Below are 144,179 nucleotides of genomic sequence, written 5' to 3' on the forward strand. Positions count from 1 at the left end.
AATAAAAAAAAATTTATAAAACTTTTTGTATTCTACTCCTTGAAATTATGTCGCATCGCGCGGAGAAGATAAAGCATTCCCTTATGAGCATAATAAAAAAACTGCGAAAAATGCGAAATTCATCGCATCATTAAGAAGCATTCTTAAATGAAAATCTTAAGAAATCTCTGGCGGCCGATATGCGACGTCGCATATCGCAATATCGCATAAGTAGCACACAATGATTTAACGACTCGTCGCGATCTGCGATAAACGCGATCTGCGATAAACGCGATCTGCGATAACCCGATCTAAAAAAAAATTGCGATGACACATCTAGGTAATGCGATGACGCGATGCTGTTATCGTACATCGTGAATTTCCTCGGTTCAACATTCAAGAAAAGTTGTCTATAAACCAAAATTGGGCGCACGCCTTAAAGGAAATTAATGATCGTACGCCAAAGTGTTAATGAAGGACAGTTTTGTGTTTTTCGAAGAGTCAGTTCACGATGGGTGTCATGATTTTATACATTCATAGAGGTTAGAGCTTTCATATCAGTATTTATTATCATTACTCTTTTCCTTTGCGTGAACTGCGGGAATGAAAAATAGGAAACAATATGAAGCAATGAGCAGGAAACATCTAAGGAAAAGGGGAAAGCATCAATGCTCAGAGAATAGAGAAGAGATGCCTTCATAAACAGATGCTGCATACAACAGAACCACAGATTCCAGAGTATCACTCAATGGATGCTGAGGTCAATAGGTGATTCAACATTCAGGGTCAGAAAGCTCACAAAAGCAGCATGTTTATGAAAAATCCTGAAACTTCTACCCGATGAAGGAAAAAGCGCTAAAGGCGGAAAACGCACCAGAAAAAACCCAGATCAAAGAACAGAGGCAGTTTTCGATGCGCGATTAGCACCTAGCGCTAATCACGCATCGCTAAGAAAATTGTTTAGAAAGCAAAGTCCCTAACTTGCTTAGTCATTCGCAAGTCCGGAAACCGAAATAGCAAAAGCAGAAGCAGTTTGAGAGAAATTTGGGTTGTTGCCAAGTATATACGCAGTAAATTCGCCCAATCAGAAGATGATTCTCAAAAATACCTTCTAGTGTACTAAAAAGTGGTGCTAGCGCTTGCCATTTCTGTTTGCGTAACTCAAACAAAAGCAGAAGGCAACCAGCTGACTCTTCCGAGGCGAATGTTGAATGCTCGCAACATTAAGGAGCAAATGCAGAAATAATTAGGAATTAAATTCAGTTTTTAGAAATAGTTTTGCTTTAGAAGAAGGGCGGTCATTTAAACCGTATCCTAAATTTATGTAATTAAGTTAATTAGTTAGCAGTATTTAAACCCTTCTCATGCATTTGGAGAAGGGTCCAGAAATTTGTCAAAAAACTTATCCTCAGAACATGCACTTTTGCACCCTCGGAGGGGGTTTTGATGAATGGATGGATCAAGGTTTATTAATGTTTGCATTTGATATCTGCTACTGATGTTGCACTTCTGTACTCTTAGTAGATGTTAGAGCAAGGAGAAGTAAATCATTGTTGCTTGAAGCTTATGAGTAGAACCAGTCATAAATGGTACTTTTATCTCTTGACCATTTCTGCTTATATTCTTAAAGTGATATACAGTTTTAGTTGTTTATATGTTATTGCATGAATGTGTGAGTTACCATTTGGCACTTTTGTACGGTGGAGCCATTTATTTATGTTTGATATATGAATAACTTATTATGCGATATGTTGTTCACAACTGTTTTGCCAAACTTTTTATGCAAAGTGGTTTATCTTAATTGATTTCCATTCTTATGATAGTTGAATGATCTTTATTACCAGTTATTGTTTGAAATCTTTTTTTAGATCGCATAATAGAAGAAATACACCCCGGGTTAGCATAGATTAGATGTGCTATTTTTCATTAGATTACAATAGCATAGAGTTAGTTTAAAAGCTTGAATTAGATTAGCTTTAAGTATTCTTAGATCAGCAACATGCAACTCTGCACACACACACACACACCTTAGATTGGGAAACTGGTCCCATTATCCCCAGTCGGACTCGCTATACCAAATGGATAAGGAGTTGCCAACCAAGGTCCGAACCGGGTGGGTATCCCCCTTGTTGTCGACCCGATTTTCGGGGCTTCAACATATTTGGCGCTAGAAGGAGGGCATGAACTGTGAATGGCACCTAAATCAAAATCTAAATACCATTCTGAGAGTAAATCGCCCTCATCAACTCCCCCGACTTCCCCAGTAAGTTTAAATCTAGATTCAGAAGTCGCTCGAGTATTAACCGCTGCTACACACCATAATATTTCAGACCAATCTACCATTGAACCCCCTGAAGTTCGAACTCTGATTCACAAACTCCAGGGATTTTCCATTTCTACTCAGAGGTCTGATAAGTCTCAAAGCAGCGTGACTTCGCAGTACAATCCTGCTCATCCCCTGACCAGATTAAAGAGTGAAAAATTTGGCATCCAGCCAACTGAATTGCCTCTCCCCACCAGGAAAAGAGCGAGGAAAACACCACAAGAGTCTGACAGTGAGACTATTTCATCTACATCGTCCATTTCAACTCTCTCACCGTGAAGTCAGCCACCCACATCTTCATTCCAAACCATCATCCATCCGCTTACCGGAATTCCCACAACCCCTCTTCAATCATCTAAGATCATAGTGTCTTCATCTTCCCAGCCACAGGGATCATCTTCTGCACTTTCATTCACTAGCAACTCAACGATGGCCCAGTCTCCATGGAATAATCCTGGGGCAGTTTTAATGCCTCCACCCTTAAGTCAAATACCGGCCCATCCTGAGAAATGGCTACCCAAATTCAATCCAAAAGCAGGCATGCTAGCAGAAGAACACATAAACAATTTCATGCTTTCTGTCAATCTCAACGGAGTTACTAACAAAGATGTTGTTGTTTGGCTTTTTCCCTATACAATGCAAGGAACAGCCGGGTCATGGTACTTTTCATTACCCTCCGGGTCTATCACAAGTTGGGACATTTTCCAAAGTCAATTCCTTACCAAGTTTGGTGATGACAGATCAACGGCAACGTTAATCAATGACCTATCCAATCTTAAAGCCGAGGCTAGAGAACCCATCAAAGATTTCAATTTACGGTTCAATAAGATCCTCAACAAAATTCCCACTGCTTCCCAACCCAGCGAAGAAGTACGATGTGAATGGTATATTACGGCCTTACCATCAAACTTAGCAATCTTCGTGGATAGGGAAAATAAAACAACCTTAGTTGAAAACTTGACAGAGGCGATAGCAGTAGAGAAACGCGTAATAGCCCTGGAAAAGAGATCTGCGATAGAGGAACGCAAGTCTAAAAAAGTCACCTTCAAGGAAGACTCCAAGAAGAAACAAACGAAAGACCCTTTCGATTTGGAAGGATTGCAGAAAGTATTAAAGACCATGTCCAATGAGATGATTGACATAAAAAAACAAGTAGCAGAAACTTCTTCAAAAAAGCCCTACAGAGCTTTTAAAAGAGGTCCTTCAATGGATGTGAAACCACCCAACGCTATTTCAAATGTCGAATCCGAAGAAGAGGAAGAAGAAGAAAGTACCACTGAAGGGCAGACTGATGACGAAGAAGTTGTGGAATTACAAGGAATGTGGGATTTCATCCTCCGATAAGAAGAAGATCAAGAAGCATTTTCGGTTAGCACACGAAGCAAAAATCAACTTGATCCTCCCCAAACTACCCCTAAGCATAAGAGCGCAGGCTCTGCAATAAAAGATAAAGTCGCAACAAAAAAAAAGACCACTAAAGCGACTCAACCTAGCCCGGTCCAATCAGATCAAACAACTCCATCAAAAACACTAATAGTGTCGGATGAAATGGAATACAATGTTATTGATGACATGAAAAAGACTAGGGCTAATATTACCCTTTACGAATTGAGCAAATTGAAACATCAACAGAAGATAATGATGAAAGAATTACATGTCGTGCCTATTACATCTTTGCCTACAGCTGTAGCTTCCCACAACATGGGAAGACCTCCAACCAACACGATCAATAAGATTGATCCAAATGACATCGCCTTGATTGGAGGAAGATCAAGGTCTCACACTCCCCCTTTTCTTCTCACTTATGAAATTTTAAATAAAAATGTGCACAATTGTTTGGTAGATTCTGGTGCTTCAACGAATATTTTACCCAGATCAATATGTGCCAAGTTAAATGTTCAACCACAAAAGTCCGCAGTGCGCATAGTTCAGCTTGATCGATCTCAAGTCAAAGTGATTGGTGAACTTAATCAAGTAACCATAAGATTGTCATCCAACCCGAAGGTATGTCAGGTTATTGACATTCTAGTGGCTGATATCCCAGAATTCTATGGCTTGATTCTTAGCAGGGATTGGTCCGAGAAACTCCATGGATACTTTTCAACCGACTGGTCACACATGTGGTTACCCTATAATGGTAAACCGAATCAAATAAAGGTTGAACGAGAATTACACCAGAAGTACATAGTAACGGAATTGGAGGGAGAAAATGAAGCAATAGCGTATAACAGCAGTATCATAGGCAATTACTCAGTAGATTCTTTTCTCGGCAATTTCAATGCTCATACATCACCTTACTTAGAAAATTCAGTTTTGTCCCAAGTCGAAAATTTTTCCCAAACTGATAATTCAAAGTGTGTTAATTTTGTAGATAAACCTGTAAATACATCTTTGTTTTGGAAATTATATTTTGATGGCTCTAAATCTAACGAAGGAGTAGGAGCAGGATGCGTTCTGATTAGTCCAGAAGGAAATAAGACCATGCTTACGTGCAAACTCGAATTCGATTGCACAAACAATACAGCAGAATATGAGGCCTTGGTGCAAGGCCTATACAAAGCAATCGGGTTGAACGTCAAGTATCTTCAAGTCTTCGGAGACTCTGAGATTGTCGTCAAACAGGTACGTAACACTATTCATTGCCTATCAAGTCATTTAAAACACTATCAATCTTTAGTACAAGATCTGACTGAGCATTTCATAGCATTCAATATTTCTTCAATCCCGAGACTCCAAAACGCAAGCGCAGACCTTTTGGCTAACGTAGCCTCTAGGCTTATTCCCTCCGAAGAGTTTAGTCCAGATAGATTCTCAATAGAATTAATCTTTAGACCATCCATCCCTGACAACATTACAAATTGGAGAGTATTCAATGACGATCCTGATATTGTAAATTTCCTCACTTCCGAAGGATCTTACTCCAATCAGATAATTGACGAAGACCATCACGATCGAAAAATACAACAAAATGGCATAGATAATGCTATACCCAAATCGGTGGTTAAGTTAGAAGACTTATACGATTTGAAAAATCGGTTTAAAAGGTCTGCCAATTCAAATCTCTACAGTTCAACTCTGAACTACGAACTAGTAAACCTAGGGACCGATGATAAACCACAAAACGTTAATCTAGGCATCGGCTTAGCCCCCGAAGAAAAACTAGCGTATATTCGTCTTTTGAGACAATATAAAAATGTCTTTGCCTGGAATTACGATGAGCTGAATATGTACGACACTTCTATCATTCAGCACACTATTCCTATGATTGACATCGAAAAACCTATCCAACAGAAACTGAGAAAGATCCACCCCAATTTAGAAAATCAGATAAAAACCGAGCTAAATAAGTTATTAAAAGCCAGAATAATTTTCCCTGTCAGACATTCCAAATGGGTCTCCAATATGGTACCCGTTAGAAAGAAAAACGGAGATATTAGAATCTGCATCGATTTTCGGAATCTCAACAAAGCCTGTCAAAAAGACAACTTTCCTCTCCCACCTATGGAGCAGATATTACAGGCAGTAGCAGGCTCAGAACTGATGTCTTTCTTAGATGGATTTTCAGGATATAATCAAGTGCTGGTACATCCCGATGATCAGTTGAAAACCACATTCAAAACTAAATGGGGCACATACGCATATCGGAAGATGCCATTTGGTTTGATCAATGCAGGTGCTACATTTCAGAGAGCCATGGACATCGCATTCAAGGGTTTAGTCAATAAATTCGTAGTAATTTATTTGGATGATATAACAGTGTACTCCAAGAAGCGAAGCGACCATCTCAGAGACTTAAAACAGATCTTTCAACGATGTTTAAGGTATGGGATTTCACTTAACCCAAAGAAATCTTTTTTCGCATTAAGTGAAGGAAAACTTCTAGGATTCATAGTGTCAAAATCTGGTATTCACATTGAGCCTGACAGAATCAAAGAAATTTCTGAAATATCCCTACCTCATAATAAAAAAGCCATGCAATCTTTCCTTGGTCAAATCAATTTTGTAAAGAGATTTGTCCCAGATTTTTCACGAATTGTGTCTCCTTTGCAAACCATGATTAAAAAGAATTCAAATTTTAAATGGGGTCAAGATGAACATGAAGCATTCAACCTGATCAAACAAGCTATTATTAATGCTCCATCTTTAGCAACCCCGAATTTCTCAGAATCTTTTATCTTATACACATTTGCCTTAGAGAAATCATATGCTGCAATTCTAACCCAAGCAAATCAAGAAAAAGCGGAAGCTCCAATTGCGTTTTTTAGCTCGAATTTACAAGGTGCTGAACTCAATTATTCAGACGTGGAGAAACAGGCCTATGTTGTTTTCAAAGCGGTCAAATATTTCAGACCTTTCTTACTTAAAACCCATACTAAGATCATAGTACCGTTTCCAGCGGTAAGAAATCTTCTAGTACAGAAGGATGTGGGTAAAAAAAGAGAAAATTGGATCACTGCTTTACAGGAATACGACCTTGAGATCAAACCAGCAAACATTGTAAGAGGTCAAGGCTTCTGCAAAATGTTGGCTGGAGCATCACAAATTCCTGAAGTCCCATCTGAAGAGGTACAATTGTATGAGGTAAGCCTAAACGATGCAGAATCATTATATGCTGACATCATTTATTATCTTAAGAACGGATATGCTCCATCACACCTAGATCACACTAAGAAAAGAGCTCTGAGATTGAAAGCTAAACAATATCAGCTCATAAATGATGTTCTTTTTAGAAAGAATTATGATTCTGTTCTTCTTAGATGTCTTGAGAAAACTGAAGCTGAAAAAGTTTTGCAGGAACTCCACGATGGACTAGCAGGCGGACACTATGCTGGAGATGCTACTGCACATAAGATCTTACGTGCAGGATATTACTGGCCTACGTTGTTCAAAGACTCACACAGTTACGTAAGAAAATGTCAAGTCTGCCAAACAACTGCTGGAAGACAAAAGAAGCCGTCCCTGCCACTACAGCCAGTAAACATCGAGCAACCATTCAGTCAGTGGGGCTTGGACATAATAAGTGAGATCGTTCCTCACTCTTCTAAGCAGCATAGATACATCCTCACGGCAACAGATTATTTTACTAAATGGGTGGAAGCAGTTCCCCTCAAGACAGCTAATTCTGAAAATATTATTGAATTCATAGATCAATTTTTAATCACTAGGTTTGGATTGCCAACGGATTTAATGTTTGATAATGCATCATACTTTTCTGGGAATGCAATGACTGATTTTGCACTTAAAAGAGGGTTCAAACTGAAATATTCAGCCAACTACTATCCGCAAGGTAATGGGTTAGCTGAATCAACAAATAAAAACCTAATCAGGATTATTAAAAGAACAGTTGACCAGAACCAAAAGAATTGGCACAAAGCTTTGGTAAATGCTTTATGGGCAGATAGAATAACGAAGAAAGATTCAATCGGCACTTCTCCCTTTAATTTAGTTTATGGGAAGGAAGTGGTTCTTCCAACTCACTTAGTCATCCCCTCTTTGTCTTTAGTACAATACATCGATGAAGTATCTACTTCCTCCATACAACTAAGACAAATGGAAATAATTAAATTAGAAGAACAACGAGAACAAGCTAAGAAAACCCATGCTCATCACCAAGCGCTAATAAAATCCTCTTTTGATTCAAGCATAATGACCAGAAAAAATTTTCAGATGGGAGATTTAGTTTTGAAATGGGATAAGGCTCATGAAGAAAATGGCAAACATACAAAATTTCAAAAGATGTGGCTTGGTCCTTTTCAAATTGTTGAAGTCATAGGCCCATCAACGTTCGTGTTACAGGATTTAGCAGGTAGAAGGGATTCTTTGCCTGTTAATGGACAAATTCTCAAAATATACTTTCCATAGAAGATCATTCTTCTATTTTTTGTAAAATAGTTTTTCTTTTCCTTTTTCATAATAAAACCAGTTGTAAATGGTTACTACAGGTATTCACGGAAAAGACACCAATTCTCTTTCAGATTTTGAGCTTTTCGCTTGTATAAATAACAAAATTTTCATAAATATGATCTTTATTATAGACAGATAGAGTTAAAAACTTTGGCCTAGATATGATACTAGTTTCAACTTAAAAAAAAAATTGATGAAAGCAACCTTTGGCGAAAAATTGTTTTATATCAGCACAATGAAAGGTATCAATAATAAAATAAAGATTCTCTGTAAAACTGCTGTTTTCAAACTCTATTATTGTCGTCCAGAGCTTTCTTAAGGAAAACAATGATTTCCTCCCTGTTAAAGAAAATCGCAGCATTCAGAGGAACAATCCAAGAAGCACTATATCTCAAAGAATAAGAGGTCTCATCACGAGCCGGCTTATCATGATCACAGATATTATAACTCGCTGACTTTGCCAAACACTGTCCATCAAAACAGGGCAATGACTCAAGATCGTTGAAATCAAAAGGCAAGGGGTCTCATCACAAGCCAACTTGTTCAGCGAAAGTGTAAATCAAGTGAATGACTGTGTCATAATTTGGCTACCAAACCAAGACATTGTTCTTTGAGAATAAAAAAGGAAAAAGTGTCAATGTGGATTTTTCTTCGAAGGTTGTAGATAGCCTTAAGTAGGATAAAGGATCATTGCTGGGTAACAGGTAACCCTGTCGAGGCTATGGACGCCTGCTGGCAGCAGAGGCTCTACCTACGACAAATGAGCATATTTTAAAGCCGGCACACAGAGAAGACTTTATTTTACCTTTACAAGACCAAGTAATGGCTGATGTAAATACAAGGACAAAGCCTGAGGAAGCAAGCAATTAGAATAGAAAAAGGTTGAAACAAAATATCATTAATAGGATAAAGCATAATGTACTCTATCTGTCCATAACGAAATTTAGACTTATGAAAATTTTTCTATTTTGGAAGTCAAAATTCAATAAAAAAAAAAACAGAGATAACTGGTTCTTCCAGGTGAATCGCCATTGTTGTGGCCACCAACAACCCCCCTCTTTGTTTAGTATTAGCAATAACACTAAGCAAAGGGGGACCCTTAATATAAAAAAAATTATAAAACTTTTTGTATTCTACTCCTTGAAATTATGTCGCATCGCGCGGAGAAGATAAAGCATTCCCTTATGAGCATAATAAAAAACTGCGAAAAATGCGAAATTCATCGCATCATTAAGAAGCGCTCTTAAATGAAAATCTTAAGAAATCTCCGACGGCCGATATGCGACGTCGCATATCGCAATATCGCATAAGCAGCACACAATGATTTAACGACTCGTCGCGATCTGCGATCTGCGATTTGCGATCTGCGATAACCCGATCTAAAAAAAAATTGCGATGACACATCTAGGTAATGCGATGACGCGATGCTGCTATCGCCCATCGCGAATTTCCTCGGCTCAACATTCAAGAAAAGCTGTCTATAAACCAAAATTGGGCGCACGCCTTAAAGGAAATTAATGATCGTACGCCAAAGTGTTAATGAAGGACAGTTTTGTGTTTTTCGAAGAGTCAGTTCACGATGGGTGTCATGATTTTATACATTCATAGAGGTTAGAGCTTTCGTATCAGTATTTATTATCATTACTCTTTTCCTTTGCGTGAACTGCAGGAATGAAAAACAGGAAACAATATGAAGCAATGAGCAGGAAACATCTAAGGAAAAGGGGAAAGCGTCAATGCTCGGAGAATAGAGAAGAGATGCCTTCATAAACAGATGCCGCATGCAACAGAACCACAGATTCCAGAGTATCACTCAACAGATGCTGAGGTCAATAGGTGATTCAACATTCAGGGTCAGAAAGCTCACAAAAGCAGCATGTTTACGAAAAATCCTGAAACTTCTACCCGGTGAAGGAAAAAGCGCTAAAGGCGGAAAACGCACCAGAAAAGCCCGGATCAAAGAATAGAGGCAGTTTTCGATGCGCGATTAGCGCCTAGCGCTAATCGCGCATTGCTAAGAAAATTTTTTAGAAAGCAAAGTCCCTAACTTGCTTAGTCATTCGCAAGTCCGGAAACCGAAATAGCAAAAGCAGAAGCAGTTTGAGAGAAATTTGGGTTGTTGCCAAGTATATACGCAGTAAATTCACCCAACCAGAAGATGATTCTCAAAAATATCTTCTAGTGTACTAAAAAGTGGTGCCAGCACTTGCCATTTCTGTTTGCGTAACTCAAACAAAAGCAGAAGGCAACCAGCCGACTCTTCCGAGGCGAATGTTGAATGCTCGCAACATTAAGGAGCAAATGCAGAAATAATTAGGAATTAAATTCAGTTTTTAGAAATAGTTTTGCTTTAGAAGAAGGGCGGTCATTTAAACCGTATCCTAAATTTATGTAATTAAGTTAATTAGTTAGCATTATTTAAACCCTTCTCATGCATTTGGAGAAGGGTCCAGAAATTTGTCAAAAAACTTATCCTCAGAACATGCACTTTTGCACCCTCGGAGGGGGTTTTGATGAATGGATGGATCAAGGTTTATTAATGTTTTCATTTGATATCTGCTACTGATGTTGTACTTTTCTACTCTTAGTAGATGTTAGAGCAAGGAGAAGTAAATCATTGTTGCTTGAAGCTTATGAGTAGAACCAGTCATAAATGGTACTTTTATCTCTTGACCATTTCTGCTTATATTCTTAAAGTGATATACAGTTTTAGTTGTTTATATCTTATTGCATGAATGTGTGAGTTACCATTTGGCACTTTTGTATGGTGGGGGCATTTATTTATGTTTGATATATGAATAACTTATTATGCGATATGTTGTTCACAACTATTTTGCCTAACTTTTTATGCAAAGTGGTTTATCTTAATTGATTTCCATTCTTATGATAGTTGAATGATCTTTATTACCAGTTATTGTTTGAAATCTTTTTTTAGATCGCATAATAGAAGAAATACACCCCGGGTTAGCATAGATTAGATGTGATGTTTTTCATTAGATTACAATAGCATAGAGTTAGTTTAAAAGTTTGAATTAGATTAGCTTTAAGTATTTTTAGATCAGCAACATCCAACTCTGCACACACACACACACACCCTTAGATTGGGAAACTGGTCCCATTATCCCCAGTCGGACCCGCTATACCAAACGGATAAGGAGTTGCCAACCAAGGTCCGGACCAGGTGGGTATCCCCCTTGTTGTCGACCCGATTTTCGGGGCTTCAACACCTTACTTGGATTGTCAACAGCATGCCCAGGAAGCGCGGATCCGATATATGACAGTCGCGTTACTACAGGGATCGTGGCTTCCAGGTCGAGATCGCTTGGTTGGAAAGTGATGTGGCGCAACAGAACAGTGGATCGAACATGCGATTTGTGGAGGTTCTCACTCCTTGATTGCAAGTTAGCATCCTGATATGCACCATGGATGATATTGGTGTGGATTCAAGATTGGTTGTGGTGGATCGTGGTGGATCACAGAATTGAGAGCCTAGTTGAATTGAAAGCTTGTTTGAAGGTGAAGTGTTGTTTGAAGCAACAATAAGTCCTGCTCAAAGCCCATACCCCATTGTCGTGGGAAACCCCATTGAATCCAGTGAATTGGTGGCATCTGGTGAACTGGTGCGTGTTGGAAGCATGGTGGCATATCCCATATCTCTACATATCCCATCGAATCTGGTGGCATTGGAGTGTCGTGCCAGGTAAGGCTGCCTGTGGTGCCTTCGCGCAGGAGGCCGAGTAGGTGTGGCTATAGTGGCATCATTCGACCTATTGGTGGATCGTTGTGTGTGGGAGTGTGGTAGATTGTCGGTGTGTGAGCATCATCAAATCGTGGTCGAGCTACTATGTAATGGTGCGGTGAGAAGTTTGGTGCAGTGAGCACCATGGTCACAGCAAGATATTTTTTTTCTCGGGGCCAACGTGGGTATTATTTACCTATTATATCGGTGGCAGCTAGTTCATTTGCGGAGCATCCTATGGCATGCTCGTTTGAGCAGTGCTTGTTGTATCTCGTGACCGAAGAGGCAACATGGTGTTGTTCTTTTCTCGTGGGTGTAGTGGTAAGTCGAGCATACCCCATCGACGTGGTGGCATCAGAGTGGCGCAGCGAAGGAGGTGTTCAACTGTGGCATGTGCCTGGTTGAACTGTGGTCCTCCGTCATGGGTCGTGGTGGTGAAGTGGCTTGTTCCTACGGGTTTTTTTTTCAAATCAATGGCAGAGATAGGGCGTGGCCGAAGCCCTTTCTTGGCCTACAGAATATATGGGCATAGTTGTCGACGCAATGGATTTGGGCATACCCATACCATATTTGGATCAGTGCGGATTTCGTGTCTTGAGGCCGAAATCACTTAACTTAGCAACGCCCTTCCAGCTGGGTGGGTTGAGTTCATAGGTAATCAGTGTCTTATTTTTTACATTGAGATCGCCCTATTGTAGAGATAGCTAGTGGTTTTTCTTTTGAAAGCCTACAAGTTGTAATAGTAGAATCAAAGATCGCTCCTCTAGATCTGGAGATAGATCCATTGGTGACAGATATGGTGATTGAATTTGCTCCTTTATCAATTGTTGAAGGTTGAGAATCTTGAGGCAGATCCATAAATTGACCTGTCACTATGAATAATCATATGGAAGAGGCGTACCTGAATGAGAGAAACAAGCTCGATGGGTCAAATTATTCAAACTGGAAATTTAAATTGCAGACACTGATTGAAGGGAAAAGTGTGTGGGTGATTACAAATGGGGATGAATTGAAGCCAACTGTAGCCGAAGGTGGAACAACGGAAACAATTAAATATTGGGAGAAGAGGGAGAACAAAGCAAAAGTGTTGTTGAAATTGTTAGTGAAAGACTGCATTATCCCTCACATCAGAGAGTGTCAATCAACAAATGATATTTGGGCAACTCTCAAGGATCTGTATGAGATAAAGAATAAAAATCATTTATTATTCCTGAAGAGCAAGATTCTCTCATTTAAAATGGAGGAGAATGAATCAGTCGTTGCATTCATCTCTCGGATCAAGGAGCTAAGGAATAAGTTGGCTGACTTAGGGGAAACAGTGTCGAACAATGATATTGTCACGGTTACCATGAATGGTATGAATGATGATTATCAAATGTTTATTACAGGCTTGAATGCAAGGGAGAAAGCCCCCAATTTCGAAGAATTGACAGGGATCTTGATGCAAGAAGAAGAGAGGTGGATGACTCTGAAACCCTAGAATTTAGATCTCGCATTAATGGCAAGAAAAAGCATTTTAGAGGGAAACCAGGCGCAGGACAGAAATTTGGAGGTACACCACAGAGAAAGCCACCTCAAGGTATGTCTTTGACCAGAAATGATTCAGGGATCAAGTGTTTTTACTATGGTAAATATGGTCACATTGCTAGGAATTGTCATAAGAAAAAGCTTGATGAAACTTGACACAGAGAAAAGAAGCATGCAGGGCACTTTGCTGATGAAGATCAGAATCATAACCTCAGACTGTTTGTGTCTGATTCTGCTTTCTCTATTGAGGATGATGAAGCAGAAACTTGGTTTGTGGATTTAGGAGCTTCCACTCACATGACAGGTAATAGACATTGGTTTGAAAATTTTAAAGAAATCAGCAGTGGTGCTAATATCTACCTTGGTGATGACAGAGGATACCAGATTAAAGGATATGGAAATATTCCTATGATATTGCATGATGGTAATATCAGGCATATTCAGAATGTGATGTATGTACCAGGAATTAAAAAGAATCTAATCTTTGTCTCTATGATTACAGACCAGAATCTTAAGGTAGAGTTCTTTAAATCTTATTGTGTTATTAAAGATTTGTTGGATCATTTGAAGCCAATTGCAACAAGAATACGAGTTGGAGGTATGTACAAGTTGAATGTTACAAGCACACCACATCAAGCGTTAACTTCAACATCTATGATAGCAGTGAATCTATGGCATCAAATATTCAGACACATCAATCTTCTTGACTTATTGCTGCTACAAAAACAAGGTATGGTCAATGGACTCCCTGTTTTAAAAAATGCACATGTTGACTGTGAAGGATGTGCACTTGGGAAGATGCACAAGGATGAATTTCCCTCAAGTTTAAATAGAAGAAAGAGATATATCCTTGAACTTGTGCACACTAACATATGTGGACCAATGCAGACAAGATCATTAGGAGGAGCATATTATTTTTTATTATTTGTTGATGATTGCACAAGATATACTTGGGTATATTTTCTAAGAAATAAAAGTCATACATTTGAATATTTTAAAGAGTTTCAAAGTATGATTGAAAAACAGATAAGGAAGGTCATCAAAATTCTCTGCTCATATCAAGGGGGAGAATACAAGCTGGGAAACTTCGTCAAATATTGCAGGAACCATGGAATAATTCAGCAGTTTACAGTACCCCACACTCCACAACAAAATGGGGTTGCAGAGAGGAAGAACAGAACTCTGGTGGAGTGTGCACGCAGCATGTTGAAAGGTAAGAACCTATTTAATGGTTTTGGGTAGAGGCCATTAATACTGCAGTCTATTTAAATAATAGGAGTCCAACAAAGAGCCTTGACCTTAAGACTCCATTCGAGGCTTTATATGGTTTTAGGCATGCAGTTATTCATTTAAGAGTTTTTGGTTCAAAACCTTTTGCTCATGTTCCTAAAGAGGATAGGAAGAAACTAGATGTGAAAGCCATCAAATGCATATTTGTAGGGTATTGTACTGAGTTTAAAGCATACAAACTATTTAATCCATCTACTCACAGTGTTTACAAGTAGAGATATTATATTTCGTGAGTAGGTTGATGAAGCAAACAGAGACAAAGGCTATGAAGAGTGGCACATTCCTTTGTTGATTGAGGACAGCAATGAGGAAATTAAAGAGGGCCATGTGCAGCAGCAGCAGCAACAAAAGGAAGAAACTAGTGATCTAAGTACAGTCAGCAAGCCAAGTCCGCTAAGGAGTGAGCAAGATAGATTTGAGGCAAGTCCGCTACTGAGGAGATCAGATAGGCAGACTCAGTTACCAACTAGATATAGGGATCATGCTCTTATAACTAATATGTTAAATGTTGTTGAACCCTCAAATTATAAAGAAGCAAGTCAATATGATGAATAAAGGGCAGCCATGGAAGAGGAATATGAATCAATATTTAAGAACAAAACCTAGGATTTAGTTGAATTTCCGGAAGGGAAAGAACCTATAGGTTGCAAGTGGTTATATAAACCTATATTTAAATTTGATGGTAGTGTAGACAAATACAAAGCTAGACTAGTAGCTAAAGGTTACTCACAAAGAGAAGGAATTGATTATGAGGAAACCTTTGTTCCGTTAGCTAAGCTAAACACTATTAGAATGTTGATAGCTTTAGCTACAAAACATCATTGGAGTCTACACCAACTAGATGTGAAGTCTGCATTTTTAAATGGATAATTGAAAGAAGAGCTTTATTTAAAACAACCTGAAGGGTTTATCAAACAAGGGCAAGAGAATTTAGTCTACAAATTAAAGAAGGCATTATATGGTTTAAAACAGGCACCCGGTCGTGGTATGAAAAAATTGATTCATTCTTCCTACAACATAGTTATAAAAAGAGCAAAAACCACCCAAATTTGTATCTTGTGTTTGATTAAAGGAAAATTGTTTTGATTTCTTTATATGTAGATGATCTAATTATCACAGGAAATGTTGATGTATTGATTAAAGAAATCAAAGTGCAAATGTCGCAAGTTTTTGAAATGAAAGACCTCGGTGAATTACACTATTGTTTGGGTCTAGAAGTTTGGAGGACTCTGGGCAGACTTTTCTCACTCAAGGGAAGTATGTTAGAGGGTTATTGAAAAAGTTCAGAATGGAGCAGTGCAAAGCTGCCTCAGTGCCTTTACAGTAGAATCTTAAACTTCGGATGGAGGATGATTCCAAAGAGGTGGATGCCACATTGTATAGACAACTAGTTGGGAGTCTGATTTATTTGACTACTACTAGACCAGACTTAGCATTCTCAGTTAGTGTGTTAAGTCAATTCATGTCAAAACCTCTTGAGAACCACTGGGTAGCAGCAAAAGGTGTCTTGAGATACCTTCAAGGAACCATTGATTTTGGTATTAGGTACACTAATTCTTCTTATGTTAATTTGACAGGTTTTTCAAATTCAAACTAGGCAGGAAACCTGGATGACAGAAGATCCATAATAGGTTATGCTTTCAACATTGGGTCCGGGGTAATTGCTTGGAGTAGCAAGAAGCAAAGTATTGTTTCCTTATCTTCTATAGAAGCAAAGTATCAAGCAATGTGTGCATCCACGTGTGAGGTTATTTGGTTGAGGAGACTTCTCAATGATGTTGGAAAAGCACAAAAATATGCAACAGTAATCAAATGTGACAACCAAAGCTCAATCGATTTGGCGAACAACCCTGTGTTTCACAAAAACACAAAACATTTTGATACTCGATTTCATTTACTTAGAGGAAGGTTCAGTGTAAAGAAATGTTTATTGAATATTGTAATACTTTTACCAAGCCCCTTGGGAAGATTAAATTTGAAATGTTTAGGGAGATGTTAGGAGTACAGGTGAACCCTTTCTCCTTTAAGGGGGAGTGTTGAAATTAATAAAAAATATATATATTATTGGAGAGAATTTGTTTCACAATTGAGTGCACGTCCTAGATTAAGATTAGTTCTTATTTTCTAGATGTCAATTTGAATTTCCCTATTATGATGTAAACTCATATATTCTGATTTTAATAATAAATTTGGAGAACATTCTCCGCTTTGTGCAGTCTTCAAATAAAACTTGCTCTACAGTTTTCAGATTTGTGTTCCTTGATTTCTTGAATCCATATACACTCTCTCAATCTTATTCTTATGCATGCACCCTCAATACTAGCAACACCATTCTTATGCATGCACGCGTCTTGAATCTTATTTTAATTAAAGAAGCTTGACTCTAAATATGATGATATTAATAGTAACCGAAATATCTACTTGTTATTTAGTACTCATTGTTAATGCTTTGCAACCTTAAAATATGGCATCATCAAAGATAGGTTGGCCGAGAACCTGTGGAAAAGGTGGAATTGTGGTATCCCAACGGACTGATGTTGAGAGGTTGAATCCTGTGAATTAGTTATTGATCTCCACCCAACATTTAATACTTTGTCATCGAGTAGTTATTTACTGTCCATTGGATTTGAAAGGCGTAATGACATATACATTACTACATGTGACATTCATATTTTATAGTAAACCATTTTCAATTTGACAAACAATATAACATTATACAATATAGTAAGTAAGTAGATTTTCTGTTACGTCATTGTTATTTCGACTGCAATGTGGTTTTACGTAAACTATTATTACTCTTTCATAGATGTCATTATTAGTCCCTGCCATCTGGCAATGGCCAGGGACTATAGTAATCGCAAACGATGTAGTCAACATTAGTTCACCTGCTTGAACACGCCTGTTTATTGAGTATAAACAAAGTTTTTTAGTTCATAGTGATTTATGGTCTTATTTGGCCTCTTCCCGAGGAAGAGGCGCTGAAATCATATATTATCTCGCATTTGTCTGGTTCTTTCTCATTCATTTTTTGGAGCTGTTGATTAATGCTAACATTAATCTAGCAGTATGAAATGCTAGCTCCCGGATATTGTTTATGCAGGACCGATGGGCTTTCTTTGAAGTTGCCAGCAAATTGCCTCTGAAATTGCCACTGTTGCAATGTGTCACTCTGCATGCTGTTGTGGTGTCTACAGAACAGATGCTCTGCATGCTGTTGTGGTGTCTACGGAACAGATGTTGCTGAGGGGAGAACCGAAGGGTAGGGAGGAGACATGAGATCGCTAGTTGAATAAAAACAGGAATAAAAACAGATACATGAGATTGCTATGAATAAAAACAGATACATGACATTGCTGGTATGCTGGTTGAATACTAGGGATAAAAACAGAGACAAAAGATTGCTAGTTGAATACCCGGAACCATGATGTTCTTCAGCAATTCAGCAACCCCGGACACCAGACCACTGGAGGCAAAAGAATCCCTGCATGGCCTGCAAAAAATATACAATCTACAGAAAGCAGGAGGGCGGAATGGAAATGCCGAGAAGAATCATTGGATGCATGGGAGGATGCACATGCCTTCAAGGATCAGGACACAGAAGAGCACTAATGGCAGGGACACCTTTGACCCATAGGATCTCCCACCGAACAGAATCCCTGCATGGCCTGCAAAAAATATACAATCTATAGAAAGCAGGAGGGCGGAATGGAAATGCCAAGAAGAATCATTGGATGCATGGGAGGATGCACATGCCTGCAGGTATCAGGACGCAGAAGAGCACTAATGGCAGGGACACCTTTGACCCATAGGATCTCCCACCGAACAGGATCTTCCAAAAAAAATGAAGCATTGTGAGGGCGTAGTAACCCGAACCTCAAACCGACACAGGTGAACTAGTTCTTAGTATACTAGGACGCTTGAGAGACAAAAGCCGAAGAAGGAACACCACTTTGATCTTCCAGTTGACGCCTATTCCAGGAATGCTCGATTGATATGGAACGTATCAATCTGTACCCCCGTCGCTGTCACCAGCACCTAACATTTTTTACCCATTCCACGGAGCGGGAGCTAGGGAAACGCGTGCACCTGGAACTTTTCCGCCTGGGCGTAGAATGACGCTTTTCAAATCCCTACGCATTATCTGAGGCAGACTGCGAGCGGATCAAATCCACCCAACCACAGAGAAATTTCTAAGCATTGAATCACGCTATATCGTCATTTTAACCCTTCTCAGGTTTCAATCTTCTTGCTCAGGTTTCAATCAACCACAGAGAAATTTCTAAGCATGGAGCGAGGGAAACGCGTGCACGTGGAACTTTTCCGCTTGAGTGTAGAACGACGCTTTGCACATCCCTACGCATTATTAGAGGTAGACTGCGAGTGGATCAAATCCACCCAACGACAGAGAAATTTCTAAGCATTGGAAGGCAGACTGCGAGCAATTTCTAAGCATTGACGCAGAGCGATAGTCCGCCTTCCCCGAGAGCATCCTTCTGCGATTTTCACGTTTTCGGATGATAGTGGGGGTTCTGTAACTGTATGCAAGCATATCTTGAATCACACTATATCCATGCTATATCTCCATTTTAACCCTTCTCGGGTTTCAATCTTCCTGCTCGGGTTTCAATCTGCCTGATCACAGATGTTAGCCTGATGCAACCTTAGGTGACCTGCTTTAGAGCTTGCATGCTATGTTAAAGAGACAGAGGTGTAAGCTTGCATGTTATGCTATGGAGAGAGAGGTGTTAGGCACATGGCCCTCATGTAGGGCCCACAAGGTGGATAAATGTTACGATTTTCATTTTTATTTTTATTGAAATCGATTGATTTTCTTATTTTTATTTTAAATTTGAAATTTCATGGTGCATTGTCGTTTCTCAGTTGATCGAGTTTAAAAGCTGCAAGGGATTTCATCATACGCCACAGTTTCCTCTCTGGTGTGTCTTGCATCTGATCAGGTATTTTTGCGAAACTAATCGATTTGCGTTTGCCCGTTTATCACAGAAAGCAGGGTGTTTTCATCTATTTTAAATTCCCTGATTTCTTGTTCAACATCTGACCATTTTCCTCAGATTGGATTTGGGATGTCTCTGAAGCTGCTGCATACTGTGCCATGGAGCATTTGCTTGATTAAAGGAAAATTGGGCTTATGAATTCTCTAATAGAATTTTGACAGTAGTCATGAGTTATATTGTTGCAAGGCTTTAAATATGCTGAGTTTGTTGTTTTCTGTGTGTGCTGGAATTGGAATTTGCATTTTGCATGTTTGTGGGATTCAAGTGGTTTCCTGCCCATATGGTGCAGGTGGGGCAAAAAATTGACCTGGTCTATGGTGGGGGGAGCGTAGGGCTCATGGGATTGGTCTCTCAGACTGTTCATGATGGTGGTTGCCATGTTCTTGGGTAAGAGATAAATTGCTTGTTGGGTTTGGTTCTTCTGATCTTTCTGCCCTTTCATAAGAAGGGGCCTATGGCTATCCAGATCATTACAGTGTTATCTGTTTCAATTCTGGTTCCTAGGAGTAAAATTAATTTTTACAATAGCATTGATGTTGCTGAACTGACAAAAATTGGCATCTCCTGTAATGACGAGATAATGTGGTTATCTGTGTTTACTTCGTTTTCAATAATTAATTTATTCCATTAACCCTAAACATATCGCCGTTTTGTTCTGGCATGGTTATTCCAACCGCACTAATCCCTCACGAGGTACCATTGACTTCTATGTTGTATTTACAGTACAAAATAATGATTCTTTTTACTTGCCTGTTTTTCTCTTCCCCATTTCTTTCACTTTTTTGCAAAATTTGGGGTAGTTTAACAGTACATGTAACAGCTCAGTGTTCTTTACAACGATCTTGAATACTTTCAATATAATTAGTACACAATTGGAGAATGTTCAAATGAAATTCTAATATCATATTAGAGTGTCTTCTTCCCAATTTATATGTTTACATTTCCTTGTAGTCTTTCTGCCCTTACGAATGTTATGTTTTTAGGATTGCAAAAGGCTGAGAGTCTAACAATCTGGAGGTTATACTCTTTACATTTGCCTGGGTTATGGTTTAATTAAAAGTGAAAACACAGGAAATGCAGGTTGGTTAGGGGTTTCAGAAACTTGGTGGCACATTAAGGTTTTTGAGGAATAGAAAGTCAATGCAACTTCCACTTTGAAGTCTAGTGTAGATGCAGTAATAACAAAGAGCCTCTTAGGACCTCTCAAGATGGGATGCAGAGGAAATACTTCAAACAAAAATCAGATATCTAATCCTTATTCAGGCCCAAGTTTACTCTCATTCGGTAACTAAAACAATTATAGAAGCTCAGTAATCCGTCTTCAAAATTGTAATTCTACATTTAGATAGCATTACGACGAAGCCCAACGTCTTAAAAATCTAACCTTGATGTTCATTAAGGAGTTCAGAAAGAAAGTGCCACAACGTTTGCAGAACGTCCATGGACACTGGTATGTTTAGTCCTTTTTTATATCAAAATTTTGATTCTTTGTAGTCCATTAGGTGGAGAGAAACCCAATTACAAAGATGGTTGGTGGTCGAGACCACAGGGATTGCATTTCTAATTCATCGGACGAGACAATTTCAAGTAAGTAGTGCTTGCATTCAATAGTTAATTTCATGTTTAATAATTCTAATTTATTGACTGTCTTTCTATGAGCGACTTTGATCCTTTGGTTGCTGAGAGGTGGTTTTGGGTTGTTAGTGAAAGCATGGGTGCCTAATAAGCATGGAGTAATGCTTCATCCTGGAGCTTCACCAGCTCCAAATTTGTATAAATTAGCACAGGTTCATCAAAACCCGGGTCTGGCATGCACCTTTGCGGCTATGAAGCTCATAAGTTGATGCCTATGGATATATCCTCAAGGTTCACAACCTCGAAGGTGAATATCAGACATGGGTTTGGGTTGGATTGTGCAAATTCAATGCACTTTTACAAAGACAAACATGAAGAGCTGATGCATCACACCTTGAATAAGCCCATGTCCTTGATATAAGGGTAGGCTTTCTTTGACAAGTAGTTTTGGGCTAAATTGGAAGCTAATTCATGTGGTGGTGCTACTGCATAATTTTTAGTTTGATTTTCAGCTGGCTTTATCAACTCTGTCGTTATTAGGCAGTGGCAATTTTCTGGCAGTTTCTTGGGTACTGAGCCAGTTAGGAACTTTTTGTCATTCTGGTTCATCCAGCTATGATTTTGGTTAGAGTGGTTCCAGTGAACTGGGACACTCCAAATAACATCTTCCAATCAAGGGCGAGGAGATTAGTTCGTCTTTGCCTTCCTTGAACAGAAGTCAGGCCCTACCCATGTTGTGTATTGCCTAGGTCTTTTTTGTAGAATATGGAACCCTTAAAAAGACCAAGGGTTTTTTCTATTGGGGCGTTTACATGGTTGAACTTCATTAAATGTCACAAATGGGGTTCTCAAATCTAAACCCCTTTTGTGTGCATAACAGTAGGCAAGATTACAAGACTTTGAATTTAGAAATAACTCGAAAAAAAGTCGTTAATATAGGTCATACTACTTGGTACAAAACACCATAGGTTCTAGATCTCTGACAGGCCTGGCGGTTGTTCGTTGTGAAATTTTGTGAAAAACAAGCAAAAATATTGTTTTCTTTCCTATGTATTTATGGACAGATGATCAAGTGTCACTTGTGAGATGTGCAAGTGGAACTTGCTGAGTCAATCTCACTTCTGTTGAATTGTGAGTTCAAGGCAGACTCAGAAGAGCTGGCTTCGCTTGGTTTTCTCAAAGAGCAGGGTTGACTCAGATTGGAAGAGTCGGGTATCACAGAAAGCAGGGTGTTTTCATCTATTTTAAATTCCCTGATTTCTTGTTCAACATCTGACCATTTTCCTCAGATTGGATTTGGGATGTCTCTGAAGCTGCCGCTTCCATTCTATTAAGTGTTTCAGTATGTTTGCTAGCAGCCACCTACATCTGTTATTTTTATTATTGTAATATTTCTGGCTTGCTCCCAAGCCTAGTACTTCAATTTTAGGTGCATATGTTGTTGGTTATTTAACAGTTCAGAATTACTATCCAGTGCTTGATTTGAACGTTCATTTGTTGTAAGTGGCACTCCTCGGTCTTGAGTCTGCGCTTCGATATGATTTTTGAGCCCTTGATTTGAGCCTTCATTTCTAGAAACTAATATTCCCTTGTCCTGGGAAAGTACTTTTTGTCTCTCTCTGTATTCTTCCATTTCACTTTTGTACCTTTCTTTATCCTTCAATCCAAGCTCCTGGTAAACCTGCATCTATCATAGATTGTCAGCACAACATACTGAGAAAGACAAAACTCATTTTATTTTTAGTTTGTTACCGGCAACAATGAAGACTAACTAAATAGCCACAAAAACGAAATTCACTTGTATCTTACAGCTTTCGCTTCATCAGTCAGTTTATTCCACGAGTCTCCAATCATTTTGCTGATCTCCCTATCCTTGCCCGGATGCAATGCTTTCAATTTTGTATGTTGCTCAGCAAAGAAAAATTGTAACCACTCCTATTTGGCTTAGGATGGTCGTGATCCCTCTTTTTCATTTCATCCTTCCTCCTACGACGTCGACGAGGAGGAACCCCTGAAGTTGTATCCCCATTATCAGAATTGTTCATGCAACTAGGTGCTTGCAAAAAATTTCTCCAGAAAACCCTGCCGGCATCTCATACAAAACCCCTCTTAATTTCTCCGAACCAACCATCACAGTGATAAGATAAGCATTCTCAAATTTCCCATCAATAACTCCAGTCACGGGATGACCCATGGATGACATAGGATCAACTGCCAATAAAGAAAAAGGAAGGATATCTTAGCAGATATCACCAAGTCAAGGATCAAGCATAGTTAATCTAACAAGCATACCTAACAAATTGGAAGATCAAGTTATCAAGTCAGAGAGCACTTCAAATTCTGTTGAAGAATGATGGTGCTGAGGTCAGGTGGAAACCTCTCTTTCTTTTCTTAAGTGGAGGTTTAGCTTCAACAGAGGGTGTAATGGCAGGTTCATTAATATTCTTCTAGTGAGACACAGGACTTGGAGCAGGCAAAGCAGCTGAAAAATACAACAGAAAATATTAGGATACCTTCAGCACATGTGGTAGGCAACAAGAAGACATGAGAAACAGAGCTGAATCTATAATCACTAGAGCTATTCTCAGTATTGTTTGTTTCTGTTATGCTTGTCAGATTAGATTGCAGTTACTAGTGCTTTTGTTTTTCTGTTGTTGTGTTTTAATCGAGATGGCCATGTTTCGTAACAGGTACTTGCCTCTCCCACATGGAGTTCTGGAGATCATTGCAGCAATGGCGTTTTTTGCGTAGTATCTCCTGTTTAACTTTCATTCTACAAGCCATGCTGGTCTTGAAGGCCGCTATCATGTGGGTCTCTGTATTATTTCAGCAGTATTGGCAGCAGCATTTCCCAAGAGCTTTGTGGTAGATTTATTAGGTGGCATTACATTTACATTGTAGGGTATTTGGTTTTATCAGGTTGCATTTACTTTGTATGGCCCTATGATGCCAACTGGTTGCGGCATCAAGGATCATGAAATAGCAATAGTGTTATCAGTACTAACGATGGTCTTATTTCAATTTGGATTTGTGGCATCTCGTTGTGGCCATCCAAGTTTATATCACTCCAACAATGAATCACAAGACAAAAGGTTCAATCAAAACGGTATGGCTTTACATATTTAAACCTTCAGAATCTCGTCTTGGGGGCTAACCTGCTCAAAGATGAATCTCTGATGTCAGGTTTGTAAAAGGCCACCCATGCATATGCCATTCCCAAAGAAATAGTATCTGAATTTTATTTCAACCAGCTGAACTCAGCTGTGAGGGTTATACCTGTTTGTATAAGGTTAATGCCTGGGATACCTCATTCATTCTTTTCATCAGCAAATTCAAAATTTTCAACTGCAGATATTGTAATTACTGGAGGTGACTGCTAATGCTAATGTGCCTGCTTGAATTTTAAGCCTTTTGTGTTGGATTGTTCAATTATCAATTAACCATTAATGTGTATCGAGGTTATCTGTGTGTGTATGCTTTTTTAACTATGTTTCTTAGCTTTTCTTACATTTTTGGTTGTGAAGATAAGATGTTAGAATCAGATCAGTATGTTTTCAAAAGGGTAACAAGTAATCTTGAAGTTGTCAAGCTTTACAAATTTACTTCTTTGTATATAAGGGAGTCTAATTCTTGCAAGCTAGCATTCATTGCAAATTTAATTACTGAAAGATTGCAGTCTTCGGTCCATGCTTGCAACCCATATCTCATGTCAAATATGATGAAATGAAAATCAAGGCCATGGTTGCAGCCTTGTTCTGTTTCTAGTTTTTTGTTGACTTTGCAGGGGAAGTGCTAACCTCGTTGATAGGGCTGGACCTCAGCTTCAACTCACTTTTTGCACCCATACCGGCAACTCTTACAGACCTCCCTCATCTTGCTATTTTGGACGTTAGGAACAATAGTCTCTCCGGAAAGACTCCTCAAGATGACATGTTCCTTATGCCCTGCACAGCTACGATTAACAATATTATCTAACATTTGTTTTGTTCAAATAACACATTTACACAAGGGGCAAAAATTGTATGGCCTTGGCTCAATAGTGATATATCTTCGTTTTGTTGTTTACTTGGGACCTTATAGGATTACTAGTAGCACAAACCTATTTAAAATCGGGTCTGAGCATTTGATATTTTGACTTTGTACATCACAAGTTCCACAGTTTGATAGGTCAGCCATAATTGGGTTTGTGCTAGTGTCCCTATTCAATGCCACTAATATACAATCTAGATTCAATGCATCCTTACATGTACAGTCAATAACACAAAAATAGAGTTATTAGAACACCTCACCCTCAATTTGATGCATCTTCAAGCTTCGCAACTTCAAGGCTTTGCATATCACATCATAGTTTTCCAAGTTCGGCTTTGCCCACGATTTAACAACATTGCCAGCACTATGAACATGAGACGCTTCCTAAATTTTCTAACAAAATCCCCTACATGAGACGCTTCCTAAATTTTCTAACAAAATCCCCAATGCAGGGACTAGCTGCCATGCAGCCTCCCTTGTTTATAAATGATCAGCTACTGCCATATACATATAATGTTGCTAGATTTATATCATTGCCAAGTTTTGTGGCCCAGGTGGTGATGAGATAAAAAATCTTATATAAACCAAATCCGAAACCCGGAATCTCACTTGTAAGTGTTTGTATTTTAATAACATCATCTCTTTTATGTAGCATTTTGCAGAGATTTCTCCATTCTCGCAAGTTTCTCAGAGTAAGCGAGGGCGAGATGACTATTGGAATGGTGGATGCATTTTTCTGAGACACGAAGCAAATAGATAGCGAATTAATGTTGGCACAAGACATTGATCTTTGCTTGATGAGATCGATATTAATAGTAATCTAAAAGAGATATATGTTGCCAATGATAATAATAGTAATCGACGAGAGCAGGTCTCATGGGGTTATAAAGTGTCTCAAAGATGAAAATGGGTTCAAGGTGCAAATAGAAAATAAAAGATGACTTCCACCACAGCTAAGTGATGGTCGCAAGTACGAGTTTTAGGGGATGGGCAACATGTTGGAATATGTAATTTTTACTTGTCACAGTTGTGTTTTTCTAACTAGAGGAGTCTGTTTCTAACTATGTTCCTAGTTTGGTGTGTGGTTGAGATTTTCTCTCAACCAACAGTTTGTATGTTCAAGATAGTTTTCCTATCTTGAGACAATACTCCTGTATATATGTAATATGATATTTGATTAAAGGATGAGAAGATAGTTTGCACTATCGAGTTTTATCATGGTATCAGAACCCTGAAGGCCTGGCCCCTCCTAGGCTGAGGGAAATAATTAAGAAGTATATTTTGTTTTAGTGTCCATCATCCGTCGAAACCTGTGGTTATTTTTTGTCGTCTGCGCGTGATCCATGGAGGAGTTGCAGAGACTGAAATAGATCTCTATTTGCAGATATGTTTGCTCATAGATCTTTGTTTGCTCTGGATGAGTGTTTAGAATTCTGCAGTTGATTGTCAGCGTTGACAGCAGGGTTGTTGTCCGGTGGTTGCAGAATCACGTAGTGGCAGAACACCCACTGTGTGTTGGTAGCATAGAAGCGTGGAGCGGCCTGTTCGTGCCTGCAAAGTCGAAGTGGTTGTTGTGGTGAGTTGGCGCCCAGTTGATTGGAAGATCTGGTTTCAGTGGTGAGATTCCGATCTGGTTTGGGGATTGAGACGTGATCTGTTGCGAAGGAAGTGTGGATCTGGAGTGAAGGATGTGTTTGGGCCGATCAGTGCAGCGTGGTCAAGCCAAAGGCTGAGTGGGAGAAACAGTGGTGCCTTGATGCACTGTTTTTGGCAGCGGATCTGCTGTTGTGTGGAGTTGGTTGTGTATGTCGAGCAGTCAGCGGTGAGATCAAAGGATTTGGGGTTGTTGTCGAGCAACAATTGGTGGCAGCACTCAATGGATAGGGTGATCTATTGGAACGCAGATATGTTGCATTGACCGATTCTGTGCATATGTGTGGAGACCGTGGATCTGGATCCAGTGTGGACGAGTTTTGAAGTTTATTTTAAACTGACAGGAGATTGAAGGCTCCTACAAATCGTTTCTTTTATTAAGGATTTGTTGCTAATTTTCCAGTTAATTTTTTTCTGGAGGAAGATGTGTTAGAATTGGAAGATTCTTAGTCAAAAGTGGGAGTTTGGGAGGATCTTGTCATTCTTGGGAGAATTTGTTGGTGTTGGGCATGCTCTCTTGGTGTGCATGAGCTAAAGGTCGCAATCATAGATACTTCCGTTGTCGAGTTTTGAAACCTGTTGTGAGAGGTTGCTATCAGCGTGGAGGGGAAGAGAGATTTTCTAAAAGTGTTGTTATAAGGCATTCTTCCTGGGTTGTTGCTCTGTTCGGTTCTCCTTTCTTTATCTTTGGCTTTTGCCAGCTCTCAAGTCGTTATTATTGCACTTTGGTCTTTTATTCTTTCCCCATCGTCGCTATGCTTACCGCCAGGGGCAGCATTGCGAAATATCACACATTTTCTGTTGTTGTTGTATAAGGGAGAGTGATATTCTTTTTCAACTCTCTTTTCTCTCTAGAAAGTGGAGAGAAGAGGGAGAAGAGAAAATTTGGGGCATTTAAGCAGCAAAATATGCATTTTGTAACTAACTTTTCGCAACAATGCAGAAAACGGTTGTTTTAAAGGCATCGGGAATCTTCTTCAACGTTGTCTTTAAAAGACGAGAAGATGATCAAGCACTTTATCAATTTTGTCATTCGTCGCCGCAACCCCCCCCCCCCCCCCCGGTGACTGAGCAGTGGTATGGTGTGGTCGTTGCATAGTATGAGGATGGACCCTAGGAGTGTGAGTCGCATTCGTTGTGAGTTGGAGCCTGGTGTGGCTGCTGGGATCAAAATCTGACTAAATTTACCAGTGCCTTGCCATTTCAAGGATCAAAAGCAAGTCGTAGCCTTTATAATAATTTTGGCTTTGGGTGTAATGTTTTGTTCGATGAGCCTGGTGTGCTCACTGCTTTGGTTGGTGTACGTGGAGCAGATAAAACAACACTTATGGATGTGCTTGCTAGTAGGAAAACAGGTGGATATATAGAGGGGCAGATCAAAATCTCGGGATCCTGAAGTTCAGGAAAAATTTCCACGAATCTCAGGATATGTGGAACAGACAGACATACGTTCTCCTCAAGTAACAGTGGAAGAGTCCCTTGTTTATTCATCATGGCTACAACTTCCTAGAGATGTGGACAAGGAAACACGTGAATGTCATTGTTAAAATTTTATTTTTTTAGACAGTTGTCGGTGATGTAATTTTGGTTAAAAAAATATAGTGCCATTTAGTTTGGCCAACTATTGTCACACATTTGTGTCTATGTTGGAACTGGTCATTCCAAAAATAGACAAATTTATTTGCAGGAATGCTTAACAACCAGATATAATGAAGACATGACAGTGAAGATGGCATTAGAGGAGCTGCATCAAAGATTGGAAGATGATGGACAATCGAGTTTGTGTGAATTAGTGTGAGTTTGTGGAACAAACTCATGGTGTAGTATGAGTCACATATTGTAATTAGAACAAATCTACATGGCATATACTCTTTTGTAATGGTTAGTTGTGGTCTTGAAATGTTTTATGTACTTGTTGTAAGACCTAGAGAGGCATGCATACCCTTTGTTATGTGTTCCCTTTGTAAGAGAGTTTTAACACCCTGGAAGAGTGTATCATGCGGGATGGATACACTTAGGTTGGCCATATTGGTTTTAGACTCCATGAGGTGAAATTTTATAGCTAGGGGGAGTTCATCGAGAGGTTGTATGAACCATATATGTGAAGGACTTCCTAGTAGATTGGCGGTTGCAGCAGTTGGGAACCCATGCATTCCGGTAGATGGTTGTTCCTTTATATGGACATCGATAATTGCATGAACAAGGTACAAGGTGTAATTACGAGACTGGACCAGATGTATATTTTGCAGATTGATATTGAGACAAGTACTCATTAAGGGGGTGTGTTGGAATATGTAATTCCTACTTGTCCCAGTTGTGTCTTTCTAACTAGAGGAGTTTGTTCCTAACTATGTTCCTAGTTTGGTGTGTGGTTGAGATATTCTCTCAACCAACAGATTGTATGTCCAAGATAGTTGTCCTATACTCTTGTATATATGTAATATGATATTTGATTAATGGATGAGAAGATAGTTTTCACTATCAAGTTTTATCACAACGAACAACCCGAGTCTAATACATGTCATCATATTTGCTATGTTTGGTGAAATCCAAATTCCATTGTGTGACTCTTCACCTTATTTGCTATGCTAGGTGAAATCCAAATTCCATTTTGCGACTCTCTACATAGCGGCATAGCCTCTAGTGGCGAGGGATCTGAGGAGATTGAGAGTGGTTGCAGCCTAGCAGTAGGATTTGATCATCCATTGGGGGTCAAGCTTTTGGGATTTCTCATCAAAGGTGTCCCAATTGATGTTATCACTACGGTAGCTTAGCAGCTTCACTTCATTCTTCTCCTCGAACGCTTCAAATCATGGCTTAGCAAACTGCCCTATTATTCTTCCAACCTCATATTCATAACCCACTTCTCCTGCAAACCTTGATCTCTCTTATACAACTCTCATATTCATAACACACTTCTCTTGCAAACCTTGATCTCTCTGATATACAACTCTTCTAGAAAATGATGATTGTTGTTAGAATGGTCGCTCGACATTCAAAAAAAAAATCGACCAACTGACCAACAACATAGAAAAAATTGTAGTCTAAACAAATTGCTTTTTTTCCCGGAAAATCACAGAAATTTTGTACAAGCCCAAATAAACTCCACAATGAAAGAACACAATGAAAGAGCATCGTATTAATGATAAAATTACTTATTTATACATGTGAAATATAGGTACGAGACAATTGTGTCTCAGTAATGTATTAATTGTAAAAAAATGGAATGTAAAAGTAATTACATATTATACAATATAAAATAACAATCCCTAAGGATTACTTAACATTCCCCCCTTAATCCAAAGGGACATCTAACATGCCGAGTAATATTCAGAACTTTTCAAACTTTTCACGTCCCAGTGGCTTTGTAAATATGTCTGCGATCTACTCTGAAGTAGGACAATGTGTCAAATGAATAACTTTAGCCTCTACATAATGTTGAATCAAGTGATATTTTGTGTTAATATGCTTGTTTCGATTATGAAACTTGGGATTCTTGACCAACTGAATTGCAGAAGAGTTGTCGACAAGTAGAGGATTTGAAGCCTTTTGTTTCTCCTGCAAGTCTTCATGTATTTTGCAAAGCTAAATGATTTCTTTTGTAGCTTGAGTTGATGCAACATATTCGGCTTCGGTGGTAGAATCAACAAGAATAGATTGTTTGGGTGATCTCCAACTGATGGTTGTTGATCCAAGACTCATCAAATAACCAGAAGTAGAGACTCCATTCTCCTTATCTCCATCAAAATTTGAATCTGAATAGTCGATGAGATGGAAATCTGCAACTTTGGAATATTTGATGCCATATGTTCGAGTGCCTTTCAAATACTTGAGGACTCTCTTTATTGCATTCCAATGACCTTCACATGGCTTACGCATGAACATGGAAAGTATCCCTACAACAAAATCTATGTCAAGTCGAGTAGTAGTTAGAAAACTCAAACTTCTAAGAAGTAAGCTTCCTAGAACTTAAAACATACTTCCTTCAGTGGAAGTAAGCTTCAAATTCTGCTCCATAGGAGTAGCGACAGGATTACAATCATGCATCCCAAATCTATCCAATAGTTGTCCAATATACTTTTTCTGAGAAATGAAAATATATTTGGGTTTCTAATCAACTTCAATTCCTAAATAATAATGTAATAAACCCAAATTTGTCATGTCAAAAAATTTCAATAATTCTCTTTTAACGGACGCTATATAGTCATCATTGTTTCCTATGATCATCAAATCATCTACATACACAACCAAATATACAACTGAATTTCCAATTTTATTAACAAAAATAGTTGCATCATCCAGATCAAATAACTTATAATTCAACTTGAGAAGGTGTTCAATTAACTTTTCATACCATGCACGAGATGCTTGTTTCAGTCCATACAAAGCCTTAACCAATTTGTATATCTTTTTCTCTTTGCCTTTAATAAAAAAAAAATCAGGCTGAAACATATAAAAATCCTCCTTCAAATTGCCATTCAAAAAAGTTGTTTTAACATCCATATGGTGTATCTTCTAGCTATTCTGAGTTGTAAGAGAAAACAGAGTTTTAATTGTGCCCCATTTTAATATAGGAGAAAATGTCTCTGTGTAGTCAATGCCTTCCTTTTGAGTGTATCCTTTTGCTACAAGTCTTGCCTTGTATTTATCAAGTGAACCATCTGCTTTGTATTTGACCTTATACACCCATTTGCAACTAATGGGTTTGACACCTGCAAGAGGCTTCACTAACCTCCAAGTTCCATTCTTAATAAGTGCATCATATTCCTTTTGCATTGCATCCTTCCATTCATCACAATTATCAACTTCTTCAAAATAATTAGGTTCGCTATTTGTACAATGATTGAATTCACAGTCATGAGAAACATTACCTAAATCACCTTTAGAAGACATTCATGTTTCAAAATCATCATACTTGCTTGGAAATTTTTGAGCACGTGCAGATCTTTGTAAAGGTTGCTGAAGTGGTTTTGATGGTTGCTCATCTTGAAAAATAGGCTCAAGAACAGGGTCTTCAAGATCAATTTCTAGTCCTACAGAAACATTAATATCATCCAAATTTTCTTCAGCAATAACATTCTCATGAGTTAAAGATGGAAGAACCATAGACTGATCCAAAATGGGAACCCCCCCTTCAGTGTGTGGAACAACATTATCAGATTCAAAATAGAACTTCTTAGATGCAAATTTCTCCAAATGAGTTAGTTGCTTATCAACAGTGGAAATACTTTTATTTGATTCAAGGAAAATAACATCTCTGGAAAGAATGAACTTCTTTTTCTCCTCATCATACAATCTATAAGCTTTGGAAGTAGTAGAATATCCCAAGAAAATACATTTGCGACTCCTATCACCCAACTTGTTGCGCTAATGTTTAGGAATTGATGCATAGCATAGAGAACCAAAGACTCTAAAATGTTGAACAACAAGAAGACGATTATACCACATTTCATAAGGAGATTTATTATTGATATAGAAGAAGGAAAATGATTGCGAATATAAGCTGCACAAAGCACTCCTTCTCCCCAAAACATCAACTTAACATTCTTAAAGAACATCATAAATCTAACCATATTAAGAAAAGTTATATTCATACGTTCTGCGACACCATTCTGTTGTGTATTATAACGTATGGTAGTCTATGACACGTTCTGCGACACCATTCTGTTGTGTATTATAACGTATGGTAGTCTATGACACGTTCTGCGACACCATTCTGTTGTGGATTTTAAGGTATGGTAGTCTGTGACACGTTCTGTGACACCATTCAAAAGAATAAATTGGTTAATGTGTGTTAAAAATCAAGTAGGTGAAGGAGATTCAGATTTGCTGTAATAGGGGTTCCTTCTAGTCTAGGAATCTTCACAATGCGACAATACATAGTAAGCCTCGATTGCAACAAGGTAAAAAGGTAAAAGAAAGGAATTGGACAAGAATTCCTTTTGCTATGTTTGGAAACCCTAATTCCAAATGAATGTGTGCTCGCATACAGGAAGTCTTCTGAACCTTGATTCTGTCTGACATTATGTGGGTATGTGTTATATTCATGGACATGTATTTGACAGGTATAACAATTGGTGTCTAGTTATAGTGAGATTTGTTAAGGGAATTGGAGTCCCTTGAGACATGGCATAGATGTGTTGAGTTACAAGGAAGCATGCTTGGCAAAGCAAGATAAGGTAATTGGTGTCTTGTTATATTTATTTATGCACTGACAGTTATATTTCTATGGCAATATGATGCACGGGATTGCATGGCAAAAGAGACTGCCATAAAATTATGAAGAAGGCTCAGGTTGAACTTTCCTTTGGAAGTATTGGGAACCCATGGGGATTGAGTCATGGTGTCTATTGTCAATCTTGTGCATTTGGTCTTTTGTGATTTTTTGTGTTTGATTGCGGTTTTGTTTACGTCTTGTGCAAGGTCATGCCACTTTGTTCACGGTGTCGTATTGTTATTGGTCTTTCATGGTTGCTTCTTTTTTGTTTCTTGTCTTGCCTCTTATGTTTTGGGTCTGGGAATTGTTTGGGAAAGAGGAAAGTTAATGGAGCTTGGGGAGAGTTGTGTGGTACCCAACAGGTAAGGAAAGAATTGGATGAAGCTAGTGCATGTGTAACGGTAGCTAAAGGTAAGCATATAACAACTAGTTGGATTGGTTGGGTCCATTGGTGTAAATGGAAGATTGTGGGACAATCATGCGAAAAGTAATCATAAAAGGTAAAGTAAATAGGTTTGAGGTATCAGATGCCTTAGCTACATTGGGAATCGTTGTTCTCAATGTTGTGCATGTTGTGCATAGTTAAAGGAAGTTCTCTTAACCTTGACCTTGAAATCTAGAAATTATGTTATGATCACGATTACACTGATGTTTATATATGTATACATGTATGTATATGTGTATGTCGTGTCTGACAGGGTCTTCATGGAACATGATTTTTTATGCTAATGTTTATGTATATGTATGATTGTATCTATGTATCTATGTCAATGTCCGACAAGGTTGTGAAGGATCATTCTTGTGGAGGTTTCCTATGTAGGTGAATGGCATGAAGAGATTCCTGGTTCATGAGGAATCGAGTGGGAAGAGTAGCCTGACAAATCTCAGAGGTCAGTATCATGTGGATATGAATTGATATTATGTGATTATATTATGTCTATGTTTATGTTATGGATAGGCTAATGATGAGAGATACGTCAATGAAATGAAAATAACGTGATGCACAGCATGCTAGGATAAGCATGGATGGCAAAGAGACACTGGAAGCAAGGTTGCTTGGTAGCAACAATGTGGTTTTGGATTTGTGGTACTATTTTTGTGCATATAAGTATATGTTGTACATGTTGCATCTGTGATGTTGTGCACATGTGGTGTTGTGTATACATATAGTGTGTGTGTGTATATGTTGTTATGCAATGTTATGTACATGGTGGTACAGATAGTGTTGTGTGAATATTTCATATGTAGTGTTGGGCATAGATGATGTTATGTACATGTTGGATATGCAGTGTTATGTACATGTGGTATTGCATGCATGTTGTACATGTGATGATTTGTACATATTGTGTTGTGTGCATGATTGTACAAGTGGTGTTGTGAGCATGTGGTGTCGTATACATGTTGTACAGATGGTGTTGTGTTCAGGTGGTGTTATGTACATGTCATGCACATGGTACTGTGTACAAGTGGTGTCGCGTACATGTCGTGCATGTGGTGTTGCGTACATGTCATGCATGTGGTGTGTGTACGTCTAGCATTGTGTACACGTTGTACAGGTGGTACAATGTACATGTGGCATTGTGTACACATTGTGTACACATTGTACAGGTGGTGACGTGTAAATGTGATGTTGTGTACACGTTATGTAGGTGGTGTTGTGTATAGGTGGTATTATGTACATGTTGTACATGCGGTATTATGTGCATGTCGTACATGTTGTGTTGGGTAGATGTGGTATTATGTATGTGCATGGTATAGTCATGGTATCATGACATTTGTATTCGTCGTGTTTTACTCTGTGTACGTATATTTATTGTGTTGTACATCGGGTATAGGTATATATATTGTGTTGTGGTGTACACTAGATGTAGGTGTACGTATTGTGTTGTGTTGTACACTGGGTGTAGGTGTATGAGTTGTATGTCAGGTATAGGTGCATGTATTACATGGTGTTGTGTGTCATGTGTGGTTGTATGTGTGTGATGCACACTATGTGTATGTGCACATGGTTGAGGAGAAGGCACTGGATGTTTTTCAGGAGTGGAAACCAATCTGGAGTGCGTATGGAATAAGGTGATCTGAAAATGGGGCACTTAGGCTTCTTGTCTAACTTACAAGAAGCTCTCCCACTTCCAAAGCTTAAATATTCCCAAGATTTAGTGATTAACCAATGCAGAATTAATAATGTGCTTGACAATAAGGTGTATGTTTATGTTTGTTTTAAAACTATTTATTTGTTGTAAATTGATTTGCTTAAACTGATATAAAACATATAATAGTGAAACAATGCAGCAAATAACAAACACACATAAGACAACAAGTTTAATATGGAGTTCACCCAAAACTCTTGGGTTACATCTCCTTGAGCTCTAGTCAACTCAACTAGGCTCTCTAGGATTATGGTCTAAGTTCTTTTACAAGATCCATGCTCAACTCCACTGGTTTACACAGAACTCAGTGGACTTAGAACACCATCTTATCCCTAGCTCTGAAGCTCTCAGCATTCTGGCTCTGGCTCTCGGCTCTAGCTCTAGCTCTAGCTCTAGCTCTTGGCTCTGGCTCGTGGCTCTGGCTCTTGGCTCTCGGCTTTGGCTTCTTTGGCTCTGGCTTTGGCTTTCTGCAACTTTCAGCTCTCTGGCTTTTCACTTGACCTCCAAGTGACCCCAAAGACTCCCTCAACTACTCTGCGCAGTAGCTTTTCACTCTCTCTGCTCTCAATTGAGCTCTCTGCCTCCTTTGAGGTACTTTTTCGGCTTTTCAGCTACCCCAATCATTTCTCTGCGATTCATTATCCCTCTGCGGCTCTGCGGCTTCTCTGCTCCCTATTAGTTAGACTAGCCATCTGGCTCTACAGCTTCGTGGCTTCAAAATGCATCATTGCCTGTAAAAACGCCTGCTTGCAACGTGGCATGATGATCAGGAGCGGTTGCAAAGGTTTCAGAGCCTTCTCATAGGCAAAAACCCAAAATTTGAGAAAATACCATTACACAGAGAATGTATGAAAAATACACTATCGGGCATGATTTTCAGACTTGAAATCCCATTCAATCGCCCCTAAAATCCTTATCGGGTCCACCATTAGGCGTTATATCGCATCGCATAAGCGTTTTGGGTAAAATCCCAAATACACGAGAAATACGTGAAAAACCCGACAAAATCCTTTTTATCGGACTTCAAAATTTATCGCATCCGCCCTAATATCACATCGGATCTGCCTTTGGCCGCTATCACAATCCCACTGTCGATCTGGGTGATCCCCGATCCAACGGTCAATATGCGGTTTCGGGCGGCTTAAGGGTACGGAGGTTACTGGCCCGAAAAGGTGGTTTTTCTCTCTCCTCCACCAGCCATGTGTCGTTCATTGTATGGGATCGGATGAAGCCAACCCAATACCATTTACCTCTTGAGGCCCGCCCGAAATCCTGCTTTATCGGAACTCAAATAATATAAATCGCGCCTAAATTCCCCTTTGGGTTCGGCTTTATCGCTTTCGGGCGTTTTCCTTTGTATTTTAGTTTTATAGTAGAAATGCGCTAATACACAGAAAATTTGAATTCTCGGATTTCAAATTTTATGAAATCAGGCTTTTAAATCCCATCGGGTCTGGCCTTTTATCACTTATTGCTATCGGGGATCGCCGATTGTCGATTTAATCCTGGCCGTCCATTCCTTTCCTAATCTGACGGTTAAGATTGCACGTCGCAATCGCTATCGCATATCACATTGCATACGGCCCAGGGGTTCTATACATCGTCGATGTTGATCCGACGATCCAATCATCAGCAATCGGCATATCGCATAATCGCAATCACCAAGTCCGGGGTCCCAATATCGCATAAATGCCTGTCTCCGACCCGATACATCGGATCGGCCAATCGGGGTTTCTTCTGCCTCCGCTTAAGTGCGCCTCTTGGACCTCCTCCGATGCGATTTCCCTTTATAAGGGTTTTTTACCCATTTTAGGGGATTGCCTCTTTTTCCAAAGAACAAAGGGCATCTTCTTTCTGCAATAACTTCTACATCCTAAGTCCATTTTTGCCCATTCAAGTTGTAGTAGATTCAGAATGAAAAGATCTCTACCATGGGGTTATTTCCAGGAACTTCCTTGGACTTTCATTTTCCTCTGTGAGGAACACTTATACTTAGGAGTCTATCCAAAATCTATTTTGGATCACGCCTTCCCACTAAAGAACTTTTGGTCTCGAAAAGACGGACATACTGATATGAACAGTAAATGAGAGTAACAACACCCTCTTCTTTCAGCCTCCATACACTTGCCTTGCATAGTGCCTATGTTATGAACCAAAGCCTTTAACCACTTTCCTTCCTGGATATGTTGGTCCTCCTGGGAAGAACTATCTTCCTCCTTGCCTTCCTACAAAACTCCTGTTGAAATGGTCATAGAAGGTAGTTTGAACTTCTCTACCTTGATCATTGATGCAAGGTGGCTCAAACAAATGTGAGGCACCTGCTCCACAAAACTTTCATTTGTACCTGTTTGACAAGTTGTCAACAACAACTGTTAACAACAACAGAAATACAGACAACAACTGGATGGCCTAAACCCCTGCTTCAACAAAAGAAACAGATTTCACATCTTGTGAACACCCCCATGTCTTACATCTGCATAGAAATGATGGACTAGATAACAAGCCCACAAAACATGCCTTTAAACAAATGACACTTCAAGTCAAGCATGTAGAAAAAGACCTCGAAGACTCTTTTTCAAAAGATGAAACACTTCATCATCAACTCCATCTTGGAGACCAAGTTAACTTCTCCCAAGTCAACATTGCATCACATGCATGTCAAAGCAATCAACCCTGCAAATTAATTACACATACATGTTCAAATTCAAGAAAATCATCAACATCCCTGTGTTCATGCATCTCATGCTCATGCATGCATTTCATCCTTCAATTTTCACTTAAGCACATTGTACTTTCGAAGCTCAACTAAAATATAATGTTGCAGCAAGAAAGTGAGTCTCCTACTCAACTTCTCCATTCACCTTCTTGGTAAAACCCTGCAACTTGCATTCCATTAACAAAGAAATGCAAATAGATGCATCAATAGACATGCAATCTTAATCGGATAAGAACTCTAACCGCTTCTTACCAATCCATTTCAAAGGTACTACCTTTGTCTGCACATCAGCATCCTCATGTGAATCATCCTGAAACACATCAATCATGGAATCTTCCTTTCCATTTTTTTCATCTTCTCTTTTCAGTTTCTTCAGCTTTTGTGGAAACATTATTGGATTTAGAGTCCAACACTTTTCAGCAAGATGCCTTTGCTTATGGCGGTAAGTGCACTGCATGTGCATCCTCTTGACAACATGATTTTCCTTGTCCAATGGACCTTTGGCTTCTTGCTTCCTTTCCTTTAAAAGTTTCTTGTATGTGGCCATTCTCTTCCAACATCTAGAAACATTATGGTTATCCAAACCACAAAAGGAACATGCAATTCTTTTCTCATATCTATGTGGAAATTTACCATGCTTTGCACAATCAAAAGGAAAATGTTTAGAACCAGACTTATACCTTTCTCTTTCGCCTTTATTGCCTTCATGAGGAGGTGAAGCAAATGAAGAAGTGGCTCCCTTTGGAACACCATCAATCTCTTCAAGGCTGTCAGAGTCTCCACAACTCTCTGGTTCAAGTGTGTGCTTCTAAACACTTGCATCCTGCAAATGATGTTTCAATATATTGCATTCCTCCTAAATGCAATCTTCACACTCTTGAGGTAGAGGACCTGAAATGAAACTCCTTCTTGGAACTTTTTCAATGGCCTTCATGACAACTTTGGAACTCTTTCCATAAGCTTGTCCATAGCCAAGACCCAAATACTTAGGCCTTTCCTCAACAATTATTGGCTCAACAATACTTGTGCATGTCTACCAAAGCCTTTTCCTTCATAGCCCATCTTGGACATTAACTTGGAACCTATGCCTCTAGTATGCTTTTCAAAAGAACCAATATAAGCATTCTTTGAAGAATTTGAAGACAAACAAGAATGGTTTACCTCTTCTTCAAGTTGATACTTGACTAAGGCTTCTTGAGCAACAAAGAGTTGTGTCTCCAACTCATGCATCCTTCTCAAGTTCATATTGGCAATATGAAGTTGCCTCTCCATTTCCTGCAATTTGTCAGAAAGCATCTGCTTCTCTTCCTCCACAGAATTCAACTACTCTCTAAGTATGCTACTCTTCCTTCCATCCTCATACATTTCTCTCACCATATCCATCATGGTGGACAAGTCTTGATACATGTCTTCATCAAAGAGTCTTGTGATGAAGAAAAAAGAATTTTAGGACTCACTTGTAGAAGTAGTCATTATGCTAATGAATAAAAGAACTTCAAGCAAGATTAATAAAGAGCTTATTCAACAACCCTTTACAACAAACCTCTTGTGCTTCAAGGATTGCCTCGAGGTCCTTTGGGATAGAATAATGCCTTCAGCCCTTCTTCCTTCTTGTCCTTCTTGGACTGAGCTATCAATAGCTTTCCCTTCACCTCTGCAAACTCAAACAATAGTCAATCTGCAACCAAGCATACAATCAACCTATGACTGTTTAAACACCTTTCAGACAATCAATCTTTGCTCTGTCAATCAATCATTCTGATGTAACCTTCTTTGAAGGTGTGGTTAATCAATCTCAAGCTCTGATACCACCTGATCTGAAAATGGGGCACTTAGACTTCTTGTCTAACTTACAAGAACCTCTCCCACTTCCAAATCTTAAATATTCCCAAGATTTAGTGATTAACCAATGCAAAATTAATAATATGCTTGACAATAAGGTGTATGCTTATGTTTGTTTTAAAATTGTTTATGTGTTGTAAATTGATTTGCTTAAACTGATATAAAACATATAATAATGAAACAATGTAGCAAATAACAAACACACATAAGACAGCAAGTTTAATATGGAGTTCACCCAAAACTCTTGGACTACATCTCCTTGAGCTCTAGTCAACTCAACTAGGCTCTCTAGGATTATGGTGTAAGTTCTTTTACAAGCTCGACGCTCAACTCCACTGGTTTACACAAAACTCAGTGGGCTTAGAACACCATCTTATCCCTGGCTCTGAAGCTCTCGGCTTTCTAGCTCTGGCTCTTGGCTCTGGGTCTGGCTCTAGCTCTTGGCTCTCGCTCTGGCTCTTGGCTCTCGACTCTGGCTTCTTTGGCTCTAGCTTTGGCTTTCTGCAACTTTCATCTCTCTGGCTTTTCACTTGACTTCCAAGTGACCCCAAAGACTCCATCAGCTGCTCTGCGCAACAGCTTTTCACTCTCTCTACTCTCAATTGAGCTCTCTGCCTCCTTTGAGGTACTTTTCTAGCTTTTCGGCTACCCCAGTCGTTTCTCTGTGATTCATTATCCCTCTGCGGCTCTGCGGCTCTACGGCTCTGCGGCTTCTCTGCTCCTTGTCAGTTAGACTAGCCATCTGGCTCTACAGCTCCATGGCTTCAAAATGCATCATTTCCTATAAAAACGCCTGCTTGTAGCGTGGCATGATGATCAGGAGTGGTTACAGAGGTTTCGAGGCCTTCTCATAGGCAAAAACCCAAAATTTGAGAAAATTCCATTACACAGAGAATGTCTGCAAAATACACTATCGGGCGTGATTTTTGGACTTGAAATCCCATTCAATCGCCCCTAAAATCCCTATCAGGTCCACCATTAGGCGTTATATCGCATCACATAAGCGTTTTGGGTAAAATCCCAAATACATGGGAAATACATGAAAAACCTGACAAAATCCTTTTTATCGAACTTCAAAATTCATCGCATCCGCACTAATATCGCATCGGGTCCACCTTTAGCCACTATCGCAATCCCCACCGTCGATCTGGGTGATCCCCAATCCAACGGTCAATATGCGGTTTCGGGCGGCTTAAGGGCACGGAGGTTACCAGCCCGAAAAGGTGGTTTTCCTCTCTCCTCCGCCAGCCACGCGTCGTTCATTGTATGGGATCGGGCGAAGCCGGCCCAATACCATTTACCGCTTGAGGCCCGCCTGAAATCCTGCTTTATCGGAACTCAAATAATATAAATCGTGCCTAAATTCCCCTTCAGGTCTAGCTTTATCGCTTTCGGGCTTTTTCCTTTGTATTTCAGTTTTATAGTGGAAATGCGCTAATACATAGAAAATTTGAATTCCTGGATTTCAAATTTTATGAAATCGGGCTTTTAAAGCCCATCGGGTCTGGCCTTTTATCGCTTATTGCAATCTCTATCACTATCGGGGATAGTCGATCGTCGATCGCTATTTAATCCTAGCCATCCATTCCTTTCCCGATCCGATGGTTGAGATTGCATGTCACACTCGCTATCACATATCGCATCGCATATGGCCCAAGGGTTCTATACATCGTCAATGCCAATCCGCCGATCCGATCATCGGCAATCGGCATATCGCATAATCACAATCGCCAAGTCTGGGGTCCCGATATTGCATACATGCCTGTCTCCAACCCGATACATCGGATCAGCCGATTAGGGTTTCTTCCGCCTCCGCTTAAGTCTGCCTCTTGGACCTCCTCCGATAGATTTCCCTTTATAAGGGTTTTTTTCCCATTTTAGGGGATTTTGCCTCTTTTTCCAAAGAACAAAGGGCATCTTCTTTCTGTGATAACTTCTGCATCCTAAGTCCATTTTTTTCCCATTTAAGTTGTAGTAGCTTCAGAATAAAAAGATCTCTGCCATGTGGCTATTTCCAGGAACTTCCTTGGACTTTCATTTTCCTCTGTGAGGAACACTTAGACTTAGGAGTCTATCCAAAATCCATTTTGGATCATAAGGACAAAGGTAGAAGTTAAGGATTGATTAAAGGATAAGTATTAGTACTTTATTTCAGTTTTATTATGCATGTGATTTATGATTATAGTCTATGATGATTACATGTGATTTATGATTCTGGTTTATGATGGTTACATGTGATTTATGATGTTGATCTATGATGGTTGTGTTTTGAGTTAACCTGATGTGATATGTTTATTCATGATGATTTGATCAAACAATTAGTTTGACTTGTTGTGACAGGAAGTAAACAGGATTGCAAGTGTACCTTATTGACGAGCCACCAATGAGGTATGATTTGAGTTTTTTTCAATTTATTTTGAATCTAATGGAAATATGTTCTTGGTATACGAAAGCATGAAATGCTCAGTTAGGTGGTTGAAACTGACAGCAAGCATTAGCAGCAACAACAAAGGGAATCGGAAAATGCAGCAGTGTGTTGGTAAAGCACTTCAGGAGCAAGGTCATTGTGGGACATTGGTACCCAATAGTCTCCATTGATTTCCATGAGAATTCTATAACCAGTATGATGGTTTTGAGGTAGGTATATGCCTTGGTGGTTTGACCTTCTGATGCAAGGAAGCCTTGCCAAGGGATGGATTGCCCAGGATAGGGGATGTCGGGGAACTTGGAAGGTGAGTGACTGCACGAAAGGGGTGACTGGATTTCCCGAGGGACTATGTAGTAGAGAAGGGAAGGTTGGGGATATATCTGTTTTGGTCATTAGCATTGCCAGATGAACTCATATCCACGTTGGGAGTGCGCCTTGGAACAATGAGTCGGTAATTGTTCACTGAGAGGATAAGTGGTGTCGGATTATAGCGTTGGACATTAGATGCATATTTGAATTTGCAGTGGATTCTATACTTCCTAGGAAGGAGGTGAATCCTGGTATTACTTTGAGGGTGGAGGTGTGAGCCTCTGGATTCCGTTTTTGTGGATGTAGGCATCGTATCCTTTTATTTGTTGATTGAGAAAATGTGCATGTGTATATGTGTGTATTATTGTACATACTATATCGAGTTGGATTTATAAAGCTCCATAGACATTATGATTATTTGCTAGGTGAAGCGAACGTGTATGTGTGTATATGTGGTTATTATTGTCAATACTATAATGAGTTGTGTTATAAATCTCCAGTAAACGGTATGTCTGTGATGTTTTCAACAGGATGTCATTGTAAATACTGCAACAAGATGTGTTATAAAGCTCCATGGGCATTATGTTTTGTTTTTAGCAGTCTTGTTGGTTATAGGTGTAATTTAACACGAAGGACGGTGTTCCCCAAGGGGGAGGGTTCTGTAACAACGCTGGTTAAAAATCCACGTAAAAATATATAAGACCGCGGTTGATGGGACATGTATTCCAATTTGAATGGTGGGAAAAACATCATAGTGGGTGTTGATTTGGTTTATTAATGGCTAATGAAATTGGCAAAGGCAATAGTTAAGGCTCTGGAGAGGAAAAATGGCATTTTTGGCACATTTATTTATGAAAATAATGAAAAATAAGAGAACAGGAAGGTGAAAGGTCACAAGATGCATGTGAGGAGGAAATTGAAGGAAAATAATGGAAAATGAAGAAAATAGAGGCCTCGTTGATAAAAAGGCTTATGAGGATCAGTTGGAAAGCTTTTTCTCAGGTTTTGCATTGGATCAAGAAAGGAAAAGGAGGAAAGAGGAACGAGCAAGCAAGGAAGAGCAAGATCAAGCGGATACAGTAGGATTCTTTGCAGGTATTGATTTGCGTGTGTGATCCTTGCTAGATTTGGCATGCATGGTATTGTATGTGGTTATTTTCCTATTATGGCATAGGTTTTGTCAGGTTTGACAGTTTTTCAGCCTAGCCTTGCCATTTCTAGATAGCCATGGTGTGATGGGTTCTCATGTTTTGGTTGAGATGGATTGTCGGATGGATTTGAAGTTGAGTGAGGTGGATCTCCAAATGATGGAGCACATAGCCTAGTGATCCCTGAACTAGACTATGCATCATGGTAAAGCCACTGGCCTAGTAACCCCTGAGCCATATTGTGGGTTGTGGTAAGGCCAGGATTGTGTTGCCTCAGTGGGGCTAGGAATTCTTGTCAGTGAATGGCAAGATATACGGTAAAGCCAAGAGGTGGATTGCTCTTTGTTGGGCCTAGTAATCCCGGGTTGGGATATACAGTAAAGCCTGGAGAGCGGGTCTCAGGTTAGGGCCTAGTGATCTGGGGTGGATTGCAATAAATCTTGAGAGACTAGGAGACAGAAAAATTCCTCATGGTGTAGGTGGAGAAATCCAGTGGCATCCATGCTTTTTTTTTCCTAGTGATCAAGTGGAGATCATGGTAAAGCTTGTTATTACATGTTCATTGTGTTGGCCTAGTGATCCGGGATGGATTACGGTAATGCCTAGTTTCTATTGATGAGGGTGAGGTGGCTTAGTCTCGGGATGCCCTGGTTGGTTCTTTTACTTTGAGTCCCACATTCATGCTTAGAATATGGCATGGGGGTGAATGGTATAAGACATATTTGGCTCAGCCATTCTATGTTCGGGTGGAACATGGTAGTCCCATCCTCGGTTTGGATTTTGCATCATTAATATGAGGTTATTTCTCCTTGTATTTCTAAGAGTATTTTATTGGTTTATATGTGGATCATATGGTTGTGATTTCATTGGTATTTATGTTGCTATTATGCTAGTTATGTATATGTTTTACGACAGTGGATATGTATGGCTCTCATCATGTTTTTACTTGTAAATGAATGGACATTGTATTTATAACCTAGAAAATGATAATGTGGCCAATGATATGAGGGAACAATGGTTCTTAGCGATTCTCAAATAAGTATGAGATCTGCATGCTTAAATCTGTTGTTTACACCTGTAAATTACATATTTTTTATATGTTTGACGAAATTCCTGTCATGGCTAGTAGGGGTCCGGTTAAGGGCTTGTTCAAGTATTTACTTTTGCGTCATTGTTTCGTAGTTATCTTAATGATCTAAAGGTGTCATTCAATTTTGGGTAGTGACTTGGGTTCTAGGCCTAAAAAAGTGGCTCAAATCTCGGGAACGCTAGCACAGCAGTGAGTAAAATAGTACCTGGACGCTGGCATGCCTTGTCATGAGAGCGTCCAGAGTCTCTTGGATGTTTCTAGGCCCATAACATGGGAGTGTCTAGAGGTCAAGTGGTCTAAAACCGCAATGGGACCTAAGGGCTAGTTACCAGAAATGTTTAGATGCTTATTAGGGGTCTTGTAGCTAATGTAGAAGCTATGTATGATGTGTTTCTATCGATTGCATTTCCCTAAGGTCACCTAGGAGGTTGAATCTAATCATAGTAGCCTCTTGTCACATGTTTACCTTGGTTGGCCGGTTACTTGGATGTGGGATGAGGGTGCTAGAGTTGGAAAATCTATAGTTGAACATGAATTCAAATGTGCATAGGCATATAGTTAACATAAGAAAATCAAAATTATAGTGAGATACGTTAGACAAATCTAATCTTAATTTTAGCTCACAGTTGCTCCATTAAGACAACTATAAAGATAAGTAGGTTTCATAGTCTAGATGTTATCTTTTGCTCCAAGAACTAATTCTCGAGGAAAGATCTTGTTACTTATGCTTTTCTACAATTCAAATTGACTATAAAATGCTATGAGCACACCAACGCATTCAAAATCAAATATAATGTTGGAAATGAAATGACAATAAGAAGGAAAAAAATGGAAACTCTCTACCTCTAAGTGGGCCCTTGGTCATTAGTCTTAGACTATCTTAAAGATCTAAACTAGAATACTAAATCATTTGCATATTGGATGGAATTTTGGTTTTTGTATTAATAATATATCAATGTTCACAACTCATGTCTCTATCTCCAAAAAATTCCCCTCTAAATGTAGATATGCTTACATATATACAAAGGTTGATTTATGCCATATGTGGAGTGAAATAACAAAACTTGAACAATCTTGAAACAAATAACAATTATCACTTAAATGATTAACAAGAATGCCCCATGTTTCCACCATGTTGAGGGAGTAAAAGACTTCGTATTGGCTACAGGTTACTTTCACCCATGCTCTAGAGGTCAAACATAGTTGCATAAGTATAGATGCTCAAATAGGGAGCTAAAATCGCACCAAGGTGAGTCTCGAACTTGTAGATGCCATTATTGTAGCGTTGGAGATGAATCCAATTATGTAGATGTTGAAAACATTGTCCATGAATCACATGAGAGGTGGATTATATTCTATACTCTATTGTCATATTAGTTTGAGCATTAAATTCCCAATCAAAACCTCTTCACACTTGTTTTGGATCATTGAAATATCATTCCATTAGATAATTAATCATGGGGCGAGCTAATTAAATAAAGATCCCTGTGATAAGCCTTTGCTTTATTGGTTTTGGATCCAAAAAGAACATCTACACTTGTTCATGGGGGTTTAGCACAAGAAAATAAAAATAAAGGAAAGAAGTTAGGCTACAACAAATCAGAAATAACAACCAAAACATACTACGATCATCATTATAAATGAGAAAGGAAACTAGAACTCAATCCAAGGTATGACAACGCTCTAAGAGACAACCATTTTTAAAATAGAAATTTATATGGTGAATATAATTTTTAAGAAGGGTTTTACACAAATGAGGGGAGGTTATGAGAGGAAAAATTACACCATTTCGAAATCCCATCATCTTTCACCTTTCCAAAATTTTTGCATGTACCCATCCAACTTGTTAATCCCTCTCTCAAATACCTATATGTATGTCACTCTAATTATAAGAATGGTGATCAAATTCCTCTAAAGTGTAGAATCCTAAATTCGTGTTCACCTCTACCCATTGTGCAAGCTCATTAAACTCATCCCACTATGAAGTGATCTTTTATACCTTGGTATGGAACCAAATGAGGGGAAAATAAAATGTTAACCGTAGTCGCCTAATGCCATTTCTCTTCATGGAATTAACATAAAGCATTGCTCTAGCCAATGCGAGATTGAAAAGTGGATAAATTGTAGGATGTCTTTCCCTAAAACGATTTGTAAATTCATTCCACTTCTGATAGGAATCCATTAAATTTTATATGAAATAGCATTAGATAGTGTCTTTTTTAACGAAATTTTAGAATGACAAAATTCTCAAGCTCTCTTCAAACGAGTTTCAACAATGAATTAAAATTGCATAAAAATATGCTTCTGACAAGTGTATAAAACACATTAAATTCATGTATACTTCTCAGTTTGGCGAGACCATTTTGTTTCTATAGCATGGATGAGGTTCTAGATATCTTACTAATTGCTTCGGAATTGTTGTTTCAAGATTGCTTCTAGGAATGTATGCGTTGTTTGGATGTTTATTGGAATCCTTTACAAAGAGACCACTTTCGACACCTCTTTTTGTTTCGGGAGTGATTATGATTCAGTGATGTAATAGGATTGTTGAAAAAGTGCTCAAAGTGTTTTGCATAGATGTTGACTTGCATAATGCATTAGAAAAAATAGAGAGATCAAAGAATGATTACACAAAACACACATTGTTTATTGATAACATTGAAAACACATATTACAACAACAAGAATAATCTATGTTTGACTGGTCTTCATAAACACTCACATCCACTCTGGATTCTTGCAAACACCTCTCTTTCACCACCACATCTTTGAGTTGTCACTTGATCTCCATTTAAAACGTAACTGCCTTTGATCATCATTAATGAACTTTACAAGATCAACAATATTGACACCTCGGCTCGTTAGGGCTTCTGCAATAAGAGTCGTCAAGTAATGAACCATCCTATGGACCAACCACCATATGTTGGATATTTCGCTTTCGGCTATCCGTTAGTTGCTAGGATGGAGGTATGGACACTGAATTTGTTCAAAATTTTATCAAACAACTTGACCTTGCTAACACACAAGAATTGATGTTTCAGACACTAGGGCTTCTAGTTTAATAAAAAACCAACCCTTTGTAGCGAAATTTTACAAGGCTAAAATGTTCAAGCTCTCGTTAAACGAGTTTCAACAAAGAATTAAAAGTGCATGAAAATTTTCTTTTGACAAGTTTATAAAACACATTGAATTCATGTATACTTCTCAATTTGGCGAGACAATTTTGTTTCTATAGCATGGATGAGGTTCTAGCTATCTTACTAGTTGTTTCGGAATTGTTGTTTCAATATTTCTTCTATGAATGTATGCGTTGTTTGGATGTTTATTGGAACCCTTTACAAAGAGCCCAATTTCGACACCTCTTTTTGTTTTTGGAGTGGTCGTGATTCAGTGATGTAATAGGATTGTTGAAAAAGTGCTCGAAGTGTTTTGCATAGATGTTTACCTATGTAATGCATTATGTTAGAAAATAGCGAGATATCAAAGAGTTATTACACACAACACAAAACATACATTTTTTATTGATAACATTGAAAACACATATTACAACAACAAGAATAATCTATGTCTGACTGGTCTTCATCAGCACTCACATCCACTCTCGAATCTCATAAACACTGCTCTTTCACCATCGCATCTTTGAGTTGTCACTTGACCTCCATTTAAAACATAACTGCCTCTGACCATCATTAATGAAATTTACAAGATCAACAATATTGACACCTCATCTCATCGGGGTTTCCGCGATGAGAGTCGTCAAGCAATGAACCATCCTATGTACCAACCACCATCTGTCATATATTTCACTTTCAGCTATCCATCAGTTTCTGGGATCAAGGTATGGATACTGAATGTGTTCAAAAGTTGATCAAACAACTTGACCTTGCTAACACACAAGAATTTATGTTTCAGACACCGAGGCTTCCAGTTTAAGAACCACCAACCCTTTTTAAAACTAATAAAAACACACAAGAATTGATGTTTCGGATACCGGGGCTTCCAGTTTAAGAACCACTGACCCTTTTTATAACTGATAAAAACACAAACACCAACCACCAAAATGTATAGAGACAAAATCCATGGCTACTCTTTGTTGATCTGTGCAGATCATATCAAATATAAAAATAATAACTTTTCATATTGATATCTTCCATGATATCTGCAAGTTTTGGATATCGATCTATGGATAAACAATACCACGAAATTTTATTAGTTCAGAGCTAGAATGAGAAATGCCAACATTCCACCTACATGTCGCAGTTGTACATCTTGCACCATCTGATAACTCTCAAGAACCACCATTTAAAACTTGTAGACATTGGTCTCAATTTTAGATCCACACTAGATCAAACCAAATCTATGTTGATCCATCTTTTTCACAAACAGGTCTCCTCTTCTTTTACAAGGATTTGTCCACAATGGAACTTCACAAAACAATAGCAACATGTTGGGTCCCTATAATACTAGTGATTACCCCATTACTATTGTAGTTATACCCCTTATTTATATTGTTGTGCCCCTATTACCCCCATATTGTTATTTTTGTGCCCCATAGAATCCCTCTATTGTTATTTTTGTGGCTTTATATTATTATTGTTAGGTTGGCTGGATTATATTGTGACTCCTTAGACTCCTATATATAGAAAGGAGGTTTTGTCATTTGTATCATCCAAGAATTGTTCATTTATGTAATGTAAAGGAGGTTGCCCCCTCGAAGAGGCTGAATTCTAAGGCGTTGATCTATCTTTTCTATCTTTTCTTGAGCTGGTTTCATAACATTTGGTATCAGAGCTTTGGATTTTAGGGTTTCGCTGCTCCAAACAGGTCATCGTGGAATTTTCGCTATAAAAATTTTTCTGTGATGTTTCAAAAGTCGCAAAAAAAACCCATTTGAGAAGAAATTGCGTTGAACCTTGGGTCCGAATTTCAGAGCTTTTTGCGCGATATTTGTGGAGATATGATCTGAGGAAGTTGGTCTTTTTGCAGACTCCTGAATTACATTCAAAACAGGTGACCTTGGGAAAATCGTCATAACTTTCTCTCTGGGGATTGGATTGAAATTTCGTAAGAAGGTACAGAAAGAGGACGGACTTTAGTTTCTTGTATGTGTGTTTCAGATCCAAAGGTTGAAACAGTGACTCGTGGCACGTCGTACAAGTTCGCTCTACTGAACTAGTCTAAAAGCAAGTCACTGTGGGAGATTTCACATAACTCTTCCTTGGAGAATCCAATTTGGGTCAGACTTGTGGCATTGGAAAGAGGACACAGAAGGCTACTACAGGTCGCAATTTCAGAATTGGATGATCCGAAATTACAGAGATACATCAGATTCAATATCAGGCTTCTATAAAGTGAAAAAAGGTGTGTAGTTTTTTTTAAATTTTTGTGTAAGCTTGGTTTAACAGAATTCAAAGGGCATAGTAAAGCATTATTATCGGTAACTGATGCCCCGAGGAAAGAAAATGCAAACACCTAGTAAGGAACCTGAAAGCTCTAGCATGACTCATGAAGAAGAGGAAGAAATGCTACATGATATATCAAAATTACAAGAACAAGTGCAACAAATGTCACGCTCACAAAAGCTAACAGAAGCTAAGATAAATGGCGTGGAATCTAAGATAAATGGCATGGAAGCTAAGATGGACAATTTGAAGATAGATTTGAAGACAGATTTGAAGAGAGACATGGCAGATTTGAAGACAGACATGGCAGATTTGAAGACAGATTTGACAAATTTTCTACAAGAAATACTTACTAATGGTGAAAAGGTAGTAAAGGAAACTCATGATGCGAACAAAAGAAATGTTAATCATGATTTCATAGACTCTAATGTTGGATCGAAGACCCACCATATTCCAAAAATCGATATGAGGAAGTTTGATGGCAAGGATCCCGCCACATGGATATTACAGATGGAGCAGTTCTTCGATCTCAATAATGTGCAAAACACACAAAAGGTACGTATGGCAACTGTATATTTGGAACCAAATCAGTTTGTATGGTATCAATGGCTTTGCTCTCGTAAACAATTTATCACTTGGGCAATTTTTACGGAAGAATTGATAGCACATTATGAAGATACAAAAAGCAACACTTTTTTTAGCCAATTGATAAGTCTCAAACAAAAGGGTTCAATAATGGAGCACATTGAGGAGTTCCAAAAATTGAACATAAGGGTAAAAGATATTCCAGAGGAGCATAGGATTGATGTGTTCATAGGGTCTTTAAAGGATAATATCCAACATGATGTTCGCCTTTGGGAACCTGATTCATTAGAGAAGGCATTCAGGTTAGCAAGAAAAATGGAAAGCAAAATTATGGCAACCAGGAAGCATACCACTCACAACTATAAAGACGGAAGTGTTGTTGCCCCTAGTCTTCCACAACCTATAAGGTTGACACCACAACAATTGGAAGAAAAAAGAGCAAAAGGGCTTTGTTACAGTTGTGATAGCAAATACACTAAAGGTCATAAGTGTGCTGAGAAGAAATTATTCTACATAGATTGTGAAGAGGAAGAAGAAAAGGAGCAAGAAAGGTCAAAAGAAGAAGATATACTCCAGGAACAAAGCCTAGATGAAGAACAAATAAATCCGACCATATCTTGTAATGCATTGGCGGGAATTACCACTCCTCAAACCATCAAGATAGAAGGACAAATCAAGAAGAAAAAGGTAATAGTGTTGATTGATTCAGGAAGCACCCACAATTTTATTCATTGTAGGGTAGCAAAAGAATTGAATTGCTTCCTATATCCAGCACCAGAGTGTCAAGTGATGATTGCAAATGGAGGAACAATAAATTGCTCTGGAAAGTGCCATAATATCAAGCTATCCATGGGAGAATATGTATTGACTAGCCCAATGCTTTCCATTCCAATGGGAGGTGCTGATGTTGTACTAGGAGTCCAATGGCTACAATCCTTGGGTACAATAGCTTTTAATTTTCAAGAACTTTTCATCAAATTTTCTACGGAAGGAAAGGAAGTTGAATTAAGGGGTATTGCAGGGAAACCAGGAAAGATAATCAGCTCTAATGGTATGACAAAGCTTCTAAAAAAGGAGCAAAGAGGTGTAATTGCACAATTATGTTCGCTAGATGTTTCCACATTGGAATCATCTATTTCTCCAGATCTCCAAAAAGTCCTGGACAATCATTCCAAGGTATTTGAGACTCCCAAAGGTCTCCCACCTATGCGTGATCATGATCATGCTATTCATCTGATTCCAGGAAGTGTTCCTCCAAACATCAGGCCGTACAGATATCCCTATGTCCAAAAAAGTGAAATTGAACGTATGGTTGCAGAAATGCTAGAGGCTGGTATAATTCAACCAAGTCAAAGTTCTTTCTCTGCTCCAGTAGTATTGGTGCACAAGAAGGATGGATCATGGCGCATGTGTCCGGATTATAGGGAGCTCAACAAGCTCACTATTAAAGATAAGTTCCCCATTCCTGTCATTGATGAATTACTGGATGAATTGCATGGATCAATTTACTTCACCAAGTTGGATCTTCGTTCGGGATATCATCAAATCAGAATGAAGATTGAAGACATTCCGAAAACGGCATTTAGAACTCATGAGGGTCATTATGAATTTTTGGTCATGCCTTTTGGCCTTACCAATGCACCTTCAACATTTCAAGGTTTGATGAATTCAATTTTCAAACCATTCCTTAGAAAATTTGTGTTAGTATTTTTTGATGATATACTAATCTACAGCAAGTCTTGGAAGGATCATGTTGAACATGTTGACAGGGTGCTACAACTATTGGAGGAGAAACAATTATATGCAAAAAGATCCAAATGTTTCTTTGGAGTCCAGGAGGTGGAATATTTGGGTCATATTGTATCTCATGAAGGAGTTAAGGTAGACCCTAGCAAAATTAAAGCCATTAAGGAATGGAAAATCCCCACATCCATAAAGCATCTGCGAGGATTTCTTGGGTTGACAGGGTATTATCGCAAGTTTGTTAAGAATTATGGGAGAATAGCAGCACCTCTAACAACATTATTGAAGAAAGATGCATTTTCATGGACTCCGGAAGCAACAAAGGCCTTTGAACATCTTAAAGAGGCAATGTGCCAAGCACCGGTCTTAGCTACACCGGACTTCACAAAAACCTTTATTGTGGAATGTGATGCTTCAGGAAATGGAATTGGTGTTGTTCTAATGCAAGATGAAAGACCCATTGCTTTTGAAAGTCGTCCAATCAAGGGAAAGTTTTTAAGCAAAGCTATTTATGAGAAGGAAATGTTGGCAATACTCCATGCACTTAAGAAATGGCGACCCTACCTAATGGGAAGACACTTCAAGGTAAAAACGGATCATGATAGCCTTAAATACTTTTTAGAACAAAGATTATCCTCTGAAGAGCAACAAAAGTGGGTCACAAAGATGTTGGGTTATGACTTTGAAATCATCTACAAAAAAGGGAAGCAAAATGTGGTGGCAGATGCACTCTCAAGAAAGGATGAGGATGTGGAAGCATTGTTGTGCGCCATTTCTATTATCCAACCAGATTGGATAAACGAAGCAAGGGAGGAATGGAAGAATGACGAAGAAGTGTGGGCACTTATTCGAAAGCTACAACAAGATTCCAGTACGTCTGATACATTTAGCTGGAAAAATGATTCGTTATGGTACAAAGATCGCTTATACCTCTGTAAGAATTCCCAGCTAAAACAAAAGATTCTTATGGAATTGCACACTTCTCCCTTAGGAGGGCACTCAGGATTTTTAAAAACTTACCACAGGGTTAAGAAGGATTTTTTTTGGGATGGCCTTAAATCAGATATTCAAAAGTTTGTGGCGGAATGTTTGGTTTGCCAACAAAATAAAGTTGAAACAATTAAGACACCGGGTCTATTACAACCTTTATCCATTCCAAGCCAACGTTGGGAGGAGGTTTCAATGGATTTTATCACAGGTTTACCCAAGTCTGAGGGAAAGAGTGTCATCATGGTGGTAGTTGACAGACTTACCAAGTATGCACACTTTTGTGCATTATCACATCCATTTAAAGCCAGTACAGTTTCTACTGCATTTATGGAAACAATTCAAAAGCTACATGGAAACCCAAAGATTATTGTAAGTGACAGAGATCCCATTTTCACTGGAAATTTTTGGACAGAATTATTTTCTTGTCTTGGTACTCAGTTAGCTCATAGCTCATCTTATCATCCTCAATCTGATGGGCAAACTGAGATAGTAAACAAATGTTTGGAAGGATATCTTCGTTGCTTTGTATCTGATAAACAGACACAATGGGTCAAATGGTTGCCTCTGGCTGAATGGTGGTATAACACTTCCTTCCATACAACAACAAAAATGACCCCATTTATGGCACTTTATGGGTATCAACCACCATCCATCACATCATATTTAAGAGAAAATTCTAAGGTTCAGGCAGTGGAACATCACATCGAACATCAACAACAAGTCCTCCAACTCTTAAAGGATAACCTCGTGTTGGCACAAAATAGAATGAAACAACAGGCAGATCAACATCGCAGTGAAAGAAGTTTTGATGTAGGTGATTGGGTATTCCTACGGCTACAACCATATAAGCAAATGTCCCTAAAGCAAGCTAAGAAGGATAATAAATTATCACCAAAGTATTATGGTCCGTACAAGGTGTTGCAAAAGATTGGTACTATGGCATACAAATTGGAGCTTCCTGCAGCTTCTCGATTGCACCCAGTTTTCCATGTTTCATGTTTAAAGAAGGTTATAGGCGACAAGCTCCCAGTTCAAACAATATTGCCAGAACTTGACGAGGAAGGAAAAATTATATTGGAACCGGAAGCAGTCACAGAAACAAGAACTCGACAGCTACGAAATCGATCAATTTCAGAGTATCTTATCAAGTGGAAGAACTTATCCGCTGAAGATTCCACATGGGAGGATGAGAATTTTATGCAGAAGTATCCAGAACTACTCAAGCGTTGAGGACAACACTTTTTTGAAGGAGAGGGGCATGTTGGGTCCCTATAATACTAGTGATTACCCCATTACTATTGTAGTTATACCCCTTATTTATATTGTTGTGCCCCTATTACCCCCATGTTGTTATTTCTGTGCCCCATAGAATCCCTCTATTGTTATTTTTGTGGCTTTATATTATTATTGTTAGGTCGGCTGGATTATATTGTGACTCCTTAGACTCCTATATATAGAAAGGAGGTTTTTTCATTTGTATCATCCAAGAATTGTTCATTTATGTAATGTAAAGGAGGTTGCCCCCTCGAAGAGGCTGAATTCTAAGGCGTTGATCTATCTTTTCTATCTTTTCTTGAGCTAGTTTCATAACACAACACTGGATCTTCGTTATTCCCCTTTGCATGCAACTATCCACAATCCACACACAAATCAAATATTCACACAAACAATAGATCAAACACTCTATTAAACTAATCTATGTATAAAGGAGTATCATGACTAAAATTGCATGATCTCAAACCCTCTCGTGAGAGAGTCAAGGTTGAACCAACTCTAATACCATGTTGGAAAATAGGGAGAGATCAAAGAGTGATTACACACAACACAAAACACACATTGTTTATTGATCACATAAATCACTTACATATATAATAATTAGGTCACTGACTTCTAGATGATAAACTCCAAAGAAGGTGGATCTATGACTCATAGACAACTCACACACATAGGGAAATAACTACTTCTAGAATCACACCTATAGACTCACAATGACAACTCACAACAACACTTGGAAGTAAGTATGTATTTCATCCTTGAAGGCACTGGAGCTTGTCACTATTGTATTAACACTCTATCGTATATTTATGCAATCGATGGAGCAGTTGGTCGAGCAGGTTAATAAAAAAAAAAATATGAATAAGATTATTTGTGCATTTTCACCGGATTGGTTGGTCGGACTTTTGGAATGCGTTGACAATGATAGATTTTTTTATGAATATGATCATGGTGGATGCTATGGGTCAGAGATCTAATAAATATTCTCTATTTTGTCTTACGTAGATATAGAAACATAATCTCTATTCGCTGACACTTTGCGTGTATTCGCACCAAGTTGTGCACTGATCTGAAACAAACAAAAAGGCATATCGTTTATTCTAGCTTATTATGAATGAATGATACTTTAATGTCCACAAGACTAAAAATAGGTTATGGGACTACCAACCTCCCCTTTTTATGCTTTTTTAAATTCAATCATTTTCTTACTCAAATTGATGATGAGCTAACCCAACCTTCTAACAATCCCTTCACTGAAAAGACAATACCAAGGAATTGAGACTAATATATTGTCATAACTGTCTCTGATGTCTCTAAAAGCATCACATTCCAAAATGAATTTTTTTTCCAATTTCACTGCCCCAGAAGTGAAAAAATTACACACTCGTTCTTCCCAAGCTTCTTTAGGTCTCTTCCACCGTCCCCTTTCACACCGAAGTTGATGTGAGTTAGTTCTTAATTGAGCAATTAGAATCTTTGCTCTCCACGGAATGTTGGCTCCAACGTACTCTTTTTGTTGGAGATAAAAAGTGAGGTTTAATTCCTAACCATAATACTCCTTCTTTCTACCCAACTCTTTTCCGCATATGCGTTTACAAAACTTCTCCATAACAAAATTCTTTAACTCCTTGCTTTTTGTGGGACATGCATTGAGGTAAATATTCCATTTTTGCATCCATTTGTTGTTTTGTCTCATCCATGATTTCTTTCTTTCACTTGTGCCTTCATTGAATATAAATTTCAACCATCTACCTACTCCCATTTGCTCAATTATTTTTACATACCTTGTAATACGCACCATAGCAATTGCTTCAATGGGATCTGCTCCTGTTTCACTCAACATTATCTCATAAGGAACTGAACTTTTTATTTTGAACTTGCTCATGATCAAGCGTTTTTGGATTTTCTCAATTTGTTTCCATTTTGAAACAGGGATGTTGCTAGCCCACAGCTCACACCCATATAATATCATTGGACAAACTAGGAGTCCAAAAATCAATTTAATTATTTTCCAATCCCATAACTTTGCCTCTCTACATCTGTTTTGAAGTGCATATAATGTTTTCCACCCTCCTAAAATTATCTTCTTTCTGCAGTCCTCCCAATTAAGCTTGTTGTTGAAATCAATCCCGAGGTACTTGTATTCATTTACTTCTTCAAGAATGTTGCCTTCAAAGAAAAACGTATGCTCGATTTGCTTCCTTTTATTAAAGAAAATCATTATTTTTGTCTTACTAATATTGACTTGCATCCCCACTGCTTTACAAAAATGCTCAAGGGCATATAGGTGCATCTATAATCCATGGGTTGATTTAGCAATCAATGCAAGATTATCAGCATATAAAAGAATTTTTATCACAAACTCCCCCAACCGAACACCATCCCCACCTTGCAAATTTAGCCACTCTTCCAATTTGTCAATATATAAACCAAAAAGGGTAGGGGATAAAAGAAAACCTTGCTTGACTTCAATGTCACTCCTAAAACTTTCTGAAATGCCTATTGAAGTTCTAATTTTGACTTTCACCTCTTCATAAATCCTATGGACAACAACTCTATATTGCAAAGGAATTTCAAGTTCTTCCATTCTATGCCACAACTTATCTCTAGGGACCATGTCAAATGCCTTTTTGAAGTCAACAAAGCAGCAAAATACTTCTTCTTTGTCCCCCAAACCTTTTCAATAATGTGTCTCAATGTGATACCATGATCTACTATAGAATGCTTCAGCCTAAAACTTGCTTGCCCTTTTGCCCTCTTTTCTTTTACTTCTACCCACTTACTGATTCTATTTTCTACCATGCTACTGAAAATCTTTGCAAACTAAGGATTGATCATCATGGTTCTATAGTTGGAAGGATTACTAATGTATCCACTTTTAAAAAGGGGTATTGATATACTAGTTGTCCAATCTCTTGGGAATCCTTGCTGAATGACATTGTTGAATATTTCCATGATGTGTGGTGCCAGAATGCTCATTCCCCACTTTATATATTCTACTTGAAGTTCAACCAAGTCCTTTGCCTTCCCTATTTCAACTTTTTAATTCCTACCTCCACGCCCTGTAATATGAAAAAATTTGTAGTTTTGTTGATCCTGGGAGGAGGGTCAACCTCTAACTATTTTTCATAGAGTTGTCTTGCATAGTCAAACCACTGATTAGTTGTAATATTATTTTCAATTTTATTCTTCCTTGGTTGAAGTTCCTGCCAAGAACGCTTTGGGTTATTCTTGCCTAGATATATTAACTCTTCCCGCCTTGTTTTAATGAACTCGTATTTTTTCCTTATTAAAATTTGCTTATATAGATTTACATTCATATTCTCCTCGCCTGCCTTTTTCAAGGTTCTCCTTGCCATTTTGCATTCCTCATCGAACCAAGAATTCACATGAAAATAATTTGATTCTGATTTTCTATTTTTTTCTCTTTTACACTTCTCAAGTGCACCTTGAATTATATTTGTTAACTCATGACTGTTGAGGCTTTGGGGACCATTTTTCTCCTTCTAAATTGATCCCTCCGTCATTGTTTTGAAGATAGTGCAATTTTCTTGTGGTAGAAGAATTTTACCCCTTGATGTCGATTGTCGAGAACATTGGCTTTTCCTCCTATGTTATCTTTCTTCTAACCAAGATAGCTTCATATAAATTGGGTTATGATCTTATTTTAAGTCCCAAATGTATTCTCCAATCTTAACTTCGTCTATCCTTTCTATTAGGCTTTGTGAACAAATAACATAGTCAACGACACTTGCCCCATTGTATGTGTTGCAAGTGAAGTTCCCAGACTTTTTCCATCTATCTAGACCATTGCAGATAATTAAGTTGAAAGTGCCACACAACATAAGCAACTCCTCTCCAAAATGATTACTAACTTTGTCGTCTTTTGAACATCTCAACCATTGAGGATTCTCCTCTTCAATGACCCAGATAGGATCGTGATCCTCTTTGCAACAAATAATACTAGATTGTTGATTTGTTGCTCTAACATTGAAATTTCCCACTAAAAGAACTTCTCCCTATTAAGAATATGCGGCAATATCTTTCTTTAAAGCTGCATACGGATCTTTGTTGTCCAACCCCTTATTTTTGTAAGTTTTTGATACTTGAGGCGCAAAATAGCATGCTACAATTCTTATGTGGTTCTCATTCTCTGTTATTTTGAACCATAAATATTGTTTATTTGTATCTTCTTTCACTAACTGAATGTGATGACCTTCTTTTTCTTTCACTAAAACCAATATTCCTCTGTACCCTTTGCCATTTTCCGCTGCCTCATTCCAAACTGATAACTTCAAATAATCGTCAAACATAGGAGTTTTACAACCATCATGTTCATGAGTTTGTGTGAGACAAATTATGTCTCTTCCTTCTGCAATAGGCCCTATACCAGGTCCCCTCCTCCAAGGGTAACCTCTACAGTTCGAACAAACTAGACTTAAGTAAACCTGGGTAGAGTAGCCAGGACATTTATGATTTCATTCTATGTTATCAAAGCGCGTTGGGATTTTGAAATATTGTTTTTGCATTGATATTATAAAAGGCGTGGTGTTTTGTTCTCAAGGTGGCCCATGCAAAGTATAACCACCTACATTCATAGAATACCTCTCATTATGGAAAGGCATCCAATGACAAAAACGTGAATTGTTATGTTCAGTTAAAAGCATTGTTATTGAACACGAAGTTAGAAATTATGCAAAGGTTCTATTGGTTGGATAGAAGGGACATCATATCATTGTGAACTTTCACCTGTGGAATACTGTGATTGTATGTGATATTGTGAACAATGTATCAAAAATAAATTCATGGGAGAAGAGATGCATATGAAGTTCGAAAGCCTATTCTATATGGTGAAGTTGTACGAGTACTCCAACTCCATCATTAAGATGATATTGGACCAATATATTTTGTACTTTCGAGGTCAATCCAAAAGGAAGTAAATCAAATTCTTGAGGAGAGTCACGATATCCAAAAGATAAAGCAATAAATTAGTCAAAATTTGAGAAAACTGTGTTGAAAAGAGCTTGAGGGAATGTTCTTCAAGGACTTGCAACAACTAGAAGAACAACTTGACATGGGACTAATCAGTGTTCGATTACGAAAGGATGAGTATCTTATTAAGGAGAAAAATGAGCTTTAACAAGATGGAACATAAATAATAGAGGAGAATATAGAACTCGGTTGATATTTAAAGGAAGGCTATAGCTTACACATAGAAAACAATGTAAATTATTATTATTATCCAATTTTAAAGTCACCATCAAGCTAAAAAGGCGAGCTTTTATTCTCAGTGGCCACTACTTCATCGATTATAGTTCGACTTTGCAAAGCCTTTTTATAGTTTTGTGGTCGACACCATACGTGCGAGAAAAATTAGTAAATTTCAATACAGGTCAACAAGAGTCTAAGATTATACTCCTTATAAGTGCCAAAGAAATTGATAGTTCATGATGTTTCGTACTCCAGATCAACAAAATGTGGTCAGTCACTCCTATCGAGTTTTAAACATAGGAACCTGTTGCAAAGTAGAATTGCAACCATGTCGGTCGCCAGATCAATGGTTGGGGTTGATTGTTACACCCCTTTCTCTCTCTTCCAAAACCATGAAATTGCAAAGTGGTTCCAGTTTTATCAAAACCACCTATGGTTTTTTGATGTGTGTGACAACGACCTGGGACCCGTACATACTTCCGCCACATTTTTAAACTTTAATTTTGATATGCTGGACTTTATGTTGAGAAAGGAGATTTTATATTTAATATTATATATATCTATATATTACATTGTCATTATTATTATGAGAAGTTCTCTAAAGATAAAATAATTTTATAACTATTTTTAGAATTAGTTTACTTGGAAATAATGTTTAAATTAGTAAATAAGTAGATTAGTTTGTTGGTTTTGTTGAGATATTTCCTCAACAAGCAATTCTTTCTTTAGAATCTATTGGATCTCATGAGCACTATTTATATAGCTTGTAATTTGGTTTTGGGCTTAATAATAGGAATTGATTTGTGAGTAATTTGTGCACAATGTTTTGCCTCTCCAATTTTCTTGTTGGTATCAGAACCTATTATGGCTTAACTCCCTCATGGGAGAGCCAGGACGATGTGAGAATTGTGATGCTTGAGCCTTTGTAAATAATTATATTAACATAATGTGATCCAACGTGTGAAATCAAATTAGTTTATTTGTAATATTTTTGTGTGTGCTTTGCGTGGATCATGGATCTGTGTATAGCAGCAAAGAAATGTAGCAGTGAAAATAACAATTCTTTCATCTTTGCAGTCCATCGTCGGGTGGGATCAATAGTTCAGCAATTGTAATCTCATAGGATCAATAGTTCACCAGTTGTAATCCCCATACATTCTGTAGATCTTCTATCGTTAAGCTAGGTTATGTGCGTAGAGCACACTGACTTTGACGATAAAGTTGCGCGTAACCTTTATCTTGTGTTCAGCTTCGGTTTGACGATTGTGTCATAGTGTTGCCTGACAGTGTTGCAACACCAATGAAAATGTCTAACTCTTATTGTGGAAATAAATGCAGATCTTGTTGCTTTCCCAGATCTTAGAGGCAACTTTATGAGACGCAAATCTTGTTAAAACTTGCTCAGCGAATGATGAGTGACTTATTAGAAAATCAGAGAGAAACACAAGAATGAAATCAAATCTCATTGATCAAACTGCTTGGACAACCAGTACATTATATAGGCACACATAGACAGCTTCTACAACAATTTAGATCCAAATAATTCAGATCACCAACTCACAACACAAACTACGAAGACACAACTCATGACAGCTCAAACACTAACTACGAGAATACAACTCATCAACTCTATCTGGACATGTCATTTCTACATTATTCCTGTTAGCGCTTGAAATTTCACCTCAGGCTGAGAAAGGCAAACTTCAAGGCAACATCAAACCACTTAGCCTCGTAGCTAGCCCTACGGGGCAGGAGAGGGCTCTCTCCGGTCTATCTCGGTAAAGATCTTCAACGGGCGAGATAACCAATAAGGAAACACTGATTTTAGGCTAGTAAACTGATAAAAGAGTTTGTTTTGGGATTTTTTGGATTTTGGTGGAAAATCAGGGAAAGGCAATTTTGGGTGCGGGGATTGGACACAGTTTTTGCAGGGGGTTCTTTGGGGCAAGGTAGGAGACTGTATTGATGCCTTTAAATTAAGTGAATGGGTAGGAATGACCGGTGAGGAGCTAAGGAGAGCAAGCAATCACCTTGAGTTCTCCTTAAACAGATGAAAACATTGATATTAAGCAAACTTAAAAGCAGAGCATGGAAATCATGAATTCTACTTTAACACTTCATTTGCCTAATTTCAGAAGAAAAAGAAAGAGGATGATTTCACATAACGCACTTACAAGTACAAAGAGAAGCACACCATCAATACATGTAACCACAGGAATCCCAAAAAGGACTGCAAAACCCTGGTCTTTCTTCCTTTGCCAAAATTGCAGAGATACAATGAATAATACAATAGAGCTTTCTCCCTCAAGAGTCCAACCATGAAAATGACCAAGAAAGTACATAATATAGGCCATCTAACATCTTTCCTTGCCTCTAGGGGTCGAGCTCATCCTTCTAGGGGTTGTTTCAACCAATTCTAAACTGAGCACTAAAATCTAGGCAGTCAAAACAACTTGCCTCTATAAGCTAGGAAACCAATTCATTCATTAAATGTTTGCTATTTCATGAATGAATCTTCTAGAATAGGTAAATAAGTGTCATATCAACATGAAAATACAATAATTACATCAAAGAGGGTGAAAAATCCCATCACAAGTCAAAACTGGCCAAAGTTGGGCGAATTCCTGAGCTCTAGGTGAAAAATTATGAAAATTGCCTGATAGGTCGCGCCCCTAATCCTGATAGGTTGCGCTTCTTTGGAGCTCTGTTTGAGGCACTTCCAGGTGTCCAAATGAGGCAAAAGTGGGCTTGTTGGAAAGGTCTGGATGTCTACTTTCCAACCCAACTAGAATTTCTGAATTTGGTGGCCATTTGCCCCTCCAAAATTGCAATCTCCCAAGACTGCTTCCTGTTTGTCAAAAAGGTGGCAGAAAGTCAATTTTTGCATGTTTTTTGACCTTCTGGAGGCTCAAAACTTGATGAAATCTCTTGGTAATTGCTGAGCAGGTGTAACTTTGCATGAAAAATCCAGAAATGCTGAGTTTTCCCAAAATGAAGTTGCCCATCGAATAGGTCGCGCGCGGCGCGCGACCTATCAAGGAGAAAAACCTGTTTTTTGCCCAAAAATTCATAAAAGACCAAAAATGCTCAAAATTTTTTGATATTTGTGCTGTAGTGAGGTCATTTAATATCATGCTCCTTCAAGGAAGCCTCAGCCAAGATGTGGAGGGGATCGGGCCTTTTTCGTCGTTTTAGTGCCTTGGCCAACCGCCCTTGAATCACCTTCATTTTTGCCTTGCATACGTGCATTCGGGCCCAATAGTGATTTTTCATGTTCCTGAGCAAGTCCTTATCTTTGTTGTCTTTAGCCAGCAGCCTCTCCAAATGAGCATTGACCCGGAGAAGCATAGCCTCTCGCTCAACGGGTACCAAATCGCCGGGTCTCTTTCGAGCCAAGTTGCGGTCCTCATGAATCCTCCGCAACTCATCAAGAGTGTGCTCATCCTCCAACTGCTTGTTGCGCTGCTCTAAATATGTGATCGTCCATTGTGCTCCTTCCAATCTTCGCTGCAATGAATCATTTTCAGCTCTTAGGTGCTGAATGATCTCCTTTGACTCTAGACTAGGAGAACTGATATCAAGGTCAACAATCTCTATGTCTGGAACACCTGATGGCCCCTCATCAATCCTGGGTTGTTTGCCCCTCTCTGATACCTGTGCTGCTGTCGGCGACGAGGCCCCTTCCACCTGGTGTGGAGATAACACTCGTGGTGCTGATGAAGAAGGCGAGACCCCTTCCACCTGGTGTGGAGATAATACTCGCCTAGCTGATGCAAATAAGGCTCTGTGGCCTCTCTGATAAGTGACCAATGGAGGAGAGCTGACATGTCTGGTCTCAGGACTATCATGCTGCTGTGAAGGCCCTCCCTCCTCATGAACAACCTCAGGGGGAGATGATGCTGATGCTGTGAAAAAATCTCGAGAGATAAAATTCTCCCATGGGATACCCTGCTGAGCCAACTGATGCATGACCACAAGCTGGATCAAACCATAATGATAAATGCTCCTATGTTGCTATGCTGGGCTCCTTCTCTGCACCAAGGGCACCATCCTCTCAATATCCCGGCACATGAACCATGGTATGTTCATCATTCGTACCCGTGTGAAATGCATCAACAAGCGAATATGGTACGAATACACATATGCAAACCTGCCCTCACAGGTGAAGTAGAGCATGATGAGCCTCATCATGGGAGCATACTCATCCCTCAAAAATCTGAAAGGAAACATACCAGTTATGGACCTCATGTAGGCAGGTTTAACAAAGGGCTCATAATGAAATCTGTCCAACACTTTGCGTTTGTTCCACTCTTCTCCCACATTTGGTATTCCTGTTGCTTGAGCAATACTTTCAGATGACAATATAAAATCCACCCCTGCAAGGTTTACATGCCCATTATGCAAATGCAAAACAAACAAGCGAGCCAATTCCCTATGATGCTGAATTTGAGAAATCCTCTCGCAAAATTCATAACATGAGAGGTAGCGGAAACATGTGACCGCAAGTGGACAAGCCTGCAAATCGGTCAAAGAGGTGGGCTCCTCCCTCTTATGGTGTCCACTCTTACCACCCCTGTGAGGCCTCCTTTGTATCTCAATTTCTGGTGTTGACTCATGGTCATCACTTTGCTCATAGTCGGTTTCGGTTTCTGACATGGTTTCAGGAGCAAAGTGGCTGAAATGTACTGCTGCTTCTGCTCAAATGACCTGTTGTTTTTCCCTGTTTATAATGTTGTTTCAAGGGGACAAATAGCACAAGGGAAATGTTAGGGAAGGGAGACTTTGAAGGGAAATTGGGACAAATATATGAAATAGGGAAATAGGGAGTTAAGGGGAAGAATCATGACATACATATCATCATACATATTTTGGTAGGGAGATTAAGTAGAAATGATATAGGAGGTGGTAAAGAAAAGTGGGGAAAAAGTGGGGTGACAAGGATGACCTTGAAACAACAAAACAAACCATAGTTCTACAAGCATTTTGACATTTTAAAGCAAATATACATGAACCTCTCATTTCAATTTGACGACATTAAAACACCTTTCCCATGCTCATTTTTCTTTATCAAGTAAAATACTTTGATGATCAGAGGCCTACCTGCAATCTTGAAGAATTTTGGGGTCGTTTGGGAGTTTACTGGCGGTTTTTGTAGATGAATTCCCAACAGGTCGTGCGCAGGTGCTGATAGGTCGCGCGCGCTCAATAGGTCGCGCCAGTGTAATTTTTCAACTGGATGAACCCCCCTGATAGGTCGCGCCGGCTCAACAGGTCGCGCGCAAGTGTTGACAGGTCGCGCGCGGGCTCAGCTTGCCAATTTTGCTCAATTTCTCTCCAAATCGCCCAAATCGCTCTTCACTATTGCTTTGAGGCAAATGATGATCAAATAGAAGGAGAGAGGGGCTTTATAGGCTTGATTCAAATTAATTTCTCCTCAAACCCTCTTTCTAATGTTTTTAACTTGACACTTTTTCAAAATTTAATGCTGCTGACTTTATGGTTTCCTTTTGTCCTGAAATTGTTTGAACTGATGCTTTGTCTTGAAAAATTCTTGTAGGGATAGCTTCTGAGGATCTTGGCAAAGGGGACCAGGGCTGTATGCTGTCCTTTGAAAATTTTTGAATTTTTACAATTTTTTACAAAAATGAGAAAAAGACCTTGTCTTTAAAAACAGGGTTTTTAAATCCAAGGTTAAAATTAACTGTACAAGATGAAATCTTTGAAGAAATCTTTGAAGAAAAACTTGGATAGTCATCCCTCTGGCCTGCTGGGCATTTATTGACCTTTAAAGACATGACCTCAAAGACAAATTGGACCTAAACCCTAGACCTAGGACTTTGACAAGACAAGGAACCTTGAAAGAATTTATAGACTGAAACAACTTGATCCAGCAGTGCCAAGAGGGGAATAAAGACACTAGCTCCTCCATCAGGGTTATGGCATGCCTAATGGAATGCAATGAAATGACACTGATGAAACACCTACTTATGCAAATGCAAAGAGCTTTGATCGCTGAGGGAGGGCTTCTAGACCGACTCTAACAATTCCAACATCCCCCCTTAATGGAGAAATGGATTTTCAACAATGCCTAGTTGTTGTCTACATATTTCAAAGTTCATCTTTCCAAGAGGCTTGGTAAAGATGTCAGCAACATTCTCACTTGTATTACAATACACTAAATGAATCTCATTTGATTGTATCTTTTCTCTTACAAAATGATGCTGGACTTCAATATGTTTTGTTCTTGCATGATAAATTGGATTATTTTCCAGCTTCATGGAACTCTGGTTGTCACATTTGATGCTTGTTGGTCCTCTTTGCTTTTCTCCAACATCTTCAAGAATCCTCCTTAACCAAATAGCTTCACAAGTTTCATTGGTCAAAGTTTTGTATTCAGCTTATGTGGATGACAAAGAAACAGTTGGTTATTTCTTGCTCCATGATATGACCCCCGATCCTAAATTGAATGCATATCCAAAGGTTGATCTTCTATCATCAGGATTTCCAGCCCAATCTGAATCAGAAAAACCTGCCAACTCAACATCAAATTCATCAATATACAAAATACCAAAATAAAGTGTTCCCTTCAGATATCGAAGGAATTTCTTTGCTGCTTTCCAATCGCTTTCACGAGGCTTAGCCATAAACTGACTAAGGATGCTCACAGAATATGCTATATCTCTCCTGGTAGTGGTGAGGTAGTTCAAAATTCCCACCAACTAACGATACAAAGTTCCATTCACTTCTTTAGATCCACCATCATTATACAACTTGGCATTCTATTCCAAAGGAGTAGACATTGGTTTGCATTCAAACATATGAAATATTTCAAGGATTTTCTTTACATATTTTCTTTGTGTGATGATTGTCTTACCAGATTCCCTCCAAATTTCAAGACCCAAACAATAATGAAATTCACCAAGATCCTTCATTTCAAATACCTGTGACAACTGAATTTTAATTTCTTCAATCAACCTGAGTGCACTGCCTGTTATGATAAGATCATCAACATACAAAGATATCAAGGCAATATTCCCATCTTCATCTCTCTTGATGTACAAGTTAGGATCACTTTTTCTTCTCACAAAACCTTTGCCATAAAAGAATGAATCAATTTTCACATACCAAGATCTTGGTGCTTGTTTCAAACCATACAAAGCTTTCTTTAACCTGCAAACAAGATAATCCTCTCCCTGTTTTACATACCTTTCAGGTTGAACCAAATAAACTTCTTCTTTTAATTTTCCATTCAAGAACGCATATTTGACATCTAACTGATGCATTTTCCCATTTTTTTTGTAGCTAATGCAATCATGATTCTAATTGTATTCAGTTTAGCTACAAGTGCAAAAGTATCTTCATAATCAATGCCTTCTTCTTGTGAATAGCCTTTTGCAACCAATCTAGCTTTATACTTATCAATACTACCATCAACATTAAACTTTGGTTTGAACAACCATTTGCATCCTATGGGAACTTTATCTTTGGGAAATTTTGTTAATTCCCATGTGTCATTCTTCATTATAGAGTTGTATTCCTCATTCATTGCATCTCTCCATTATTTATATTCTTTAGCTTCTTCATAACTTGAGGGTTCTACAACATTCATTACATGAGACATTAATGCATAATATTTATACCTTATAGGTGGCTGAATTTGACGTGATGACCTCCTTAGAGTTTTATTGCTTTCATCCTTCTTTCTGCTTTGTGGAGTCTCTTGTTCTCTTCTTGGAGTGTCATGACTACTGGATGCTTCCTGCTCTTGAACCTGTACATGTTCATGTACCTGTTGTTGTACCTGTTCATGTTACAACTTTCTTCTATTTTGACATAATCATCAATATCATGCCATACACCTGTGTTATTCATTTTATCACCTTCATCTACATTTTCATGAAACACCACATCCCTACTTGCAAGCAATCTATGTGAAGTAGGATCAAACAACTTGTATGCCTTTTGATCATCACAATAACCAATGAATGTGCACTTAATTGATTTTGCATCAAGTTTTCTTCTTTCATCTTTTGGAATATGTGCAAATGCCTTGCATCCAAAAACTCTTAAATGATTCACTTTTGGTTTATATCCATAAAATGCTTCAAAAGGTGTTTTTAGATCTAAAATTTTGGTTGGACTCCTATTTTTCAAATAAATAGTTGTATTAATGGCTTCAGCCCAAAAAGCATTAGATATATTTTTACCTTGAAGCATGCTCTGTGCACATTCCACTAGTGTTCTATTTTTCCTCTCAGCAACTCCATTTTTTTTAGGTGTATGAGGCACTGTAAATTGTTGTAGAATCCCATGACTTTTTCAATATTGATTAAAAGCTCTTGATTTGTATTCTCCCCCATGATTAGATCTGAGAATTTTGATGTATTTCCCAAATTTTTTTTTCCACCGTGTTTTTTAATTCCTTAAAGTACTCAAAAACATCACTTTTCTTTCTTATGAAATAGACCCAAGTGTATCTAGATCTATCATCAACAAAAATAAGAAAGTACAATGCTCCTCCAAGAGATCTAGTTTGCATAGGTCCACATACATCAGTATGAATTAATTCAAGTACTTCTCTTTGCCTTTTTTCTTCATGTATAGGAAATTCCTCTCTATGTTGCTTGCCAAGTGCACATGCTTCACATTCAACATGATTATTTTTCATAACAGGAAGACCTTCAACCATTGTTTTTCTTTGAAGTAACATTAAATCATTGTGATTTAAATGGCCATATCTTTGATGCCATAACTTTTCTGTTGACATTGTTGTAGATTCCAATGATTGATGCCCTTTCCTGGTCACATTCAGCTTATACAAGCCTCCAACTCTTGTACCTGTGGCAATAACCTTGTAGCAATCTTGGATATACTTAACAACACATTGTGATTTTACAAATTCCACCTTTATATCTTCATTAGAAATAGTAGAAACATAAATTAAATTCTTTTTTATACCAGGAACATACATCACATCATGGATTTGTCTCTCTTTTCCATTAGGTAACATTACACCTATTACTCCATATCCTTGAACTTGAAGGGGTCTATTATCTCCTAGATAAACACATGTTCCATCAATGTTCCCATGATATTCATCAAACCAATCCTTATTACAAGACATATGGAGTGATGCACCAGAATCAATGAACCAAGCATTCACATCATGAGTCTCAGCAGACAATGCGGCATCAGAAGAAAAAAAATTTGAGATTTTAGATCCATCATTGATTGAGGTGTCTTTGTCCACAAAATTCCCATTATGCCTTATGTTTCTCTGTTTAGACTCATTATATTTCCCTTTATAGCAATCTTTAGCATGGTGTCCACGTTTGCCACAATAATAACAATCATCATTTCTCTTATCATGAACTGGAAATTTAGATTGTGTCGTACCTTTCTACTTTGCTTGAAACTTTCCTCCTTTGCTTTTGTCCCATGGCTTGCCTTTGTATGGCTACTCTCCCTTGGCTACCAATGCCAAATCTGAATTGTTTGAGCCCAAATTGAATTTCTTCATCCTCTCTTCCTCTTGTAGAATAATTCCTGACAGTTCATCAAAAATAGGAGGCTTTTCTCTAGCTGAAATACTTGAAACAAAAATTTGATAATCTTGCACTAATCCATTTAATGTGATGGTGACCAAGTCAATATTGGACACCTTTTCACCAATGTCTCCTAACTTATAACTTAGCTCTTTGACACGGCAAATAAAATTGCTTATACTTTTATTGGCCTCCATTTTAATTGATAAAAGCTTGGTCTTCAAGAATAAAATCAAATTAGTATTAGATGTTTCATACAAGATTTTGAGAACATCCCATGTTTCTTTGATTGTTTTACAATCCCTAATATGAGGAATGATGTTGTCCTTAACTGACATGCATAGCAACACCTTTGCTTTTGTTTCCCTTTTTTCCCAATCTAGAATAGTTGCAGCAGCAGTGGGTTTGGGCTCTGCCCCACTCACTATGGGCCATAAATTATTTCCCTCTAAAGTTGTTAATACCTTGAATTTCCAATTTGCATAATTTCCTCCAGCAAGCCTTGTGGACTCATTCAAATAAGTTTCAGCCAAAATTTTTGACATAATGACAAAAAAAAACTATCTCCAATCAACAAAATGCACCCAAATCCACCAGATCTACACCCAAATTCACCAAATCTACATCCAAATTCACCAGATCCAAAACCAAATGCACAGAATCTAAAAATAAAAAGACTTAATATTGCTTCAAGTAAAAAAAACAAAGCCAAAATTACTTCTTATTTCTCCTTTCTTTTTTTACCAAACCCTGTTTCCAAAACTTTAAGCCAAAATTACTTCTTATTTCTCCTTTTTTACCAAACCCTGTTTCCAAAAAAATATTTTCCCTTTTTTAACCAAATACACCTTTTTACCAACAATTTTTAACTTTCACCCAAAAAAAGATATTTAACTCCTTATACCACGTAAATTCTTTTTCACCATGAAAAATTGAATCCCATACAACTCCTTTAATCTACCACACTATACTCTTCATAAAAAAAAATAAAAAAAAAACAAAAAACAAAAAAAAAAAATCACTTTATGGCTTGGAAAATCATTTTGGAAACATAATAATCAAACCAACGACTCACCAACATGGAGAGAATACGAGTTGAATAAAAGATCCAACTGCTTCTCACACCTTCTGCTACATATGCAGAGGTTTACAAATAACTTCACAAACTTCACGCCACCCTGGTTCAGTGAATGGATCAAACTATCCACAATTTTATGCCCCAAATAACCACCTAACAGCAATGGACATCACCAATCGGATCTGTCTATGGTCTCAGCCAATTAAAAAAAATGGAGAGTAGTTATGTAACAACAAGCTCTCACAACTGTTGATCTCACTGCCCTCACAGATATGGGTCTTCTTGTTCTCAGATCTAAAGCCTCACTATATCTCCCTCTCTAGCTCTGATACCATATTAGAAAATCAGAGAGAAACACAAGAATGAAATCAAATCTCATTGATCAAACTGCTTGGACAACCAATAAATTATATAGGCACACATAGACAGCTTCTAGGACAATCTAGATTCAAATAATTCGGATCACCAACTCACAACACAAACTACGAAGACACAATTCATGACAGATAGACTCAAACACTAACTACGAGAATACAACTCATCAATTCTATCTGGACATATCATTTCTACATTATCCAACATGACTTATGTACTATTCTGAGTCAATCGATGGTTAACAACTAGGCTATGTTATCTAGCAATAATGATTAGGATATTCAAGTGTCCACACAAAAGTTACCTGGTCGTGTTTTGCTAATCAATGTTGTTATCTGAGAGACTGAATTCGGATATTCCATAGTGTTCATCTTTTTATTTGTCAACATTTCGAGTCTAGACCAAGACTCATCATCAAGAGTCCTGATGATGAGTCTTGGTCTAGACTCGAAACGTCAACAAATAAAAAGATGAACACTGTGGAATATCTGAATTCAATCTCTCAAAAACCACACCACAGAAATCTACAAACCAACAATGTTGTTATCTTCACATGAAATCAATGTTGTTATCTTCACATGAAATGATATAGGAATTAGATGAACCAATGTTGCAGTTGCAAAGCAGACCATTAACCCAAGGTGTTGGTGTACTCTGTGATTGATGCAAAGATTGGATAGGAGACAATGGGTGCCTCATTCATTTCTTTGATTTGGCATTTTGCTACGAGTGGATTGCAGTAAGATATTTGTACAAACATGAACATCCTGGGGTCAGAGACTATCTTTGCAACATGAGGTACACTTTGCCTCACTCTGGGATTGAGAATTACCTCTTCCAGATAGTTTATATGCTCGTGCACAAGCCCAACCCTTCAAAGTCATTTTTGGGTCGGCGGAGAAGCCTATGATTATTGTTACTTAAAAAGGAGAAGAGAAGTAATTTGTTGCAGAGGAAATTTCTTCTATGGTTCTAACTAAAATGAAAGAGATTGCTAAAGAACATCTTGGAACCACCATCAAGTTGTTACAGTCCCTACATATTTCAATGACTCTTAGAGGCAAGCTACAAAGGCATCATTTCTGAGAATCATCAATGAACCAACTGCAACAACAATTGCTTATGGTCTGGACAAGAAGGCTAGCTCTGTTGGCGAGAAAAATCTGTTGAATTTTTATCTAAGAGGGGGAACATTTGATGTTTCTCTATTAACTATTGAAGAGGGTATCTTTGAGGTCAAGGCCACGATAGGAGATACCCATTTGGATGAAACTTTGACAACCAGAGCCATTTTCGATCCATATCTGTAAAGATCGATTAGAGGGCACCAGTGATTATGAAATTGGTTTTGTCCTTGTCTGGTTTTGTCCTTGTGCTTTTGTGTGAGTTTATAAAAAATCAAGAACATTTTAAATGAATAGATTAATATAATTAAATTAGTGGTTCTCTTTTTTTTCGACGCCTAACATTAATTTGATTGTGTGAGTATGTTGATGGGTCTTATTGTGCTTCAAGCTTCAAGAACAATAGCTACAGGTTATGTTATGAGATCCATGTGTGTAGAAAGGTCAGTTGAATAATTCACTACTAGATACAGTCTAGTATCAAGATTGTCCTTCGAGAGATTGAGAAGCATCAATTATACAAAGTTCATCAAAGATAGTTAGAGGCGCTTATGTCTTAAATGAGTTGAATGGGAAGCTGGAAGATTGTGGTGGTGAAAAGAGCATTGTCCAAAAGACTTCAGAGTGGGGATAAGTGTTGAGGAAGACCACTCAGACAGATGTGACATGTGAATTGTAATTTGTCCTTTTTGTATTAATCTTTGTAATAATGTAATGTAAAAGGGGGGACTTGGAATGTGACATGTGAATTGTAATTGTCATTTTTGTATTAATCTTTGTAATAATGTAATGTAAAAGGGGGGACTTTGAATGTCACATGTGAATTGTAATTTGTCATTTTTGTATTAATCTTTGTAATAATGTAATGTAAAATGGGGGACTTGGAAATAATGATTACATTAGTAAATAGGTAGATTAGTTTGTTGGTTTTGTTGAGACATTTTCTCAACAAGCAATTCCTTCTTTAGAATCTGTTGGATCTCATGAGCACTATTTATATGGCTTGTAATTTGGTTTTTGGGTGAATAATACAAATTGATTTGTGAGTAATTTGTGCACAATGTTTGCTCCAATTTTCTTGTAGTTCCCTAACTGATCTTTGAAAGTTACTCTTGATGCAAAAATAAAAGTTTTAAAAGGAGATTTTTTAAGGGTTCGAGGTCTGGAGTTTGAAGACAATATAATTACAAAATATTTTAATAATTTTATTAATGATATTCTAGTTTGATTCCAACTTTGGTAAATTCTAGTGTTGTTTTCTCCTTCATGTATTTATCATTTTTTTTTTTTCATTGGTCAAGTGTATGTAGCAGCATGCTTATTTAAATTCAAGAATATGAATTTACCCATTGGTAATCATATTTTAATTTAACCCTTTAATAGGTGCTCCACTTTTTCATAAATTCATCTAGAATTTCTTATTCTTTCCACCATTGTTTATGTAGCTTTTAAGTTCAAATTCTTAAATGCTTGAATTATAAAACCCTGACCTTATTGAACTTTCCTCTAACCATTTTTTAATTTAAATCTCTGCACTCCTCATTGACCTAGCCATGTTGGTTTTGAAGCATAGGTTTTTGAATTAGAATGTTCACTACATGCACCATAATCTTGCTCCGATCTCTTATTTAGAAATTTTTTATTCAATTCTATAGATGTTCTGGGCACTAACCTCTTGCAGAGAGAGGTTATCTTTGAGAGACAACAGTGTCTTTGAAATATGTAATGCTCATGTGTTGATATTGTCTATTTTTTGTTGCACTCCTAGGGTTAGCCAAGATTCTATTATATTTCTCTTGAATCAACATGGGAAAGGGATATTAAATATAATTGATGAAAAGGATAGAGATCTCTCTCATAAAATGTATAAGCCTCTTTCTGACTTGTTTGAATATAAACAAAAGAAGAAAAAAAAATCACAAAGTTGTATATCCCATACATAGAGGTTTAGGTTCCATCTGGAGTTGTCTTGCATGAGGAAATTGAATTAATACAATTCACAAAGTAAATATTGATCATGTGAAGAAGTAGAATAGAAGGCACCAATAAATTGATTTGGAGTGTGGACCTTAGTTGGATGTATTATTCCTTCTCATTGAATCCTTAATTTTTCCCCTATTTCATAGAGAAAAATGTCATAAATCCTAGATGGATCTTTTGCAAGATAAGTCTTGTAATGCTAAGCCACACATTGAATCTTTTTATACACTCATATAAATTAATGTTGTACACTAACACTCTTATCGGACCTTCATCAATTTCCTTTTCATGCCATCCTTCTTGCAAAAGGAGGTGTTTTAAATATTGTTTGTAGTCTTAATGACTTACTAGTTTGGGTCTCCTATCTTTGTTGTTGGACTTGGAGATTGTTCACACGTCAAATAATAATCCTCTTGTCCTTCCATATCAAGAAATATTTTAGCATAATATTGTGAGCTCAGAAGGTTCATTGTACTCAAGGAATTTGCATGTCATCTAGCTTTATTCTTAAAACACTTAGATTTAGTGTAGACTCGTTATTTGCATTGTTGCTTGTTTATCTCCTTATATAAGTAGAGATCAAGAAACTTGTTGGATTTTTATAGGTGGATCTAGTAATTTTGAGTATGCCAAAGAGGCCTAACTACCTCTATTATTTGTTGCATGGTCATTCCAATAACATTGTTATATTAGCTAAACCTATGTAGAGGATTTCAACTAATTAGGAGGTTAAATGGTTGTCTCTTTCTCTCCAATTGTTTTCACCCCAAGAGGAAAGTGGTGTTAAACCCCAATTATTGTTTATCATTGCTACCATTTATGTTAGAAGAGAATAAAGGATTGTTTTCGTCACTATATTCTCACTTTTTAGCTTTGGTAGTTAATGAGGCTAGCTAAGATCCAAAAATTAATGGATGGTAAATTTGTTTTATTTTAACCCTTTTTGTGTCATTTCTAGCTCTCGGATAACTTATTTATTCACACACTAGCGAATAAAGGAGATAAAATCAATCATCTAAATTGCGATAAGATTATTAAAAATACTAAGCCCCAATAAATTTAATGGGCCTTACATCTACTTCTTTAGTTTTCTTGATTTTGTCGAAAAGTTCAAGTCCACCTACCTAAATTGGTTATCCTAGTTATGCTAGTATTCTTTTTAATATACTTCACTTACTTCCCTGGGGATTATACTTCACCCATTTTTGTCCTTGCCCTAGGGTTAGTTGGCCTTCTAAGATGGAACAGAGTCTTGCTATCTCTTCTTATAGTGGATGGTTTTTGTACCCATGCACTAAAAGACCAAGGATGAGTATGTGGTCTCCCATCATGACAATATAGATTATTGGTGTGTCAATCTCCTATGGGTTAGCCCTTGTATAAGTGTGCACATATGAATGTGTTTTCCCTATTTGATGTTTAGACCATGTGCAAGGTTCCATTTTTTGTTTTCCTGAGTCACACTTTGGTCATGTTTACTACTCATGGGTTCCTTGATTGGACATTCTCTACCTCAATTTGGATTAACCTCAACATTCATGCTTGATTTGTTCTACCTTAATTACTTAGAGATGTTCTTTTCAAGGTTTGCAACATCAACATAGTTGTAAATATGGGTGTGCAAAAGATTCAATAGGGTCAAAGATGATATTTCATTTTCCTTTTATGTTCTTAACACACCATATTTAAGTTATATTGTAGTTTACCTCCCATGAAACAACAAATTAAAGAGCATTGAATTGATGGAAATGTTGAAAATAGCAACAAGAAATGTTAAAAAAAGCAACAAGAAAAATCCTAATTTAATTTTGTCTTTGAATTAAATTAGGAATGATATTGTAATTCCACATCTCATGACAACTTGTAATAGTTAACTAAGTTAATTTGACTTAGTTAGCTCAATCAATTCGAGTTGAGGGTCTAACTAGATTCATGTAGAGTGTCTCCTACAATTAGGAGCACTACTTGAGTTTATTTTGAGTTGTAATTACTTAATTCAGTCTAACTGAGTTAAATTCAAATAAACTAGTTCCAATTGATGGAGGAATTAGTGGGAGATCCAATAGTGGGGTGTAACCTACACTAGTGGGGTGTAACCATCACTGATCAACCAGTAAATTGAAGATTCACTCAAAATTACTCATGCATGTCAGATCAAAGAAAGACCCAGTGGAGATTGGAGTTCATGGACAATGTACTATCAGTTGTAAAATCATCTAAATTAAATTGATGGTGCATGAGGTCAGAGGAAGGCCTATGAGGATTGCACAATCCATAATTGAGGAATTTCCATATTAAATAGGGGTTGATTCCCAAGGTAACAATGTAAGGAATTAGGAGCTTGGCAGGTAGCAGAATTGGCTAAGTATTGGCCAGAGTCGACTTGTGAGGTAAAGGATAGAAAAATACTTGTGCAGGTTGAGCTCAAGGTTGAGTAGATCATATTGTATTCATCTATATTCTTTGACTAATGCAATATACATATAGCAAGGGTTTTTAGCTATGGCTTTCCCCCAGAAAATTATTGTGTTATGTGTGATTGAATTTTTTCTCTTTTATGCTTTGCGATTCCATCGATCGTTTATTGTTTCTATTGATGAGTAGAGTAGATTCAAGCCAATTGTTTTAGCATATTACAATATGATATTTGAATATATAAGGAATTTATGCATGGTATAAGAGCTAGATTTGTAAAAATTTCTACATGGTATCAAAGCTAGATTTGTAGAAATTTCTACATGGTATCGGAGCTAGATTTGTAGAAATTTCTATATGGTATCAGAGCTAGATTTCTAGAAATTTATCATGGTATGAGAGTTAGATTATCGAAGCTATATTTGTATAAATTTATACATGGTATTGGAGCAGAAATCATGATAGAAGAGAAGAATTCAAAGTTGTCCTTGTAGGTGAATAGAATTTGCATATTGATGGAGCCCTAGTTCAGGGTAGATCCAAAAGACCCTATGTGCAGACTTCTTAATGGAGCAAGAAGGATGCTAGTGGGCAGATCTGTGAGCCAATTTTTAATGACACAAAAAGGAGTTGTGATCATTGATATTGGTAGATTGAGGAGCAGAGATATTTCCCACAGGGAGATTGAAACTCAGAGGGAGTTTAGTTTCAGAGGGAGCAACCTTATGGAAACTAGTACTTCAGGCTCTAGGGAAATCATACTCATTATTGAGTGGTTGTAGCAGCAATGCGGAAGTAGCAATATATCATTAGCAACAACAATATGAGTAGATCATATTTATCTCATGCATGCAAATCCTTGAGGAGAGAGGCAGAGACTAGAGATTTGGTGGTTGAGAGGGAGCATGTTAAACCTCTCAACATACAGCCTCAAAAGCAACCTCAAAAAGTTGTGGAGCAACCACAATTGGAGAAGCAGAGAGGAGACCGAGTGGAGACATCCACTCAAGAATATACCTCTAGTACGGGGGAATTTCGAGCCAAGTGAGTAGAAGGAGCACATGCAGCCATATCTCCTTGTGTGAGGTGGGTGATGTGAAGCAATAGTCCCAAGAGTTGCAGAAATTTGAGCAGGGTTTATTGAGGTGTGTTTGTCTCATAGATCATTACCTTTCTATGGGGGGGCATAGTATTTAGTAGTAGGAGGATCATTGTCAGTTAGATACTGAGGAGTGCAGAGCAGAGTTGACAGGAGAGCAGGAGGCTTAGTAACAGAGTCAACAGCAGCACAGTTTTCCCAATAGACAGTTGCAGACGCAGTTGATTCAATTTATTTTGTTTGGATGCTTTTTGGTTACAGATGTTGCAGTAGAAACAACAACAATGATAAGAGTTGCATGCAAAGCATTCCAAAGGTACCGGATCAAGATAGAATTGAATTCCTTTCTTGTTGAGAGGGAGTGTTGAAAATAGAAACAAGAAATGTTAAAAGTAACATCAAGAAAAATCATAATTTAAATTTGTCCTTGAATTAAATTAGGAATTAAATTGTAATTCCACATCTCATGACAACTTATAATAATTAACTAAGTTTTTTTTTTGGTCAAGTAAGAATGGAGCTTTCTATTAACCGAACAAGTACATTACATATGTTACAGGGTAAACCAAAAATCCTTTCGTTTACCAAAAAATGGTCCACATAACCTATCAGAAGCGTTATTGGCTTTAACCTTTAAAACTCGGAACCATTCACTCTAACGGAAAAAAGGATTACACAGGAAATACACAAAACCCGACCCGCAACCCATAAGGTCGGACTTCAAAAATAATACATCCGCAACCATAAAAAATTGTCGTCCATCTCTTTCAATGATCCAACGGCTAATGTCGAATCGCGAAATTGCATATCGGCGAATCGCAATTCCAACCCACCTCCTTCCTCCAATCGCTGATCAACCACTTGCACGACCGAACCTCCACCGTTGATCTACCCATCATGGATCCAACAGTCCATGCTGATTTCGGGTGGACAAGTAGCACGAGGATTAACCGCCCAAAAAGCGGTTTCCTCTCTCCTCCTCGCTGCTACGTGTCGCTTGAAGAGTGGAATCAGAGGCCAACCTCGAAAAACCGATTACCACTTAGACCCGCCTGAAATACCACTTGTGGTTCAAGAAACCATTTCCACGCGAATTAATTTGCGCACTCTTCCGCCAAGCGAATTAATTTGCGCACTCTTCCGCCAAGCAACAGGCAAACAATTTAGGCTTCCCTATCCTCCTGCTTGTCTCCTGATCCTCTTCGATCCATCCTGTCAATCCATTGCTCCCTATCTTTGGTAGCCTGACAGAGACAGTCCTCTAACAGTTTACCTGGGGGTAACAACTCCCAAACGTGCCGAGTGTCCCTTTCCTTATTAGTCACTCCTTCATTCGCTAAATGATCAGCTAACATGTTAGCTTTTATTTTCACATGGACAAAGCTTACAGTTTTTAAGGTTTGCAGGTGGGTGTAGATACGGTGAAAGACCTATAGTAACCTCCAGTGTTTCAACACTTTGTCCGGTGATGTGCCATTACATATTTTCTTGGCCGCTCTAATAATCAATTCTGAATCTGCCTCAATAATGACATTATGTGAATTTGAATCCACCAAGATTTCAAAGAATTGCTCTAGGCCCATGAGTTCCGCCATATTATTAGTGGCCTTCCCCAAGTGGCCATAAAAGATCTTATTTATTTGACCCTGTTCATCTCTTATAGCACCCCCAAAACCAACTAACCCTGGGTTTGCCTTAGAAGCTCTGTCTATATTGACCTTTAAGAAACCATGTGGAGGAGGCTTCCAAATATTTATATCTGCATTTGTTTGGATCACACCCTTGATTATGCCTTGTGGGCTTATAGACTGTACACCCAAATGAAGTAGAATACTCGCATCTTGGGGCAGAGGAGGGTCCCTAGGAAGTGTCCTCAACAAGCTACTAACTGTGTCTTTAAGCTGCCTTAAAATTTGGTCAATTGTGTGTTGGGGCTTGCTTGCTTTGTTCTTGAAGATCCAACTATTGCGCTCTTTCCAAACATCCCAGATGACAAAGCCTGGAACCAAAGTCCAGGATTTATTAATGATTTCATTCCCTGAGAAATTTTTCCTCCAATTATTCAAAGTGTTGGAGATGTTGAGTCTGTCCCTATCAATGTACCTAAATATTGAGGCCACCCATTCCCAAACAGTGGAGGTAAAAGGGCAGAGGTTGAGAAGGTGATCCATCGTCTCCTCTTGTGAGCGATAAAGGTAGTATTTGGAAGGTCCAGTGAAGCCTTTTTTAGGAGATTCTCCCAAGTTAAGATTTTCCTTTGATGAACTAGCCAAATAAATAATTTTATTTTCACCCAGTGGGGGCTCTCCCAAAGATTATTCCAAAGTTGATCAGGGTTTAGATAGTTAAATCATGTTACTACCTATTTAGCTTCTTTGAGGTTAAATTTTCCTGCGGTGTTCTTTCCCCATCTTAGTTGGTCAGGCAAGGAGGATACCATAATTCTCCTATGATCTAGATCCTAGGTAAGAGAGTCTACCTGGACCTTCAGAGGACTCTCTTCACTGTAGCCTAGTTCCTTCCAAGATGTCCATTTTCCATTGTTCCTATCCTGGTCCCAAAAGTCTTTAACCATAAGTAGACCTTTGTTGTCTGTGTCATTCTTGAGAGCTTCTAATTCATTCTTATACAAGTTTGGTTCCTGTTTCTAGTTGTCCTCCCAAAATCGAGCTAGGTTCCCACCTTGAATCTCCCAAAAACTATGTTGTTGAACAATACCTTTATTCTCCCAGGCAAGGTTCCAAATGTGGGAGCCCTTAATATGCCCTGACATTCTAATGTAATCCTTCTCCTGCCAATGCTTGGCATATTTCTGTTTCCAAAGCTTAGCCCGGGAAGTTGTTGATTCCTTGATCCACCTCCACCAAAGTTTAGCTCCTGAAACTTTTCTTATGGTTTCAAGATCATGAAACCCCAAGCCACCATGGCTCTTGGGTTTTCAGATTTTGTCCCAGGCAACTAAAGCCCATTTCTTTTTCTCTTCTCCTCTGCCCCATAAAAAGTCCCTTTGTATGCTCCTGATCTATTGCATAATTCCTTTAGGAGCAGGAAGAGTTGAGAACATGAACATGGGAATGGCCTATAAGACAGCCTGTGTGAGCATAAGGCGCCCCACCAAATTTAAAGACCTGCATGTCCATTTTATGATCTTGTCTTGAATTTTATTTATAATTGGCTCCCACACTTCCTTGTTGAGAGGTTTATCTGTGAGAGGTATGCCCAGATACTTGGAAGGTAGCTGGTCCCTTTGAAACCCAAGAATTCTGGTGATATTTCTTTGAATAGCAATGTCAGTGTTAAAGAAAAAAACTTTTGATTTGTTGAGGCTTACCTCTGTGCCAGTAGCCATAGCAAAGTCATTCAAAATATGTTTGATCGTTCTAGCTTCCCTGACTGTGGGTATGCCCTACAGCATTGTGTCATCCACAAATTGTTGATGAGTGTTAGCCGCTCCATCCAAGGTGAGTTTGATGCCCTGGATTCTTCCTTCAGCATTTGCCATTTTAATCGCTCTGCCTAGCCCTTCCATCATGAGAACAAAGAGGAAGGGTGAGAGCGGATCCCCTTGTCTGAGCCCTCTGGAGGGTGTGAAGAGTCTTGAAGGAGCGCCATTAAGAAGGATGGAGAAACTAGTCGTGGTAACTAGTGCCATAACCCATCTTATCCAGTTTTGGTCGAAGCCAAAGGCTCTTAGAACTACCCTTATATAAGACCAACTTAGCTTGTCGTAAGCTTTCACTAGGTCTAGTTGAATGATCATACCAGCTTGTTTGTTGCTTTTGAGAGAGTGAACCACCTCATGAGCTTGGATGATATTATTGAGGATTTGTCTTTGATCTGATAATGAGATCTTAGACAATTATTAAGGTATTACAGACTCATGTGCATGGATATGCCTATGTTACTTTGTGCAATGGATCGATAAGATTGCAAAATACATAGACAATGAAGTAGTTAAAGAAACATAATAGACAACACACATAAACATAGCAAGTTTAATATGGAGTTCACCCAAAACTTATGGGCTATGTCTCCTGGTCCAGCCTTCAATGGTGGCCTCTCTATTATGTCTTCAGAAGCAGAGTTTTACAACAGTGAGCTCAAATTGAGCCTCACACAACAGATACAAAACAATAAGGCTTTACTTGGATCCCCCAAGTCTCTTTTGAGTACACAGACTCTCCTCACTGACTCTCTGTCTTTGTTTGATCTCTGTCTCAGCACTGCTTGTCTCTGTTTCTGGCAGTCTATGGCTTTAAAGCCAATCTGTGCTGTCTGTTCGTTTCCTCTTCTCGGGCTCTCTGGCTCCCAGCCTCTGTCTGCTCAAATCCCCCTTCTGAGCGTTAGCAATCATAGCCTAACGTCTTCAGGGGAGGTGGCCACCTGTTCTGCAATGAAAGAGTCCATCTGGCCTTTGAAATCCCGGAAATGGCCATTCTCTATTTACATAGAGAAATATATTCAACACGGGAAAAATCCTTCAAAACACAGTTTTTCGGACTTCAAATGTCCTTAAATCTAAACTATATTCCTATCGGGTCCGCCTCTAGTCGCTTATCGCATGTCGCGAATGCCCATTCCATAGTTCCCCTTTTTATTTTTTAAATACATTAAAATGCTTAAAATATCGCAAGAATGGCTTTATGCGGATTTGAAATATTATGTATTTTCATTTGCAAACCCTTTCGGGTCAAGTTTTCATCGCCTCAGCGCTACCCATCGTATTTCATTTTCATATTTCGTTTAATAAATGAAATACGCGAAAACACATAGAAACTGTTGTTTGACAGATCTGAATTTATATGGAATATCGTTTATAGTTCTATCGGGTCCAGTGATCGCGTCGCATATCTATATATATATATATATATATATATATATATATATATATATATATCCGCTCCTCTATGTAGCTCCAATGCGAAGTCGCAATCGCATGTTGCACGATACGATATGGCAATGCAACATGGGTTGTCGATCTGCGCGCTTGATCGACGGTCCTCATTGACCCTGCCGACATCTATCGCAACATTTATGCGACCACATCCAACAGCCTCAAATCGCCTCCACTGATTTGCGATATGCCAATCAGATCTGGACTGTTGATCGGACAGATCCGACAGCTCCTATGCGTTGCTCCTTTGACCGCCGATAAGCCTGTTTTTTTATCATTTCTTCGTGTTTTTGGCTGCCGATAGTGTTTTCCGCCTGTTCTAAGGGTTTTTCCTCATGTGATAGTCTTTTTTTTAAACGATTTTGAAGACTTAGAGAGTTCTTGGATCCGTTTTGGATCAGTGTTCCTTCCACATAGCCTGTTTTCTCCTTTGAGATGAGAGCTGGTAAAAGGGGCTTGATTCTATTAGCGATCACCTTGGAAATAATTTTATACACCACATTACATAAAGTTATGGGTCTGAAGCCATCTGGAGTCATGGCTTTTTCCTGTTTTGGGATCAAAGCTATGAAGGAAGCATTAAAATCCTTCAGAACCTTTTTGGATCTTCTTGAGTCTTCCACCACCTCAAGGATATCATGTTTGACTATTTTCCAACATGCTTCAAAGAAGTCTACATTGAACCCATCCAGGCCTGGAGCTTTTCCATTTTTCATTTCATTGATCACTTCATTGACCTCCTCTTCTGACACTAGCCTGTTAAGATTGTAGTTATCTTCTCTGGTAACCAGCTGAGGGATATACTGGGTGAAATGGTTGATGAACCTGGATCTATCCCCCAGAGGCTCCTCTGCAATACTGAGGAAATGTTGTACAAGGGGAGATTCCATGTCTTTGTGAGAGACGATTTCCCTCCCTTGAGAGTCTTTGAGCTTTGTGATTCTGTTGTGTGCCCTGTGATCCATTGTGGATTTATGAAAGAACTTCGTGTTTCTTTCTTCCTCTCTAATCCACTGTATCCTTAAATTTTGTCTCCAGAAAATATCCTCTTGCAAGCACCGATCTTCCCATTATACTTGCAAAGAATCAACTAGCTTTTTCCGTTCCTCGGTAAAGCCCTCTGTGATGTTGATCTGATTGATCTCCTGGAGTTTTTGCTCAGCTTCTCTTTTGGCTTTGAATATATTACAAAATTCCTTTTTGTTCCAACCTTTAAGCTTGGATTTGATATGTTTAAGTTTCTGTTGGAGCAGGAACATTCTAGTGCCTTGTATGTTTAGATCCTCTCTCCACCCTTTGTCAATATTACTGGGGAATTTAGGGTGAGAGAGCCAGGCATTCTCAAACCTGAAAGGTCTGTTTCTTGGTGTACCCATAAAAGTGGCTTCCAGCTGTACAAGCCAATGATTCGAACCTCCAAAGGGAAGAATAGAAGTCGTTATGGCAAGGCCTGAGAGAAAGAGGTCCTCTAAGATAATAAATCTATCTAGTCTAGATGCAACTTGTGAAGCCCCTCCCCTTTTTTTGTTCCAGGTTAAGGTCCCTTTTATTGTTCTAGTGTCCACTAACCCCATGTTCATTATGAATTTATGGAAGGCCATGGAGTCTCTGCCTAGCTGTCTGATACCGCCTTTTTTCTCTGTAAGAAATCTTATCATATTGAAATCTCCTGCAATGATCCAGGGCATATTAGGGTGTCTTGCTCTTAGTTCCTCAAGGGAGGTGAGAAGCTTGAGTTTGTCTTCTTGCTTTTGAGGTCCATAGACATTTGTGATCATGTATATCTCCTTATCACCTAAAGGTTGACAAACCAAAGAAAGATAGTTCCTAGATGCCTCAGCATCCAGGATTCCAAATTTCTGTGGATCCCACAGCGTGAGAATCCCCCCACTGAGTTTTTTGATTTAACCTCTAGATACTCATACTTGATTAGCCATTTATTATGAATTTCTCTAATCTTATCCATCGAACATTTTGTCTCCTAAATAAAAACCATATCTCGTTTTTCTTTTTTTATTCTAGTACTGATATTTCTTTGTTTCCTTCTATTTCCTATGCCTCTAATATTCCAGGTTGTGAGCTTCATTAAGAAAGGTTTGTAAAGGAGTAACTGGTGAGCTCTTTCATCTTACCTGAGTTAATCAATAGTTTCCCACATTCGTTCAGCAACTCCTTCTGTCTTTTTCTTCCTCTTTTCCTGCTTGGGTTCTTTGGAGATTGTGCCTGTGTCTCCTCCATCATTTTGACCCCTCTATGTTCCTGGATTTCATGATTTCTTTTGACTCCAGTTCCCTTTGATTGTGATCTCCATAGGAAGAGTTGTTGAACCCTGTCATATTCCTCTTTTGGTAGGGAGTCCACTCGTTTGGTCGTCCCTTGTTCCAAAAATTTCTCTTGATCGAGATTTTCCCTATCTAGAATCTCCTGAAGTTCATGGTCCTTCGTTCCCACCTCACTTGGAGTCATCTTCCATGTTGTCATCCCTTTCCTTCTCAGTAATAATGTTCTCCATTTCCTGGTTTGTTTCTTTGTTTCCTTTTTCTTCTTCTAAGATCTTAAAGCTATTGTGGCTCGGTTGTCTTTCCTCGTTGATCTTCTTTTGTGGCCTCTTTCCACCTTTCCCTTTGCCCCCAACCTTGGTAAAACCCTCAGGATTTTTATCCACAGTGGTTTTCACATTTCTCTCAATGTTGTTTGTTGGACAATCTCTATATAGATGCCCATGCTCATGGCATTTACGGCAGCTAAATGGGATGTGCTCATAGTCCACCGCCTATACCCATTCTTCATGATATACTTCTAAAATTATCGCGTCCAAAATTGCTCTAGATAAATCCATTTCCACACATATCCGAGCGAAGGAGGTGTATTTTCCTTTCAGAGTCACATCTGAGATCTTTAAAAAATGCCCCAATTTGTTGCCTATTGTTTTCAGCAATTCCGGCAGCCAATAATCCAGAGGAAGGGAGTATAGTCTGATCCATACTAGTACCGATGTAAATGTCTCGTGTTCTAGAACAAAGTTCATCATCCATGGCCACATGTAGAGGCCTGCAACAGCATAGAAATAAGGTCCTCCTTCAAACACTCTGTCTTTATCCTCTAGGCTTGTGAATACTACTGTGAAGAAGCCCTTGGATCCCAAATGAAGGTGTATTTCCCCCTTTGGCTTCCAGTGGCTCCTTATCCATACATGCAGCGCCCTCTCCGTCGGCCATATTCCCATGAATTTGTAGATGACCGCATGTTCCATCATATGATCCCTATGCGCTTGTAGCGCAGGGTCACTCAAGATGACCCGAGGAATGATGTTCAACTTAGGTTTGCAAACCCCAATTGTCCTTATAGAAGTAGGTTTTTGACTGCTATCCCCTTTCTCCTTTTCCTTACTAGCTTCCTGCTACTCCCCTTCCTATTCATGAGGTCTGTTTCCTCCCAATATGCATGTGTTACTTGCCATTGTTTCCTTCTCCAGAGGCTTCTTGAAACACTGCTTCCCTGCGTCCTTGCTTCTATCCATAACTACTTGACTGTAGGAAGTAGCATCACTCCCCCCTGCGCGTCCCGCCATGGTGCCCAACGTCAAAACCCTAACCCTAGATCAAGTTACAGAGCTTCCTGCGCAATCGCAAGTATATCATTCAAGTGTCAAGTCTTCGCAATATCTAAAACTCAGAACCATTCACTCTAGTGATAATTAACTAAGTTAATTTCACTTAGTTATCTCAATTAATTCGAGCTGAGGGTCCAACTAGAATCATGTAGAGTGTCTCCTATAGTTAGGAGCACAAGTAGAGTTTATTTTTTAGTTGTAATTATTTAATTCAGTCTAACTAAGTTAAATTCAGTTAAACTAGTTCTAACTGATGAGGAATTAGTGGGACATCGAGTAGTGGGGTGTAACCAGCACTGGTCAACCAGTAAACTGAAGATTCACTCATAATTAATTCATGCAGATCAAATCATAGAAAGACCCAATTGCGATTGGATTTCAGGGACAGTGTACTATCAGTTGTAAAATCATCTAAATTAAATTGATGGCGCATGAATTCAAAGGAAGGCCTATGAGGATTGCACAATTCATAATTGAGGAATTTCAACATTAAATCGGGGCTAATTCCCAAAGGAACAGTGCAAGGAATTAGGAGCTTGGCACGCAGCAGAATTGGCTAAGTATTGGCCGGAGTCAACTTGTGAGGCAGAGGATAGAAAATACTTGTGTAGGTTGAGCTTAAGGTTGAGCAAAGCATATTGTATTCATCTAGATTCTTTTACTAATGTAATATACAGATAGTAGGGGTTTTTAGTTGTGGCTTTCCCAAAAAAATTATTGTGTTATGTGTGATTGAATTCTTTCTCTTTTATGCTTCGTGATTTCATCAGTCGTTTATTGTTTCCATTGATGAGTAGAGTAGATTCAAGTCAATTGTTTTAGCATATTAAAATCTACAATTTGAATGTATAAGGAATTTATACATGGTATAAGAACTAGATTTGTAGAAATTTCTACATGGTATAAGAGCTAGATTTGTAGAAATTTCTACATGGTATCATAGCTAGATTTGTAGAAATTTCTACGTGGTATCAGAGTTAGATTTGTAGAAATTTATATATGGTATCGAAGCCAGATTTATAGAAATTTCTACATGGTATCGAAGAGAAAATCATGATTGAAGAGAAGAATTTGAGGTTTTCCTTGCACGTGAATAGAATTTGCAGATTGGTGAAGCTCTAGTTTAGGGTAGATCCTGAAGACCCTATGTGTAGACTTCTTAATGGAGCAAGAAGGCTGCTATTGGGTAGATCCGTGAGCCAATGTTTAGTGAGAAAAAAAGGGTTGTGATCATTGATATTGTTAGATTGAGGAGCAGAGATATTTCCCATAGGGAGATCGAAACTTAGAGGGAGTTTAGTTTCAGAGGGAGCAGCCCTATGGAAGTTAGTACTTCAGGATATGGGGAGATCGGACTCATTATTGCAGTGGTTGTAGCAGCATCATGGAAGCAATGGTAGAGTAGTAGCAACATCAGTATGAATAAATCAGATTTAGCTCATGCATGCAAAGCCTTAAGGAGCAAGGCAGAGACTAGATATTTGGTGGTTGAGATGGAGCATGTTAGACCTTTCAACATACAGCCTGAGAAGCAGCCTCAGAAAGTTGTGGAGCCGCCACAATTGGAGAAGCAGAGAGGAGACTGAGTGGAGACATCCACTCAAGCAGAGACCTCCAATAGGGAGAAATTTCAAGCCAAGTGGGAAAAGGGATCACATGCATCCATACCTCCTAGTGTGAGGTGGGGTGATGTGAAGCAATAGTCCCAAGAGTTGCATAAATTTGGGTAGGGTCCATTGAGGTGCATTTGTCTAATGGATCATTACCTTGCTATGGGGGACCACAATATTCAGTAGTAGGAGGATCAGTGTCAGTTAGATACTAACGAGTGCAAAGTAGAGTTGAAAGCATAGCAGGAGGCTCAGTAGCAAATTCAGTAGCAGCACAATTTTCCCAGTAGACAGTTGCAAACACAATTGTTTTAGTTTTTTTTTTTTTTTTTTTGGTTACAAATGTTGCAGTAGCAACATCAACGGTGACAAGAGTTTCATGCAGAACATTCCAAAGGTTACCGGATCAAGACAGAATTGAATTCCTTTCTTGTTGAGAGAGAGTGTTGAAAATAGCAACAAGAAATGTTAAAAATAACATCAAGAAAAATCCTAATTTAAGTTTTTCCTTGAATTAAATTAGGAATTAAATTGTAATTCCACATCTCATGACAACTTGTAATAGTTAACTAAGTTAATTTGAATTAGTTAGCTCAGTTAATTCAAGTTGAGGGTCTAACTAGAGTCATGTAGAGTGTCTTCTACAATTAGGAGCACTAGTTGAGTTTATTTTGAGTTGTAATTATTTAATTCAGTCTAACTGAGTTAAATTCAGTTAAAGTAGTTCCAACTAATGGAGGAATTAATGGGAGATCCAGTAGTGGGGTGTAACCTGCAGTAGTGGGGTGTAACCAGCATGTATCAACCAGTAAATTGAAGATTCACTCATAGTTAGTTCACACATATCATATAGGAGAAAGACCCAATTGAGATCGGAGTTCAGGGACAATGTACTATCAGTTGTAAAATCATCTAAATTAAATCGATGGTGCATGCAGTTAGAGGAAGGCCTATGAGGATTACGAAATTCATAATTGATGAATTTCCACATTAAATATGGGCTAATTCCCAAGGGAAAAGTGCAAGGAATTAGGAGCTTGGCAGGCAGCAGAATTGGCTAAGTATTAGCTAGAGTCATCTTGTGAGGCAAAGGATAGAAAATACTTGTGCAGGTTGAGCCCAAGGTTGAGCAAAGAATATTGTATTCATCCAAATTCTTTGACTAATGAAATATACAAATAGTAGGGGTTTTTAGTTGTGACTTTCCCCCAGAAAATTATTGTGTTATGTGTGATTGAATTCTTTCTATTTTATGCTTTATGATTTCCTCGATCGTGTATTGTTTCCGCTAATGGGTAGAGTAGACTCAAGTCAATTGTTTTATCATATTATAATATTTAGTTTGAATCTATAAGGAATTTCTACATGGTATCAGAGCTAGATTTGTAGAAATTTCTATAGGAAAACCTATGGATTTGCTTTAAAACCAACAAATCAATCAATTTGACTTGTAGATACAATAATTGTCTCTTCCAATTTTTCTTCAATGGTTATATTTCATACCTTGTGTACCCTTACGGGTTATCTTGGTCTATATATAATCATCATTTTTTCATTGTTATGGTTTCACTATTGCTTCTCAAATGTTACTATAATTATGTTGGATTTTCACTAAGATTGGACTTACACTTTGCACTTTCTCTCTCTCTCTCTCTCTCTCTCTCTCTCTCTCTCTCTCTCTGATGGGAAAAATGAAGAGGTCATTGGTGGCTTGGAGCTTGGTGAGAGTCTAATGTTTTTGCTACCTTCATCAAAATTGGTAGCTTCTTCTCTATTTAGGCATGTTCATTTACCTTCTCCTTTCCTCCTTTGGGAATTTCTCCTTTTTCTTATTTTCGAGTTCTATCTTTCCTGTTTATGCATTAACGGAATTCTATTAAGAAACCCTAAGACTGAACAAAAGTACCCTAAAAAACTAATTAAAACTCTAGACAAGCATTAATACATATTTTAATAACTAGCATAGTGTTAATCCTCCATCCTTTAACCATTCCCCATTTGGTACCCAACTACCTTAATAAATTAAGTGATGAACCAACTCCTTTCTTCCTATGCACCCTTTGTTAGTGGAGGGTTCTCTCCTATGTGGTAGCATGACACGTTGCTTTAACCAGTATGTTGTACTTTTGTCTATACCAGGCTTCTTTATTTCTTCCTTTGGTTGCCTAAGCATGCCTATGACTATCATGTTGCCTTGGATTATATTAGAACTTGTATATAAATCATCAAAGTAAATAGGGAGTTTTCTTCTCATAATGAAGGAAACTCCTCTAATCATCCAATAGTTGGTGTATTTAGAGATCCAAATGTAAAGATTGACATGATTAAATGATTATCAATTTATGAGAACAACTAAACATATTGAGCTTGATTAAACATATAACCAATGTTTTTCTTCTAATCTATAAGCAAGGCATTAATTTTGATGAGTTCCTATCTCCCAAGTTTTGTGGTGGACCCCATTAATTTTGATGAGTTCCTATCTCCCAAGCCCCTTGATATAATGAGTTGGGATCCACTTGACCCTTCTTGGCTTCAACTAACTTAATCTCACTACCGTAGGCATCATTAAGCATGCATATAGGTTATGGATTGGATAAAGCATGGGCACCACTAACCTCCCGATTCAATTAGAAATGATAAGTAATGTTTGTCCCTAAGTCTTGTTATTTCAAAAGATTGTAAGCCCCTTGAACCTTTCAAGGATGGATGGGAGTAAACAATGGATAGACATCTCACGATAAGTAATGGGAACTTTATTGTAGATGACCGTAACAAGTCAGTCTTACTACTTGGTAGTATCATTGTTTAATGTTTATATTTCATGATGTAAGTCTTATGACTATAATTTCCCACTTTATATTTTATTGATTATAAATATTCAAAATGGTTGACATAAATCAATTTATATTTAAATTGTTGTTATCGTTTTGTCAATAACGTTTATAATAACCTCTATTGTTATTTTTATTATTTCTATATTGAATTTAAATAAAATACTATATTACTTATAAAATTATCATTCATTAACCGTTAAACCACTTGAAATGTAAAAAATAATTAAAACCACCTGAAATATAAAAATAACTAAAATCAAGTGAGGAAAAATAAACACTAAAATTTTGACACTCTTAATTAAAAATTGAACTTAATCAAACAACATACACATTTTGTATAAAGAGTATTTTTGCTAATCTATACAACGATGTAAGTTAAAACATTATCTTACATAAATTATATTTCCACAATATTCCTCTACCATGGAATCTAACTTTTTAAAGAATTCTAATATTAAACAAATTATCTTGATAAAAATTTAAATAACTTGGATTATGTATAAAATAAAAAATATTGTTATATATATGTTTTAGGTTAAAATTTTAAATAATTTCATTTATTCAATAATGGCGTTAAATTAAAACTTTGAACAATTTCCTATTTTATCTAGTTTTTTTTGAGAAACAATTAGCCTTCTATTAATCAAGTTGGAAACAAGTTAACACTTTTACATTCAAAAGCGTTATTTCTTCCATAGTCCTCCAAAACTGCTCTAGCCATAGCCTTCTTATAGACTGAGATTTCTTTACTATATATACAACAACATTTTCCTTACAGTGTCTCTAAAATACTCCTTTTCTCTTAATAAAATTGCAAAACATTATAAGATTTAAGCATTATAAAGAAACTACCCATTGCCCTCCTCCTGGTTCGAGTTGAGCCGCTCCTTGCTCGTGTTGTCTACATCCATTTGCTGGAGCAGTTCCACTGTGGTGTTATCCATTGCCCTCCTCCTAGTTCCAGTTGAGCCCCTCCTTGCTCAACTGGCTTGCTTATATGTGGATTGTCATCAATTATTTCCTCCTTAATTGGATTCATTAGGCCCATCGACCTTTGATTATGAAAATTCATGGAATACGGCATAGGGATGGATTTCCTTGATCCTCTATTAAAGTTCCTTATGCCAAGTTAGCCCCTATATTGGATTTTTCATCTACTAATTGGATATTTTCTCATTTAATATGATATGAATCAATATTTTCAAATTTATCTAAAAGGAGTTGTATTTCATGATATATTGGAGGCAATTCATTTTCCACATAGTCCTTCAACTTATAGCATTTTTGTATAATGATGAGTGAGTCCCCAAATATACTTAAATGACGAATCCCATTGGCCCGGGCAATTTTCATCCCTTGCCATAGACCTAAAACTGTTTCTTGGTTGTTTGAGGAAATGTCTAACCCCCATGAAAACTTTTTCTCAATTTCTCCATTGAGGCGAAGAATAACACCTCCCGCTCCTGCCTCCCCTTGTCCTATCCTGTCTTTTTATGTAAACATTTTTACTAAGTTAGATTACACAAAAATAAAATAATTATAACTATTAATCAAAACATTATTACTCCATCAAATTACATAAAAATTAAAGAAATAAAATAAAATAAAAAACTATAATTATGATTAATAATTAAACCAACCTAGATTCATATTAATTATGGATCTATGAAGCACCCAGAGGGATCAAATCTCCTAAGGTGCAAACCTATTTTACAATAAAAATATATTTGATCTCTCTCGATGCACGGTAAATGTAACACACCCAACCCACTTGATCCTAGTAGGAAGGGCAGTCATTATGCAAGTCTATCTTCCATAATACAGTCGTGGGAAAGGGACCCTAAAAAAAATTGATCCTCTTTCTCTCTCTCTATGTTATTCTTATTATTATTATTTTTTTTTCTTTTTGAAAACCTTGAGTACGCATACCCCTTCTTTACCCTATTTCTTACTGCCATGTGGAAGCCTGTCATAAGCCCACATGACAAATCGGATCCATTGATGGTCAGGCTACCCTATGCGTTCCCATCAGTTTATTTGAACCTCGAGCTCTGTCTTGGTCAGAGTTTGTCCTATCATATGCACGCCTTCACCTTTTCTTGGACGACCCGGCCCTCGACTTTTGACCTAGTCGAGGTCGGCCTTATCGCGTGCATGTCGTGACCTTTACTATACGGCTCAACCCCCGATCACCGACCTAGTTGGGGTCAGCATCAACCTTCCTTCGGTGGAGCCCTCTCCACAGTTTCTCACCACCCAACCTCCAACCCTTTGACTTTATTGCCTTATGAAGTTATTATACTTAGTAGATATTCGTCCACGTGATCTCGACAACCAATCATTGGTTGCCATGCTTAGGGTTCACTTCCCTAATTGGATAAGGTTTCAGCTTTTTAAGGGTGAGTTGCATCTCTCTACTACTCATCGAAAAATATCTTCACCCTTGTCATGCTCCAACACAGGGACCTTGCCCCAGCAGTTTGCAATACATCTCAGAAGGTTAGACTTACCTCTCAAAGGAGTGTTTCTCCTCCTTATGCTAATCAACACGATTTTATCTCTTTAGTTATGGCATAGACTCAAAGGTCTCACCCTCCTCCTATCTTTCGGTAGCACTTGGTACTTGTGGTGAAGTAAAATTCTAAGTGTGGACATAAACAATTCCTCTAGCCCGATGGTGGGTCTAGCCACAAACACGACATTCTATGGAAGATTTCCTTAGGTTAGAACCAATTAATAGGACCTACCTCTTAGTACGCTTATCTTGTTTGGTGATGGACTTGCTTGCTAGCTCCAGCTATCTCCCGTTTCCTTCTTCAAACACTTGAAACAAGTAAACAACAACAAACAATAATCGTGATAATAGACAAATTGTAATTCAACATACTTAACAAGTCAAGAATCATTAAGACATAAACATGTGAGATGACATATTATGTAGGAAATCAATCAATAGTTGCATATATATTAAATCAAGAAGAGATTACAACCATTTTCTTGGCATTGTTATTCTCCTCTGACAAAAACAGGTTCCCACACACTTCCATTAGCATTCCATGATGCCCTCAACAATGATAGTTTTAAGGCTCTTCCCTTTCGTCTTCACACTAAACCAAATTCACACTTCTCCCTCACACACAACTAGAGAGATACAATTATGAATAACTTGTTGATCACTCCAAACTTAATTAGAACTAGCACACCAACACTAACACTAGCTTGTGCTTGGGAAAAAAGGAGGTTTATATAGCATGAATGGATAGGAGATGGTTCCTCTTCTCATGGGAGAAGGTCTTATCTCTTGAGGTAGTTCCATCCTTATAGGGGAAAGGAGCCCAAACTGACATCCTCGACTCCATCCGGCCCAACCATTTACCATACTTTCATTATGAAGCTTCTAGAGCTAGAAGCTTCGACTCCTTATTTAAAAAACTTTCCAAAAGGGGATCGGTGTGACTGGAACAAGGTTCAGTCGCTCTGGTCGGTGTGAGGGACAGTTTTAATCCCTGCATATCGGTGCGAGGAGGACACAGGTCATTAGCATCGGTCTTGTAAACTAGGAAAAACAAAAGATTTTTGGGAAATGATGCAAAAAGGAATTGTTTTTCTTATGAAGAGGGACACACTGGGAATTTCTTCATGAAGAGGAAGAATGTGGAGTTCACTGCAGAGGTACTCCAGGATCACGGAATGGGGAGTACAAGGACAATGACAAAATTTTATGTAACAGATGCCCCATAAAGCGTGAAGTCTGAACTAGAGTGGGGGATGAAATGCTTTATGAATTAGTGCGGGGAACCAGAGTCTGTCATCAGAAAACCTGCAAACAAGTACAGCTACATATACATAACTGAAAACTCTCTCAAATGATACATGAATCGTGGTATGGACGCAGCCATCCAGAGAATGATCATGTAAATGGATCCAGGCATGGGCACAGCCATCCGATAAAGAGGATCATATTGAAACCAAGGTATGGTCGTAGCCATCCAATAATGAGAAGGATCACATATGACAACTCATGGTATGGTCGCAACCATCCATCCGAGAGAGACATATATGTCAACATCATCATGTCACATTGACATGCAACCTGGACTTTTGTAATTTGAGCCCAAGTTCTTGCGCTCCAACACGACCCAATCAAAGTACAAATTCTAACATGTGAATATATCTGTTGACATCGAAAATGCTAGAAAATCACTTGATTACTAGCCAATGATGTAAACTATTAACAAGAGCGAGAGAAACCACCAATAATGGCAATGGTCCTCAAGGTATTATCAGCACAATTCACGAAATGTGAATAAAGGAACTATAGTTGAACACCCGTGAAATCACCTGATCGAAAGCAAGTGATGTGAACTTGTCGTCGAGTGTGAAGAACTTTCCATTAGGGCATGCAAGCTCTAAGTTACTAGAAGGGAGTCTCTCAGTCAACTTCTTGGATAATGAGCTGAAGTCGATAGGAAGCAACCGTGTTGAAGGAGGGCCATAATGTATCCCACATCATTGACACGAGACAAAGGGATGCAAAATGATTTTGGATGAATCAGGGGTAAGTGTAACTGCAGAAGGACAACTATTGAACATATCGATGACACGACTAGAACTTTGGCAACTTTTAGATCCATAGGGTCAGTGGTCATGATGACGTGGCAGAGATCAAATGGAAGGCAAAAATTAACGGCCTAACCCATGAAGGTCAATGATAAAGGAGGATACCCCATCCCGATATGAAGCAGAAAGTGTCATGTTCAAGAGTGAGTTATTGACACAACTGATTAGATTTCCAAATTTTCCCCCACCATTCCTGGCAGGTACCCCAATTAGTTTTTAATCGCAAGATTGAAGGGGATAGTATATTCTTGCACTGTAAGTTCATCCTTTGGATGAATCCGACCTAGTATGTTTAACGATCCCTAGGAAGGAGAAGCTCATGTTCGTCATGGTGAAGAATCCGATGTCGTTTAATATTTTAACGAGTCCGACAAAGTTGCAACTCGGTATCTTTTTCATGTTTAGAGAGTTTGAAAAATACACGGAAAAGAAAACTCCACATGGTCCCTTTTCATACATTTGTGTCTCTCGAGCTCGAAAAGGTAGAAAACGATACATGAGAGAACCTCTTGACCATTTCATTCAAGGAGTACCTTTTTCGTAAATAGTGCATCCCTACCCGAAAAGGGGTAAAAGTATATTGGGTGCACGACGTTTCACATCCGTTAATGATTTTGAAACGACAAGGGCTCGGCTATCTTTTCGTGTTTAAAGGGTCGAAAAAGTGCTTGAAACAGGACCCCCCATCTTATTCTCTTTTACGAGTCAAAAGGGAAAAATACTCGACAGTATTTTCATTTGAGTTTTACGAGTCGAGAAAAGAGTTGAAATGTGACTCAGCACCATTGTTGAACATCCATCCCCTGTTGTTGCGCAAAAAGGTAAAGTGAATTATCCAATTCTTGAGGCAAAATATGTCAAAAAAACTAAAAAACCCTAATATTTCATGAAAAATTGAATAAAAGGAGGTAAAAGTAAATATTTTTACCATTTACCATTTTACCGTGTTGTGAAAACCTTTTGCCCTAATTTCCTGGAGCATATGGCAAGAGATCCGGGAGGTCATTCACCAAGCCGCCAGTTGTAGGTAAGAGCCAAGTCCCTAAGCTCCATTTCCATACTGTTTATTCATGTTTTCAACCATTTTTTGGATTTCTGAGGGAGGTTTTGGCAAAACAAAATCACCCTCAATCAGCGTGATTTCCAGGCACAGAATCATGTCGGCCGAGGGTATTTAAAACGCCCAACCGTGTCGTTGATGCAACTATTTTTAAAACATGTGCATCGGCACCATGAACCAGGAAAAATCAATTTTCCTCTCAAATCCACCATTTGAATCCAAATTTTACTTGCCAAAAATGATTATTGACTTGAATACATGGTTTTTGCAGGAATGAATCGACGAAAATGGTAGACTGGAAATAACGCGAGCATGAAGATGTGGAAACTTAAGCAATGAATGATCCAAATTGCTTGAACACCTTGAGGAACTGCGGGCTCCTCAAGTTCTTTCTCACTCCAAGGATGCAGGCTCAACCTAAGCTACTTCGATACTTGATTAGTCTCTAGGACATAAATAGCGAAATATTCATCGTTGGTGACCAGGAGCTAGAGTTAGAAACTTCAGACATCTATTTCATCACGGGATAGTCCCGGAGAGGGGAACCAGTCAACCTAAATGGGTCGCGACCAACTAGGGAAAGCATATCCATGATACTTGTCGAACATTGCCCAGAAGCCCTCAAATCCAAGAGCGGCAAGATTGAGATTGCCACTGTGCGAGATCTGACACTGAGAGTGCTACTGTTGACTATCAATAGAGTGGTTGGGTCTCAAGTAGAGCACGAGCCTAACAATTCGAAATTCCTATATGATATCAATTGTACAACACCTATGATATTCAATTGGGTGGAAGCCATGAAGATCAACATGAAACACCAGCTGACAAAAGCTAAGGCGAGGAATCTGAAGCAATTTTGCTTTGGATCTGTACTAGTGACCTTATTCTTGGAACGGGTTCCGATGTGTTATAGACATTTTTGTGCCTTACAGCATTGAGCATGAAATGTCCATAATCTAAGGGATCCAAAGTCCCTAAACATGTTGTTCCTACCCCTAGAGGAACAAGGCTAACAAACCACAGCAATTCACAGAAGTTCTCCACCAGAAACTGCTCAAAAACAAGTCAATTCAGGATCAATTCAATGGCTCCACTAGCTGTCTGCGCTGAATGTCAAAGCCAACACTGGCTACCTGCACTGCAACGCAGGTAGAAGCACTACCAGGGTGCGTTGAGCGAGAGTTGCCAAATGGCAAGTTCATTCCAAGAGGTGTCAAGACCCAGGAAGCTTCCAGAATCTTCCTCAATGACACTTGCCTCAGTGAATTCGACTGGTGATGAGTAAGAGGTTCCTAATCTCCAAGTGGAAGCAAGAACCTCCAAGTGGAATCAAGAACTGACAGAGGGAGAGGACACTAGTCAGATCTCAAGCTGACTCATCCTCTCTCCAAACATCTATATATGGATCTCTCCTCCATGAGATCTTGGGGCTGGAATTTTGTTATTGCAAAGAATTGTTGTTGGTTTGAGATTGGAATCATTGGGTGCTTAATGCTTTGAAGGGGGTGAAGATAGGAATTCCATTTTCTGGGAAGGAGATGCTGGATTGGAGCCCTCTGGGTTGTATCTCTTCCTGAACCTTGTTATTCATCAACAAAGCTATCTTGGTTTCTCCTATATACTGATGTATCTTTGATGTATGATTGCATTAGTATGTTTAGTTTATTCCTAATCCTGAACTAGTTATGAATATGAATCCATGTCTTGTGTAGTGTTCTCCTCTTGTGATCTTGCAAAAACCTCTTGAAGCTGGGCGAGCGAGAAGGCAAGTAGCTGGGAACTCTCAAAGAGAAGAGAGACCGGATCGAGGGACAAACGGAAGACACCGGTTAGCCCATCTATCTCTCTTCATTCTTAATTCATAAAGGAAGAATACTAGAATAGCTGTCTCTGTTTGTTGCTAAGGCACTATCACACCTTAGGTGGATAGGATCGTCCTGCATAGGCATTTTTCCCCACAACAAATTGGCGACTCCACTGGGGAGATCTGTTTAGTCATTTTATTTGTGTTTCTATCATTGTTTGTTTCATAGACTCGACAGCAACAATCGAACTGCATCTGCTATTCCCGGATGCAAAGTAGACAGTTGCTGCTTTGATCCAATCACTGGACTTGTCTATGATCTGAACAATGGACTCACAAATGATTTGATGATCCTTTGTGATAGATCTTAGTACCCCTCAAAGCATCCCTTTGATTGCACCTTGCTTGTTGCTTTTATTTGGCCTGAAACAGTAGATTAATCAGCAATCTGTGACCCAGAACCCAGAGAGAAACTCTCGTTTCTCCTTCAGCGCAGACCCTGTGAAGGGGTTCTGCATTTCAACGCAGGTCCCGTGAAGGCTACCTGCGCTGAATTTCAAAACCCCTGTGTTGAGGTTGCGCTGATCCAGTTAGGCCTTGTGCAGCTGGGGTTCTCTGCTCTGTTTTGCCTTGTTTTGATCTCTGATTTTTTGCAGCCTGTAACCAGCATAGGTACCAGTCTGATAACTCCTTTTCTCTGCTTAAATTCCGCCTCCTTTTGTACAAAAAGACAGTGAGTGTTTTTATGTGTTTGTGGCGTCATTTACAGTTTTCCTTTGCATGAGTGAAATAGTCATCATGTAACCCTTGATTCAGATCTGTTGATTGTGATCTTAGGAGAGAGTTCATTGGATGTTTACAGTTGATTATACATTTACTTTTGCTTTTGGTTTGAGTTTTTCTCTTTTAAGTGTCGAAACAAGTATTATTTTCAGAAATCGTTTAAGTGTTGTAATCTCTTCTACCCTCTCTGATTTCGAAAAAGTAAACTTGTTTGTATTAGTCATTTAAAAGCAAATTCAAAATTGTACAAAAAGCTTTCTTTGTAGGCATCAATACTAAGAAAGCGGAAAACAAACTCCTTCATTGTGTATTTGCATTTTGATAGTTTGCATGATTGATTTAGGAAAAGTGCATTAGAGTGTGTTGATTGCTCTTTGAGAAAATATGGTGTCTTTCTTTTCCCTTAGTAGCTAGGATTTTCATAAGTTGAAAAGATATAAAGCTTGCTTATCATCTTTAGACTACATTTAGGAATTGTATCATACATCTCGTGGTGAACCTCAAAGGCAAACTTTTAAAAAAGATCAACCTAAAATAAATTGAATGAACGTAACAACGCTTTGCAACATAACGCGCAACATAGAGGTCTAGGCTAGAGACGTGTTCCGGCATCGTAAAACCTGGTGACTGTCGGTCTCGTTGATGGTGGGTGATTCCTCCTGAGGGACGATAGCGCCAGTACAGATTGTGCTCCCACGTACCGTCGCGTATATATTGGGAGACCCCTATAGGCATAAAAACTTTATCCTTAGGAAGCCGTGTCGGCCGCCCTACTGATCGCAATGCACTGAACACAGCATTCAGGAAGATCGACCGCCCGTACCCTAAAAAGTATTCTGCGGTTTTGCGAAAATTTTGGCACACCCTCTGCCTAGAACTCCAGAGCAGTTTCTTTTGGCCTTTTTCAGACTCTATAACAGAAAAAGTCCATCCGAGCATTTGTCACTTCGGGCTCGTTAAAACATCGAAGGAGACTAGAGTCATCTTTAGCTTTTTCTCGACTCTTTAAAAGTGAAAAAGCAAGTTGTGTCTAAAAGCATCTAAAAAATTCATTTAATTCGGAAACACACTTTCCCCTTTTGTATTTTGGTTGATCGAGTAATCCGCAATCGTGGAAGAAAGTCAATTGAAACCCCGTCGTTCGCGGAGGCTTACGAGTCAACCGTCTTTGTCTCCGAAATCGAAAACAGTACAGACAAAGCGAACTCGTTTAACCGGTTCGAAATCTCCTATCAAAGTTAGAACAAGTGTTCCAACGACATCTGAGATTCCGGTTACTCCAAACATTTCTGGAAACCCTGCCTCTATAGAAGAAGTTCAACAGCCACAGAGGGACAGTAACATTGATCCTAGTTTGGGAGCAAATACTTGCGTTACTGAACCGGTTCCATCTGCGACCGTTTCAGAGAGTCTTGCTCCTCAAACAACTGTAGCCGTCGAAACAACCCCTTCTTCGGCACCAGAAATATTTTACGGACCTAATGGTCTTCCTCTTCCACCTGGTTTGATTGCGATAGAGGAAATTGTAGAAGATCCGCAAGCAAGTACTCCAACACATTTTGGAGTCGGGGTCACTCTATTTCCTTCGACAGCGGAAGTTAGTTTATCACCAGTGGAAGTTCCTGTAGAATCGCTAGGCAATCTATTGGATAGACTCAAAATGTCTGAACAACCGTCAACATCTAGGACTGTGTCAAATGACACAGCGACAGCGGAACTCCCTGTCGTCACTCCGACAATGTTTGCCGGCGTACCATCTGTCCCGACTAGCTCGCAACCGCTACAAGGAGTCCACCCAGGGACTATTTCGACAGTGTGGTCAGTTCCAGTTTGTTCCTCTGGAATAATATCTGGCAACTCTTATGTTGAGACTCGCCAGATTGATCCATTTGGAGGTCAATCTGGGCAATCCAGTCCCCAAGGACAAACAATCCCCTTGAGTTCCGGATTGCTACCGTATGGGGGGCAGTATGCCCTTTCATTACCCCCTCCGGGAGGATATCCATACGGGAGTTCACAACAGTATTCAGGTTATACTGGAGTTACATCAAGTGGTTGGGTACCTATGCTACCTCAACAACCAAGGGTTGTGTATTCTATGCAACAATGTGTACCTATGTCGAACATCCCGACCACACCGGCTATTGTGACAGTGTCGCAAGTTCAAACGTTGCCTATTGTATGTCAACCTCAGATTTCTCAGGTTATAATGCAACAGCCCCTTGACCCTGTGACTCAACCACAATCGCCTACTGGTGGGGCGACACAGGTCCAAACGGGTACAATTACCCCACACCTTGGTCCAACGGTTAGTATAGCACAACAGAGCATGGCTTCACAACCGTGGCTGGTGCAATACCAACAACCACAATTCCAACAAGTGTACCAAGGTTCTGAGCAGCAGATCTTTGCGAACAGTGGACAACCGTATATTCAAAACGGTCAAAACCAACCGCTTTACAGTGGTCAAGTCCACCAACCGTATCAGTCATAACAACATCAATTGCATTATGCTGGTATGCAAAGGCCAACTGCTCAGGCGATTCCATCGTACCCTGGGTATGCTTCACCTAACCTGAATCAACAGTTACCATTCGTGGCAACTTTGGAGTTACCCGATTTACACCGGTTAACAAACGATCCAATTGCTTACGCCCCTTGGTGGCCAGCGATTCCTCACAAACTTCCATCTGACATTCCTAAATTCAATGGAAATCCAGGTGAAGACCCATCGAATCACGTGATGACTTTTCATCTGTGGTGTTCATCAAACACCCTAAACGATGATTTGATAAGGCTTCGCCTTTTCCAGAGGACGTTAATGGGTCCAGCGGCAAAATGGTATATTGAATTACCTAGAGCCTCGTTCGACAATTTCAGCTCCCTAGCCACGACTTTCTTAACCCATTTTCAATTACCGATAAGGTATGAAACGGGAATGGAAATTTTAACCAACTTCAAACAGACAACGGCCACTCACATATCTGATCATATACATGAGTGGCGTCGTCGTCGTAGGATGGTGAAAACGTACGTTCCCGATCAGCTATTAGCTGAATGGTTTATCAAGTCGTTACTTCCTGCCATAACAGAAGATGTGGCAAAGGGGGGAGTCGTAACAGAGGAGCAAGTTATTGCTCGTGCACAATATCTAGACTTAGTCTACACTCAGTCTGGCACGCTCTACGACAAAATACCTGACGCCCCTAGACCGGAATTCTCAATTCCTCCTCCTCTTAAATCAAATAGTGACTCTCATGCCGGCGATGGTGTGATTGGCACGACAAACGCGAAATCGACAAAGGCTTCGTCTAAGAAAGCCCGTAAGACTTCGGATCAAAATGCAAAAGAAGAAATTCTTGCTTCGGAAGTAAATGCCGTATCATCAGATAAGGGCAAAGAAACCAAACAACCAGGGAGCAAGAAGAAGCAAAACAAAGGGAAGAAGAAGAAACAGGGTGAATCATCCCCTGAAAAAACTTCTTCAAACCCTCCTGGAAATAGGAAATATCCATGTCAGATATGCGATGAGGATCACTGGACAAGGGATTGTCCATATAAAGCTGAGCTGAAGAAATTCTTCAAAAGTTCGCAAACCTCAGCGGTGTTAACTGATCCGTTTCCAAATCCAGGACAAAATCTGGTTGATAGTGGAAATGCTTCCCCGTCGCAAGTGCTTATGTTGTCGGTTTCAAAACAGCAGAATGATGCTTTGATTTCGACAAGGAACAAAGATTACGGGAATCCGCAGCTGTCGAATGACAAAGGTAAAGATCAACCAAGTAGTTCGACAACAACTTCGACAGAAGTTGTACCACCCATCATTCCTGAATTAACAATAAAACTGCCAAAGGGAGTAGTACACAAGTCGACATTTAATCCTCGCGCCAAAGCAGCGCAGCATTATAACATAGTGGAAGATTTGGCCCAATCGCCATCCGCTATGTCAACTCTTGAAGTACTACAAAATTGTCCATCCCAAAGGCTGGCTTTGTTATCGGCTATTGGTGGGGTTGATCCTAAGGATTCCAATCTTGTATCCTTCGACCACAAAGGATATGATCCTCAGTTACCAGCTCAACTAGCTTTCCGTATTCAAGTGAAAGCCCTCAACAAAACTGTTCACAGAACAATTATTGATGAGGGGGCATCTACATGTATTATGTCAACGACATTAAAATCATTCGACGGAAGGACATACACCCCGTATGGTATCCTAAATAACTTGAAGGTTGAACTAGGGGGAAAAATGGTAGAAATAGATGTTGAATTCATCGATGGGAATCTTGATTACAACATCCTACTAGGAAGACCATGGATCTATGCCATGGCAGCTGTTGTGTCGACTTATTTTAGGAAGATTGCATTCCCTTTTCAAGGAGGGATTACGATCGTCGACCAACAAGACTTCCTCCCTAATGGTTCACAAGTTACAGGAAGCATTCCCATGATCCATGGAAGCAACCATTCACTTCAGGATATCAGAGTAGGCCTACTGAAAGACACCACATTAATGGGAACTTTCGCACTTCCACCTCCAATCTATATAGGAGAAGTAGCGTTGGTAGGAACCTGCAACATGATATCTTCCACGAAGATCTCAGAAGACGATATCAACATGGATCATGAAATGGTTTTGCCCCCAAGCCCTATAGAAATATTGTAGCAATCAATGTTTTTGGCATGGGAGGCGAACCCAAATCAATAGGTCTAGATAGGTCTAGAGAATATGGTACCCCATTAGATACTTGGTCGAAAGTACATGGGACTGACGAAGGAATCCTACAATCAATGTTGATTGAGGGGGCACCATGGAATGATTGCCACCATCGTTCCCTTCTTCCGGATTATGAAGAAGATACTCAACATGACCTTTACCACCCTTCAGTTTTTGAATTCCTATCAAACACTATAAATACAGTGGATTCCGAGCGAAACTTATCCAATATTGAAGAGACTATAGCCATAAATATCTCGACTAAAACAAATGTTGTAGAGAATATTTATGTCAGCAAAGGTTGTTCTCCTTCAGAACTGGAAATATATAACGCTCTTTTTCGCGAGTTCAGAGATGTCTTTGCTTGGTCATATGATGAAATGCCAGGCATTGACTCGAGTATCATTGAACATGAAATTAAGATGTATCCTGATGTCAAACCAGTAAGACAACGGCTTCGGCAGGTGCACCCCAAGAAAGCCGCTTCCATTAAAGCAGAAGTTGAAAAGCTCCTCCATGCTGGTTTCATCTACCCAGTTCCTCTAACCGATTGGGTATTGTAGGAATTTACAGGGTAAGTTCCACAGAAAGAATACCAAAAGGACACCGCTCACAACCAGATCTCAAATCAATACACCAGTATTTTTGACGTGGTTAAAACCCTCAGAGTGCAAGGAGGGAAACAGTCCACGGCCTGTCCCAATGTGGGTACTACAGGCAATTTATTAATCAAAGAATGAAAATTTACATAAGCTTCTCTCATGCACGGATTACCCGAACAATGACCCTCCATGCGCTTTAAATAGAACTCATGGACCAATCGGGTGTCAAGCCACGGATCAAGTGTCGGTAATACCGAGGTGAGAGTGAACCGTCGGATCACTACATATCGTGACCGTCGGATTGTAAGTTACAAAATGTACAACGGTAAAGAAACACACTTTACCTAACTCTAACCTAACTCTATACTAGACCAAGTTGAACTTAACTATATCCTATGTGTCGGAATATCCTAACATCCCCCCTTAAGAACAACTTGGGATAGGATTGAAGGATTTACAAATATGACACAATAGGAGAAGGAAGGAGGCACTAGAGCCTATCCCCCCTTAGTGACAACTTCCTGAACTCCAAGCATATATCGAAGTTTAGTGAACTTCGCCTCTGTGAGAGCCTTTGTGAAGATGTCTGCAACCTGATCATCTGTTGGACAATATTGCACTTCAAGAACATGGTCATGAATGAGCTTTCTGATGAAGTGCATGTGTAGTTCAATGTGTTTGCTGCGCTGATGCTGGACTGGATCTTTGCATAGCTGAATGGCACTTTGATTATCACACCAAAGTGTGGTTGGATGCTGCTGCTCAAAGCCAAACTCTGATAGGATCTGACGAAGCCACAAGGCTTCCTTACTAGCTTCCACGGCACCACGATACTCTGCTTCTGCTGACGAAAGAGAAATGGCAGCCTGTTTCTTACAAGCCCATGTAATAGGTCCTGAACCAAGAGTGAAGACATAACCGGCAGTAGACTTCCGATCATCAGGGTCACCAGCCCAATCAGAATCAGTGAAACCAACTAACAGAGGAGCTGCTTTGGCACTGTAATGAATCCCAAACTGTACTGTACCTCGAACATAACGAAGTATTCTTTTAGCTGCTTTCCAATGACTTTCACGGGGGTTTTGCATAAAACGAGCAACAAGGCCAACAGCAAAGGAAAGATCAGGACGAGTATGGGTTAAATACAAGAGTTTTCCGACAAGTTGACGGTATAAGGTAGCATCAACTTCAGGAGAAGTACAAGAGACTGAAAGTTTGACTCCAGACTGAAAGGGAGAAGGGGCTGGCTTACAGTCTTCCATGTGAAAATGACGAAGAATATCACAAGCATACTTGGACTGGGAAAGGAAAATACCCTCTTGGGATTGCAAGACTTGAAGACCGAGAAAATAGTGTAAGTGTCCTAAGTCTGTCATTTCAAATTTCTTTTTAAGGCTGGACTTCACATGGTTTATAAGGTTGGGATCACTACCAGTAAGAATAAGATCATCAACATAAAGAACAAGGATGATAAGAGAGTTGCCCACTTTCTTGGTGTAGACAGTATTGTCAGAATGACACCTAGAAAAGCCAGATTCTAAAAGAAAGCTATCCATTTTGGCATACCAAGCCCGAGGAGCTTGCTTGAGGCCATAAAGGGATTTCTTAAGTCGACAAACAAGGCTGGAGTCTGTTTGTATGAAGCCAATGGGTTGTTCCATATAGATTTCTTCCTGCAAGTCCCCATGCAAGAAGGCAGATTTAACATCCATCTGATGGACTTCCCATTTTAAAGAGGCAGCAAGGGAAAGAACAAGGCGGATAGAGTTCATTTTGGCAACAGGAGAGAAGGTTTCAGTGTAGTCAATGCCTTCAACCTGTGAAAAGCCCTTAGCAACGAGACGAGCTTTATGTTTATCAACTTTCCCATCTGGTCCATACTTGGTTCTGTAAACCCATTTACATCTAACAAGTTTGCGTCCCTTTGGTAGAGGAACAAGATCCCATGTATCATTTGTCATCAATGAATGATATTCTTCATTCATAGCTGCTTCCCAATGTGGATGGCCTGAAGCTTCTGCAAAAGTGTCAGGATCATGATTTACTGGAGCTTGAGCCAGTAAAGAAGAGGCTCTTTCAAACTGAGAACGTGTACGTCGCTGATCTGTAGGATCACCGGCAAGATCACCTGCTGCATCCCGAGTAGCACGGACCCATCTTGGAAGTTGAGGATCCTGAGAAGGTGGGGGAGGATTATCATCCTCGCTTTCATCATCTGAAGAAGAAATGTTTTCAAAGATAGAAGAGATAGGAAGAGGTGGCACATCCGCCGGACTAGGCTCGCAGGCCGATTTATTTTCATCAAATTTTACATCTCTTCTAATGATAACATTTTTGGACTTAAATGGAATAAGTCTATAACCTTTTACATCTTCAGAATATCCAACAAAAGTACATTTCTCACTCTTAGGTTCTAAAGCTTTATGCTTTTCATCTGGAATATGGGCCCATGCTTCACTTCCAAACACACGAAAGTGACTTACATCTGGTTTAATGGAACTCCAAGCTTCTTCTGGAGTGATATTCTCTAGAACCTTAGTAGGAGTGCGATTGATTATATAATTTGCACAATTAATTGCTTCGGCCCAAAAACTAAGACTGAGTCCTTTAGATTGCAGCATACAATTAGCCATTTCCTTTAAGGTGCGATTTTTCCTTTCAGCTACACCATTTTGTTGTGGAGTGTATGGAACAGTATGTTGCATTTGAATTCCATTTTCGGTGCAAAAGTTGATGAATGTGTTTTTAACATATTCTCCACCATTATCAGTTCTTAGCTTAAGAATTTGATGTCCAGATTGTTTTTCAACAAATGCTTTGAAGGCCAAAAAAGTGGTAAATACTTCGCTCTTGAGTTTTAAGAAGTATACCCAAGTGCGTCTGGAGAAATCATCAATGAAAGTTAAGAAGTACTTGCAGCCAGAGAATGAAGCAACAGGAAGAGGACCACATAAATCACTGTGCACAAGCTGTAAAGGGGCTGAGGCGTGCCAAGAGGCACGTTTGTCAAAACTGTCCCGATGATGTTTTCCGAGTACACATCCGGAACAAACACCATCTCTGCAAGATACCATAGGAAGACCTGTCACCATATTTTCTTTACATAGATGCTGAAGGGAGCGATAGTTTAAGTGACCAAATCGCTCATGCCAAAGTTTGCTCACTTCATCATTATGAGCAACAAATACTGAGGGAAGATTGGATGACCCAAAGTTGTGAAACTTATACAACCTTTTGGAATCATCAGCAAGACCAGTAGCTAGAATCTGTTTAGGATCTTTTAGATCCTTGATTACAACATCATGAGGTGAAAATTCAACAATTTTACCTTCACCTGAATGAGTTATCTGATAGACAGATAGAAGGTTGCAGGATAAGGTTGGAACACATAATACATCATTAAACTGACCATTGTCTAGATGAACAGTTCCAGTCCCTACAACATTAAGAGATCTATCATCACCAATATATATATTTTTGGTGTTACAATCATTTAAAGAAGAAAACATGGCTTGGTTTTTGGCCATGTGACAAGAGGCTCCAGAATCAATGAGCCACTCATGAGAATGAGAAGAAGAAGAAGATACATTTAATGCATAACCAGACTGAGATGATTGACAATGACATGCAGAAAGTGCCATTCCGGAAGTTGAAGTTGAAGTAGGCTCCACATGGATGTTATGTTTCTTCATTGCGGCTTCCAAGGCTTCCATCTTCTTAAAGCATTTAGATTCTAAGTGGCCATCTCGATTACAAAAGTTACAATGTCTATCAGTCTTCTTCCATTTGTTTTTATTGGTCTTATCATTTTGCTGAAATGATCTTTCATTTTGAGGCTGAAATGGTTTAGGACCATTCTTTTGAGGATATGACTTCTTAGGATTCTTTGAATTTGGTTGCTGCTGGGCGGCTAACGCTTTCGTGGAAGAGTTTCCAAGATTAAGAAGACCAAGGTGTAAGAGTTTTTCTTGTTCTCTTATTAAGGAATCACAAAAGGAGTCAAAGGAAGGGGCTTGTAGTCTTGTCCTTGACAAATGAAAGCTTCCCTTGTAGAATGGAAAGTGGAAACAAATACAGAGTAGGCTGGTCCCAACTTAGTAAGGATGGAATAAATAAGGTTACCATCTTCTTTCTTAACTTTAACACCTTCCAAGAGATATCTAAGGGTCTTGAATTTGGACAAGAAATCTTCAATGCAAGAAAAATTATTAGGATCCAAAGTAAGCAGCTCATTTTCAAGTTGATGGGCTCTAATTTCATTTTTAATCCCAAAAACTTTAGCAAGTTTTTCTAATGCTTCATGAGGAGTCTCAAGTTCTGCAATGTGGAATCTAAGATCAGGAGAAATAGACATCCCTATCAAACCACGTGCTTGATCTTGTCTATTTTCCCATTTTGCCGCCTTGTCTTCATCTTTTGGTTTCTTCTCTTGGTCTGTGGCTATTCTGAAGAGACCTTTACTTCTAAGTAAATCTTCCATGTAGGCTACCCATTGGAAGTAGTTAGTGCTGTCAAGAATGACTTGGCATGGACTTTCCATTTTTAAAAAAAACTGAAGCTGAAGATGCTGAAAGTAAGTGTTCCAATGGATAGATCTCGAAAAAATAGGCGGTTTTAAAAAAAACGGCTCTGAAAAAGGCTTCCGGATGAAGAAGTTATGGCTTTTTGAAAAAAAATTGTTGAAGTTGCCGGCAAAGTGCGCGAATGTGCGGGAATGAAAAAATCCGCCCCCACAAAATGGAGACTTGAACCCAAGACCTCTACTCTCTTAAAATAGCTTTGAACCAATTGATCTATACAAAAAATTTGAGAGAGAGAGAGAGAGGGGGGGGGCCTCGGTTTGCGTGCTTGCCTTGAGAAAGCTCTTTTTCCCTACAAAACACAAAACACAAAACCCAACACGAATATGCAAAGAAAAACGAACCTTGCGGCTCGAAGTTAGCTTTAGCCAAAAAACTAGAAATTTTAAAAAAATCTCAAAGTTAGCTTTAGCCGAAAAACTAAATATTTTTCTCAATGTTTCTGATTTTCCGAGATCACACTAAGGTGCAGGGAAAAGAGCATACGCATGAGAAAAATCCTTCCTTTCTGTTTCTGATTTGCCCAGATCGCACAGAGTCGCAGGGCAAAGAGCATACGCAGAAATGAAAGGTATAGATCCGGTTAAAAAAAAAGGCTAAATAAACTGAGACCGAAATAAGCAGAGAGAAAATAACAGTAAACTGCAAAAAAAAACACTGTATACCTCCCGATCTGAAAAATGACGCAGCTAGGGCTACCGGAAACCTTTTCGCGTGAAACGAAAGGGGTTCCTCACTGGAACAGATGCTCCGAACGCAACAGAGCAGTCCTCTCGGCCCGAAAGCAGTCAGAAACAGCAGATCTAGGAAACGACAGCCGCATGCAGTTCTACCGGCTTCAGATTTGGATCACCAACGGACGCGGCCCTCAAATAGCTCTGATACCATGTAGGAATTTACAGGGTAAGTTCCACAGAAAGAATACCAAAAGGACACCGCTCACAACCAGATCTCAAATCAATACACCAGTATTTTTGACGTGGTTAAAACCCTCAGAGTGCAAGGAGGGAAACAGTCCACGGCCTGTCCCAACGTGGGTACTACAGGCAATTTATTAATCAAAGAATGAAAATTTACATAAGCTTCTCTCATGCACGGATTACCCGAACAATGACCCTCCATGCGCTTTAAATAGAACTCATGGACCAATCGGGTGTCAAGCCACGGATCAAGTGTCGGTAATACCGAGGTGAGAGTGAACCGTCGGATCACTACATATCGTGACCGTCGGATTGTAAGTTACAAAATGTACAACGGTAAAGAAACACACTTTACCTAACTCTAACCTAACTCTATACTAGACCAAGTTGAACTTAACTATATCCTATGTGTTGGAATATCCTAACAGGTATCGAATATTGTCCCTGTTATGAAGAAACAAGGGACAATTAGAGTGTGTGTCGATTATAGGGATGTAAACCAAGCTTGTCCGAAAGACAACTACCCTACACCCTTCATCGACCAGATAATTGATGAATGCGTTGTGTTAGACTCCGTCTCATGTCAAAGATTGATTCTTCTTCAAAACCCTGTTTTGAAGAAGAAGTCATTAATGTGTTGTTTTAAATTATGTAATTTATTCTCCAGCTCTAGATTATGTAATTTATTCTCTAGCTCTTCAAAAGGCAGCAGCGACTTCAAGCTCCTATCCCTGCACAAGCACAATTCAGAATATCATCAGCAATCAGAGGCAAAAAGCTTTTGGAGAAGTCTCACTGGAAAGCCCGAAAAAATTTCACTGTCACAGCTATTGAATTAAATGATTGTGTTAGCGCTGGGAATTTTTATCAGAGGAATGTGATCCGAGGTGATTTTGTGCTGGTTAACACTGTGATCGTTGTCAGTGCATCTTAATGTGCAAATGTGGTCTACAAATTTCTGCTAAGACTTTCCATCCATTCATGCAAGCAAGTGAACAGAGAAATGAACTGGATCTGGTGCTCCCAATCTACAAAATGATGCGCGACCATGATGTCACGCCAACAAGGGGATGAACAGGTTTTTTCTATGAAATCAATGCATTTTGTTTCAGTAGTTGGGGAAGGAGTTTCAACCCAAAAATTCAAGAATGGGCAATTCTACTCTTCAAGGGAAACTCGAAACTCCCAATACATTATCTAATGTCGCTTTCATACAAGCTTTTGATGCTAAGATATCAGTTGACAGATGTGTTCTACAAGATGAGCTTGCAATGAATCAGCTGGAGGTACATGGAGTGCTACCATCAATTCATTTTCTTCTTTCTTCTAGTGTTTGTAATGCATTGAAGGAATTTAGTACGAATCACTGGTTGAAGCCTGATGACTTTAAAAGGGAACAAATGACAGTCAGATTGAACAATGTCTCTCATGATTGCAAAGTGCGAGAAGGGTCATCATTTGGCAGTATTGGTGTTGATAACTTGTCCACTGATCAGCCGGGTATTTCCTTGAACAGTAAAAATCTACTACCAACATGCTCAGTGTTGTAAGGTATAAGGTAATGCTCGAGTTGAAGTCTCTGTCAATTGAATTGTGTCTTGATGATGGGGATTCTTGTGCAAAGCATGAAGCAGGATATGATGCTTTCATGACCTGATGCATATTTGCACAGGCTTGTAATCATTTGGACATTGATTTTACCAAAATTCATTCACCAACTGATTTAGCTATAGCTGTTCAACTTCAGAAATATGTGAATCTACTTTATCTTGGCTGGATCAATTGTGTTGTTCTTGACTTAACCACAGGAGGGGATGCAACAGAGTCTAGACCTATGGTTCGGGGTCGTAACCGTCCAAAGCTTGTATCCAATAACCTAGTGCTTGTTTGGGGCTTTCAAACTGGGTACAATTGCAGTGATATGAGAGGCTTGGTGTCTGGTGTCCTGGGAGCAACATCCTCCATCACTGGACTTTTCTTCTTGGATGAGAGCTCTGCAGTCATTCATTTTCGTAATGAGCAAGTTGCAGCTGAATTTATTCATAAAATGGAAAAGACAATGTCAGTGAGCAGTAATTGTTTATCATCTCAGAACCCCGTAACCACACTATTATATGCTGGAGGCACAAATGCAGCAGCAAGCTATGATATATATGAACAGATATGTGATTTTGATCCGGGAATTGTTGATATCAAGGCCAACCTTATAGAGTTTCAAGGATCTCCTCAGACAGTACATGCGGATCCCATGTCTGGGGCTTCAACTACTCTGTTCACATTAATGATTGACCGTGGAATGACATTTGAGGCTGCGTCTGAGTTGTACAGCTGCCTTCATCGTTGGAAAAACGATTGGAAGATCTTATGTAGCATCCAAGATTGAATGATTATCTACAATTCCAAGCTGTTTCTATAGCAACTCGAAGATCGGGGTTTAAGATTGTTTTTCTTCTACGGCTTGCACCACTACTTCCATTCAACATGCTAAATTATCTGCTGTCTGTGACTTCTATTGGCTTGGGTCAATACATCCTGGCTTCCTGGCTTGGTTTAATGACATCTGCGGTTCTTATCTTTTTGATGGCAAAAATAGCAAAGCGATCTCTAGCTATGGCCCTCGAAGGGGATGGCAAATTAAATGGCATCTCAGTACCAGCCGATCCTGCTATTGCGATTGAAGCATGTTCAGATGTTCAGCAACCTCTTCTAGTCAAAATAGATGGCAGCGTTGATAGACATGGAGGACCTGTCCATACCACAAAACCAACAAAAATATATCAGTGCCATCAAAAATAACACTTCCAGTTTTTGAAACGCAGTATCCAAAATCACATAATGCAAAGCCGGTTTATTTTCTTCTCCTCATGCTTCTTGATACATCAGCAAAACCTTTATCGAGGAACTTTTATTGGCTCCATTTGCCAGGAGGAAACTACAAATTACTGGAGACATATAGATCTAAAAAGGTACCGATACAGAGTACTACTAAAGTTTTGTTGGTAGGAAACAGATATACTGTGAAAATAGAAGTGCATAACACATCAAACAAGTCAGTATCTGAATGTCATTCTCTCCCTAATGTTGAAGATCATGACAGCCAACATGAGCTCATTAGCATTGAGAATAATTGTGAATATGGAAGTATGAATGTAGAAGAACCTGCGACTGTGACAACAGAGGGATTGCTTTCAATGGTGTCAAGCCTTTTTTCCAGAAAGAACAAACAAAAACATTCAAGTGACAGAGACAAAAGGGGGCGGGGACATCTGGAAAGAGCAGTCTTTGCCGTTTCTCATCCAACAAACAACGCAAATGCCTGAAGGCGTAGATTCATGTGTTAGTTTCATCGGTATTGTACCACGCTCAACAGATATGCCCATCATGAAAGATTCTGTGTTCTGGCAATTGAATACTCCGGCATTCAATTCGATATATGCGGTGGATTTACTCCAGATTAGCAAAATCTTTTCCTAATTTCGGTAAAATGGCCAACGCATTGCAAGATGGCAAGATTTGGGGAGCAGTTGCAAAATGGCATACACAATTAGATTGCCTATATCTTCAGATTGACACCTGTGAACGCTACTTGTGAAAGGATGCGTTATTCCATCTCAGCAGCGCCGATCGTTTTTTTTTAGTTTTATATATTAATAATGATAAAACAAATCGCTGATTTTGGGTCGATTTGTTTTTCCTTGGCAGCATGTATTTATTATATTAAAAAATTTATTTGTAAAAGAGTGAGTAGAGAGAGTTAGTCAGGGGAGATTTTCTGAGTGCTGAGAGTGCTGGAGGAGAACTGAGCTCCATTGTACAGTCTTTGACAGAGGGATTTTTAATGAAAATTTCACAGCTCTAACTTCTGAGATTCATGTGGTATGTTAATTTAGCATAAGTTTTCCCTTTGTCTCATATGTAAACTGTTATGTTTCATTCACCTCATGATCATTTCTAATTGAGCAAATGAAGTGTTTAGGTAGAATTCATAGTATTATATGCTCTGCCTATAAGTTTGTTCAATTCAATGTTTTCTTCTGTTTGACAAGGATTCAGTTCTATGCCCTTGTCAGCTCCTCACCAGTCTTGCCATCCCATTTAAAATCTAGATTTGATGCTAAATTCCTTGCCTACCTTGCCTCAGTCGTCAACCTGTGTTGTTCATTATATTTCTCTGTTTGAAGCTGTGATTTTGCCCATGCAGCCCAGAAAAACCCCGTTATTTAATTAAAAACCCCCAAATCAACCTTCAAATCAGTTTACTAGCCTAATACCTGTGTTACCTTGATTGGTCATCTCTTCTCATTGAAAATTTGCCGAGATAGACCGGAGAGAGCCTTCTCATACCCCGTAGGGCTAGCTACGAGGTGAAATGGTTTGATGTTGCCTTGAAGGTTTACCTTCCTCAACCTAGGGTGAAATCTCAAGCGCTAAAACGTTGGATGTGAAATCTTTTCATTCATGGATGGATTTTCCGGGTATAATCAAATAAATATCCGCCCACAGGACCAGTCAAAGATTGCATTCATTTGTCCGTGGGGCACATTCACTTATCGAAAATTACCCTTTGGTTTAAAGAACGCAGGGGTGACGTTTCAGAGGGCAATGAATTATGCCTTCCATGACATCAAGAACATCGTTCAACCATATCTCGACGACCTTCCGGCTCATTCGCGAAAGCGGACTGATCATCCGCAGCATTTAAGAGCGATATTTCTACGTTGCCGACACTACAAGATAAGACTCAATCTGCACAAATGTGTATTTTGCGTCGGTTCTGGTCGTTTACTTGGCTTTGTAGTCTCTAAGGATGGGATTCGTCTCGACCCTTGCAAGGTTCAGGCAATCATTAATTTGCCTCCACCTTCAAATTTGCTTCAGATTCAGAAACTCCAAGGGAAAGCAAACTTTCTGAGGAGGTTCATTCCAAATTACGCAGAACTTGCTAAAGGTTATACTCGTCTTTTGAAAAAGGATGTACCTTTTGTCTGGGATCAGGTGGTGCAAGCTTCCTTTGATGCTCTGAAAGATTCTCTAGTAAAAGCATCATTAATGTATGCCCCAGACTATCAAAGAGATTTTAACCTGTATCTGGCTGCAGCAGATATGACCATTGCGATGGTTTTAGTTCAAGAAGTCGATGGAATTGAACATCCTATATATTATATAAGTAAAAACTTGAATTATACAGAAAGCAAATATTCTTATGTTGAAAAACTAGCGCTCGCTGCTGTTCAAGCGATACAAAGATTTTGACATTATGTCCTCTTCCGGAAAACTACCATTCTATCAGATTGCAACCCCATGACGTATATATTGTCGCGACAGTTGATGGGGGGAAAATATTCAAAATGGATAGCGATCCTTCAAGAGTTTGATCTGGAATTTGTAAAATCCAAATCAAAGAAAGCTTTAGTTTTCGCAGAATTATTGTGCGATCTCCCATCGTCGTCCAACGATGAAACATCCGAAGAATCAATCGTGGACGAAAGTTTGTTTCTGATATCTACAAGAAATGAGTGGTATGGAGATATAATAATTTATCTCCAAACCCAAAAATTCAGGCCTAACACCTCTCACTCAGAACAGAAACGTATACGATACCAAGCAAAAGACTACATGATCGTCGGTGATACGCTTTACCGTCGTGGTATCGATACAGTTCTGAGGAGGTGCCTCACCCATGAAGAGGCCGAAAAAGCCCTGAATGAGTGTCATTCAGGCGCGTGTGGGGGGCATCAATCTGGATATGCTACAGCACAGAAAATCTTACGAGCAGGATACTTCTGGCCAACCATGTTCAAAGATTGCATAACAGCAGTCAGAAGTTGCCATGCTTGTCAAATTTTTGATAGCAAAACCAGAAGACCACCCGCACCTTTACAGCCAATAGTTGTTGTTGGGCCTTTCGCCAAATGGGGCATCGATTTCATGACATGTAACCCCACCTCGACCGGGGGGCATGGGTATATTATAGTCGTCGTTGACTATTTTACCAAATGGGCCGAGGCGATGCCTACATTAGATAACACTGGTGAAACAGCTGCCCTTTTCTTTTTCAATCATGTAGTCGCCAGGTTCGGCGTACCACAGGCTATAGTTACAGATCATGGATTGATTTTTGCAATCACATGATGGTTTAATTAGCTGCCAAGCTAGGGCTATCTCACGACAGCTCTACCCCGTATTATCCACAAGCCAACGGACAAGTTGAAGCAATCAACAAGGTCCTGAAGCGTATGTTGCAAAGGATGATCGGAGTTCACAAAAGAAGGTGGCATCTAATCCTGTACTCAGCCTTGTGGGCTTACCGAACATCGGTAAGGAATGCGACCAGGTTCACACCTTTCCAACTTGTGTATGGCCTGGAAGCAGTCTTACCAATCCAGTGTGAAATCTCGTCTCTTAAAATCGCAATTGATCTCCTCCCTGGAACTTCAGAAGAAGAGGCCTATTTCTTGGAATTAATCCAATTGGATGAAACCCGTCGCGATGCCGCTTTGGCTAACGAAGCTCATAAGAAACGAGTCAAGGCGCAGTTCGACAAAAATGTCAAACCCCGTGTCTTCTCAAAAGGTGACTTGGTCTTGCTTTATGACCAAGAATCCGATAAATTGGGAGCAGGTTAATTTAATTCTTTATGGATGGGCCCCTATATTGTTAAATGAGTGTTAGCAAAAGGAGCCTACGAGTTAATGGATTATGACGGAATTCCACTGGCGCAACCCCATAATGGGTTGTACCTCAAGCGTTACTATGCTTAAATAGTAACCTGTATGCTTTTGTTGTATTTTGTTTTCGCTAAAGTGTTTGTTTTGGTCGAGTAATCCACCTTTTTACATTTATTGCAGATGTCAAACCTTCTGGAGACATGTGTTGGATATGCCGACGGAGCGAGTCGTAGTTCGCGGAACTTGTCCTCCGCAGCCTGGGCCATTTTTGATCCAAGCGGCGAGTTAGTAAGTTTCAGAGGTGTATGTATCGGGCAATCAACGAATAACATCACTGAGTATAGCGCGTTGATAGAACTACTCTCTGATGCCATCACCCATGGTATACGCCGACTAATCGTCAAGCTAGACTCACAACTCGTAATACTACAACTCAATGGTATATATTCCGTCCGCAACCCAGCTATTTATCGCATGCTCCTAAGGGTTAAGATTTTGGAAAGACAATTTGGTTTAATTCAATACCAACATATTTCCAGAAACTTAAACACATTAACCGACTCATTAGCAAACTATGTGTTAGATAGACATTTGCGACATTTATAAAAAGAGACACATCATCAACGTTGTACATATGGATCATATAACTCAACCAGAATAAACCCCGAAAATCAAAATATATATATATATATATATATATATAAGTTGTTTATCATTTATACATAATGTTCTGTAACCAAGACAAAAATCGGTCGCATGACCCAAAAACTCAAAATGCTAGGGGGCACCCTAGCCTAGTGATGCTCATGATAGCACGTCACGGCCTGTGCAATCATGCGTAAGAGATGAGTCCATCGTCTAGGTACACCAGTAGTATGCCGCTGCAACTGTAAAGGTAACTCGTCGATCCTCACATCGGGAATGCCGAGAGTAAGGCTCTCAACCTGCTCCTGCACAGCTATGAGGGTCTCGGCCACATCAAGGTCGCGAAGAATAACCCTCCCAGCAGTCTCCCCTGCTGGGGCAGCAACTGGCGCTCTCGGGCGAACTGCTGGACGAACAGGACCAACATCTGCATGCACACATGAGTTTGATTAAAGTCTTGATAGAATAAAGCAGGGACATTATAAATAAAAACAGTAAATAGTGATATGGTCAAAGATTTTACCAATAGCGCCCCACTGTTCGCCATCCGGCAGTACCAAGTCCGGATCACCTCGGAAATCCATGCCAACATATGGATACTCGGAATAGACCATCTCCTGACACTCGAACCACCTGAAGAAGGTATCATTGAAAGAAATCTTAGATTGGCCAGCATGCCTAGACATGTGATTAACCCATCTCTGCATGCGTGGCTCGGTAGGAGAAGGCAAGTCGAGTGCGATATACTGAGGCTGCATCAGTGGTATCTTCTCCAAGGCAAAGGCAGTCAAAATAGAACCAAATCCAAAGTTCTTCAGCTTCCCATCCTTTACCTTGGTCAACTGACTTTTCATCTGAAGAAGTACTGCATCACACCAGTTGAATATTTTCAGTTGGAGGCACTCCAAGGCGTGCTGCACATAGGATCTGTTGGCAACATGAAGAGATGCACTACCGGCCATCCTACCAATAGTATACAGAATGGACCTGAGAGACCTGTCAGCAATCTCACGGATAACGACCTTGCCGTCTCTACTCGGCTGAGATCCTTCCCTGCAATACTGACGGACATAATCTCTCACAAAGTCATTCCCTTGGGCCGAACCTGACAAAGAAATGGGGGCACCCCGCCTCGACAAGCCAGTCAAGAAGTAAATGTCTACCACAGTCAAGGGGATAGATTTGCCCCTAATCTGAAATACTTGGTTGATAGGATCCCAAGCATCAAGCATATACTGCAGTAGGGAGATCTGTGCTCTCATACTAGAGATACGGAAGAACTTCAACAGACCACAGTTCCGCAGCGCGTTCACCGTGATAGGATCATGGAGGGCAATCATGTCCTCTTCTTCATGTTCTCGTTCTCGCCATGTAAGGGTCATTTTGCTCCAATAATCTCTGAAAAACAAATATGAGAGGAGTTAGATCCTGGATTTGATGAGAAACTGGCAAAATTTTCATAAAAAACTGTGCAACAAAACTATTTTCTATGCCCAACGCAACTAGCCAGTGTTCCACCTGCGTTGAAGGTCAAACTGCCTTCATGCAGCTTGACATTCAGCGCAGGTTTCGAGTGAACCAGCTGCGCTGATGGCAGAGCACCCTAACAAAACCCCAGGGGCTCAGGGAAACAGGAAAATAGGCACAGAATGGAAAAAGGAAACCATGAAAAGAAAGAGCTAGGGTTTAGCTCCTACCTGGTCCAGACGGCGCCGAAAATCGTCCGCAGAATCTCCCGGAATCAGCTGATGAAAATCAAGGGGGAAGAGGCACCTCCAAAGCTCCAACAAACCAAGTTCAAATGAAATGGTAAAATGAGAGGTAAAAACACTTTTTAATTGCTTTTTACGTAGTTCAAAGCGAAATATTAGGGTTCTAATCTCATTTTCAAACAAATGTCATTCATTTCTAACTAGTTTGTTGCAGCAATTGAGGATACAGTACTATCTTTGAAAAGGGCAAAGCTAGTTATGGTAAAAAATCAAAAAATTTGACCATATAATATCGAGTAGTTTTAGCACGCAGTTCATGCTCGTTAAAAAATAAACGCAAGATCCGAGCAGTTTTATCGTATAGTTCATGCTCGTTAAAAAATAAACATCAAATCGAGCAAATGTTTCCACCCGTGTTTAAGCTCGTTAAAAAATGAACTATCCCGGTAAATAACCACAATGAATGTAATATTATCGGCCATTAAATCCTTGGTCGTGTTTGCCCGTCACCTCCACTTTTACATTGGCCGATCGTTCACCTCCATATGTTTGTTTACCCATTTTGAGGAACAGCTGCGAAGAGTGATTTCACTAGCCATCCTTGTGACACTGTCGTGATTGGAAAATTCCAACCTGTACCTGGAATCAGCTGCTAACCCGTTTCATCACTCGTTCCTCAAAAGACGAGTCTTCTTTAAGCTCTTTTCATCTGACTCGTAAAATATGAAAAGATTGTCGAGTCCTTGGCCTTCCAACTCGTTAAAGGGAGAGGAAGTGCTATCCCTCCTCTAGATTTTAATCTTTTTGGACCTGAGGGATTATTGCACAAAAAGATCGAGCGCTTGTTTTATTCGGCTCGTTAAAACTATCGAAAACTCATCCCTTCTGTATTGTTTTATACTTTTTCGGACTTAAGGGATTAGATGACGAAAAAGGACTTTTGGAGTTAACTTTATGTACCTTTTCAGACTCTCTAAAAATGAAAAGGACCGAGTTATCCTTGTCGTTAGACTCGTTAAAATCATTAAATAGCGACAAACTTGTCTTTAGACGAGAACGAGTTTCACTATCGCTAGGCTCGTTAAAACATAGCGATGGGCTTGCCCGAAGGGCAGGTTATAGAACAAGCATATGTTATCCTCCTCAAGCTTGACAAAAATAAAGAGGTACTGGTCAGCAATGACTGGGGAAAAATTGGGAGAAATTCAAGAAAACTTTGATGGTAGCAAGTCGCTCTTGAACATGACACTTTTCCTCCGTACCACAATCGGGTTGGGTTGTTTCATTCACCGGTCACATCCATGGTCTCGCCATACCATCCATATTTGGGGTAGTGCTACTGATCCATCGCATCAGTGTCGCCATATGTTTAAGAGAAGTCGTTCAGAAAAGTCAACCGTGTCCCATCCACTGCCATACATTATCTTTCATCCTTTCATGACCGCCACCCTGAATCATATGTCACAGATCGTTTTCACCTCCATCAAAATCATTAGCTCCGTTCCGTGTCACTGATGTGGGATTCATTAAGGCCCTCCTTTGACAGATCGCTTCTTGTCGACATCAGCTCATTATCCAAGAAGTTGATCTAGGAACAACCCCTTCAATACTTTGAAGCTTGCATACCTCAATGGCAAGTTTCTCACTTCCGGCGACAGGTATACATCAATGACCTTCGACCCAAAGATTTTGCGTGGTGTTCGACGCCAAGTCCTTTATTCACACCACGTGAATTGTACTGCAGTACCTTGAGGGTCATTATCATTATCGGTGATTCCTCTCGCGCTTGTTAACGGTTTACCTCATTGACCGGTAATCAAGCGATGTCCTTCCATGTTCGACTTCAGAACATTTCTCACATGGATCGACTTGTACTTAGAGTGAAGATCGAACGAGTTTGAAGACCCCGGATCTAGTTTCATCCATCCGGGCTGCGATATATATTCAGGAAAAAATAAAGACATTGACATGTACATCATTGCAGCAGATAATTATCCTACCCAAAGGATGATAATTTCATCAAAATTATCAGTCTACCATCAGACGATTGTCTGTTCTATGTACAGAAAAATGAATTTATAAAGCTGAGCATGGGAATGCCCGCCTCAGCTAGATCGTGAAAGCAGTATGAAAAATAATGTATTGTATTGTATCTCATTACAGGTCTCCTCCCAGCATTGGATGAACTTCGGATCCTCCTGATAAAGCATTTCACCCGATAAACGGCCTCATACTTTAGGGGGCAACTGTTATAGACATTTTTGTGCCTTACATCATTGAGCATGAAATGTCCATAATCTAAGGGATCCAAAGTCCCTAAACATGTTGTTCCTACCCCTAGAGGAACAAGGCTAACAAACCACAGCAATTCACAGAAGTTCTCCACCAGAAACTGCTCAAAAACAAGTCAATTCAGGATCAATTCAATGGCTCCACTAGCTGTCTGCGCTGAATGTCAAAGCCAACACTGGCTACCTGCACTGCAACGCAGGTAGAAGCACTACCAGGGTGAATTGAGCGAGAGTTGCCAAATGGCAAGTTCATTCCAAGAGGTGTCAAGACCCAGGAAGCTTCCAGAATCTTCCTCAATTACACTTGCCTCAGTGAATTCGACTGGTGATGAGTAAGAGGTTCCTAATCTCCAAGTGGAAGCAAGAACCTCCAAGTGGAATCAAGAACTGACAGAGGGAGAGGACACTAGTCAGATCTCAAGCTGACTCATCCTCTCTCCAAACATCTATATATGGATCTCTCCTCCATGAGATCTGGGGGCTGGAATTTTGTTATTGCAAAGAATTGTTGTTGGTTTGAGATTGGAATCATTGGGTGCTTAATGCTTTGAAGGGGGTGAAGATAGGAATTCCATTTGCTGGGAAGGAGATGCTGGATTGGAGCCCTCTGGGTTGTATCTCTTCCTGAAACTTGTTATTCATCAATAAAGCTATCTTGGTTTCTCCTATATACTATTGTATCTTTGATGTATGATTGCATTAGTATGTTTAGTTTATTCCTAATCCTGAACTAGTTATGAATATGAATCCATGTCTTGTGTAGTGTTCTCTTCTTGTGATCTTGCAGAAACCTCTTGAAGTTGGGCAAGCGAGAAGGCAAGTAGCTGGGAACCCTCAAAGAGAAGAGAGACCGGATCGAGGGACAAACGGAAGACACCGGTTAGCCCATCTATCTCTCTTCATTCTTAATTCATAAAGGAAGAATACTAGAATAGCTGTCTCTGTTTGTTGCTAAGACACTGTCACACCTTAGGTGGATAGGATCGTCCTGCATAGGCATTTTTCCCCACAACACGATGTTCCAGTACCAACTAATTGAGGTAGATCCGCCAATGCCACGAGACCCACAGATGGTCCGTTGAAGTTGTTTGATGCCTAGGATCACTGGGGGCCAGCATATGTCTTACAGGCCCGCTTTATTTTCATGGCTACGACGACAGTTGATCGTAGTGGAGGATTGGCCATACAACGGTACCGACTTCTGCGAAGATCCGGACATGCCGCTGCCAGATGGGGAGGATTTCGATGATGAAGGTAAAAAATCAATTTTTAATTTTTTTAGTTTTTTATTTTTTTATTTTTTTATACAGATGTGTGTTTATAACATTTTGTTTTATTAATGCAGACGTTGGACCAGAGCGTCTTGCTGGGATGTCCCCGATAGCCAGGCACGTGGCTCGCCAGTTTGATGTCACTCCCTATCAAGAGGGGAGTGACAACGAGGAGGAGATCGCGAGGAAGCTTGAGGGGTTGACTCGTGGTATCTGAGAGTATCCCCAGGTGGGATACATCCCGCACCAGTACCAGAGGCATATGGTGGGGGTATCGGACCAGATCCATCAATTCTTGACTCGTGTTGCACGAGCATTTTCATGTTACCACAATCACCATGCTGATTAGTTCCTAGGTCCAACATTTACATTTTTTAGGCCTACGTGCCACGAATATATGAGGCCTACGAGCCGCCAATGTTATTTGAACACACATATTATTTTTTGGGGTTTTGATGTATCAAACATTATCACCATATATATATATATATATATATATATATATGTTGTATTTTCTTGCTTACTATGGTACAAATGATTTGTTTTATCTTTTCACATGTTTCGTAAATGTCTATCCAACACATAATTAGCTAATGCATCTGTCAATGTATTCATGCGTCTAGGAATATGATGATATGTAATGTAATCAAAATGTCTTTCCAGTAGACGAATACGTAGATACATTCTCAATATCTGAGGGTTTCTGACAGAATATTTCCCGTTGAGTTGAAGGACAACAAGCTGTGAATCTAGGTTGACAACCAATTCCCGAATGTCAAGAGCGATGGCTTCTAACAACAATTCGATGACTGCACTGTATTCAGCAATGTTATTAGTTGTGCGACCTAAACAAATACCTTGAAGATCAATCAACTCACCATGAGGGTCATAAATGGCCCATGCCGTGGAGGATAGATTCTAGGTACTACGGAAAGCACCATCAGCAAAACCGATGTGAGGAGTCACAAACATCTACAAAGCAGGGAAAAACATAGTAAATAGGAAAGTTGTTTGAAAACTAACACACCAAACCACACTGCACAAAAATGAATGACACACTAATGTACACAAGTAACCATGCAAGATGACCTAAGCATAGTACTTTTTGAGATAAAGCCTATTTCGGGGCTTGTCCAAAGAATTGCCTTCATAATCAATTAGCTCATAGGCCCCTTTTTGCAACACTCGTTTAACAATGTAGGGCCCATGCCACATGGGTTCAAACTTGCCTGCCCCCAGCTTATCATTAGCTTGATCGTAACCAAGTCACCCTCAAAGAATGTGCAAAGGGAGACCGACCGATCGAAATGGGACTTGACTCGCTTCTTTTGTGCTTCGATGACCAAAGCAGCGAGACGACGAGTCTCATCGAGCCATTCTAAATATAAGAGATGCTCTTCTTGAGGTGAGGTTTCAGGGAGAAGTTTGACAACTAGCTTGAGTCAAGGAATTTCTCATTCAATCGGTAATGTTGCTTCCAGATCGTAGATGAGCTGGAATGGTGTGAATCCAGTTACATCCTTGGTTGAGGTTCGGTAAGCCCATAGAGCTGAAAAGAGCACGAGATGCCAATTGGACTTGTGCATCCCAATAGTACGCTGAAGCATTGTAACCAAAACTTTGTTTGCAACTTCAACTTGACCGTTGGCTTGAGGTTAATATCGGGTTGAGACATCATGGCACAAACCCAATGTAGAGGTCAGCTCAGCCATCATGTACTCTTGAAAATGGGAGCCATGGTCTGTGGTAATGGCTTGAGGTACACCGAACCTAGAAATAACGTGATTGAAAAGAAATTGAGTCGTCGTTTTACCATCTGCAGAGTATGTAGGCATCGCTTCGGCCCATTTGGTGAAATAATCCACAACAACGATAATATAACCATGCCCCTAGTCGAACGAGGGTTACATGTCATATAGTCAATGCCCCATTTGGCAAAAGGACCAACGGTAATGACGAGGTGTAGGTGAGTAGGCGGGGCGCGCATCTTGCATTGGTAAATTTGGCATTCATGGCACTTGCGAACAACAAGGATGCAATCCTTAAAAATGGACGACCATAAATAACCAGCGCGAAGGATTTTTTGAGCAGTAGCGTAGCCAGACATATGACCGCCACATGCCCCAGAATGGAAGTCATTGAGAACTCTCTCAGCCTCCTCGAGAGTAAGACATTGGCGAAGAACTGAATTGACATCGACACGGTATAAAGTATCTCCAATAATACGGTAGGGTTGGGAGTGATGCCAAATCCGTTGCTGATCATCCTTAGGCAACGCGGACCAGAATGTGGAAAACTGGAGATACAAGATGATATCACCGTACCACGAGTCAAGGGTGCTTATCAAGAAAAGAGTCTCGTCCGGAAGTTGTTCATCTGAACCAATGGGGAGAGACGTAGAAGGAAGGGAGCAAATCAACTCGGAAAAAACTAGTGATTTCTTAGATTTGGTAGTAGTAAACACCAAATCGAATTCTTACAGGATGACAATCCATTTAGAATACTTTCCCCCCAACAATTGACGAGTCAAGATGTAGAGCATGAGGTTACATTCAGAAATCACAGTAGTAGTGCGTAACAGAACGTAGTGCCGAAAGTGTTGAACAGCCTGTACGGTAGCCAAAGCCAACTTCTCAACATGGGCATAACATGTTTCAATGTCAAGGAGATTGCGACAGAGGTAATAGATAAAATGTTCATTGCCTTCGTCAACGTCTTATACCAATACCATAGCAATGGTGCTAGGGGCTGTAGCTAGATAAAGGAATTAATCGCGGTGATAATCAGGGGGATGCAGCAAAGGAGAATTTATGAGGATAGCCTTGAGGTCATCGAAAGACTTTTGGGCAATCTCATCCCAAACAAAGGGCATTCCTTGCTTGAGCAATTGGGTAAATCCTAAAGCTAGCCCAGCATAATTGGGTATGAAACAATGGAGGAAATTTTCTTTTCCCTGCAGGCTCTGGAGTTGGTGCAATGAAGATGGGGTGGTAAATTAACAATGGCCTTGACTTTAAGCAGATCAAGGTGAATATCATCCTTGGAAACAATAAAGCTGAGGAGTCGTCCAGATTCGACGCAGAAAACACATTTATGCAGGTTTAACCGAATGTTGTAGTGTCTACAGCAAAGAAAAATATGCCGAAGATGGTCAGGGTGATCTTGGCGCTTATGAGAATGAGCAGGAAGTTCATCCAAGTAAGGCTTAATGATGTTGCGAATGTCATGAAACGCATAGGACATCGCCCTTTGAAATGTAGCCCCAGCATTTTTGAGGCCAAAAGGGAGCTTTTTGTACGCGAAAGTACCCCACGGACAGATAAAAGTTGTATTTTCTTGATCGGTTAGCGCAATGTTAATCTGGTTGTAACCAGAAAAACCATCCATAAAGGAAAAAATTTCGCTCCCAGCACATTCATCAATGATCTAATCAATGAAGGGAGTGGGATAGTTATCCTTAGGACAGGCACGATTGAGATCATGGTAATCGACGCAAACACGGATCGTGCCTTGTTTCTTTGTCACCGGTATAATATTTGACACCCAATTTGTAAGAGGGATCGGATAAATGAATCTAGATTTGAGAAATTTTTCAACTTCACCCTTGATAGCGGTTGCTTTCCTAGGGTGCACTGGGCGGAGTCGTTGGCAAACAAGCTTCGCGTGAGGATAAGTCGGTATTTTGTGCACAATGATGCTAGGATCAATGCCAGGCATTTCTTCATATGACCACACAAACACATCACGGAATTCTTGAAACAGACGAGTATAAATCTTGATCTCATTCGGAGAACAAGTTACCCCAATCTGGACATTTTCAATGATACCAGGCTTGATAGAAATATCAATTAGCATCGTTTGGGTAATATTACCCAAATTTCCTTCTGACCATACTTCATGAGTCAGGATCAGTGCCGGAAGCAGTAGGGAAGGAAACTGAGAAGATAACTCCTCGAGACTAGTAGACATGAGTGTCGGGCGAGGCAGGTATGAGAAATGATGATGAGTATCGTTCCAAGGTGGTTCCTCGAGAGACGTTACCTCCATGATACTCTTGTCAGCAAGAAAATTCTTGGCTAAGGGATCACGAGATTCCGAAGCACCAAGCCACAGGGATTGAGAATTCGTGTTGAGAGAGGTCCTCGAAACAAGAAAAGTAGAGGATACAGAACTTGAGGCCGAAACAATTTCCACATAATTGATTTCGGCAGGACTAAGTGGCATAACCTCGCCCCAGGTATCAACAATATCTGGTGAAGGTATGACCCAAGGATCAGATTTGACTGAGATCATGTTGACAAAGGCAACATGAGGAGGTGGGAGCGGAAAAATTCCCATCAAGGCAGAATCTTTAAAAAGACCTGCCCCCACACTCTCATAAGGAGCACCAGTGTGCTTGACATATGGAACATTGCCATCTGAGGAGGAAGAGGCAAATAAGGACAGTTGGTCGACTGTGAAGATCTTCCCTTGATGGGGAAAACGAATCATGCAAAACAGGGAGGATGCTACAGCATGCATGGCATGGGTCCAGCTCCATCCAAGTAGAAGATTATAATTGAGATTAGCATCAACAATCTCCATCTCGACATGTACTGCCTTGCCATCCAAAGTAATGGCAAGGTTAGGTAAGATAGCTAAGGGTCACAAATCGCGCCCGTCAAAAGCTTCCAAAGTGTTATGGGATTGGTTCAAAGTAGGAGAACCAATTTCCTTCCATCAAGCGACTGACATGATGCAGGTAGAAGCACCTTCATTGATGACAATCCTTTGAATGGTTTCTCATTGATGATGACTTGAATGAGAAAGGCTATCTTATGAGGCAGGCGCGGAACGTGGTTTTCTAGATCAAAACACATCAAGTTGGAATCGGTAGGATCAATACCCCCAATAACCGACAACAAGGATTTCCGCTGAGACGGACAGCTTTGGAGTACCTTGAGAGCAGACATAGCTGATGGCACCTGAGCCAAATCCTCAACAATATTATAGTGTTGAGAAACTCGAGCATTGGGATTGTACGAGGACTTCCTTAGCACACCTCGAGAAGGTGGTCGAATGGCAGAATCAGGGTTAGGGCGCTCGATATGAAGAGGGCCTAAACTTGGGGCCAAAGAAGAAGGGGTGGCCTCTTTCTCCTTCCTGGCTGTCAAAGTAAGAGTTTGATAGTCTTTTGATCTAGTATCAAATTAATAGGCATACTCATCATGAACACTTGAGATCCTGAGGAAGCATATGATTGAGGTTGATCTACCATTTGAGTCTGCTGAGACGGAAACAGCTCTTTCAGGAAAACTGGGGTCCCCTTGAGCAAACAACTAACTTCAAACCGTCGGAGACAATCCTTAGTATAGTGATCCTCCTCGCAAATGAGACACAAATACTTAGGCTTTCGTTGTGAAGAATCACCAGTAGATGACTTAGGAGGACCCTATTTTGGGGCATCGGCTTTACCCTTGCCTTTACCTTTCTTCTTACCTTTTGAGGATTTGTTCGTTGTGGTAGACTGGACAGCATGGACCTCTAAGGTTTTACCATGGCCAAGTGGATTCTGGGAGGAACTATTGGAAGCAGTGTTCGAGACCGACTTCTATTTGAAAGAAGATTTGGTAGGGGTCTGGGACACTGAACCAATTACTCCATCAATAGTAGGTGTAGCCCGTGACTTTGATGTCGTGGGGTCGGATGATTCCACGAAGCATCAGGTAATAACTCATTCAAAGTTTCAGACTGAGAGTAAACAAGATCTAAGTACTGGGCATGAGCAATGGCTTGTTCTTCGGTAATGCATCCACCCATAGCTATATTGCAAGTAATTGGAGCGACGAATGACTTGGTAAACCATTCAGTGAGCAATTGATCAGCAATATCAAATTTGATCAAGCGATGTCTAGGTCTCCATTCATGGATGTGATCGGAGATGTGCATCGCAGTATCTTGCTTAAACAATGTGAGAAAATAGGTGCCAGTTTCATAGCGAATCACCATCTGTAAACGAGTGAGGAAAGCCATGGCTAAAGAGTTGAAGTCATGATAAGTACTTCGAGGGAGTTCGATGTACCACTTGGCTGCAGCACTTGTAAGGGTTCGTTGGAAAAGACTGAGATGAACAGAATCATCAACGTAGGAATTTGAATAGCACGAGAGGTGATATGTCATCACATGGGCTTGAGGATCTTCTTTTGCTTTCTCTTCAAACTTGGGACAATCGCTTGATATCTTGGACAGATCCGAAGACTATTATGGTGAATGAAGCATTGGATCATTCATGAGTCAAGACACATCTGGAAACCCTAGTGTGGCCAAGAATGGAAATCAAGTATTGAAAGGCATTAGAGGTCGATAAGCGGGTCCAATCGAAGGAGCCCATCCCTGCTCGTAAGGATTTTGGCCCCATAGTGGAAGGTTCTGGACATATGGCATTTGGTTCTGCCCCCACTATCAGTTACCTTGGCCATAGGGTGGATTTTTACCTTGAACACCTTGGAACAATCCGACCATAGCTTGTTGATAAGAAACATACGAGTTAAGAGGTTGTTGAGCCTGTTGACCTTGGACATATGGATATTGCACTTGTTGGCCCTGAACATGCGTGTTTTGAACCCGCTGCCCCTAAACAAGAGGATTTTGGACCTGTTGTCCTTAGACATAAGGATTGTGCACTTGTTGCCCTTGGACATGGGGATTTTGGACCTGTTGTCCTTGGACAAAAGGATTATGTACCTGTTGCCCCAGGACATTAGGATTTTGGGCCTGCTGCTGTAGGAATTGACTCTGACCTTTTCCCTGCAAGGTTTGACCCTGTTGATATGTATACAAGGGTTCTTGTTGCCCGGGTTGGCTTTGCTGTTGCAAAGATTGACCTTGCGGCTGCAAAATTTGTCCCTGCGGTTGCAGAGGTTGGCCTTGCGAAGACATAGGTTGGGAGGTTTGCGGAGCATATTGCATTTTCATTGTTGCATGGTTTGCTACAACTGTTGCGAGGGTTTCCCCTGCAGTTGTTGCAGTTATCCTTGCTGTGGTATCATCTACCCCTGCTATTGCGCGGACGACCCTTGCTGCAACAAAGGTTTCCCTTGTTGCTACAGAGGCGATCCTTGCTGCTACAAGGGTACTTGAACAGTTCCTGGGAAATTTCCAAATTGTATCTGGCCATAGCCACTGTGAAAAGTGGATGGGCCAGGCTAAACATACTGCCCAGACTAAAGGACATAAGGCGGATTGACCATTCCTTGAGAACTATATGGAACATAAGGAGATTGGTACTGAACCTGAGCCTCATAAGGCTGTTGATACCGGAAATTGCTTGACCCAGACGGACCAACTGGATTTTGGACCTATTGGTACTAGACATTGCTCGATCCAACAGGACCAGCAAGGTTTTGGATAACACCAGAAGAAGGTTGGTTCATCCCAACCATGTGAGCTTGTGAGCTACTCACATTGGTTGTGCCTGACATCATAGGAACACTTAGCTTCTGCCCCCCAGACAGTGGTAAAACTTGTCCACTTACTGTAGGGATCGAAGAACTGATAGTAACATTCTTCGAGACCGTTGGTTGAACTGGACAGGTGACTAGGACGGATGAGACAAGAGAGTTCGGAACAGTGGGTTGCACCGGGACTGAGGTAATGGCCTGTTGGGAGGTCAAGTTCGGAATGAACGAACCTGTAGTAGGCATGGCGTCAGATGCCCAAACAGGGTTGTGATAAAGTGATGAGGTACTAGGTGTACCTGAGACCAATTATGCTAAAGTCACATTATTAGGTGGCAAATCCCGATACGCACTGATAGGAATGCTCCTCGTATAGGGGAAATCTTTAGGAGGAAATTGATGTTCTTCCTCTTCGATAGTGTGTGGAGTAGAAACTTTGGATTGATCTGGAGAGGTAACTAGAGCGTCATCTTCGGGTTCCATAGCTAGGAACAAACGATGATGAACAACCAAAGATGTACGAGGGGATAATTCCAAAGGACCACCCAGGTGATCGTATGAATTGTACGGATGCTGTGGTGATATCACAACAGGATCAAATAAAGTATTTGGAGGATATATAACCAATCCAAGTTGATCGTCAGTAGTTGGAAAACTCTCAAGAGTCTAGATGGGATTTTCCATAGATTTCGAGCAATATCAACAGGTGACCCAGTATCTGAAGTAGGTGGAGGATGAGATGAAAAAGGTTGAATGCTCAGAACTATTATGAGTTCAACACCTTGGTCCTCGAGTGACTCTGGTAATTGAGGAAAAGACTCCTCAGACAATCTTTCAGACGGAGGAGAGGAAGAGGAACTAGGTGAACCAGATGGTTCAACCATGATGACCTTGTCTGAGTTAACAGGAAAAGAGAGATAAATTTCAAGGCTTTAAAATGTACTTTAGGGAAACTCACAATTTTTTCTAGAAAAGACTAACAGGATGTTATAAGATTGTGGGAAACAATTTTTTAAGATGCATAAATAAACTGGTGCTCTTTCATGTTTTAAGAGTCGAGAAAGAAGCAAAGATGACTCTATCACTTTCAATTGGAAACAAGCTCAAAAGGACAAGCGCTTGAATGATCTTTTAAGTTTAATGAGTCAAAAATATCAAATGACTACTCTGTATGATCTAGGTAAAAAGGATTACTAGGAAACCATGAACTGTAAAATACCTCTCGGCAAACCAAGAAGTACGAATAGGCAATCTCCCCAAATGGTTTGTTTGTTGTATCACATTTGCAAGGTGGCAGACTCGGCTTCCTATGGATAAGGGTTTGCAGCCTAGAGGGGTCTCTTGTTATATACTCGATGGTACGGGGAGCACAAGTCCGTACTAGCGTTGTCTAATGCCGAAGCTAATGACAACTGCTAGGTTTAAAGATGTTGGAACATGTCTCTAGCCTAGACCTTCTAGATGTGATCGTTAGGTTTCAAATGCGCCTTAGGTTAATTGAGTTCATTTTAAAGTTTATCTTGAATTATGTCTCGATTTTCAGGCCTTAGCGATGTGACTCGAAAATCCCTAAATGCAGCTAAATGAGACAAGACCCTTTCAATTCGATGAATTGTCTACACTAGAGAGGGTAGAAAACACACTCAAATGCAAATAACCAAGCAACTGAAAGCAAAATGATTTTTCACTACTTCACTTTTCGAGAAAATAAACTAATGAAAAATACATTCCAATTCCTAATTTCCTAACAAGTGCACTCCAACAGTCCTTTTAGAAGTAAAGAGAAATATTTTCTTTTCGAATGCCTATGCAATACTAGTCTTCAATGATGCTAACTACCATAACATATTGATGCAGCAAACTAGAATATTGTACTTTTCATGAAATGACAAAATAAATTTCTCATAAAACACAAAATAAATTTCTCATAAAACACTTCAATGAAAAAGTTTCGAGACAATCAATTCTTAAGCAAATGAAAAACATGAAAAGAGAATCTCTTTCAAACTAATGACGCGATGACTTTACCAAAAACAAGACATGCAATGTGATCTATGCCAGAAAAGAGATGTTTAGACAAGCAAACGAAACTTCTCAAACTTGTGTAACGGAGGTCAAAGCCATAGAAGGACCATAAACGAAATGCAAGGAGTAAATTCACCAACAACTTGACTCATTGTCACAATCAGTTGAGTGGATGACAACCTAGACGCCCTAGGGCCACAAACCATCCAATGACCCAAGAAATCAAGCGAAAAGATGGCAAATCAATAAGCAAATAAACCAAATGGAAAGCATCTTTCTACTCAGGGAGAAGATGGTCTAAATAGATTACAAGGCAGAAATCAAGAGACCAAGACACACTAGCCAAGATCTAGGGTGAACCCTAATCTTCACTTACAGGCATTAGCGCGATTGCCTAACTAACAACAAGCACCAGAAGGGGGTCGGCACGACTGTTTCTCAGCATATCATGCTGATCGGTGCGATTGTCAGCGAAATAAGCGCGTTGAACGAGGATGCAAAGAAAAAAATAAAAATTTTCAAAAGTTGGGACCAGACTTGCTATTGTGAAACCCATAGTAGTAAGCAAAGTAAAGAAGACAAAAATAAAGGGAAACGGAAAAACTAGAAAAGTTCACACAAAACCATGAAATTCCAAACAAGCAAACAGAAGGATTGGTTCCCCAGCGAAGTCGCCAATTTGTGGTGAAGTAAAATTCTAAGTGCAGACACAAACAATTCCTCTAGCCCGATAACGGGTCTAGCCACAAACAAGACATTCTATGGAATATTTCCTTAGGTTATAAACAATTAAGAGGGCCTACCTCTTTGTATGCTTATCCCGTTTGGTGATGGCCTTGCTTGCTCGCTCCAGCTATCTCCCGATTCCTTCTTTGAATACCTGAAGCAAGTAAACAACAGCAAACAACAACCGTGATAATAGACAAAGTGTAATTCAACCTACATAACAATTCAAGAAGCACTAAGCCGTAAACATGTGATATGACACATTATGTAGGAAATCAATCGATAATTGCATATATATTAAATCAAGAATACATTAAAACCATTGTCTTGACATTATTGTTCTCCTTCGACAAAACCAAGTTCCCACACACTTCTGTTAGCATTCCATGATGGCCTCAACAATGATAGTTTTAAGGCTCTTCCTTTTAGTCTTCACATTAAACCAAATTCACACTTCTCCCTCACAACAACTAGAGAGCTACAACTATGAATAACTTGTTGATCACTCCAAACTTAACTAGCACTAGCACACCAACATTAACACTAGCTTGTGCTTGGGAAAAAGGGAGGTTTATATAGCATGAATGGATGGGAGATAGTTCCTCTTCTCATGGGAGAAGGTCTTATCTCTTGAGGTAGTTCCATCCTTATAGGGGAAAGGAGCCCAAACTGACATCCTTGACTCCATCTGGCCCAACCATTTACCAGACTTCCGTTACGAAGCTTCTAGAGCTGGAAGCTTTGGCTCCTTATTTAAAAAACTTTCCAAAAGATGATCGGCGTGACTAGAACAAGGCTCAATCCCTCCGATCAACGCGAGGGACAGTGTTAATCCCTACATATCGGTGTGAGGAGGACACTGATCATTAGCGTTGGTCTTGTAAACTAGGAAAAACAGAAGATTTTTGGGAAATGATGAAAAAGGGGGTTGTTCTGCTCATGAAGAGGGACACAATGGGATTTTATTCATGAAGGGGAAGCATGTGGGGTTCACTGTAGAGGTCCTCCAGGATCACGAAACGAGAAGTAAAGGGACAGGGACAAAATGCTATGTAACAGTACTAATAGAAAGAGGTCATTAACATGTGTTGCACTGCTACCCCTACTGAGCTTGAGCAATGGATGTTACAACAAGTCTCATCCCCTCCTGATTTCCCCAATCCCGGGCTGGGAGTTCTAGGCATGGTGGCGCAAGCGCTCCTGCAACCATTACTTACTAAGGGCTTGGCATGAACTTATAAAGGGGTTACACCTCTCCCACCACATGGTGAAGGTGTCAGGATCCTTTTCGGGACTACAAGTAGCTCCATGGCAATGAGTAGAACATTTTGGTTCCCCACTGTCAATGCAAAAATGTCAACAGTAGATTCCTTTCCTACCTAGGATGAAAGGTTGGACAAGCCTTCCTGTAGGGGCCTCGACTTTTCCTCTCTCGAGAATAGCGGGTTCAATCAACCAAACTTTTTCTTTATCGCATTGGTGCTCTATATCATTCAAACCATCCCCACACAAGACTATCTATTGTAATTTCTCTCATTATTAGGAAAAATAGTTTGCGAGCCCTCTGTTAACTTTAGGCTAACACTCAGGCCTATGAGGCCTTCATCATAGACTGTGGCCTAATGCCTCTTGTTTAAATACGTGTTGTTCTTAACGCATTTAGGTATATTGCTTAGAATATCATCAATCAAGATTGCATCTTATTATTTAATATCTTGTTGTTTACTGCTTGTTAATACATTAAAATGTTCCATCACAGGAATACTAGCCAGTCGCTCACACAACAATGGTTCTTGGTTCGGGGCTCATGCTCCCGTCTTTGTTCACCAATACCATTCTTTTCAATAAGAAACACACATACACTACAATATCTAACATGCCCAACACTAAGGTTCATTTACAAGCATACGTTCAAATGTTTAGTAATACATATATGAAAGACCAACCCACATCCAAAGAATGCATTATGATTCATTAACAAATAATAAACACTTATCTTTAATTTTTGCAAGGCAACTGAGTCTGGGAAAAGGACTCTCCACACAACCATAGACAACTGCAGCCACAATTACTTGTTATTGTCACCCCTGAGCCAGATTCCAAAGCCTGAGAGGGATGCTTCCTTGAGGGGATAGATTTGAGCTGCCAACAAGCTTAGGGACTCCAAATTAATGCCTTCCTCAATCCCAACATTTTTCTTTCATCCTTTACGAACACCGCGGGTCCAAAGGTTCTCCACCTCACCCTGAGAGTAGGAACTATGAAAATTCCTAATCCTCAAGGAACCTCTAATGCAGAAAATCTAAATCTATTTCACCTACTTGATTTTAATTCATCAAGTTATTCTCTAAATATTGAAACAAATTACTTCTACAGCCTACATTACTTTAATATTTGATTGCATGAAATAGAAAATTGAGAAAATAACAAGATACAAAGGACACAGTTATTTTTGGACAAAATAGTCCCCAGAAAAACTCAATGCAAGAAAACCTGTGCAGCAGCTCTGAGGCTTTTCTATTATTAAGCAGTAATTTTGAAAACAAATGCTGCTAGCCCTCCCAAAAAACCAGTGACAGAGAAAATACAATGGCAGAAAAAGTGACAGAGTTTTACCTCACTTCACCTGGCAAATTTTGGCTGATCCGACATCAAAACTAGCTAACCTCGACTATCTCTGCGTAGGCCCTGCGCAGCCTTACAGGCTCTACGTCAGCCCTACGCTATCCCTTCTACATACTGTGTCAACCTTCCCAACTGTTCCGGCAATTACGACTTTCTACATGAGGGCAACTTCATCTTCTGCGCTGGCCCTTATGGCTTTGTGTCAGGCCTATGTGGGCCCAGAATGGCCCAACGTCAGTCCTCCTAGCTAGTGCATTACTTCCACTAGCTTCTCTTCGCCTTTCTATCAGTATTCCTGAACTATCCCTGCCCCTATGTTGCAATTGATCACCTAGTTCGAATTTCTCAGCTTCCTAGCCCCATAAATCGAACTCCAAATCAATTTTCTCTCTCTATGTGTGTTTCTAAATGAACCCCAAGCCTCCTTCTTATACTTTTCTCATTGAGACTTCAATGGTCGAGATTAAGTCTCAAATCAATGGCTAAGACTAAAACATGACTTGATCCACCTTCTAGATCATTCTCGCCCATATTTTAATTAATACCCATTAATATTTTAATTTTCCTATGTTTAGACTTAGGAACCCCATTAAAAATATTAATTATTTTAATAAAATACAATCCAGGTGGAATTTCATGAAATTCCATCTATGTCCTTTATAACTCATGTGCCTTAGCCTCTCCACTAATTTTCATGGCTAGGGCACATTCGATGCTACCAAAAACTAACACTCCCTCTTAGCGAGGAAAGTGCTCTAGCAACAATGTCCAACTGCATGTTGCTCAGTTTCTAAAGCACCTTCTTTCCGGACTGTTGCTGCAAGAACTGTATTGCTACCCATGACACTACCACTGCCACTGCTGCATCTGTACTACATCTCCCTCTTAAATGTTGCATCTGCTATGTTGCTAGCACTGCCACTGTTCACACTGCATTCGTACTAAAACTCAGTTACTGAGAGCAGCAACTAAAAAGCATCCAAAAGTAACTGAACTTAACTATGTTCAACATAATACCATGAATGTTAGAATCTAACTACTCAAGTCTCTGACCCTCTGAATCTTTTGCTGACTTCTGCACTGTGCCACTTGCACTGCTACCAACCTTCTCTGCATTGATTAGTCTTTGGTCTCCGGCTACTTCATCTGTCTCTCCAAACAATCCACTACATCATCTGACTCTAAGTCCATCTCGCTACTATTGAATCTTGGGCTCTCGTAGCAAGGAATTGATCCAAGAGGTGGACTCCTCAAGGATCCTACCTACATGTAGTCCTCCCGACTACAACTCAATATCGCCCCATTTCCCTCTTGGAGATGTGTGGGCACTCATGGCAAACTCCTCTTCGTCAATGTTTGTTGGAGCAGCCTTAAGATCATGTTTCTCATCCTTATCTTTTTGCTTCAAAGGATACTGGGATGCAAAGTGACCCATCTCGCCATATCTAAAGCATTTCACCTTCGAAATGTCCTTATTTCGCTTCTGCTTCTGTTGTCCCTTTGATGATAGAGTTGCGTTCTCCTCCTCCTCCTTGGTTTTCATGCCACTCTGATTAATGCCATTGAGGTTGACCTTACCTAGGTCCCTCATTAATTCTTCATGTTGAAGAGTTGCCCACATCCTCTCATGAAGGTAGTCTTTCTCTTCCCAGTATGCTTTGGATGAAGACTTGCCATTCATCTAAAACTCCATTTAGGGCGGTCCTCACCATCGTGGTAGATTGAGGAGTAGACCCCACAATAGAAAGCTGGTCTCTCGTGTCCTGAAGACACTGAGTATAGGAGTTAACTTCTTCTCCCTTCTGCATCAATGTCTGTTGCAACTTTTGTTCCAGGTACATCTTCCACTGTTCGGAAGAGCCTTCATACAGTGAAGACAAATCTTCCCACATCTCTCGAGTTGTATCCTTTCCCTATAAAGTATGAGACCATATGATCTTGAACTCCATTGAGAATTAACCTCTTCACCTTCCCCTGCTCGGCCTTGTACTTCTTCTTTTGATCATTGTCAGTGGGAACAGCCACAACACTCTTGATGTAGGCTTCAAGATCATACTCCTCCAGAACAGCTAAGATTCTGGTCTTCCATATAGCATAGTTGGAAGCTCCTTCCAACCTATCTTGATCTCTGGGCCCATGCAATGCCATATCACCCAACTGTCGATCTAACTCCTTTAGTCATTGCTTGGCACTACTCATCTGCCTAGCAAGTGAGAAATTTGAATTTTTTTGGCAAAAAGTTCTCTAAGGAGAAAATTCCCCTTCTATATGTCTTCGCTCTTTTCTGTCGAAATTTATTCCCCTGCAAAAATTGTGCCCTATAAACATTGCACTGAGGCTCCACGTCACTCCTCTGCCTCTCCAAACTCACGAATTGGAAATCGTACCTCTCTGTCGACTCTCTCATAAAGAGATTTCCTCTGAATCTCTACTTCTCGGCAAGGACTGTGCAATCCCTTCAAGGGGATTCAAATTTCTGCCAAGTGCAGCTTTTGGCCTCTCTGCTCATCGTTGGATCTGCTCTTCCTGATTCAAAATCAATGCTCTCATACCATGTGAAAATTCCTAATCCTTAAGGAACCCCTACTGCAGCAAATCTGAATCTACTTCACCTACTTTATTTTAATTCATCAAGTTATTCTCTGAATATTGAAGCAAATTACTTTTGCGGCCTACGCTACTTTAATATTTGAATACATGAAACATAAAACGGAGCAAAGAACAAGATACATAGGACACAATTATTTTGGACAAAATAGTCCCTGGAAAAACCCAATGAGGGAAAATTGGTGCAGCAACTCGAAGGGTTTTCTATTATTAAGTAGTAATTATGAATACAAATGTTGGTAGCCCTTCCAGCAAACCAGTGACAAAGAAAATACAATGGAAGAAAAACTGAGTGATTTTTACCTCACTTCACCTAGTAGATTCTGACTGATCAGGCATGAAACTAGCTAACCCCGGCTATCTCTTTGTTGGCCCTATGTAGGCCCTGCGTCAGCCCTGCGTTGTATCTTTTTCCTACTGCGTCAACCTTCTTGGTTGTTCCGGCAGTTCCAGCTTTCTATGTGAGGGTAGCTTCAACTTCTACGCTAGCCCTTCTGGCTCTATGTTAGGACTATGTGGGCCCATATTGGCCTAGCGTTAGTCCTCCTAGTTGTTGTGCTGCCTACACTAGCTTCTCTCTGCCTATCTATCATTATTCCCAAACTATCCCTGCCCTCTACTACAATCGATCACCTAGTTCTAATTTCTTAGCTTCCTAGCCCTAGAATTGAACTCCAGATCAATCTGTTATCTCTGTGTGTGTTTCCAAATGAACCCCAAGCCTCCTTCTTGTACATTTCTCGTTGAGACTTCACTGGCCGAGATTAAGTCTCTGATCAATGGCTAATATTAAAACATGACTTAATCTGCCTTCTAGGTCATTTTCACCCATATTTTGATTAATACCCATTAATATTTTAATTTTCCTAGGTTTAGACTTAGGAACCCCATTAAAAATATTAATTATTTTAATAAATCGCAATCTGGGTGGAATTCACCAAACGGTTTCTAGGTTCTTTAGAACTCATGTGCCTTATCCTCTCCACCAATTTTCATGGCTAGAGCACATTCAATGCTACCAAAAACTAACAAGCACACAGTGATTCACTCCTTCCAAGTGTCCAGAATTCCATTATCACCACGGTCTTCAACCAAGTCTACCTTGTAAAATACGTCAAGATGGTCTCTTCCCAAGCTATTATAGGGCTCTAGAGACTACTATCTTAGCCCATAGCCTCCATGGGATCCAAGTTGTTACAAGGCTCCAGAGATTCTATCCCAACCCATAACCTTGAGGGACCCAAGTTGTTACAGGGCTCCAAAGACCTCTATCTCAACCCACAACCTCCAATGATGAATGTTGTTACAGGGCTCCAAGGATTCTATCTCAACCCACAACCTTCAAGGACCCCAAGTTGTTATAGGCTCTAGAGACTAGCATTTCAACCCACAACCTCCAGGGAATCCGAGAATCAATCCCCTTCTCTTCTCTTCAGCCATCTTCGCTGACTATCCTAGTTGAACTTGGGTGTAGCGATCACGTTGTCTGCTTTCAACTTCCTCTTTGAATGCTCTCTAATAATAACAAAAAATCCTCTTTCTTTCTCTCTTGTTCCCATATCGAATTCTTCCTTTTCCCTGCTAAATAAAGTGCCTGCTTCCTTGAAATTCGCAGCTCCTTTTCTTGGACCTGTATTTTCGTCCTCTTTTCCTTGTTACCCTTGCTCAAGAACCATGGGTTATGGGATGTGTACCTTTTGTTGCAATTCATTCAATTTTTAGGGTTGATTCATTAATTTCATGCACCAATAATCTTAATTGTTGTCCAAGTAGCTCTAGATTTCTTGTACCAATTCACAACGTCCCAAGCAAGCCATCCTTCTTCCCAGCTCTGGAATATGTGTCCCTTGACTCAAATCCCTTTCTTTTCTCATTTTTTTCCCTCATATATTCAGAGTGTGATTACAATGCTTTTTATGATAGAACCTCAAGTAGGGTTGTCACAATCCCCTCCCCCTGGCGGGAAAACCATCCTTGGTGCTCTTTCACCCATAGGCCAAAAAAAAGAACTTTAAAATGCAATACGTTGTTTCATAGAGCTTTACATACACAACTCTATACAGTGTTTACAATACATACACACTTGCTTACATAGTAAACAAGAAAGGGAAATCTTCCTTCATGGCATCATCAATTTCCCATGTGGCCTCCTCTAGCCCAAAGTGCTTCCATTGCACCTTGACTTGTTCTATGGCTCGATTCTGGAGCTTGAGACTCCTCTGGTCTATAATGCACATTGGTTATGGCTAGAAATATCCTTATGATTCCACCTGCAACACAAACTAATCAATCACATGATTAGAGTTCGGTATGTATCTTTTAAGTAAAGAAACATGGAAAACATCATGAATTCTAACTGAAGGAGGTAAACTGGTCTCTATGCCACTGGTCCAATCCTCTCAAGGATTTCAAATGGTCCATAGTATCGTGGTGACAACTTGAAACACGTCCCAATTCTCAAGGAACTCTTCTTAGCTTTAATTCTCAAATAAACATGCTCCCCAACTTGGAACTCTTTGTGCATCTTATGCTGATTTGCATAGGTTGTATGTCTATCTTGTGCCACCTCTAGGCTTTGCTTTATGATCTGAACTTGTTGTTCCATATCTTCGAGCATATTTGACCCCACATGGATCCTGTTAACTGGGTCACTCCAACTAATAGGAGTATTGCAACTCCTACCATACAATGCCTCAAAAGGGCTCATCCTTATGGATTTTTGGTACCCACTACTGTATGCAAACTCCACAAGTGGAATATATTCTTCCCACTACTTTTGATGGTTCACCACGTACATTCATAACATGTGTTCAAGGATTCTATTGATCCACCTCGGTTGGCCCGTCTATCTACGGATGATAGGTTCTGCCAAATGCCAATTTTGTTCCCAATCTTGCGAACAATTCCTTCCAAAATCTAGAAGTAAATCTAGCATCCCTGTCTGATATAAATTCCTTGGGAATGTTGTGTAACCTCACAATTTCTTTTATGAATATTTTTGCGATATCACTAGCTAAGTTAGTGGATTTAACTACTATGAAATGAGCTACCTTGTTCAGCTTGTCCACCACTACCATAATTTCATCATGTTGTTTGGACGTTTTTGGCAATCATGTAATAAAATCCATCAAAATTACCTCCCATTTCCATTATGGTATGGGGATAGGCCATAACAACCATGTCGAGTGTCTGGATTCAGCCTTTACCTGCTGAAATTATGTGCATCTTGCCACGAAGTTAGCCACTTCCTTTTTCAAATTTGGTCAATAGTGTTAGAGCCTAGATTTGTCTCAGGCTGAAAAGACAAGGTTCTAGGTCCGCATCAAACCATGCTCAGCCTCGTAGCTAGCCCTACGAGGACAGGAGAGGGCTCTCTCCGAGTCCATCTCAACAAAAGATACTCAATGGGATGGAGATGACTGATTTAGCAACTGATTTTAGGCTAGGTATTAAGTGCAAAGGACTTGATTTGAGTTTTTTAATGGGAAAGGCAAATTTGGGCTTGGGGATGAGGCACAGTTTCTACAGGGTTTCGATTGGGGCAAGGAAGGCAATAGTTTCGATGGTTTAAAGTGAGTGAGATGGATAGATCAGACTGGTGAGGTGCTAAGGAGAGCAAGAGAATCTCAATAATTCTCCTTAAACAGATGAAAACATGAAAATTTAAACAAATTCAAAGGCAGAGCATAACAGTTATGGATTCTACCTTAATCACTCATTTGTTCAAATTCAGAAGAAGAAGCTTGAAAATGATACACATAACACTAGATAAACTTACAATTACTCATAGAAGCACACCATAAAAACATAAAGCCACATGGATCCCAAACAGTGCTGCAAAACCCTGGTCTTTCCTTAGCCAAAAATGCAGAAGTGAATGTACAATAGAGTGCCAAACTTTTCCCAAGAGTCCAACCCTGAAAATGACTTAGAAATTACATAATATAGGCAAGCCAACCTATTCCCTTTCCTCTAGGGGTCGAGCTCATCATTCTAGGAGTTGTTTCAACCAATTCTAAACAAAGCACTAAAATCTAGGCAGTCAAAACAACTTGCCTCTATAAGGTAGGAAACTGATTCATTCATTAAATTTTCACTTTTTGGTGAATGAATCCTCTAGAACAAGTAAATAAGTGCCAAAATTACATCATGTTCACTCAATTACATCAAGATAGGTCAAAAATAACATCACAAAGCAAAACTAGTCAAACTGGCCAAATTTCTGAGCTAGAAGATGAAAAATTGGGAAAAAACCTCTGTGCGTCGTGCCAATTTCTGTATGCGTTGCGCCACTTTGATGCTGATTTTGAGGCACTTGCTGAAGTCCAAATTGAGCCCAAGTGTGCTTGTTGGAAATCCCTACCTATCTACTTTCCAACCCAAGTGGAATTTCTGAATTTGGTGCCCATTTTCCCCTCCAAAACCTCAATCTCCCAAGACTGCTTCCTGTGTGTGAAAATAGGGGCAGAGAGGTCATTTTTAGGGTGTTTTTGACCTCCTGAGGACTCAAAACTTGCCCAAACTTCTTGGCCATGCACCAACAGTCATGATTTTTCATGAAAAATCCAAAACTATAAACTTTTTTGCATTTGGAGCCTCCTATCGTAAGCGCGCGCCACGTGGCGCGGCGCACAGGGAGAAAAACCCTGTTTTTTGCACAAAAATTTACAAAAATACCAAAAATGCCCCAAATTTCTTGAAATTTGGGCTGGAGCTTCTTCATCAAGTGTTATTCTGGGCTAAAGAGGCTTCGGCCAATATCTGAAGACGATCAAGCTCCCTTTGCCTCTTTTGCTTCTTGATTGCCTTCCTCAATTTCGCCTTCAAATTCCTGATTCGGGCCTTGCACACCTTGTTTCGCGCCATGTAGTGGAAAGCCATGTGTCTCAGCAATGCATGGTCTTTGTCGGCCTTGTCCAACAGCCTCTCTAAGTGCATGTTAACTCTCTCGAGATTGGCCTCCCGATCCTCATTAATCTCTTGCTCCAATGACATGAGCTCAACTCTTCTCCTTTGTGCATCTTGACGATGCTCACTAATGTTTTGTAGTTCCATGATTGCCTGCTGATCTTCAAGCTGTTTGTTCCTCTACTCCAAGTACTTCATGGTCCACTTAGCCCTCTCCAAGTCAAGGGATAAGGCTTTGATCTCTTTTTGTTGCTCTTGGATGATCTCTCTAAGTTTGGCGCTTTGTGGACCCGTATCTGTATCATCAACATGAATGAGAATGAAGTCGGTCTCTCGTTCACCTGAAGGCTCCTCATCCTGCATTGGCCTCTTGCCTTTGTCCTGTACCTGTGATGCTGATGGAGGAAGCGAGTCCCCTTCCACCTCGGCTGGAGATAACACTCGCTTTGCCGCTGCAAACAAATGTCTGGTGCCTCTCTGATATGTGATGAAAATCGGCACACTAGCAGTCTCATGGCGCTTATACTAATGACACGGTTCACCTTCATGCTTAACCTCTGATAATCCCCGTGAAGCTCTGAAGAAGTCACGAGAGATGGAATCATCCCAAGTGATGCCCTGCAATCCAAGCTGATGAACCACCAAAATCTTAATAAGAGCAAAATCATAGACACTGTTAAGTTGCTGCTGAGGTGTTTTATGTTGTATAAAGGTGGTCATCCTCTCTATGTTCCAACAAATGAAATACAGAATGTTCATCATCCGTACCCTGGTGAAATGCATGAGCAACCTGATGTGATAAGCATAGAGACAAGAGAACCGTCCCTCACAGCTGAAATATTTCATGATCAATCTCATTAGTGGAGCATATTCATCTTTCAGATATCGGAACGGGAACACTCTCTTGAGCTGCCTCAAGAAACTGGTTTTGATGTATGGCTCATAATGCTGCCGGTCAATCTTTTGTTTCTTGTGCCATGGTTCACCAATGTTCGGTATACCGGTTGCTAATGAGACAGATTCTGGTGTAAGCGCGAAGGTGACACCGGCTAAGGTAGATTGATCTTTGTGCAAGTGCAGCACAAAAAGACGAGCCAACTCATGACTGATGCTGAAAACACTGCATAGCAAGAGGGCAGGCCTGCAATTCTGTAAGGGTGGTCGGTTCTTCCCTAACATGTCTACCACTTTTATGAGGCCTTCGGGTTGCCAGTTCTTCCAAGGGAGAGTCACTTTGGGTTTCTACCTCATAGTCCGATGAATGCTCAGATGCCATGACTGCTGTACAAAATACCTTGAAGACAAGATGCTGCTGTATATGAAAATTGTTTTGACTGCTCTTTCGGGTGCAAAGTCTCCCACCAAAGTCTGCCACCAAAGGGAAAAAACAAATGCAACAGGGGTTGTTAGGGATTGTTAGGAAGGGGAAACAATAGTGAGGAATGGGAATTATTGGGAGAAATTTAATAG

The 144,179-nt window shown here is 39.5% G+C and overlaps 1 pseudogene; it reads right to left on the minus strand.

The window, feature by feature from the left end:
* Window positions 1–22,763: 22,763 nt before the first annotated feature.
* On the minus strand, window positions 22,764–86,220 carry LOC149234097 (high mobility group B protein 15-like; annotated as a pseudogene).
* Between the last annotated feature and the right edge of the window lie 57,959 nt (window positions 86,221–144,179).

Source organism: Pinus tabuliformis, chromosome 8 (genome assembly GCF_031772625.1).
Source record: "Pinus tabuliformis cultivar Carrire ecotype Pingquan chromosome 8, CPIR1, whole genome shotgun sequence".
NCBI lineage: Eukaryota > Viridiplantae > Streptophyta > Pinopsida > Pinales > Pinaceae > Pinus > Pinus tabuliformis.